Below are 144,179 nucleotides of genomic sequence, written 5' to 3' on the forward strand. Positions count from 1 at the left end.
AGTAAGTATATACACAAGCATTTTCATAAGTAAATTCTTTACACATGGTGTGTTATCTAACCCACCAAACAGATAAAGAAGTCATTACCCACATTTACCTGTATGTAAACTGAGGGCTGAGGTTGTGCTGTTCTGAAAGACAGTAGCTGACAGACTGTGTCCCAGGTCCACAAAAGAGATCCTCTCCCACTTCCAGTAAGTTTGAAAGAACTCCTTTACATAGGAAGGCGAAGTGTTGTACATGGAAGAGAAGTTAGAAGACTGCCCCTGAGAGAGAAGAGCATTTTCACTGTCAGACATTTTCTCAGATAACTTTCTTCTGTTGTCCAGAGAGACTTCTTGTGTAGGTATTGGGGTTTTTTCTGTAATTGTCAAGTCATTGGGAATGCGGGACTAGTTTATTAGAATGCCAAGGCATTTGAATAGTTTCTCTAAACTGTTATGAAATGTTAGTTACAGAGACCCCAGAACCGGCAATGACTAGCGGTGTGTATAGGCCTCCTGGAGCCAGGTTAACCACAACAAGGAAAACACCACAAGGACCACCAGAAATCTACAGTGATACACAGTTCCCATCCCTGCAGTCCACTGCCAAGCATGTAGAAAGCCGGAAGTAAGTACTGTCAACTCCTGCCTTTAGTCTGGGAACCCTGTCCTTGGCCAGTGAGTGGGATATGGGAGATAGGAAAAACCAGCTGAGGTGGGGGGGGGGGGGTCTCCTTGGTAAAGTCCAGGCTACAGCCGACAGGCAGCTGTGCATTACCTGGGACTTACAAGCCTGAGGGTGGGGAAAGGGGTAAGGACCCTGGAAGGGGGCAGTGGGGAAGAAGCACCAAAGACAGACATTGTCTACAAAAGTTTCTTTATTCCTGGTTTGTGTTGTTCTGTAGCTATGACATGTATCTATATAGAATTCTATGACATGTATCTATATAGAATTCTTTGTAAGCACACATGTTCCTTATAACATGGAAACTAGAACTGTAAGAGCAATATTTCATTGTATTCCCAGTTGATGTGAAAAGATGAAAGATGTTGGCATTTATAAATCTAATACTAAAATAATCTTATTTCAGCAGGTACTTAAAATGAATGCTACCTGGAATTAAATGACCACATATGGCACTTCCACATCCTTTGTAGGGACATGAATTTTTAATTTTTATTTTATTTTATTTTTTAAGTAAATAAAATGGCAAGAAATGTAAAGGACATCAGATGGAAATACTGGTTTTGGTGGGGGGTGGCTTTTAAAGTAAATACCAGTCTTTTTGTCTCTTTGAGAGCCCATCTGGCTTGAACTTAAGCCTCCATTGGACTTGCACCTGTGCTCTGTCCCACAGAATAAGGGGCAGTGATTCCCCACGGGACTCAACTTGCTTTATCTGATCCACTCCCATCAAGGAGAAGTGAGGAGAAATCATTGAATAATGAGTAGAACCTGACTTGAATCAGAAAATTGTTGCCCTTAGGCATAAAGAAATGTATTGTTTGTATTTGCTAAAAATAAAAGTGACTCTTAGAAGGAATCACCGTGTCATCAGATAGCCTTTTGACTTTGCAGTTGTCTTCAAGTTGGTCCCAAAATAGGTTTGCAGTAAACAGTATTCAAATAGATTGCTGCCACAGAAAATAGGACCATAGAGATTCGGTATTTGTGTTTTCTGTTTCTTCAAAGCCCAGAAAATGATCTGATGATGATTTAATGTGCAGGTTTCCCCCACTGTCGAAAGTAGAGAATTCCTATGAAATGGTTCCTAAGCCACTTTCTGAAAGGTTGCATTACACTGCTTTGCTTTTACCGGAAGACCTGCTTTCTTTTCCTAACTTAACACTAACTGAAAGAAATCTGAAGAGACTTTTCACTGTTACGAAAAAATATATCACCATACTAACGTAGGTCTTATGTAAAAGTAAGTGGTATAACCCAAACTCAGGTTACTTCAAAGGGGGGATGTGTGGCTTTTTTTTTGGAGGATCAATAACCTAGTGAAGAAGAAATTTACTGATTACATTTCTTTTCCCTTAGGGATAAAGAAATGGAGAAGAGCTTTGAAGTAGTAAGACACAAAACTAGAGGTAGGGATGAGGTTTCAAAAAACCAGGCCCTTAAACTTCAGCTAGACAACCAGTATGCTGTGCTTGAAAATCAGAAAAGCAGCCACACACAGTACAATTAAGAAATGGTCTTTGCTAACCCTTCTAAGGTAACTAGACTGCAGCTAACCACCAGGAACAGCCATTCATCATCTGATCTCTGCTGGACCCACAGCCGATGCAGACCACTCGATATAAGTGACCGGCCCTGTGGCACTGTGGAGGTGCAGGTGTCCCAGCTGCTCTTTGTATATACTGGATTTAGGGGGATTCTCACTGTTCTGTAAATGTGTGAACTAGATTCAGCAGTGCTCTTTCGTTGTTACTCTGCCGATACAAAAACAAACTGCAGCCAGTGGTCATTTCAAAATCTTTTTATGTTCAGATACTGAGCCTTCGTAAGGGCTGACTACCTCAGGTTTGCTGCACTCGTTGCGGACTTCATGTGGATCACAACTTCTGGACACGGAAGGTTACAGCTAGTATGTGTCGGTGTGAAGCTTGAAACCAGCTCTACTGGATTCCTATCAGAAATCCTGCAGAAAGTCAGCCATCTGGGTTCTGATCTGCTGTAAAAGATGAAGATTTAAGTGACCTTAATTAACCTGTCCTGTGCCCCACCCTTAAGGATACTCTGTAGTGGGCTGTGTTAGACTTCCTGGAACACGCCGCTCTCAAAAGAACTCATGTGTTCAGATAATCTCTGTAGGGTTGTGATTTTATAATTTAAGCTTTGAGTTGTATTCTGAGGTAACCACAAATTAAATTCAACCAAACTTGGGTCCACCAAGTGGGAAAGGGGGTAGGGGAGGGAGTAATCTTATTTCTTTTAGGAATTTTTTATTTGGGTAGTGCTTTTTCTGTGTTCCACCCATTAAGGCCTTTTTTTTCCTTTTTTTTTTTTTCCTTTTACTTGGAATAAGTTCTTCCACAGAGCATATTGCTTGGTTAAATAAGTGACCTGAAATACGCATTAGAATTGTGAAATGTCTTGTGAATTTGCCAATCCCTAGAGTGGAACCAAATAGCCTTTGATGTCAAGGGCAGTGGATGTGGGGGGCTCTACTTCAGGTGCTGCTAAGCCTCCTCTAATCAGGTCTAAACTGTACAGTAAACTGCAGTGGAAAGAGTGTGGGTTCTGCTCAGGCCAAGGGATTCAATGACCGGCCCTTAGCAGTTTAGAGCGACGGTGAGCAGAACCTTAACCTAAAACCCACTTAGGTTTTCACAGATCTTGCATATCTTTGACAGGATTTCCAGATAAACTTGTGCCCAAATTTTTCAGGTATTGAACATTTCTACAGATGCAGTGATTGTGCCAGTTTAGCTCTGTTACCAACCTCCTGGTATGTCTTGATGTTCATTTGAAGAGTCAGGGGTGAAAGACAGGCGATGTAGCACTTCTGTTTTTAATAATTACAGCTTAAACTATCCAGTAATTTTTAGTCCTTAAAGGGACTTCAGGAAGCTACCCAGGATTACTGAAAAGTCTTTCCATCTAATGAGATAGTCTGGTAATTTACTAGTTTTGTATCTTCGGTTCAGTAGAAATAACTTCAAAGTGGAATGTGACCACTTGGTGCAGAGTCTGGGTTTCTCTCTAATAAATCCCTTTGCCAAATGCTGGAGTTGCAGACTTGCTCCTGGCAAGAGTGAAGCAAGTGAGCGAGTAAAACTACCCCGGTGTGGGTCATCTCCAGGAGTTCAGTCTTGATGAAAGTGTCAGTGCAGAAATTGACTCCTAGGAGTTCACAGTATCTCTTGACAGGACCTGCCAACCATGTCTGGGCCATGACTTGGGTGGTGGTTGAGGCAGCAGGCAGGGTACCTGCCTTCTGGTGTACTGGGGTGAGCAGCTGAGCCAGCCAAGGAGAGGTTGGATGATTAAGCAAGAAACAAGGGATTCTTGGTTAAACTGAAGACTTCATTTGGGAACCAAAAATCTTAACAAATAATCTTGGATCTTGAGCCACATATTTCCCCTGAAAAGTATGCATTTTTTTTCCAGCAAAATTTTGTTGGGGGTTATGTTACTGAGGAATGAACTGAGATGAGTATGTGGAACTTTTATTTAATAGCATACTATACTAGAAATCTAAAGACCTGCAGGAGATTTAAAATTCCAACTCTTGTTATAACTTTTTAAAGATTGTGAAATCTAAAAATGCACATGAATCAAGTTTTAATATACTGTATGATGGGTGGGTGAGGCTGTCCATTGTACCATTTCTTTCTTTGAATTCTCAGGCATGGTTTGGCAGTGCAAGAACTCTGTAACATTAACAAATTCAATAAAAAGTAAATCTATGGATTGTGCGGTCTGATTGTTTTTATTCACCACCCCCCCCCCCGTAGTTTTTATTTTTAACCCTTAACGTGTATCCTCTGTTTTTGAAAATGGCTAGTTGATGCCACTCCTCCATTGCCGGAGGAGGATGGTACTCTTCTACTCCTGTTCCAGGAACGTTAACGAGACAGACCTGCAGTGAAGGGGGCTGCAGCGCTAGGATGAGTATTCTTCATGGAAGTTTAAGCATTGAAATGTACGTTTTTTTCTTTGTTAGTGTATTAAATTTGTCATAAACCATAGCAAGGGAATCCACAATCTTCACTGTGTAAAATAAAGATCTCGGGCCTTGTCCCAGGAGAAGCTTACACATTTGTCAAATGAGCAACTATTTTAAAGTTCAGAATTTAGTCTGCATTATAGTTCTACATTTTCTAGGCTAGAGAAGGTATATTTTAAGTCACTTTTGGTAATGGAATTTTAATGTTTAATGTTAACAATTGCTGCTAGGTCATTCTGGCTACTTGATGGAGAGTTTTCTTGACAGCCCTACTTTAAATAGAACACCCCAAAAAAAAGTCCCTGTCACTAACATCCCTCTTAAAATCTTCCATAGTTGGGGTTTTGTTTTTTGGTGTTTTTTGTTTTTTCTTGAGCCAAAAGTTGCACTCCTAAAATTTACATGTAAGTACTGTTTTTAGTATAGTCTCAAAAATTGTGCAACCATCGCTCTGAATTCTGGGACATATTTCTCATCCTCCCCTCCCCCTTCCAAATTCCATATTCATTAGCAATCCTTTACCATTTCCCCAAGTCCCCTGCCCTAGGCAACAACTATTCTTGGTCCCTTAGACTTCTCTTTCTGGACATCTTCCATAAACAGGGCTGTTGGACAGGGTCTTTTCTGACTAGCTTCTGTGACTTAGTAGGTGTCTGAGGTCGTCCATGTAGCATGCATTAGCACTGTTCGTTGTAATGCCAAACAGCTTTGTGGACACCATGTTCAGTATTCGTTCATCACTTGAACATTTGGGTGGTTTCCACTTTATCCTTGTTACGAATAATGCTGCTATGAACCTCCATGTATAAGTTGTCAGTATGTTTTCAATCCTTTTTTCTGTATTTGGTGGTGAAATTGCTGGGTCATACACCTTTTTGAGTCACTGCCAAACTTTTAAGTGGCTGCACCATGTTACATTTCTACCAGTGCTATCTGAGGATTATTTCTTCACATGCTCATAATTACATAGTTAACCTGGCAAGTTCTAGTCATCCTAGTTGGTGTGAGCTGGTACCTTGCGGTTTTGATCTGCACTTCGTAACTAGTGACTAGTGACGCTAAATACCTGTGTGCTTATTGGCCATTTGTGTATCTTTGGAGAAACGTCTATTCAAATCCTTTGCTAATTTTTTGTTTCTGTTTTCATTATTGAAAGAGTTTTTTCTATATTCTGGATACTTGTCCCTCATCATTGTAATTGGTAATTATCTTCTCCCATCTTTATTTTTTTACTGTGTTTTGAAGCACAAACGTTTTTAATTTTGATGAACCCCGGTGTATCTTGTTCCTTTTGTTGCTAGTGCTTTGGGTGTGTCTAAGGAATGTGACTTAACCAAGGTCAGAAATATTTATCCTTATTCTGAGAGTTTTGTAGTTTTAGCTCTTCCATTTAGATAGTATAGTTAATCCATTTTGAGTTAATTTTAGAATATGGTGTGATGTAGGAGTCTAACTTGGTTCTTTTACATGTGGATATCCAGTCATCCAGTGCCATTTGCTGAAGACTCCTCTGTTATTTGGTATGCTAAACATTTTACTTGTCTATCTGGGATATGAGACTGGTCTGGAGTAGAAACCTGCAGGAAGGGATGTTGAGTTTGGAGTGTGCGATAGGAATAGGGAAGAAGAGCCAGGCTGATTTTGGTGACCGATGAAAGCGTTGAGGCCAGAATCCACACAGGCATTCCCTGGCAATGTTGGAGTTTGCCTTCCAGAGCACTGCTATAAAGCAAATACTGGAATAAAGTGAGTCAAATGAATTTTTGGTTTCTCTGGACAAAAGTTATGTTTATACTGTAGTCCATTTAAGTGTGCAAATTGGACTGTACCTAAACAATTTACACGCCTTAATTAAAAATATTTCTATAAAATAACTATCATCAGGGCTTCTGGCAAGTCATAATCTTTTTGCTGGGAGGATCTTGCCTTGATATTGATGGCTTCTCACCGACCAGTAGTGTGGTGGTTGCTGAGGGTTGGGTAGCTGGGGCAATTTCTTAAGACAACAATGAAGTTTGCTGTATTGACTCTTCCTTTCAGAAAGGATTTCTGTGTAGCATTGTGATGCTGTTTAATAGCATTTTTTTAAAAAGATTTATTTCTTTTAGAGAGTGCACCCACGTGTGTGCACCAGTGACAAGGAGGGGCAAAGGGAGAGTCTGAAGCAGACTTCCTGCTGAGTATGGAGCCTAACACAGGACTTCGATCTCATGATCCTGAGATCATGACCTGAGAGGAAACCAACAATCAGATGCTTAACCGACTAAGCCACCCAGGTGTACCTCTACTTGATAATATTTTACCTGCACTAGAACTTCTTTCAGAATTGGACTCAGGCCTCTGAAACCCTGCCACCACTTTATCAGCTCAGTTCATGGGATATTCTTAGTCCTTTGTTGCCATTTCTTTTCATTTAAGATTTTATTTGAGAGGGAGGGAGAGAGCTAGAGCAAGAGATCACTCTTTTTTTTTTTTTAAGATTTTATTTATTTATTTGACAGGGAGAGATCACAGTAGACAGAGAGGCAGGCAGAGAGAGAGGGAAGCAGGCTCCCTGCTGAGCAGAGAGCCCGATGTGGGACTCGATCCCAGGACCCTGAGATCATGACCTGAGCCGAAGGCAGCGGCTTAACCCACTGAGCCACCCAGGCGCCCCAAGAGATCGCTCTCTTGCTCTAGCACAGGAGCAGGAGGGAGGGGCAGAGGGAGAAGCAGACTCCCCACTGAGCAGGGAGCCCAAGGTGGGTTGCATCCCAGGACCCAGAGATCTTGACTTGAGCGGAAGGCAGACACAACCAACTGAACCACCCGGGTGCCCCCACTTTGTTGCCAGTTCAGTAATCTTTACTGCATCTTTATTAGAAGTTTCCATTTCAAGAAACCACTTTCTTTGCTCATGCATAAGAAGCAAGTCTTCATCCATTCAAGTTTTATCGTGAGACTGCAGCAAGTCAGTCCTGTCTTCAGGCTCCACTTCTAGTTCTGCTATCTCCACACAGCAGTTCCTTCCCCCACTGAAGTCTTAAACCCCTCCAGGTCACCCATGAGGGTTGCACTTCCAAACTCCTTGTTAATGTTGGTATTTCGGCTTCTTCCCATGAAATGTTCTTAATGGCAACTAGGATTGCGAATCCTGCCCAGAAGGTTTTCAACCTCTCTCTCTCGGATCCATCAGAGGAATCACTCTCTGTAACAGTTAGAACCTTACACAATGTGTTTCCTAAATAAGAAGACTTGGAAGTCAAAATTATTCCTCATGGGCTGCAGAGTGAATATTGTTAGCAGACATGAATATACTGATTTTGTCCATCTCCATCATAGCTCTTGGGTGACCAGGTACATTGTCAATGGGAAGTAATATTTTGAAAGGAATCTTCTTTTTCTGAGCAGTAGGTCTCAACAGTGGGCTTAAAATATTAAGAAACCATGTTGTGAATCGATGTGCTGTCCTCCAGGCTTTATTGTTCCATTTATAGAGCACAGGCAGAGTAGATTTAGCATAATTCTTTAGGACCCTAGGATTTTGGAATGGTAAGTGAGCACTGGCTTCAACTGAAAGTGACCATCTGCACTGCTTCCTAACGAGAGTCACTCTGTCCTTTGCAGCTTGGAAGCCAGGCACCGACTTCTCTACCTATGAAAGTCCTAGAGGGAATCTTCTTCCAACATAGGGCTGTTTGCCTACATTCAAATTCTATTGTTTCATGTAGCCCCTCCATTCATTATCTTAGTTCCATCTTCTGGATAATTTGCAGCTTCTGGATCAGCCCTGGCAGCTTCACTTTGCACCTTGATGTTACGGAGATAGCTTCTTCCCTTAAACTTCATGAACCCCCCTCTGCTGCCTTCAAACTTGTCCTCTGCAACTTCTTCCCCTCTCCCAGACTGCACTGAAGAGTCAGGGCCTTGCTCTGGACTAGGCTTTGGCTTAAGGGAATGTTGTGGCCTGTTTGATCTTTCCAGAATACTTATCGGCAATAACGCTGTTCTGCTTTCTTATCATTTGTAGTGTTCCCTGTGGTAGCACTTTTAATTTCCTTCAGGAACTTTTGTTTTGCATTTCCCACTTGGCTGCCTGGTACAAGAGGCCTACCTTTCAGCCTGTCTCGGCTTTTGACATCCTTCCTCGCTAAGCTTAGTTGTGTCTAGCTTTTGACTTAACGTGAGAGACATGTGACTCTTCTCTCACTTGAACGCATAGGGTTCTTAATTGCCCTGATTTCCGTATTATTGTGTCTTAAGGAAGAGGGGGGCCCGAGGAGAAGGAGACAGACAGCGAAATGGCCATTCGGTGGAACAGCCAGAACACACACCACACATTTATTGAGTAAGCTCGGGTCAGGGGTACAGCTGGTGAAGTCTCAAAACAATTATACAATAGTAACATCAGCAATCACTGGCCACAGATCACCGTAACAAACAATGATAATGAAAACATTTGAAGTACTGTGAGAGTTACCAAAATGTGACAAAGGAAACACGTAGTGAGCAAATGCTATTGGAAAAATGACACCAATAGATTTGCTCAATTCAGGGTTGCCGCAAACCTGCAAGTGGTTAAAAAAAAACAACAACAACGCAGTATTGGCAAAGCACAATGAAGCAAAATGCCTAGAATGAGTTACAGCACTATTTACAAAGTGGAGACAGAAGTTAATGGGGTGATTGTGCTGGGCAGGAGAACCAAAGTACAGAATCCTGTAAACAGATACTCCAATAACGAGTGTGAAACTGCAGGTCTGTGATGGTTTTAATTCACCACCCAGCTATTCTGTTGTTTGTAGCGAGGCATTAATGGGGCCTGCAGAATGCCGGCAAGTTATGAATTACTTCCTGAGCTTGATACAAAGGTAATGAATATTGTGAAGGATACATTAATCAAAGAAAAGAAATAACTGCTTTAAATAAGCATTTTTATTACCTAAAAATAAATGAGAGGAATTGTGTCCACATCAAGGATTTAGGGGAGACTACACACGCACACAATCATTAAAGTAGTGTTTGGACATTGTAGTCAGTTGAGACCAGAATTCTGTGGTTCCTGGACATATGTAGTAACACAGAAGCTGGGTGGAGCTTCAGTTGTAACTCATGTGACCTGGTAACACCGTCCCCCAGCTGAACTTTCCAGGGATCCCATCAGAGCATGCAACAAGAAACTTCTGTAAGGTTGAGTTCCTTTGTCTCCAAATACAATGGAAAATAGTGCATAAGGACAAAGGTCCCAGGGACAGAGCATCCCAACCCGGAGCTGTCCTCGCTGTTACAAGGCTCGAACAGACAGCTTTAGTAGCAGGTGCAAGGCTGGGTGAACCACTAAGTAGGAGGCAGTCATGCCCTCACTTAAAGGGGTAGCAGATTTAACGGGGAATAACTTTCAAAGTTTCTTGCAAATACTTACTGTGATATTCCACATTTTGCAATGACATTTCAGGAAACACGGTCTTCTGTTTTTGTCTTCCTTTAGACTTGAACAATTTTAGACCCCAAGCTCTGAAGATTTAAATCTTAAACCAGCAGATTTTACCTTTTCTTACCTTGTTAGAACAAGTGGCAATAGTTTTTCTATATCCTCTCTTTACACCAGTTGGATCATTTTACCTTTTTTCCCCAGGAAAACTTGAACTTTGATTTTTTTTAATCTTTTTTCATCTTTACATACAAAATAAACTTTAAAAAAATATTTTATTTATTTGTCAGAGATAGAGCATTTACAAGCTGGGGGAGCAGCAGACAGAAGGAGAAGTAGGCTCCCCACTGAGCAGGGAGCTGGACGCGGGGCTTGATCCTCGGACCCTGGGATCATGACCTGAGCTGAAGGCAGATGCTTAACCCACTGAGCCACCCAGGCATCCCCAAAATAAACTGTTGATCTTTTTTTTTTTAATGTTAGCATATAGAAACAATCAGGGCAGAGACCGTGTTCTTCCTTTTTTTTTTTTTTTTAAAGATTTTACTTATTTATTTGACCGACAGAGATCACAAGTAGTCAGAGAGGTAGGCAGAGAGAGAGGGAGAGGCAGGCTCCCCGCTGAGCAGAGAGCCAGATTCGGGGCCGATCCCAGGACCCCAGGATCATGACCTGAGCCGAAGGCAGAGGCTTAACCCACTGAGCCACCCAGGCACCTCCGTGTCCTTCCTTTTTAATGCCAAAGTTTAGACCATCTCTCATCTCTAAAAAAGGCTGCAGTTTTTATCCTGGGTAAGCAACTTTCTTCATAAGAAGCAGGATGATTCTACAGGTGTTGTCGTGGTCCCTGCTTTTTGGCATAACCTGAAGGTTTTTAAAAAATACTGATGCCTGACTCCTGCGCGCTCTTCCCCCCTACGCAGTGTGACTTGTCCACAGGGAATTTGTGTGTTTGTTTGTTTTTTTAATGTTCCCCAGTTAATTCTAATGTGTTTGGGACACACTGGGTTACTTCCAAATAAGAGACAGATGACTTCTCTGTGACTGAGCTGGAAAATTCACAGGGCTAGAGAAATGGAGAAGTTGTTTTCAGTTGTATTCTTAGCCCAGAAAGGATGTTCATGTTTGTAAATGCATTCTTGGATACTCTGAAATGGGGGCAAATTCATACTGAAATGGGGTGGGGATAGCTGTAAGGTGAAACATTAAATTCTTTTGATTTTTATGTATATCTATAGTTCAGGAATTATCGAAATAAATACCATTTTTAAGATTTCCCAACACTTCTTAGAAAATGACCTCACCATTAACAGGATTCCTGTAGCTACTTTGTTTTCCTTCTCTATACAGTGATCTTATTCCAGTGGCCTTGTGTCTTGACAGTAAATGTGACTGTTTCAGAATTCACTCCCTGCAATTGTTAATCTGCCCTACCCTGCTTGTGGCCACTTTTAATTTGCTCATCCATTATGTTGCCCAGTTACAAAACCTCTGGGTTTTACGGGTTTCTTCAGTTCTCCCTGATGACTCCAAAATGAACCATAATTAACTTTGCAAGAGATAAGCATCAGAATCTGCAGAATCCCGCAGCTCGTCTGCTTAGGAATTGGAACCTCAGATGCTTCTACCACCCACACTCTTGGCCTGAGATTCACTTCACTCACCAGCTTCTTCCTTTTAAGGGTCAGATGGTCGCACTTAGCATCCTTTTCAATGGTGGGGAGGCACAGACAGGAGTCCTCTTAGGCTCGATTCTGGCTTTAACATGCTGGCACCATTGGGATTTTCTTCCTGGGTTTCTCTGATTTTACAGTTGAAATGTATGTCTTTAATTAGAACCTGAATTAAAGCTGGAAATCAGGAACTCCCATCCTCAACAGCACCGTGAGAATGGGGGCAAAAGAAGGTTGCAAGCTTCCATTATACTTCTTCGTTCTTCCCTGACATTCCCTTCTTCCTTCTTTCTCCTTCTTTTAAACCTTAGCTCCAGCTGAGAGCTAAAAAAAGTTGGGGCCTGTGGGTGGCTCAATGGGTTAAAGCCTCTGCCTTTGGCTTAGGTCATGATCCCAGGGTCCTGGGATCGAGCTCCACATCGGTCTCTCTGCTCTGCAGGGAGCCTGCTTCCTCCTCTCTCTCTCTGCCTGCTTCTCTGCCTACTTGTGATCTCTGTCAAATAAATAAATAAAATCTTTAAAAATAATCACTGAAGTGTTAAATAGTAAATCATTCATTGGAATTTTTAAAAAGCACTGATACAGTGGGCTGCCTGCCTGGCTCAGTTGATTAAGCAACTTGACTCTTGATTTCAACTCAGGTCCTGATCTCAGGGTCCTGAGTTTGAGCCCTGAGTTGGGCTCCATGCTCCAGGCAGAATTGCCTGGGATTCTCTCTCTCTTTCTGACCCTCCCCCTGCTTGTGATCTAAATAAATAAAACAAATAAATAAGATTTTTTTTTTAAATTTATTTGACACAGAGAAAGAGAGATCACAAGTAGACAGAGAGGCAGGCAGAGAGAGGGGGAAGCAGGCTCCCCGCCGAACAGAGAGCCCGATGTGGGGCTCGATCCCAGAACCCTGGGACCATGACCTGAGCCGAAAGCAGAGGCTTTAACCCACTGAGCCACCCAGGCACCCCTAAATAAGATCTTATAGTTAAAAAAAATACACATAGTATTTAACCTTGAGCCAGGCACACTTCTAAACAAGAACAAGTGTTGCTCGTTTAATCCCTGGCCATCCCTTCACTATGAGAAAATAGGATCTTAGAGATTAAGTAGCTTGCCTAAACCCCAAGGCTGGTAATGAAGGTGCTGGAATTCCACTCCAGGTGTTTTGGCTCTAGCACGTTCTTAACCATGAGACTTTGCTTCCACTCCTCTAGCTGGAATTAATGCTGGAGAAGCGAGGTGGGAAAGAAACATTTCTCTGGTTTGACTTGAAAATACCTTCTGCTGAAGTCCCATCCCAAGGTCAGCACAGATGCACTAGAGCCCGGCTTCTCCACGTCCTGCCTCTCAGAACAGCAGCACATAGATTTCCTAACGTGGAGGTAAGTTGTACTCTCCTCTATTTAATTGCTGGGAATGGGATTTTGTTTTTCTTAGGACACTGTATAATGAAAAACGTGAGAGAATAGTGTAATAGATGCCCTTGAACCCATAACTCACCTTCTATGATTATCAACTTGCAGCCACTCTCCTTGCACTTATGAACACCCTCTGTTCCCTAGATTACTTTAAAGCTAAACCCAGGGGCGCCTGGGTGGCTCAGTGGGTTAAAGCCTCTGCCTTCGGCTCAGGTCATGATCCCAGGGTCCTGGGATCGAGCCCCAAATCGTGCTCTCTGCTCAGTGGGGAGCCTGCTTCCTCCTCTCTCTCTGCCTGCCTCTCTGCCTACTTGTGATCTGTATGTCAAATAAATAAATAAAAATATTTAAAAAAAAAAAAAGCTAAACCCAGATATATTTCATGCGTAAATATTTCACCTAGGAATAAAGACTCTTCACCATGATAATACCATGACCACACCTAAAAGCCAAACATTTTCTTAATATCAAATATGTTGTTTGGCCTTCTGATCCTTTCATTTCACATGGTTTTTTAAAGTTGGTTTGTTGGAAACAGAATCCAAGCAAGGATGACCTGTTGCATTTTGTTTTCTAGGCTTCCTAGAATTTCCCCACTTTAAGAATAAAGTTCTTTAAGAATAACGTTCAGTTATTGAAGAAAGCTGCTCATTTGGCTTGTAGAAGTTTCCACATTCTGAATTTAGCGGGTTGATTTCCTAGATCTCCGAGGAGTCATGTGCCCATCATTAATTGATTGCCTCTAGCTTCCAAAGCTGCCCTTCTTTGCCCCATGTTGTGATTCAGGAGCTCTGGACCCTGTGCCCATCTGTCCTTTGCTGACTGGCTTTGCCAGCAGAGGGTGCTGGAGCAGCACTGTAGAGTCAGGAAGAGTGAAGGCTTTTCTTCCGGTCTGCAGGGCAACTGGCAGACCGGCTGTATGGGGCCTCGCGTGTGCTCCTCAACAGCCCTCGTGGTTCAGCTAAAACTCCCTCCCTCCAAGTTTCTCTGCCAAGGTCAGGCTGGGTCCTGTGATGGCAACCGCGTTCTCCCCTCATGGGTCTGAGCCTCAGGTTTAAGCAGGACCCTAGCTTTAAGATTCTAAGTTCCGTGGATGCTCAGTGTTCCTCAGCTGTAGGGGCGAGCCGGCTCTCTGCGGTCACTGCTGCTGTACCCCAACATACCTTTTACCCTTCTAGTAGTTAACTGAACTTTTTACTAGTTCGTAATTCTTTATGTTACATTTTTCCTCTTACACTGACTGGTTTGTTTCCTGGCTGATGAAATGGTAGCAGGAAGGGTCTCAGGGAAAAAAAAAAACCTTCCAAGTTTGGATTTAGGGATTGGTTTGCTGGTGCCTTTAGATTCAAGAGAAATGATGAGCTCCCTGCCAGGGGGAATGGGCTGCTTGTGATCCATGACACGCAGTGGTATTACGATGAAGGTACTACCTCTGCTGGGGATGAAGCAAGTGCCTTGGGAGCCCCTGAGGCTGCACTTGACCTTTACGGCAGTTATGATGACTGCGAGGACCCAGGAGGAGCTGCTTCTGTACCTACTGGAGTGCCTCTGGGAATAAATGGCAGGCTCGGGTCCTTAAACTCTCAACTCAAGTCCTATAGTCCAAGGACCAGAAAGCCTCCAGGCCAGACCTAATAGAATCATTTCATGTAGCTGGGGACTTATTGATGTTCCTGAAACCAAACAAAATTGTGCAGAATGCAGAATGACAACTTGAGTTGAATTCACAACCTCATTAAGTGTCTCATGTGACATTTAGAATACTGATTGGGAAAGAGGGTGCCTGAAACTCGGAATGGCAACATCTGGTTGGACTCAGCCTAAACCGAGACTTAAAACTTCGAGTCTCAGGGCGCCTGGCTGGCTTGGTCCATAGAGCATGTGACTCTTGATTTCGGGGTTGTGAGTTAGAGCCCCATGTTGGGCATAAAGCCTACTTTAAAAAACTAAACCAGATTTTCTTTTTTTAAGATTTTATTTATTTGACAGACAGAAATCCCAAATAAGCAGAGAGGCAGACAGAGAAAGAAAGAGGGGGAAGCAGGCTCTGTGCTGAGCAGGGAGCCCGATGCGGGGCTCAATCCCAGGACCCTGAGAGATCATGACCTGAGTCAAGCAGAGGCCTAACCCACTGAGCCACCCAGGCGCCCCTAAGATTTATTCTCTTAGCCACTTTCAAATATGCAATACAGAACTGTAACTATAGTCACCATGCTGTACACTACATTCCCAGGACTTAATTAGCTTATAACTGGAAGTTTGTACATTTCGATCCCCTTCATTCATTTCTCTTATTCCATCCCCTACAACACCTATCTGTTGTCTGTATCTGAGTTTGGTGTTTTATTTTATTTTGTTGTTGTTGTTGTTTTAGATTCCACATGTAAGTGAGGTCATCTGGGGTTTGTCTTTCTCTGTCAGACTTTTTTGACTTGGCATGATGCCCTCAAGGTCCATCATGTTACAGGTGGTAAAATTTCTTTCCTTTTTTATGGATGAATAATTTTCCTGTGGAGTGTGGGCATGGATGTTTTGCGTGTATACATCAGTGTCTTTATCCTCTCAGCCATGGGTGGACTTTACTTGGGTTGTTTTTTTTATAAATAATGCTGCAGTGAACATGCAGACATCTTGTCAGACTACTGCTTTTAATTCCTCTGAATAAATGCCCAAAAGTGAAGTTGCTGGATCATAGGGTAGTTCTATTTTTAATTTTTCCTACTATTTTCTATAATGGGTGTAACAATTTATATTCCCACCAAAAGTGCAGGAAGCTTCATTCTCCCCCCGCCCCCACTTGCCAACACTTGTTATTTCTTGTATTTTTGATAATAGCCTTTCTGAAAGAGGTTAAGTGTTACCTCCTGGTGGTTCTGATTTGTATTTCCTTGGTGTTTAGTGATGCTGAATCACCTTTTCACATACCTGTGGGCCATCTGTATGACTTCTTTGGGAAAAAGTCTATTCAGATCATCTGCCTATTTTTTTAAATTGGATTGATTCATCAGTTGTATGAGTTTTTATATATTTTGAATATTAACCCCTTCTCGGATATGATTTACAGGGGGCAACTTTAGCCCTTTAGCAGTTCCTCCCTATCCCTTTTGCAACCCCCTTAGAACTGTGTGATCCCCAGTGGGTAGGCTGACCTGGCCTGCAGCATGGGTCATGGCTGGAACATTTCTTGGTGGGGTCAGCAGGACAGAGTACATGCTGCTTGGTGCCATGGGTGCCATTGGTGCCATGCTGCTTGAATGGTGCCATGGCATCATTGGTGCCATGCTGCTTGATCCTGCCATGACCCTGGGAGCAGTGATGTTGAGCAGCTCTGAGTCTGTACCTGAGGCTGGCATATGGTGCCGGGAGAACTTCGACTCCAGGGCACCTGGGTGGCTCAGTTGGTTAAGCCTACAACCCTTGATTTCATCTCCCATCATGATCTCAGGGTGGTGAGATTGAGCATTGCATTGGGCTCTGTGCTGGGCATGGAGCCTGCTTAAGATTCTCTCTCTCCCTCTGCTCTTCCCCTGCTGCTCTGTCTCTCTCTCCAAAACAAAACAAAATAAAACCACCTCAATCCTGAGAAAGCACCACCCCACCAGCAATGCCCACCCACCCCAGGCTGGCGGTACCAAAGAGCAAGAACCCATGCATTCCAGCACCACAGCAGAGGCTCAGGACACAATGGGTTGCACCTCTTATGGAGCATGTCACAGTTCTTCCCTGAAAAGCAAACCATTAACGGTCTTGTATTTACCATTCACATGGATGAAGCAAGAGAAGAGACTCAAAATAGGTCAGCTGAATCTAAAAAAAACAAAAAACAAAAACAAAAACCAGAACATGAAAATGTCTGGGCTTTTAATTCAGCCATTCCTTTACCTGGACCAAGAAACTTACTGCTGCCTCCTGACCATCCAGTGGATGGCAGTTTGGAGTCATCACATGCTGTGGACTTGTCAATTGGGCTAAAAGATGAAAAGCCAATGAGTGTCAATGAAGTCCCAGACTATCATGAGGATGTTCCCATGTACCTTTGGGAAATGGAGGTTAAATGTAAGCCTGAAGTGGGCTACAAGAAGATACAGTCAGACATCACTAAGAGGATGAGGGCTGTCCTTGTGGACTGGTCAGCTGAAGTAGGAGAAGAATACAAAGTACGGAATGAGATCGTGCATTCTGACAGGTGTGAGATGGTATCTTATTATAGTTCTTTTCACTGTACTTCTGATTTATATTTCCCTGATGAGTGATGTTGAGCCTCTACCTCTTCATGTGTCTGTTAGCCATGTGGATGTCTTCTTTGGAAAAGTATCTGTTCATGTCTTCTGCCCATTTTTTAACTGGATTATTTGCTCTTTGGGTGTGGGGTTTTAGAAGTTCTCTATGTATGTTGGATACTAACCTTTTATCAGATATGTCATTTGCAAAGAAGTTCTCCCATTTCGTAGGTTGCTTTTCGTGTTACTGATTGTTTGAATGTGTGCACTGTGCAGTATCTTTCTATTCTGATGTAGTCCTGATAGTTTATTTTCACTTTAAAAAAATATTTATTTGAGAGAGAAAGAGAGAACATGTGTGTATGTGAGCGGGAAGAGAGGGAGAGAAGCAGGTTCCCTGCTGAACAATGTTCAGAGACATTACTGCCTGTGTTCTAGGATTTTTATGATTTCAGGTCTCACATTTAGCTCTTTAATCATTTTGTGTTTATTTTTGTATATCATGTAAGAAAGTGGCTGTTTCATTCTTTTGCATGTAGCTGACCAACTTTCCCAACACCATTTGTGAAGAGACTCTTTTTCTTTTTTTTCCATTGGATATTCTTTCCTGCTTTCTGGAAGATTAATTGACCACATAGTTGTGGGTTCATTTCTGGGTCTTCTATTCTGTTCTATTGATCCATGTGTCTGTTTTTGCACTGGTACCATACTGTTTTGATGACTATGGTTTTGTAATATAACTTGTAGTCTGGAATTGTGGTAGCTTTAGCTTTGTCTTTTTTTTTTTTTAAGTTGGATTAGTAATTTCATAGTTTAAAAAATCATGGAAAAAATATTAGCAACGTCTTCAAAGAATTGCTGACTATTATCTTTGTATATGGATGTATGTGTGCTTCCAATGCTAGGAAAATTCAATAGCAATTTCAAACATGTTAACATGACAGCTAACTGACAATCCATAAATATCATTATTAGATTAGAATAATTTAAAAACCTGAAGTGATTTTTATAGCACGCAAAACTTTTCTTAGAATTTCAAATGAAAAATTCTCAAAGGTGAATGATTTACTTTTTCATGGGGAAAAGTTAAAATGCACTGCCAGAGTCTGTGATGGCTATTTTGCCAATCCCATTCTCTAAAATCATTGCAAACTCTAAATAAAAGATTAATTACATGCCAACTGCAAACCAAAATGATGAATCAAAAGCCCAAACAAGGGTGGAAACAAGTTTTTTTAGTATATGACTTTGGGACAATTTGGTTAGTTTTTTTCCCTTATTATGGTTCAGTGTACTCTTTATTCTCCATCCCTATTCTACCTATCTCCCTCCCTACCTCCCTTCTGGTAACCACCAGTTTTCTCTATAGTTAAGAGTCTGTTTTTTGTTTTGTCTCTTTTTTTTTTTCCCCCTCCCTCGTCTTGTTGTATTTCTTTAACCCCACATATGAGTGAGATCATACAGTATTTGTCTTTATCGGACTGGCTTATTTCTCCTTGCATTAGACTTTCTAGTTCTTTTTAAATTTATTTTTATTTTTATTTTTTTAAAGATTTTATTTATTTCTTTGATAGAGACAGATCAGAAGTAGGCAGAGAGGAAGGCAGAGAGAGGAGGAAGCAGGCTCCCTGATGATCAGAGAGCCCGGTGTGGGACTCGATCCCAGGACCCTGAGATCATGACCTGAGCTGAAGGCAGAGGCTTTAACCCACTGAGCCACCCAGGTGCCCCCTAGTTCTTTTTTTTAAGAAAGATTTTATTTAAGAGAGAAAGAGTGCATGCGTGAATGTCATGAGGTGAGGGTCAGAAGGAGAGGGAGAAGCAGACTCCCTAGTGAGCAGGGATCCTGATGTGGGGTTCAATCCCAAGACACTGAGATCATGACCCAAGCTGAAAGCAGATGCCCAACTGACTGAGCCACCCAGGTGCCCCTACACTTTCTATTTCTATTCATGTTATTGCAAATGGCAAGATTTCATTTTTATGGCTGAATATTATTCCTGTGTATGTGTGTGAGCATGCATGTGTGTGTGGGTACACAAACCACATTTGTATCCATCCATTTGATGGACACAGGCTGCTTTCATATTTTGGCTATTTTAAATAATGCTGCAATAAACATAGGGGTCTATGTATCCTTTTGAATTAGGTGTTTTTGTGTTTTTTGGGGGGGGGCGTGAATACCCAGTAGTGCTATTCCAGCTTTCGTTTCTTCTTTTTTTTGATTGTGTTCTGTGAGTCACCATAAAATACATCATTAGTTTTTGATGCAGGGTTCCAAGATTCATTGTTTATATATAACACCCAGTGCTCCATGGAATCTGTGCCCTCTTAATACCCACCACCAGACTCACCCATCTCCCTCAGGCCTCCTTCCCTCTAAAACCCTCAGTTTGTTTCTTGGAGTCCACGGTCTCCCCCTCTGATTTCTTTTTCAAAATTGCTTTGGCTCTTTGGGGTCTTTTGTGGTTTCACATAAATCTGAGGGTTGTTCTAGTTCTGTGAAACTATATGATTGGATATCTTGATAGGGATTGCATTAAATATGTAGATTGCTTTGGGTAGTATACACATTTTAACAATATTTCTTCTGTGAATCCATTAGCATGGAATGTCTTTCTATTTCTTTGTGTCTTCAATTTCTTTCTTCAGTGTTTTATGGTTTTTAAAATATAGGTCTTTTACCTCTTTGGTTAGTTTATTCTAGGTATCTTATTATTTTTGGTTTAATTGTAAATGGGATTTCTCTTTCTGGTGCTACATTATTAGTGTATAAAAATGCAACATATTTCTGCACACCGATTTTTGTATCCTGCAATTTTACTGAAGCCATTTATGAGTTTTAGTAGGTGTTTTTTTTTTTTGTTTTTTTTTTTTGGTGGAGTCTTTAGGGTTTTCTTTAGAATAGTATCATGCTCCTGTAAATAATGAAAGTTTTACTTCTTCCTTACCAATTTGGATTCCGTCTATTTCTTTTTCTTGTCTGATTGTTGTGGCTGGGACTTTCAGGATTGTGTGTTGAATAAAAGTGGTGAGAGTAGACATCCTTGTCTTGTTTCTGACCTTAGGAGAAAAGTTCAAGGTTTCCCTACTGAGTATGTTGCTCTGGTTTTTTCCTATATGGCTTTTTTTATGTTGAGGTATATTCCTTCTAAATCTACTTCGTTGATGGTTTTTTTTTCTTTAATCATGGTTTTTTTTTCTTTAGTACAATGGGTATTGTACTTCATCAAATACCTTTTCTATGCCTATTGAAATGATCATGTGGTTTTTATCCTTTCTCTTATTTTTTTTTAAAGATTTTATTTATTAATTTGACAGAGAGAAATCACAAGTAGACGGAGAGGCAGGCAGAGAGAGAGAGGGAAGCAGGCTCCCTGCTGTGCAGAGAGCCCGATGCGGGACTCGATCCCAGGACCCTGAGATCATGACCTGAGCCGAAGGCAGCGGCTTAACCCACTGAGCCACCCAGGCGCCCCTCTCTTATTTTTTTTTTTTAAGATTTTATTTATTTGATGGACAGAGATCACAACTAGGCAGAGAGGCAGGCAGAGAGAGAGAGGAAGGGAAGCAGGCTCCCCGCTGAGCAGAGAGCCTGATGTGGGACTCTATCCCAGGATACTGAGATCATGACCTGAGCCGAAGGCAGAGGCTTTAAACCACTGAGCCACCCAGGCGCCCCTATCCTTTCTCTTATTTATGTAATGTATCATGTTGATTGATTTGTGAATATTGAACCACACTTGCATCCTGGGAATAAATCTCACTGGATTGTGGTGAATGACTTTTTTAATGTATTCAGTTTGCTAGAATTTTGCTGAGGATTTTTGCATCTCTGTTCATCAGAGATATTGGCCTACAGTTCTCTTTCTCTCTCTCTCTCTTTTTTTTTTTTTTTTTTTTTTTGGATGGTGTCTTCATCTGATTTTGGTTTTTGGTTGCTGGCCTCATAGAATGTATATGAAAGTTTTCCTTCCTTTTCTATTTTTTGAGTCATTTGAGAAGACTATGTTTTAATTCTTTAAGTGTTTGGTAGAATTCACTGGTAAACCATCCGGTCCTGGACTTTTTTTGCTGTTGGGAAATTTTTGGTTACTACATCAATCTTCTTGCTGGAAATTCGTCTGTTCAAATTTTCTATTTCTTGGGGCATCTGGGTGGCTCAGTGGGTTAAAGCCTCTGCCTTCGGCTCAGGTCATGATCTCAGGGTCCTGAGATGGAGCCCCATGTCGGGCTCTCTGCTCAGCGGGGAGCCTGTTTCCTCCTCTCTCTCTCTCTCTGCCTGCCTCTCTGCATACTTGTGATCTCTGTCTGTCAAATGAATAAATAAAATCTTTTAAAAAATTTTCTATTTCTTCCTGTTTAAGTTTTTTTTAATTAACATATAATGTATTATTTGTTTCAGGGGTACAGGTCTGTGATTCATCAGTCTTACATGATTCATCAGTATTACACAATTCACAGCACTCACCATAGCACTTACCCTCCCCAATGTCCATCCCCCAGCGACCCCATCCCTCCCACTCCCCCCACCAGCAGCCCTCAGTTTGCTTCCTGAGATTAAGAGTCTCTCATGGTTTGTCTCCCTCTCCAGTTTCATCTTGTTTCATTTTTTCCTTCTCTTCCCCTATGATCCTCTGTCTTGTTTCTCAAATTCATCCTATCAGTGAGATCACATGATAATTGTCTTTCTTTGATTGACTTATTTTGCTTAGCATAATAGCCTCTGGTTCTATCCATGTCACTGCAAATGGCAAGATTTCTTTTTTTGATGGCTGCATAGGATTCCATTGTATATATATATACCACATCTTCTTTATCCATTCATCTGTTGATAGACATCTAGGCTCTTTCCATAGTTTGGCCATTATGGACATTGCTGCTATAAACATTGGCGTACATGTGCCCCTTCAGATCACTACATTTGTATCTTTGGGGTAAGTACCCTGTAGTGAAATTGGTGGGTCGTAGTGTAGCTGTGTTCTCAACTTTTTGAGGGACCTCCATACTGTTTTCTGGAGTGGCTACACCAGCTTGCATTCCCACCAACAATGTAGGAAGGTTCACCTTTCTCTGCATCCTCGTCAACACCTGTCGTTTCCAGACTTGTTAATTTTAGCCATTCTGACTGGTGTGAGGTGGTATCTCATTGTGGTTTTGATTTGTATTTCCCTGATCCTGAGTGATCTTGAGCATTTTTCATGTGTCTATTGGCCATTTGGATGTCTTCTTTGGAGAAATGTCTGTTCATGTCTTCTGCCCATTTCTTGACTGGATTATTTGGTTTTTGGGATATTGAGTTTGATAAGTTCTTTATAGATTTTGAATACTAGCCCTTTATCTGAAATGTCATTTGCAAATATCTTCTCCCATTCTGTTGGTTGTCTTTTGGTTTTGTCAACTGTTTCATTTGCTGTGCAAAAGCTTATCTTGATGAAGTCCAAATAGTTCATTTTTGCCCTTACTTCCCTTGCCTTTGGCATGGTTTCTAAGAAGGTTGCTGAGGTCGAAGAGGTTTCTGCCTATGTTCTCCTCAAGAATTTTGATAGATTCCTGTCTCACATTGAGGTCACATCCATTTTGAATTTATTTTGTGCATGGTGTAAGGAAATGGTTCAGTTTCACTCTTCTGCATGTGGCTGTCCAATTTGCCCAACACCATTTGTTGAAGAGACTATCTTTTTTCCACTGGACATTCTTTCCTGCTTTGTCAAAGATTAGCTGACCATAGAGTTGAGGGTCTATTTCTGGGCTCTCTATTCTGTTCTATTGATCTATGTGTCTGTTTTTGTGCCAGTACCATACTGTCTTGATGATGACAGCTTTGTCATAGAGCTTGAGGTCTGGAATTGTAATGCCACCAACTTCAGCTTTCTTTTTCAACATTCCTCTGGCTATTCGAGGTTCCATATAAATTTTAAAATTATTTGTTCCATCTCTTTGAAAAAAGTTGATGGTATTTTTATAGGGATTGCATTTATGTATTTATTTATTTTTCATTTGAGAGCAAGACAGAGAGACAGAGTATACGCAGGGGGAGAGACAAAGGCAGAGGGAGAAACAGACTCCCTGATGAGCAAGGAGCCTAACGTGGGGTTCAGTCTCCAGACCTGGAGATCATGACCTGAGCCAAAGGCAGACATTTAACTACTTTAAGACACCCAGGTTCCCTGAGAGGGAATACATTAAATGTGTAGTTTACACTAGTTAGCACAGATGTTTTCACAATATTTGTTCTTCCAATCCATAAGCATGGAACATTTTTCCTTTTTTTTTTTTTTAAGATTTTATTTTTTTTATTTGACAGAGATCACAAGTAGGCAGAGCAGTAGGCAGATAGAGGGATGCTCCCTACTGAGCAGAGAGCCCAATGCAGGGCTCAATCCCAGGACCCTGAGAGCATGACCTGAGCTGAATGCAGAGGCTCAACCCACTGAGCCACCCAGGTGCACCCATTTTTCCATTTCTTTGTGTCCTCTCCAATCTCTTTCTTCAGTATTCTGTAGTTTTGAGTACAGATTCTTTGCCTCTTTGGTTAGGTTTATTCCTAGGTATCTTATGGTTTTGGGTGCAAATGTAAATGGGATTGACTCCTTAATTTCTCTTTCTTCTGTCTTGTTGGTCTATGAAAATGCTACTGATTTCTGTGCATTGATTTTATATCCTGACACTTTACTGAATTCCTGTATGAGTTCTGGCAGTTTTGGGGTGGAGTCTTTTGGGTTTTCCACATAAAGTATCATATCATCTGCAAAGAATGAGAGCTTGACTACTTCTTTGCTGATTCAGATGCCTTTTATTTCTTTTTATTGTCTGATTGCTGAGGCTAGGACCTCTAGTATTATGTTGAATAGCAGTGCTGTTAGTCACTTCTGTCTCCCTGGTCTCTGGCCACAGTACATGCTTGCCCAGCCTGTGACCAAGTGTTTCTATCTCTGGTACATGGCCCTGTTTGAAGACTCCAAACAGCAGCAGATTTCTGTGGCACGTGTTCCTCCTGGGGGAGGTGGGGTGGTCTCCCCGGATCTGCCACTTGTGGGGTCACTGCTTGAAGTGTAGTGGCCTGACAGTGCCATGGATCATCGTTTAAGGTAACCCCAAGCTGAGAGGCCACTGCTCAGCTCATCTCTGTAGTTGGCTTTCCCGTTCTGATACTTGGGAGGTCTGCAACACTCCAGTCCCCCCCTTCTTTCTGTGACCCTGAGGATCCTGAGACCACAGTGTCCCAGCAAGTGTGTCCCACCCCCCACCCTTCTTAGCCACTGGAGCGACGTCCCGCAGTGGAACAGACTTTTAAAGTTCCGATTTTGTGCTCCACTGCTTGCTGGGAGCGTGCCCACCCCCCCACATCTATCTTCCCGTCTGTCACTTCGGATTCACTTCTCCACAAGTCCTACCTTCCAGAAAGTGGTTGCTTTACTATTCATAGAGTTGCTACTGTTCTTTTCTTGGATTGCCTGTTGAGTTCGTAGGTGTTGAGAATGGTTTGATAATTATCTAGCTGAACTCCTGGGACCAGAGGAAATTTAGGTTTACTCCTTGGCCATCTTGCTTTTCTCTCCTGAAGCAGTCTTTCACGAAGTCTCCTGCTTCAGTTTTAGTAGTTTGTATGTTTCTAGAAATTTATCCATTTCTCTAGTTTGTCTAATATTTATTTATTTGTTTCTTTTCTTTCTTTTTTTCTTTATTTCTTTGACAGAGAGAGAGGGAGAGAGCAAGCACAAGCAGGGGGGATGGCAGGCAGGGGAGAAGCAGTCTCTCTGCTCAGCAAGAAGCCTGATGTGGGGCTTGATCCCAGGACCTGGGATCATGACCTGAGCCAAAGGCAGATGCTTTAACAGACTGAGCCACCCAGGTCCTAATTTTTTGGTATACACTTTTTCATAGTTTTATAATTGTTTGTATTTCTGTTATGTTGTTATTTATCTTTCATTTGTGATTTTGAGTCCTTTGTCTCTCTCTCCCAGTTGTTGTGTGTGTGTGTGTTTGTTTGTTTGCTTGTTTTTGATGAATCTGGCTAGTAGTTTATCAATTTTGTTGATCTTTTCAGAAAATCAGTTCCTGGTTTCATTGATCTGTTCTATTGTTTTTATAGCTTCTGTATCATTTATTTCTGCTCTAATCTTTATTATTTCCTTCCTTCTGCTGGTTTGGGGTTTTGTTTATTGTTCTTTTTCTATCTCATGTAGATGTAAAGTTAGGTTGAGATTTTTCTTTCTTCTTAAGTTAGATCTGTATTGTTATAAACTTCCCTCTTAAAACAACTTATACTGCATCTCAAAGGTGTTGGACTTCTTTTTTCATTTTTGTTTGCATGTAGTTTTTTATTTCTGCTTTGATTTCTTGATTGAATCATTCATTGTTGAAATGTATGTTCTTTAACCTGCATGTATTTATGATCTCCCCGGACTCTGTGTGTGTGTGTGTGTGTGTGTGTGTGTGTGTGTGTGTGTGTTTGATTTCTAGTTTCATGGCATGTGGTCAGAAAAGGCACATGGTACAATTTTGATCTTTTGGAATTTGTTGAGGTTTTGTTTGTAGCCTAATGGTCTAATATGTGATCTATTCTGGAGAATGTTTTATGCGCACTTGAAAACAATGTGTATACTGCGGTTAGATGATAGAATGTTCTGAATATGTCTGTTAAACCCATCTGGTCCAGTATGTATTCAGAGCCACTGTTCCCTTGTTGATCTGTTTGGATGACCTATCAATGTAAGTAGTATATTAAAGTTCTGAAATTATTGTATTTGTTATTAACTATATTACGTATTTGGGTGCTCTCAAGTTGGGTGCATAAGTACTTATAATTGTTATATCTTGTTGTTGTCCTGTTGTCCCCTTTATTGTTATTTATTACATATTATTATTATATATGTCCTTCATTTCTTTTTACATTTTTTGTTTTAAACTCTCTTTTGTCTGATATAAGTATTTTTACTTGGCTTTCTTTCTTCCTTCCATCCTTCTTTTCTTTAACATTTTATTTTTAAGTAATCTTTACAGCCAGCAGGGGCCTCAAGCTTATAACCCTGAAATCAAGAATTGCATGCTCCACCAACTGAGCCACCCAGGTGCCCTGATCCTTGGCTTTCTTTCAACACTCATTTACATGATAAATGTTTCTCTAACCCCTCACTTTCAGTCTGCAAGTGTCTTTAGGTCTGAAATGAGTCTCTTGTAGGCAGCATATAGGTGGGTCTTGATATTTTTTTCCACTCTGTCACCATGTCTTTTGCTTGGAGCAAATTTAGTCCATTTACATTCAAACTAATTATTACTAGATATGTATTTGTTGCCATTCTGTTACTTGTTTTGTGGTTTTGTAGTTTTCCCTCTGATCCTTCTTTTGCTTTCTTTCATGTTTTGCTGTCTTGTTTGATTTTTTTAGTGATATACTTTGATTCCATACTCTTTATTTTTTGCCTATCTATTACTGTTTTTTTGATTTGTGGTTACCATTGGGCTTTTATAACATTTTCTGCATATAACAAATCTATATTACTTAATTTTGAACTCATTCTTTACTCCTTTCCACATTTTGTTACTTGTTATATTTTGTTGTTTATTTTATGCTCCTCTTGTCTGATTTTTACAGATACAATTTATTTATTTTTTTTGTGCTTTCTATTTTTCTTACTGTTTCAATTTTTGCTTTCCACTTAGAGTCTCCCATAACATTTCTTGTAGGGCTCATTTAATGGTTATAAATTCCTTTAATTTGTGGGGGGGACTCTTAATCTCTCCTTCTATTCTGAATGATAGTCTTGCTGGATAGAGTCTTCTTGGCTGCAGATCTGTCCACTTCAGCATTTTGAAAACATCATGCCACTTTCTTCTGTTGTGCAAATTTCTGCTGAAAAATCAGCTGATGGCCTTACGGGGGGTGGGGGGTTTCCTCAGTAGTTAACTGTCTTTTTTTTTTCCCCTCTTGCAACCTTTAAAATTCTCTTATTATCACCTCCCCACCCCTCGCTCCATTTTAATTGCTGTGTGTCTTGGTGTGGACCTTCTTGGGTTAAATTTGTGAGGGATCTCTGTGCCTCCTGAATCTGGATCTATGTTTCCCTTCCCAGATTCAGGAAGTTTCTAGTTCTTATTTTTTTTCAAATAGCTTTTCTGGTTCCCTTTCTCTTCTCCTTCTGGGATCTCTATAATGGGATTTTGGTATGTTTTAAATTGTCACAGGGTTCCTTTAACCGATCCTCATTTTTAAAATTCTTTTTTCTTTTGGCTGTTTAACTTGGTTGCTTTCTACTACCCTGTCTTCAGATCACGAATGTGTCCTGCATCCTTTAATCTACTGTTGATTCCCTCTAGTGTATTTTTCATTTTACTTATTGTATTCCTCTGCTCTGATTGGTTCTTTTTATATTTTTTCTTTGTTGAAGTTCTCACTGAATTCACCCACTCTTCTCCCAAATCTGATGAGCATCTTTATGACCATTACTTTGAAATCTTTATCAGGTAGATTGGTTATCTTGGTTTTGTTCTCTTTTGAGGTTCTTGTTTTTTTATCTTCAATCTATTCCTCTGTCTCTTCGCTTTGACACTAGGTGTTTGTTTCTGTGAATTAGGTCAACTATATTCCTGGTCTTGAAGGTAGTGGCCTTATGTAGAGGGCCACTACCAGGGCTTCCCATGTGTGGACTGGGTGTGTCCTTCTGTGACTTGGCCGCAACTGCTGCAGACCTGCTGGTGGGTACAGCTGGCTTCCAGCATAGCCTGCTGAGAGACCTTGCTGTAGCTGCTTGTGTGCGCTGTTGGGTGAGGTTAGTCTCCCATACAGCTCCCTGAAAGTCCTTGCCACAATTTTTGGTATGTTTGTGGGCAGGGCTGCCTTCCTTTCCCTGCTGGTCCTGCCTCCCTTTCCCTGCTGGTCCCAGCAAGGGCTGTCACAAAGTGACTCCAAAGTAGTCACTTTGGAACGATGCTGGTCTCAATCAGAGCTGTTGGATGTGGCTGGGCAGGAGTTCCTTTGGAGGGGCACCTTGCCAGGGTGAGTGGGGTGGGTATGGAGGGAAATGCTGAGTGGGGTGAGCTGCACTAGCTAGGTAGATATAGAGTGTTAGACTGGCTCCCATCAACAATGGAGCAGTTAGGTTGAAGGAGGGCAAGAAAAATGGTGTGTGTCAGCACCTCCATCCCTGGAGAAAGTTATTAGAGATCCCTGCCCCTTTGGCACATGCCTTATGGTCAATCAATCTCCTTCACATATAATCCAGGTGCTTCTGAAACTTTTGCCTCTGTGATGGCTCTCAGAGTGAGTGATATAGTATGTTTTGCCTTTAAGAATGGAGTCCCAGTTTCCTATATGCTTCTGGTCTCCCAGAATTCAGCCCTGCTGATTTTCAAAGCCAGAGTTTAAGGGAGCTTGCCTTCCCAGTGCAGATGCCCAAGGCAGGGTGTGCTGGATGTGGAGATTGGACCCCTCATTCCTCAGAGAGGATCTTTGTACCTGTGATAATCCTCTGTGGGTGGCCACACTGGGAATTTTGGTTCCTAACCACATTTCTGTCCTCCTACCTTCTCAATATAGCTTTCTCTGTATATCTTTAGCTGTGGAAGAACTGTTCTGCCAGTCTTCATGTCACTTTCAGAGTGAGTTGCACTATATTTAGCTGTAGTCTTGATGTGTCTGTGGGAGGAATCGAGCTCAGGATCTTACTCCACCATCTTTTCAAGTTCCCCCTTGTTGTCTCTAACTTTTGACACTTTAACTATAATGTGTCTTTGTGTGGGCCTCTTTGGGCTCCTCTTGGAACTCTGGGCTTATTTCCTCCTCCAGGTCAGAGAAGTTTTCAACCATTATTTCTTCATATTTGTTTTCTGCACTACTCCATCCCTTCCACCTGCCCCCATCTCTTCTCCTTCTGAGAGCCCTGTAATGCATATATTGGTTTTCTTGATGATGTCCTCTAGGTCCCTTAAGCTACAATCACTTTTTTCTTTTTGATACTCTGATTCAATGACTTCTACTCTCCTGTCTTTGAGCCCTCTGATCTTTGTTTCATTTAACCTTCTGTTGAACCCCTCTAGTATACTTTTTTTTTTTTTAAGTAAGGGAGAGGGGCGCCTGGGTGGCTCAGTGGGTTAGAGCCTTTGCCCTCAGCTCAGGTCATGATCTCAGGGTCCTGGGATCAAGCCCCGCATCAGGCTCTCTGCTCGGCAGGGAGCCTGCTTCCTCTTCTCTCTCTGCTTGCCTCTCTTCCTACTTATGATGTCTCTCTGTCAAATAAATCAATAAAATCTTTAAAAAAAAGAAATGAGACTGTAGGGGAGGGAGGCAGGCAGAGGGAAAGGGAAAGAGAATTTTTTTTTTTTTAAGGTTTTTTATTTATTTATTTGACAGAGAGAGCTCCCAAGCAGGCAGAGAGGCAGGCAGAGAGAGGGGGACACAGACTCCCTGCTGGGCAGAGAGCCTGACGTGGGGCTCGATCCCAGGACCCTGAGATCATGACCTGAGCCGAAGGCAGCGGCTTAACCCACTGAGCCACCCAGGTGCCCCGGGGAAAGAGAATCTTAAGCAGGCTCCACACCCAGTGTAAAGCCAAACAAGGAGCTTGATCTCACAACCCTGAGATCATGACCCAAGCAAAATCAAGAGTTGGATGTTTAGTCAATTGAACCACCTAGGTGCGCCTCTATTGTACTTTTTTAGTTACTGTATTCTTCAGGTCTGTGACTTCTGTTTGGTACTTTGTTATATTTTCTCATTGTTGAAACTTTAACTTCATTATTTTGAGCTTGGCGAGAATCTTTATGACCATTATTTTGAACTCTTTACAAGGTAAATCACTTGTCTCCATTTCATTATGGTGTTATTCTAAGGTTTTATCTTTTTGTTTGTTTGTTTTCCTTTGGGAATGTATTCTTCCTTTTCTTCATTTTCTTTGAGTCTCTGTTAGTTTCTGTGAATTAGATAACACAGTTTGAAGGTGTAGTCTTGTGTAGGAGATGATCCTCATTGTTCAACCCTGGTGCTAGCTCTTGGGTGTCTCTTGAACTGTTTGTCCAAGCAGCCTACTTTATTATCAGTGACTCCTAGTAGCTGAAGTGTGCCAAGAACTATCAGAGTCCCAAAGGGAGGATCTTGGTCAGCACCTAAATTCTGATTGGAAGCCAGACCCTCATATGGTAACTTTTAAAGTATGCAGATATACCTTTTCCAGGGGAATGGAAATGGCACTTCTGTCTGCTTCCTCTGCACTGAGTCCTGGGATAATCGCCTGTTAAATTTTTTTTTTTTTGCTATTGCCCCACTGAACCTGTGAACAGAAGCCCCACCAGCCACAACCCAGCTATTGTGGGACGGATCTTCTCAGGGTCTGCCATAAATGCTGGAGCACCAGATGTATATACCCATTCCTTTCTCAAAGACACCAGTGTCCTAGGGTGAGACAGAGGGACAATGAAAATATGGTGCCCACTGGACCCCCATCCTGGTCTCTGCAGAAGATGATAGTTGGCCTCCAGATGTGGGTTTAACTGGAAGCCAGCTCCTAAGGTCAGTTATAAGGAAGCCAATTGGCCTCTCACAGTAAGACTGGGATTGTGTTTCAGTCTGAGGTCTATGCTGTGCCGAGGGTGGTAGCTAAGAACTGTTTCTGGGATTATTAACAGCCCTATGGGACCTGGGAATGTAAGCCCTGTTTGCCACCAGACCCAGGTGGTCAAGTATTATCTCCCAGGGAATAGTTACAAAAATGGGCCACCAGATGTGTGCACAAGCTCCTGTTTAGGAGATACTGATGACTTGGCGCTAGGCAGAGGGAGCGTGTGAAGATACTACTGCGCTCTAGAGTTCCCAGGAAAGGATTGTAGTTGGTCCTTATCGTAGCTTCTTGTTTAATTAGAAACCAGCCCCTCAGGCCACAGCTACAAAGCTAAGCTAATAGACCTCTCACAGAAAGACTGTGGGTGTGTTTGTTTGCTGTCCCCATGCTGTGCCCCAGGAGGTACCCAGTGAATAACTTTCTGCATTTGCTACAAGATCTGTGAATGTAAGCCTTGCTGGCCACCAGAGCCAGGTGACCAGGTATGTCCTCTGGACAGAAGCCACACAAACATGGGCACCAGAAGAGCGCATAAGCTCCTTCCTGGGAGATGCCAGTAACCTGGAGTGGGGCAGGGGGAGGGGGCAGGAACGTGCCCACAGGCCTCTAGATGTTAGAAGTCTGTCCTTCAGGCTGAAGCGTTAAGATCAGCAACCAGGCCTCCTTCACAAGAAGCCTGAAGCTGAATTTCAGTTGCTGAGGCAAGAACCAATTAAGAACCGTTTTGCTTTTGTTACCATCCCACAGGAGCCAGGTGATCAAGAGGTGTTCTCTGGGTGGCAGCTGCTGCAAAAACTGGGGCAACAGACATTAAAGCAGAGCACTAAACGTGTAAACAAACTCCCTTCCAGGAAATAGTAGTGGCTGGGAGTGTGGCAGAGGGAGAGCGCAAGATGGCGCTTGCCAGGCCTCAAGACTTTGGACAGTATTTAAGTAGGTCCTTCCTCTTCAATTGGATGCCTGCCCCTCAGGCTGAAGCTTTAAGATAAGCTAACTAGGCCTCTCTCACAAAAGGTCGGGGCACTTTTCAGCTGCATCTGCTCTGGGCTCCAGAGTGGATGGGTCCATGTCAGCCCTTAAGAAGCTGTTTCTCGGATTCCCGTTGCCATGTGGGCTCGTGGAAGCAAACCCCTTTGGCTTTCAAAGCTAGATGTTTTGGGAGCTCATCTCTGAGGGGTAGGTCTTAAAAGTTGGGGTGCCAGATGTGGGGTTCAAACCCTTCACCTTTTAGAGAGAAGCTTGGGGTCACAAATTCCCTCCTGATTCTGGGTTGCTGCACTAGAGGTGAGGTTTATACTGAGATGTGGAAACAGAGCTGGTTGGTTTACTTTGTTGACAGATCCAGATTAAAAAGTCTTTTTAGGATTACAGAGTGGGAATCGACACACTATGGCCCACTGCCTATTTTTGTATGGCTTTGAGCTAAGAATGGCTGGGACGCAATACCACAAAGACCCAGCTCACAAAGCTTAAAATGTTGACTATCTGGACTTCTACAGAAAAGTTTACCAACTCCTGATATAAAGCGATGTGTGTTAAAGCACTGCTGGGTGAAATGTTTAGATTTAGGTTTAGATTCTAACAGTGGTTTGTCTTTTTTGGGTGGTAAATCCCAGACCTGAGTTGTAAAACTGAGCTCTGCCCTGAAAATGCACGTATACCAAACTGTGCCCATGCCCATTCTAGCCATGATGGCCCCCAGGTTAAGAATCTTTGCGCTGTAATATTTATTAGTCCTGCATGAGCTGCCTGAATTAGGGCCCCCAGCTGTACAATCCTGCTTAACCTAACTACCTCCCTAAAAGCCCTATCTCCAGTTTGTCCCTATGGGGATTAGGCTGCAACCTCTGAATCTACGTATGTATGTGCAGCACAGTTCAGTCTGTAATACAGATCCTGCCTCTCTAATCTCTGTGAGAAAGCATGCTTTCTAAAGGTGGTTTGCTCCTGAATCCCGCGTACTACATATATGCTAAGGAATATTTGTTGAATTAAGGAATGTTGGCCATCAGACTGATGCACATAAAAACCCACAGAGGAATATAAGATTCTAATTGAAGTGTCACATTGAAATACTGTAGCAATTCTGAGGAAAAACGAAGAATAATCAAGGAAAGGTTTCTTTCCTTCTTAAATGAGAGAACTTCCCGTGCTTAGAACTATTTGCATGTAAGGTCTTGCATTCAAGCTTTGGAAGCCAAAGCTTGAAATGGTTGATGTAGAGATTCTGAATAATCAGGAGATGCCGGTGAGAGCTGGAGTCTTAAAATTATAAACTATTTATTTAAGAACTGACTGAAAAAAAACCAGTTCATAATCTTGGCAGAAAAGAAAATGGTACATTATGTAATTTTATCTGGGCTAGAGAGAAAAAGGATCTAACATTTTCTTTAAAAGACTGCACCTGAAATCGCTTTGAACAGTAGTGATTATTTCAAAGAATTTAAAGGATGAAATTCAGGGAAACTTACTGCAAACTGCTAGTGAAAAGACTCCACTCACACAAAATGGCCCCGGTAAAAGCAGATTGGGTGTTTTTGTTTGGGGATGGGGCATGGCTCCATGACAATGCTATCTATTTGGCTGTGTAGGACTTTTTGTCCTGAGCTGTGAATTTAGTTCAAAGCCAAAACCTCTGAAGGGCCGGGATAACCCCCACTACTATTTCTATTTAGAGGAAGATCTGACTAAAAACTCGAGGGGTTTTGTGTCCAGGTTAAGAATTTCAACCCTTCGCCACTTGAGTTTGCCTTTCAAAGAGTCATGAAATGGGACTATTTACATCAAAATCATGGTTCTGATTCTGGTTCCTCCTTTCAGCAAAATGAGGTAGCCTTACATTTCCAGGACTGCGCTAACACATGTAGTATTTGGTGTTTACATTTAGATTAATAAAGGCTAATGCAATTTTGTAGTTCCAATAAAAGGGTTTTTAACCCAGGAACAGAATATCCTACGCAAGTAACAAACATCCGAAATATAACTAGCAGTTCATTGAGTTTTGTTTTTTAAGTTATTTTAGGGAAGGAGGGGGGCAGAGGGAAAGGGACAGGGAATCCAAGCAGACTCTGTGCTGAGCCCAGAGCCTGACTTGGGACTTGATCCCAGGACCTGAGCTGAAACCAAGAGTAGATGCCCAACCACCTGTACCACCCAGGTGCCCCAGCAATTTGCTTTTCAAACTAAATCTTACAATCATTTAATGCTTCAACAAGAGAATGGACACCAGAATACTTTGCATTTAAAAACTTACCTGAACTTGTATGAGTCACTTTTATTCTTTATTGTCTTTATTTTCCAAGTTTGGGCGCCCAAACTTGGCAAACATCATGGAGATCTGTACAAACATGCATATACATATATACACTCACACATATTTAAGTTTAAAGCCTCAGTTCCTCATTAAACCTTGTACTCAGGCTCCTGTTAAAAAGAGGGAAAGGGGTGAGAAGAATCAGGGAAATTATGAATAAATCCCAATTGACAACTTCCTTACTGTTACGAATTAAAGCGGACATCTTAAGGCAAAATCTATCACCTTACTAAAGCTTCCACTAAGCTACAGTCTCAGATATTTACAAGAAAATAAATAATCAGCCCCATACACCTTCAATGCACTTTAATGACAAGCTAGCTAAGGCTTTGTGTTTTGTTGTTATTTCAGGTAAAACAGTTAATATTTCAGTGATTAAAATTTCAGGTGTTAAAAACTACAAGCAAGGTCATCATGACACTCTGAAGCTGAATTCTTCTTCAGACACTTGTCTTTAAATTACTATGTAAATCCAGGACAGTAACATTCAGGCTTTATAGTTAAAATACTAATGTTTGGTGACTGAAGAGTAAACATTATTAGTTTACTCTAGGTCGTTTGATTTTATTTTTCTCTGTAGGAGCTTTCCTCTTCTGTGATAATCCAGGCCCAGGTTCCTTATTATTTGGAAGAAATGAAACTGCTTCTGGGAGACAGTAATTTTCTACTCGAGGAGGGGATTCCTATAAAAGAGGAAAAAAAAAAATGCTCGTTTTTTTTCCCTTGACTGTGCTCTTTAACCAGAAAAACTTAAAATTGGTCTTTTAAGGTATGCTACTTAGCACATCACATTTAGGGAACAGAACTGGTATGACAAAATCTCACATTTTATCAGAAAAAAATGTATAGCTCAGGTGGAATTGGGCCAGCTTAGATCTTGATAATGGTTTCATTTGCGAAGTATGGTTAAGATGTGACACCTTATATTCTCAATTTTTAAAAATCTTTTTTATTTAATCTTAAAACATGTGAGATAGGTATTTGTTATTCCTCTTTTTACAATAAGATATGTTATTTAATCTTTTTTTATAACTGGCAGGTAGCAAAGCAAAAATTCATACACTGCCTCTAAAATCCTGCACTTTTGGGGCACCTGGGTGGCTCAGTGGGTTAAAGCCTCTGCCTTCAGCTCAGGTCATGATCCCAGAGTCCTGGGCTCAGGCCCTGCATCGGCGCTCTGCTCAGCAGGGAGCCTGCTTCCCCACCCTCTCTCTGCCTGCCTCTCTCCCTACTTGTAATCGCTGCCTGTTAAATAAATAAATAAATAAATAAAACCTTGAAAAGAAAATCCTTGCACTTCTCTTCCTCACAACCACATTCCAACCTTAAAGGACCTTTACCCTCCTTATTACAAGTGTGATAAAACTTAATTTTCTAGCTAGATGGCAGACTGGATAACATGAAAATGAATCACAAAATACTGGGTTAAGTGCCTTTTGATTCAACTCTTCCCTGATGACGACTTCTGACCCAAATATCTGAAAAGAAACTACCCTGACATTTAGGAAGCACACCAAAGGCATTCTATGGAACTGCACATTAAAACCACAATGAGAGATTATGACATAACATACTGAAATGGCTAAAATAAAGTGACAAATGATAGGTTAGGGTACAGAAAAACTGGATCACTTGTATTGGTAGGAAAGTAAATTATGACCACTCTGGACACACAGAACTTAGGAATTTATCCTAGTGCAATCAAATCTTATTTTCACACAAAACCTGTGCAAAAAATGTTCATAGCAGCTTTACTCATAATAGTCCCAAAGTAGAAACAACCTAGATGTCTTTCAATACATTAATGGTTAAGCTGTAGTATATCTGAACTGTTCAGCAATAAAAAGTAAAAAAATTACTGATACAAGCAACACCTCAATGACTCTCAAGATAATTTTGCTAAAAAAAAAAAAAAAATACACTATATTGATTCATTTTAAGATTTAAAGAAACTGACAACAGATTAGTGATTAACTGGTATAAAAGACCGCTGGGAGAAGAGAATGAAGGGAAGGAGGTGGGTGTAGTTAAGAAAAGGCAAAATGAAAGATTGCTGTAGTGACAGACTGTTCTGTGTCTTGACTGTGGTGGCAGACACATGAAGTAGAAGTGGGGAAATCGGAGGGGAAAGGAGGATTGTATCAGGTCGACATCCTGGTTTTAATATTGTACTCTGTTTTTGCAAGATGTTATCCACTGGGGGAACTGTCTTACAATTGCATGTAAAGCTACAATTACCTCAAAATAAAAGCAGCACATCTTGCTCATGACCCAGATGTTGGAAATAGTAGAAAATGATACTAAAGCAGCTCTTATCCTTGAAAAAGCAGACAAATAGAAACTATAATAAAGAACAGATTGTAGATGTAAAAAAAATTTTAGTATCTAATTAAAAAATCTCATGGAATAGGCTTAAGAATAGAATAAAAATAACAAAAATCAGTGAAGCTGGAGGCAGATAAATAGGAATTAATCAAAAAAACAAAAAAATGATTGCAAACAAAGTAACCATGGCCCGAGGGACCTGTGGGACAGTTTCAAAAGGTATGAGTGACTAAATTAGGAAAGAATGGAGCAGAAGTAATGATCAAAATTTCTCAAATTTGGTTAAAGAGAGAAGTTTACAGACTGAAGAAACCCTGCAGACATGAAGCAGGATTAATATAAAGAAACCATATATTTATGATATAAAGTATCATAAATGTTGAAAATCAAAGATGAAACAGCCAGAAAAAAAAAAAAATCAGATACTGCATTGCATACAGGAGAATTCAAATTACTGCTGACTTCTTCTCAGAAGTAATGGAGGCCAGCAGAAAGTAGAATCTTTAGTAGAAGAAAAAACTTTATCAACCCTAAATCCTATGCCCTACAAAAAAAAACCCCCAAAATCCTTCAAGCATAAAGGTAAAATAGACACTCTCAAATAAAAGAAAACTAGAATTGGTCCCATAAAATCAAATAAAAAACTAGAAATCAAAGTTTTAGAACGAAGAAAAATTGAAAATTGATACCAGATAGGATAAATATGACTACATTATTCCTTTTAATTCCCTCGAAATACATAAGATTTTTTTTTTAAAAAAAGATTTTATTTATTTGACAGACAGAGATCACAAGTAGGCAGAGAAACTGGCAGAGACAGAAGCAGGCTCCCTGCTGAGCAAAGAGCCCAAAGCGAGACTCGATCCCAGGACTGCGGGATCATGACCTGAGCCGAAGGCAGAGGCTTTAACCCACTGAGCCACCCAGGTGCCCTACATAGGACTGTTTAAGCAAGTTTTGCTTTAAGGCAGAACACTGTTCTGTGGAACTGTAAGAGACTGATGGAAAATATACAACAAACTACAGAAAGTTTGCTGGCCCCTGCTTTACATTGAAGGACCTGACATTAAATATTTCAGGCTGTCTGGGACAGTCTCTGTTGCAACTACTCAGGCCAGCTGTGGGAGTGCAAAAGCAGAAAAGAGAACACATAAATGAGTGAATAGAGCTGTGTGCCAGTAAAACTTAGTAACACAGGCAGTGGACAGGGTTTGACCTGTGAGCTACAGTTTACTGGCCCCTGGTTTAAAGGACAGGGGAAGTAAAGGAACCTATGTGACTGCAAGATTTCTACATTCTGTGTGAAGTGGCACAATATCATTCTAGCTAGACCATAAAAAGTTAAGTATATTGTAATCTATAGAGCAAAACGCACCCTGCCTCCAACCAAAAAAAAGGGCAAGAAAGGAAGAATACAAGAACAGAAACAAATTGAAAACTGCAAAAAATCCTAAATCCAATCATACCAATAATTACATGATGGACTAAAGAATAAAAAGGCAAGACCCAACGATACCCTTTTTAAAAGAAAGCCATTTCAAACATAAAGGAAAATTCCATTTACAATTGCATCAAGAATAAAATACCTAGGAACAAATTTAATCAAGGAGATAAAAACACTTGTATACTGAAAACTAGATGACACTGACGAGAAAAACTGAAGATGACACAAATAAATGGAAAGATATTCCACGCTCATGGACTGTAAGAATTAACGCTATTGAAATGTCCACACTATCCAAAGCAATCTACAGGTTCAATGCAATCCCTAACAAAATTCCAATGGCATTTTTTCTAGAAGTAGAAAAAACAATCTTAAAATTTGTATGGAATCACAAAGACTCCAAATAGCCAAAGCAATCTTGAGAAAGGATAACAAAGCTGGAGGCATCACGCTCCCTGATTTTAAATTCTATTTACCTATGGTAACCAAACAGTATGGTACTAGCAGACAGACAGACAGACACATAGATCAGCAGCACAGAAAACCCAGAAATAAACCCAGGTATACACAATCAATTAAAAAGGAGCCAAGAACATAGAATAGGAAGAGCAGTTTCTTCAGTAAGTGGTGTTGGAAAAACTAGATAGCTACGTGCAAAAGACTGAAACAGGACCACTATCTTAAACCATATACAAAAATAAACTCAAAATGGATTAAGATTTGGATGAAAGGGGCACCTGGTTGGCTCAGTGGGTTAAGCCTGAGCCTTCAGGTCAGGTCATGATCTCAGGGTCCTGGGATTGAGCCCCGCATTGGGCTCTCTGCTCAGCGGGGAGCTTGCTTCCCCCTCTCTCTCTGCCTGCCTCCCTGCCTGCTTGTGATCTCTCTCTCTCTGTCAAATAAATAAATAAAATCTTTAAAAAAAAAAACAAAAAAAGATTTGGATGAAAGGCCTAACACATGAAACCATAAAACCAAAAGAAAACATATGTCATGAGCTCCTTGACATTGGTCTTGGTAAAAAATTATTTGGATTTCACACCAAAATGAAAGGCAACGCAAAAATGAACATGTGGGAAGACCTCAAACTAAAAAGCTCATGCATAGCAAAGGACACCATCAGCAAAAGGAAAGGCAACTTAAGAAAGGGAGAAAATATTTGTAAGTCATCTGTCAGATAGGGGTTAATATCCCGAACAATCTGATTAAAAAATGGGCAGAGAGGGACGCCTTGGTGGCTCTGTGGATTGAGTCTCTGCCTTTGGGTCAGGTCATGATCTCAGGATCCTGGGATAGAGCCCTGCATCGGGCTCTCTGCTCAGCCAGAGCCTGCTTCACCCCCCCTCTCTGCCTGCCTCTCTGCCTACTTGTGATCTCTCTGTCAAATAAAGAAATAAAATCTTAAAAAAAGGGGGGGGGGCAGAGGATCTGAAGACATTTTCCCAAAGACAGATGGTCACAGGTATATGAAAAGGTGCTCAACATCACTAATCGTCAAAGAAATGCAAATCAAAATCATAATGAGATATTACCTAACACCTGTTAGAATAGCTATTAACAAAAAGTGTTGATGAGGATGTGTACTTTTAGTGGGAATGTAAACTGATGCAGCCATTATTTTTTTCTTCAAAAAATTAAAAAACATACCTTAAGAGTACACTTAGTCTGATGAGCACTGAGCAATGTACACAATTGCTGAATCATTATATTGCACATCTGAAACTATTAACACTATGATAAATTCAATCTTTAATATCCAAGATATGAAAAACTTAGTGTTCACTGACAGATGAATGAAGAAAATTCATACTCATACACACACACACACAAATGGATTAATCAACCATAAAAAATATATCAGCTAAGGAAACCCTGCCAACTACAGCCATATGGATGGACCTCGATGGCATGATGCTAAGTGAAATAAGTCAGAAAAAGAAAGACAAGTACTAGATGATTTCATTTATACATGGAAACTAAAATAAAAAATAGGGGTGCCTGGGTACTTCAGTAGCTTAAGCATCTGCCTTTGGCTCAGGTCATGATCCCAGGGTCCTGGGATCAAGTGCTACACTGAGCTCCCTGCTCAGCAAGGAGCCTGCTTCTCCCTCTTGCATTCCCTGTTTGTGTTTTCTTTGTCAAATAAATAAATACAATCTTAAAGATAAAACAACAAAACAAAACAAAACACCCCAAACCCCAAACGGGACAGATGCAAAGAACTGATGGGATTGACAGATGCAAGATGTGAGGGCTGGAGGAAATGGATAAGGGTGAACAAGAGGTACAAACTTCCAGTTACAAAATAAATAATCCTGAGGATGTAATATACAACATGGTGAGTACAGCAGTTAAGACTGTATGGTATATTTGAAAGTTGCTAAAAGCCTCAATCTTGGGAGTTATCACAAGAAAGAAAATCTGTCATTATGTATGATGATAATTTTGCATATACAGTCATGAATACATACAATTTTTATGCTGAACATCTGAAATTAATGTCCTATGTCATCAATTAAGAAAAAAAAAAAGGTGCCCAGATTCCTCATTCAGGCAGACTGGAAGACTCCTCTTTGGATAAATTGAAACAATTCAAGAAGTACACCCAAGTATGAACCCAGAAGACAATCCCCAACAACTAGACCACCAAGACTATTGCATCCAGATCAAAACTGCCAAGACCCAACTGTGTGCTCAGTACTTCCAATCAGCTTTTTATACTCTACTCTTAATCTAATAACTTCCTCTAATATGGAAGATAAAGACCCAAAGAAAGAGGAAAATGCAGCTTAGTGGATAGAGAATATACCGGAGTAAGTTAAAAAAAAAAAATAAGTAAATCATTTGAGATCCAGGAGAAGGTATTACATCTATGAAACAAAAAAGGTGTTATTAAAATACTAAAATGTAAATTCAAAAAATAAAAAAAGTCTTATTAAAAACATGATAGCAAAATGAAGACCTGATAAAAAAGACTGAACTGAGGGAACCTCTCAAAAAGTGAAGATTAAAAATAGTTATGAAATAAGAAAATCCAATATACAAGTAGCAGAAGTACTAGAGAAAACAAAGTGAAGGGAAAAAAATTATTAAAATAATTCAAGATTTCCCAGAACTAAAAGACACAAGTTACCAAACCAGAAGAGGCCTACCATGTGTGGCATAACAATGAGACCCTCATGATAGTCTATCATTTTGAAATCTCAAAACTAGGGACAAAAAGAGCTTCCTAATAGATTACAGTTACACATAAGAGATTATAAATCAAAATGGCTTTAACTACTCAGCAGCAATACTAGAAGGAGAAAAGTGATCAGAAGTCTAAGGAGAAAATAGGTTCCAACCCAGAATTTGATGCCCATCCAAATGATAAGAGAAATGTAATCATAGAAAAAATAATTTTCACACATAGAAAAATCTCAGTTTATCTCCCATGAGCTTTCTCAAGAAGTTACTACAAGATGACCTTCAATTAAATGAGAGCAGATCAGGATGACATGGCATACAGAAACAGGAGATCCAAATGAGAAGAGAGAGAATGGTGACTGGAGATCCTGGGATGACATCAGTTTGAAATAGAGGGTGACCATCCAGGAGCAGTGTGGCTAAGAACATGTTGAATGCTGTCATTACCAAGATCCCTGCAGCCACTGCACCCAGCTTTTTAATTAATGTCCCCCTCTTACCCCCTTGCATTTATCCTGAGGTCAGAACACTGGGGTGGCTCTATCTCAAGAGTCTTACTTGTGCTTGGCTTATCTTGACCATGAACTTGAACATGAAGTCACTACTCTCCCTTCCCTAGTCTGCAGCTTTGCCCCACAGAAGTTTTCTGTTTTGACCTACATCTGAGAGCTAGGTAGGCAATGATGAGCTCAGACGTAGAAATACAGAGCAGACCACTCCCCGTCTGCATTCCTCCAGACATCTAGTGCCCAACACACAATACAACCCTGAGAAAAGCAGAGAAAAAAATAACTTGAGCTTTTAAAAAAGTTATTTAGGTGCTTTTAGCAGTTAGTATTGGCTTATTGATTCCTAATCAGTACATCCCACTGCTTTATGACAAAAATTTCATTGTTTACGTTTTAGCCATTCTTTCTATATATCCTGAAAAACTCCCAAACACAAACAGCAAAAATTATACAGCAGGCTGAGTTTTGGCTTCCCCTTATTTCTATACCATTATGTTTGAAATCCTTTGTAGTAAGACATTTATTATCATGTGTCATACCTTGCTGATTCCTAATGGTATTTTAGGTGTTTAGGACAAAGATTTTTCTTTGTCCATTCAAATAAAAACTTAAGCTATTTGTGAAAAGCAATATTCCAACATTATATTGGGCACTTTTAAGACTTTCAGAGGTACCTAGATTTTTATACCTGCCTCGTTTAACTCCAAGCTAAATGTTTACATATGTATTCATTATTATAAAAAATAGAATAAAACTGAAAGGGACTGTATAGAGCACAACTGGAGCTGAACATTCTATTAATAAACAAGCCAAGGGTTTTGCTATGTAGTCACATCCCTATGCAGATAAGCCTATCTCTGGTGATGAGGAGATCAAGGACAAAATCTTACAAACCTGCATCAAATAATCAGCAATGTACTCTGTTTTCAAGCAGTACACATTTTGGGCCGCAGCTTCTGCTATATTAACCCCTGAGTCATCTGGTTTCAGTTTATTGAAGTCAGAAAAGAGATGTGTGGCTTCTTTAAATAAAGGTACAGAATGACCAGGCAGTACCTAAAGAAAAAACAGTAAGAAGCATCACAATCTATGGATGCCCCAAAGTATTCAGCTGTATAATCTGTACTTAAGGACCGCCAATCTCACAAAGTACTGAAAATCAAGAACTGATCATAGCAATCTTGGTTGGAAAATAATTTGTGTAAAAAAATTCTTCAAGTTGACTCAATACAAACCTTTGCTCCTCCTGACTGAAGAAGGCGTTTGAATCCTGCTTCTCGGGATTGGTCAACATATAAGATAACCTTCCACCCACTAAATGCCCCCTACAAATGAAAAAATAATCAGGGTTGAAATTATTTGGGAAATAAATGCAAAAAATACATTATTTTATCTATAAATTTAGTTTTATGTCAACAAATAATCTTATAACCTTTACCATCTGCCACAGCGGTAACTGTCTCGGGTCAGAATACTGTGAAACACATAGCCATGGTGTTCAGCACACAGTAGGCCATCAATAAATACTTGAGGAATGAAGGAAAATGTTTTAATGATTAACATAAAATAAAGCAACTTCACTTTTGTCTAGTCTTTTCTTGTACTTTTTCTTATAATTAATCCAGGGTAGAACTTAATGCACAACTTCTCAGATTAGATGACACCCCCATTATATTTCTCTTGAAAATATTTACTATTTTCAATCAGAACTATAAAATATCTCACTAAGGAATTACAATCAACAAAAGCCAGTGGAATTACTCTAAAAGAAGGGAATTAAGGCTAAGAAGAGCTTGGACACAGTAGAGAGCTAAGCATACAATACACAAGATTATTTAACTTGGTTTCCTAACATTTTTGTGAGTCACGGACCCCTCTGACAGCCCAGTGAAACCTATGGACCTGTTCTGTAAATAATTCTTTTAAAGAAACAGCTTTATTGAAATGTAATTTCTGTCATATGAACAATGTTTTAAAATACTGGTTTTAACATGAAGTGTAAAGAATTACAAAAAAAATTTTATTTTATTTTATTTTTAAAGATTTTATTTATTTATTTGACAGACAGATCACAAGTAGGCAGAGAGGCAGGCAGAGAGAGAGGGGGAAGCAGGCTCCCTGCTGAGCAGAGAGCCCGATGCGGGGCTCAATCCCAGGACCCTGAGATCATGACCTGAGCCAAAGGCAGAGAGGCTTAACCCACTGAGCCACCCAGGTGCCCCACAAAAAAAATTTTATTAAAAATAATCAAAATATTTACAAATTTGTGACACAATAGGTATGCTTCTGTATTAATGAATTAAATTAAAGACCTAATGGTGGCTGGATAGCTATTATAATTTTAAAGTGGTAAAGACAGATGGTAGCTATACTTGTGGTAAGAATAATATATAGTTGTCAAATCTGTTACACACCTGAAACTAATGTAACACTGTGTATCAACTATATTTCAATTTAAAAAAAGTGAACATAGGGGCGCCTGGGTAGCTCAGTGGGTTAAAGCCTCTGCCTTCAGCTCGGGTCATGATCCCAGGTCCTGGGATGGAGCCCCACATTGGGCTCTCTGCTCAGCAGGGAGCCTGCTTCCCCTCATCTATCTCTGCCTACTTGTGATCTCTGCCTGTCAAATAAATAAATAAAAAAATCTTAAAAAAAAAAAAAAAGTGAACATAAGCAATATCTCAAGATGCTTGGAATTGTAATGCAAAGCAAAGATATATTTCTGTTGGGGTAAAATCATAGGTACTATTAAAAGTTTGTGATTTGTTATAGATTTCTATAATAAAAGGAAATGTTTTCAATTAGAGATGAGGAAAAATAAGGATGTATTTATTCTCCTGCCCCATCCAAAGCGTATAAACAGCCCTCCTGAGTCTGATCTACAACCCCTTTAGGAGAGTCTGTGGATCCCATGTTAAGAACCCCTGAAGGTAGATGCTGAAGAGTCTTTGGAAGAAATATAGTATGGGTCACATTTTACACATATATTTAAATTATTTTTTACCATTTCTTTTTACTTTTTTTTTTTTTAAGATTTTATTTATTTATTTGACAGAGAGAAATCACAAGTAGATGGAGAGGCAGGCAGAGAGAGAGAGAGAGAGGGAAGCAGGCTCCCTGCCGAGCAGAGAGCCCAATGCGGGACTTGATCCCAGGACCCTGAGATCATGACCTGAGCCGAAGGCAGCGGCTTAACCCACTGAGCCACCCAGGCGCCCCTCTTTTTACTTTTTAAAAAAAAAGATTTATGTATTTGAGGGACAGCATGTGCTAGCACTCACATGCACAGTGTGGGGGGAGAGGGAGAGAGACTCTCCAGCAGACTCCCAGCTGAGCGAGGAGTTCGATGGCAGGGCTTGATCTCATCACCCTGAGATCATGACCTCAGCTGAAAGCAAGAACTGGATGCCTAACCGACTGAGCCACCCAGGAGCCCCACTTACACATATACTCTTAAAAGAGCCATCAACGTTATATACATCTCCTCCTCAATCATGAATAAAAGAATTAGGAATTAACAGTAAGCCCAATGTAGAATGCCCAAACTAAGTATATCAACAAAGCATAAAAGACAAGTAGAATATTCTTATTTTGTTAATAAGCATATTCTCTTAAAATTAAAATCTGTAATAGTCATGAAAATGAATGCTGTTCTGATCACCATATATTAAGTTAATACCTCAACAATGCCCGATTCTTGTCTTTGCTGGAGTTTCTTCCTCCATCTCATTGCTGCAAGTGCTAGTCTTCGTTGTTGAACGTTGATTCCAGTCAAAACATCAAGTATGGAACTACTTCCCCATTCATAGTCTTCTTCCTAGACAATTAGTACAATACACTTGGATCTGGTCCTACAATATGTCCTCAAGGAGTCCATAATCATGTAGGAGTTAAAAGCTACACATTCAATTGTTATAAATACAGAGCACTAAATAAGCATCAATTTATGAGCACAGAGGAAGGACATATACATTAATTTGGCTTCATGGGAGGGTCAAATATTCTGACATTTAATTAGATATTACTATGATGGTTAGTTAGGGACCAAAATATTACAGACAATTTAATATTTTTTTTTAAAGATTTTATTTATTTATTTGACAGACAGAGATTACAAGTAAGCAGAGAGGCAGGCAGAGAGAGAGGAGGAAGCAGATTCCCTGCTGAGCAGAGAGCCCGATGTGGGGCTCGATCCCAGGACGCTGGGATCATGACCTGAGCTGAAGGCAGAGGCTTTAACCCACTGAGCCACCCAGGCGCCCCGTGACAATTTAATATTTTTAAAAAAATGTTCTCTTAAGAACATTTTTTTAAAAAAGATTTTATTTACTTGTCAGAGACAGAGTGAGCAGGCAAGAACAGGAGCAGGGGGGAGGGGCTAAGAGAGAAGCAGGCTCCCTGTTAAACAAGCAGCCAATTCAGGACTTGGGATCATGGGATCATGACCTGGGCGGAAGGCAGATGAGAAGCTTAACTGACTGAGCTACCCAGGTGTCCCCAGACAATTTAATATTTAATGGGCTGGCAGTAAAGATAAAAGCTTACAATGAGGTAATCCTGAAATTTTCTGTTATTCCAAAGAGGAAAACAAACAAACAAACCCAGATTAAAATTAAACAAAACTAATATAACTGAGAATCTGAGACTGTGATCTCTGAATTTTTTTGCTTTGTTAATGTGAATTGTATAAAATTGGTATCATTTAATTGGTCATATTTGGTTATTTCAATTATATGAACGGTCAGTGTAGATGCTTGAATCAATTATTAGGACAATTACTTTTAATGAAAAATGATTCTTCATATTAACTTGAATACACACCAGTACGAAGTGTCCAGCAGTCCGGCATGCTTCCAGATAGGAGCGATGAAGCACCCATTTCCCAGCTGCCACTGAGGCCAAATACTTCTCATTTCGAAGTGGATGTCCCACAACAATGTGTGTACAATTGGGATCAAAGCACTGTTTCTCTATTACTAATCCACCTAAAGTAGAGAAAAACTGAATTCTTAACTTCTTCCTAGGAAAAACATGTCAACTCAGCATAAAATTATTTATAAATAAAATGCACCAAATAACCCGTAAAGCCTTGACTGATGGTTATTTTACTTCACAGATATAAACTTTTATAAAATATATTTTTAAAAAAATTATTTACTTGACAGAGAGCGAGCAAGCACAAGCAGGGGGAGCACATTCTAGTATCAAAACCTTTCTACTCAGGGCGCCTGGGTGGCTCAGTGGGTTAAGCCGCTGCCTTCGGCTCAGGTCATGATCTCAGGGTCCTGGGATCGAGTCCCGCATCGGGCTCTCTGCTCGGCAGGGAGCCTGCTTCCCTCTCTCTCTGCCTGCCTCTCCGTCTACTTGTGATTTCTCTCTGTCAAATAAATAAATAAAATATTTAAAAAACAAAAACAAAACAAAACAAAAAACCTTTCTACTCAAGAGTCAATTACAACAGCACAATCTGTCCTCATCCGCCTCTCTTCTCTATCTTCTTCTAGACAATTCTCTGTTAGTTGATATTACTCTTGTCCAGAGTTTACAGGGATGGAACAAAATACAGGAAACAGGCAAATGAAGCAGCTTCTTCTGTTCTGGAAGCTCTAGGTAAAGCTGAACAATTTTGATTTATAACTCTAATTGATTGGGGGACCAGGAAACAGTGTTCCACATAAGTCTAGTTTCCAAGAAACACAGCTTCTCAACTGTATGACTGTATTTGACAGAAATATTAAAAAAAAACAACTATCATAGTTTTCCACATTCTTTTTTTTTTTTTTTTTTTTTTAAGATTTTATTTATTTATTTGACAGAGAGAAATCACAAGTAGTCGGAGAGGCAGGCAGAGAGAGAGAGACGGAAGCAGGCTCCCTGCTGAGCAGAGAGCCCGATGCGGGACTCGATCCCAGGACCCTGAGATCATGACCTGAGCCGAAGGCAGCGGCTTAACCCACTGAGCCACCCAGGCGCCCAGTTTTCCACATTCTTAACAGGACAGCACTAAGTAACATTTAATCTTTTCTTGACGACTCAGGGCCGTCATTGAAAACAACCATTATTTAATGTTTCCTCTATACGAAGCTGTCAGATTGAGTTCTCCCCCTATATGTTCCTTAATTCTGTAGAGCTACTTTGTCCAATACAGTAGCCATTAGCCACACATGGCTGTCACACACCTGAAGCATAGCCAGACTAAACTGAGTTGTGCTACAAGGGCAAAATGTCACTGATATTTTATATTGATTACATGTTGAACATACTTCATGTAAAGGTTAAATAAAATATATGCTTTATTAATTTCACTTTTTTTTTTCCTTTTTAAATTGTGGCTACTACTAAGTTTAAAATTAGTGGCCTTTGCTCTCTTTATATTGGACAGTACTGCTTAGAGAAGCACCAGGTTACCTGTCTAGTATGCTGCTCCCAGGATGTCAGATGGAGTCTGATAATAATTGAGTAAGAATGTTACCTAAGAAGGAGCTCCTCTCTGGGTATAACCATACCTTCAGCTTCACAGAAATGCAGTTGTATTTTAAGTCTGTAATTTCAATGATTTCATCAAGGAACAAAAGCTCAAGGCAGCAAAAGAGACTCTTAAATCATTTTAATGATTGGTTTCAATTTAAATCTTTAAATCCTATGACCCATTAAATCCTATGACTTTAGATTTAGAAGTATAAAAAAGTCAAAGTTCTAATGCTGAGTCAATACATACCACCCAGGACAAGTTATCCATCTTCTTCTTTTTTTTAAGTTACCCATCTTTTATTTGATTTTTTATTTTAAGTAGACTTCACACCCAACATAGGGCTCAAACTCATGACCCCAAGATGAAGAACTACATGCTCTACCACCTGAGTCAGCCAGGTGCCCCACCCATCTTTTTTTTCTCAATTTGTACATCTTACAAATGACATCAACTACATTGACTTCCAAGGAAGGTTACATTTTTGACTTAAAATACTTGTACCTAGTTTTTCAATCAGATGACAATAATCAATACGTTCTTGAGGATTCAGAGATGACAACTGAAATATATACTGTTTTTTTAAATCTTCATGTGTTTCCTCTGTTATAATCTGAAATGAAAGAGTTTTATTTTAGAAAAAATTAACATTAAAAAGGTTATCAATCAGGTACATGGTTCTTTTAAGTGACATTTTTAGTTTTTTGACTTATCAAATACAGAAATAATAGGATGCAGAGAAATGCAGTTTTCAACATTTGCGAACTCATAATAGTGGTACCAGCAAATTTCTAATGCAGCATAATAGCAATATCAAAAAGGTTTTCATCATACTAAGGATAAACTAACCTTCTCTCTAGGATGTGGAGCCACTGGTGGGTTGGCGAGGGGGAAGGCAATACTGGGCGCTTGAGGTGTAGGGATTAGGTGGCTGTCTTTTACCGGTGTTTCCAGTTCTTCAGAGATTGGGGGTTTTGGAGCTTCAGTCACACACACGCTTCCGGGATCACAGACAGCTGAGGGCAATAAAATGCTGCAGTGTGATGTTATCCAAATATGACTAAGAACAAATTGAGGCAAATATTTTCATCTGTCTTAACCAAGATGAAATTAAGCACAAATTCTGGTGTGAAAAGTACATGCAAAAAGAAATAGCCTATTTCTAGAGCTTATAAATAAATGCAATTAATTATTTTAAAAAGGCAAGTGGTGTTATCTGTGGGCTCCTCCCAACCCTTTATTTATTTATTTTTAAAAATTTTATTTATTTATTTGACACAGAGAGAGAGATCACAAGTAGAAAGAGAGGCAGGCGGGGCGGGGGGGAGCCAACTCCCTGACGAGCAGAGAGCCTGATGGGGGGCTCCATCCCAGGACCCTGAGATCATGACCTGAGCAGAAGGCAGAGACTTACCCCACTGAACCACCCAGGTGCCCCTCCCAACCTTTTAACTACCCGGATTTCATCAGAACAATGTAACCCAAATTTGTAAAATGAAAGTCATGTTACACTTGGAGAAAATCTACCTAGGGCAGAGACATAACCATGTGATACGAGAAAATGGGGGGAAAAAAGATGATCAAAGATGGAAGACAGGAATCAATTTGTCTTCTAGGTAAAGCCCAAGGGGAAAAAACTGGGAACACATACAAATCCAAAGAACAAATGTAGGTATCTGCTGGGTGGAATTTAGAAGATTTAGATGAAAATAAGATGACTGGGAAGAAAACAAACATTAATGATACAAATAAAGGATGAGAATGAGAGGAAGAACAATAGGGAAAACTATGGAAAAAACTGCCCAATCCTCAATTTCCAAATTTAAGAATCAAAATATATTTTTCAATTTTACTAACAAGTTACCTCAATTCATAGTAATTTTTCTCTTATATTTAAACAGAAATCAGAAATATCTAGCAAGTATTTTTTTTTGTTTGTTTGCATGTGTAATTCAGAGAACTGCGATATGCTTATCTATTTTGAAGAAGTTAACAAGTACTTATACAAACAAATGAATAGATTTCTTTTCATTACCCTGTTTAGCAATTTCTGAGTCACGTAAAGCCTCCTGGGAAGGAGAGTCCTCCAATTTTTTAATGTCAACCTGAAGCTCTGAATACTGTGTGGGACAACTAGGCCACTGCAGACTGCTGGCAAGTCTTGCTCTCTCCTCCCTGGCTGTTGGGTCATCCCAAATGATCTGCTCATTCTGGGAGGGCTCTGTGTTGACATCAGGTACTGTTTGACGTGACTGCCTAAGGAATAAAAGCGACAATTTTGATAAACAGTTAACTACAACAAAATCTATACTCATAAATTCTATAAGGTAGATGGCAAATTTGAGGCTCACCTTTATATGCCCGCAAAGAGTAAGCTACCTCAAATACTGAGTAAATGCACTTTGGGACATTTTTTCTTTTTAAAATATTTCTTCCAGAAACTGACAAAATATTTTAGTTAGAAAAGGAAACACCATTTTTGACTAAATTTCCATTTATTTAAAACTTCAAAGGGGAAAGTTTATTGTCAAGAAATTGTTTTAAAATTCTAAAATGATTGCTGTATTTAAAAATGGAATTTCTTCTAATTATACAGACTTAGGGAAAGGAAACATAGTAATGTTCAGAAAACTGGTTACTTTGCTTATGAGATGTTATATTTTTATCACTTGAAATAATAAAAACTATAATTAGTACTATAAAATCTGCCTTAAAAGAAGGTCCCTTTGGCTCTTGGTAACCAAACTTCCTAGAGTCTAAGATAGAGCAGCCATATACTGAACTAGAGTAAAGTGTGTTTTATGTCATTATTTTTAGCAACTTCACTAGAGTAAATATAATTCCAACTATTTTCCTTCTATGTATATATATGTAAGTGGAATCTTAGCAAATTTAATTTACCAAAGCTGATGGCACCCCCACAGTTCATTTGCCTCAAAAACAAGGAAGATAGCCTTTTATTCTGAGTTTAATTATCTACTCTGACTTGGCACAAGATTTAGGGTCTCTGTAATGACAACACATGATCTGAAGTATAGTAAATAAAAAGCCACATGTATACAAAATATCTGTAGTTCTAGTAAGAAATAACTTTAATTTAGAACTAATATTATTTAACACTAACATGACAGAACAGAGAGAATTACTGATTGAATCCATTGCAAACGAGGCAAACTGGATCTTAAAATCATTTCTGGGGGGGGGGGTAATAAAAATATTAATCATACCACAACGTGAAAGCAGTTGCTTTGTATGGAACAAACCCTTGTCTGCTTCCTATCCCAAAGTTAAGAATTCTAGAACTGCTTGGAACAAGGGAGGGAAGGAGAAAAAGCCAAGGAAGAAGGAAAAGTGAGCCAGTAAAAGGCCACACAACCAATACATAATATATTTAGTTTGCGCTAAACAAAGCCCAGTGTATAACACTTTTCCTGATCCTGATAGTCTAATCTTTGGCTTTACAGATCGCAATCCCTCCCCCACCCCCACCCCCGGTGAAAGGTGCAAAATTAGGCTTAACTCATGGAACTGAGGCAGTAGGAACCTAAATAATGAACTACCTTTCTCACAAGTCAGAGTCACTCCTTTCCACCATCAGTGACAGGTACATACCTCAGTGCTTCCAGGACTCTACTTCGCCCACTGCGGGCAGATCGAGTGCTATCAGGGGTTGAAGAAGCACTGTTACAACCACTTCTTGAAAGAGAAGCCCTCTGCCCTTGGGGTTTCACTATTGATGTAGCAGACATTATCTCCTGCAGCTGCTTTTGAAAGTTCTCTCTCATCTCCAAGGTCTGTGTCAGAGCTTGAAAACACATAAACAATTAAGTTTTTTCTCTTGTTTTAAGTTTCTTTTTTTATCGCATCTCATACACATTAACTGTTTTGTCTAGATCTGGCTGAACACAAATTTACTGACATTTATTGACTTACTACACATTATAGTAATGCACTAAGACAAGGAATACTGCAAATACTGCAGAACACAAAGGCAGTCCTTACCAGGATAACTGCGTATGAAAAAAATCAAGAAGTTCTACTAAGACACACTGCTAAGACCTGGTGATTATCCCTTTTGTAGAGCTCTCTGCCTGCTTGTCACCCTCTCCTGTGTTATGTACCACACTCTGAGGTGCACTCCAGGAATTAACATATGTGATTTTCCCCCTGTGGTCCTTGAAAGCAGATCACAGTATTTACCTTTGGTTTCCTTGTAGATTAAATATAGAAAGAGGCACTAAATTAAATATTTTTGGAATGAACTGAGTGGGACTAACCAAATAGATAAGTCATAAGGAAAGCTCTAGTAGGATAAGATGAGTAAGGAAAATAGAAAATATTAATCCATTAAAAATAGGACATCTAGATACAAAGTTATTCATTGGAGCACTCTTTGTAATAGCAAGAAATCAGAAATAAACTAGCTGCCCACAAAAGGGACAGGCTAAATGGCCATTCACACAGTTGTGAAAGAAGATTCAAAATGAAGCACTGCTAAGAGAGTTACTTAAAACAGAGTCAAAGGGGCGCCTGGGTGGCTCAGTGGGTTAAGCCGCTGCCTTCGGCTCAGGTCATGATCTCAGGGTCCTGGGATCGAGTCCTGCATCGGGCTCTCTGCTCAGCGGGGAGCCTGCTTCCCTCTCTCTCTCTCTCTCTGCCTGCCTCTCCATCTACTTGTGATTTCTCTCTGTCAAATAAATAAATAAAATCTTAAAAAAAAACAAAAAACAAAAAACAAAAAACCAAAAAAAAAAACAGAGTCAAAGGACGCTAAGGAAGTAGGGCCAGCACACAGTCTCCTGTTTCAATTCTCAGAACACCATGAATTGCTAACTTCTGTCAACTGCGACTTGTCAACTGCAAACTCCAACACCTCCTAGAACATATCCTTCTATTTTGAACTGAAGGAGAGATGTTAATACCTGTTAGCCAAATGATAATCTTGTATTAGTTCAAACTCTGATACCACCAGGGGCAACTGGGTGGCTCAGTCAGTTAAATGTCTGCCTTCCGCTGAGGTCATGATCCTAGGATGCTGGGATCGAATCCCACACCAGGCTCCCTGCTCAGTGGGGAGCCTGCTCCTCTCTCTCCCTCTGTCCCCACCAGGCTTGTGCTCTCTCTCTCTCTCTTGCTCACTCTCTCAAATAAATAAAATCGTAAAAACAAACAAACAAATTTTGACAGCACCAATCATATTTCTTTCAAAACAAGTTATATAGCCATCTGGTTTTTGCCTATATAAGCCTGTACTCCCCGCTTGCAATTAGAGGAGTTTCAGTGGACTATATCACCTGGACTGCAATCCTAAAAACTTCAAATAATCAGTTTTGGTTGCTTTATAGCTTCTTCTTCTTCTCAGTCAACCCAACAAATACTAGACAGTTGAAAAAGAGAAAAGAAAAGAAAAGAGGAAAGAAAAAAGAAAAAGACCAAAGAAGCTCATGTACCAAAATCAAACACTCCGCAAGTTAAACTATTAAGCAAAAAAGATAAGGACCAGGGCGCCTGGGTGGCTCAGTGGGTTAAGCCGCTGCTTTCGGCTCAGGTCATGATCCCAGGGTCCTGGGATCGAGTCCCGCATGGGGCTCTCTGCTCAGCAGGGAGCCTGCTTCCCTCTCTCTCTCTCTCTGCCTGCCTCTCTGTCTACTTGTAATCTCTGTCTGTCAAATAAACAAATAAAATCTTTAAAAAAAAAAAAAAAAAAAAAAAGATAAGGACCAAAGGGTAAAACAGCATATATAGTATGTCTACCCTTTATATATATCTTTTAAAGTGCAGAAGGGGAGAACATATGTACTTATGATTATGTATGCATAAAACAACTCTAATAACTCAAAAACTTAAGAAACTAAAAACATTGGAAGGGTGGGAGAAACTCTTCATGCATCCTTCTATACCTTTAAACCATGTCATATGTATAATACACCAAAGCTTTTTGGAAGTTAAAAGAACTGAACTGAAGAAGAAATCTTCACAAAACCACCAATCCCACCTACCTTTAGCAAAATAGGGCTATCACACTACCTCCATAAAATACTTAGTTCCACAGATTTCACAAGTTTGACACTTACAAATCACTAAAGCTTTGTATATTATTACTTAATGATTGGCATGGAACTTTAATTCAATCCTCAAACACATGCTTTATAGAGACACAGAAAACAACTTTTTTCTATGCAACGGAAGCATTCTGTATGAAAGATAATATATTTGTAAACAAATTTTTTTTGTAATTTAAAATATTTTACCTCCTTTAGAGTCACTCCTTCCATCGCCATTTGATGTTGCTAATTCTTTGTTACTGGTGGCCACACTGTCTATATTGTTTTCTTCTACAGGCAAATGATCTGGCTATTTAAGGAGAAAAGTTACATGTCTTAAACCAAGTCACTGCATAAAATTTCAAAGCACCATATGATTAGACATTCAGCTTAAGGAGGGGGTAAATGTGTCATCCATATTATCTACCTCATCATCCTTTGTTGCTGAATCCACTGAGAGTAGTCGACTATTAGAGAGTCTGCCATCTTGCACTGTACTGATATCCAAGCTCATTTTGGGATTGTAAGTATGTGGATAAAGAGATTCAGGAAGGTGTTTATACTCTTGCGCACACTGCAATACAACGGCATGCTTTAAACAGGACTGAAAAACATCTTAGTGAATAAATTACATGAAGTAGAATAAGGACAACCAATATATTACATCCTAAGGTGGCAAAAGTTTGCAGAATTAAAGTTTTGAAAAGTAGGTGATACTGAAATATACCATCATACAAATGACAAAATTGCTCTAATTTTAATGTCATGTACACTTAAGAATAAGATCTAATTCATTCCTTGCTTTTGCCAAGGAATCATTCATACTTCTAGAAATATTCAGAAAGCAAAGAAATAGTTCTAAACTGCATTGGCATGCTAAATTAATTCTCCTTAAATTACGGTAATGTTATCTTTCACATAATTTCAGAAATCAGAAAGAGAAATCAGAAAGAGTACCCATTAAGAAGTTGTTAAGTATTTAGGGACTGATCTTAAGTTTTTAATGCCAAAGAAATGAAGTGTGCACTATTAACTAAGGTTATCAAACTTGTTTACATACATGGAAACTGGTTTGTGTCTTCAAAACAATGTTTGTATACATTCTCATTTAATAGAGAGGGAAGGAAAAAAAATCTTGCTTACTTCTAAAAGCCAGTGCTCTGAAACAATGTGTACTCCTCTTTCTTTTACAGATTTATACTCTCGGTTAGTGTCATTTGGTCGGCCTTGATAAATGAAATGAGTCACTGTTTCATCAAAACTCCATCTGAAACAACCAAATTTTTAAAAACAAATAACTAAGAGAAATATCTGAGTTTAAGATGATCATTACTCTCTGTGAATGGAATATATTCACCTTCACCAAACTTTCATGATCTAGAGTAAACATGGACATTAAATGACAGGCTCCATTTATTTTATTTATTTATTTTTGTCGAATGTTACATACATATCTCTAAGTATGTAAGTTCAGAGAAATATCTGGAGGGCAGTCTTTCAAAATATTACTTTTTTCTTTATACTTTTTTGAATTGTTTAAATTTTCTTTCTTTCCTTTTTTTTTTTTTTTTTTTTACAATGAGTATCACCTTAGAGTAACAATAAAGGTATTTTCAAATCAATAAAATAGGCTAAGCATCCAATCTCTCTTCCAGGTATTGGCAATTACTAGTCATTCTACATCTGCTATATGCACCACAATAAACTATGTTCTTTTTAAAAAAAATTATTAATTTGAGAGAGAGAGAGAGAGAGAGAAAGTGAGAGAGCATGAGAGGAGAAAAGGTCAGAGGGAGAAGCAGACTCCCCACGGAGCCAGGAGCCCGATGTGGGATTTAATCCTGGGACTCTGGGATCATGACTGGAACCGAAGGCAATCGATCAACCTGAGCCACCCAGGTGCCCATAAACTATGCTCTTTCTATAATATGTCAGCCATTCCTCTCAACAATCCCAACACATTAATATTATTATATTCACTTTACAGATAAGGACACTGAAGGTTAAGTAACATGTTTAAGAATATTCAGTAAGTGACAGAGCCAGTTTTGACTTCAAAACCCATACTCTTAAGAATTACATTATCAGGGCGTCTGAGTGGCTCAGTGGGTTAAAGCTTCTGCCTTCGGCTCAGGTCATGATCCCAGGGTTCTGGGATCGAGCCCTGCATCAGGTTCTCTGCTCGGCGGGAAGCCTGCTTCCCTCTCTCTCTCTGCCTGCCTCTCTGCCTGCTTGTCATCTCTGTCAAATAAATAAATAAAATCTTAAAAAAAAAAAAAAGGATTACATTATCCTACAATCTCCTGATTCTTCCCATGTAATGGTTTCCTGACCTAGGAAAATAATCTAAGAATTGTAAAATACATATTATACTTCTTAAAATCAAGTAAAAACCAAAGAGAAAGTAAAAAAGTAAAAATTATATTTCTGAATATAATCGCCAAAATAGAGGTTTCTCATCATGGACACTTAACACACTTTCCATTTACTAAATAAGAAATATCTCTGAACTTTTTAAATAGCCAAGTTAAACAAATTAAGAAGGCATATTTCCTTCTGAATTATAAACATCTCTAGTTCCTACTCTATTGTCTGTGTTTCCTTAAAAACAGGGGTAAAGAACATCTTGCCTGATTTAGTTGTTAGTCTAATAGTTGTTTCCACTTCTGATGTTAGGGAAAATAATACAAACTTAAACAAATTATAAATTAAAAAAATAGAGGAACGTATCTGCCCGATTCATCTTGCTTCATGCCTCACTGTGATGATATGGAAACTATGAATTTCAGTCCTCGGAGATCCTTTAACGACAGACTGTCAATGGGCATAGATGGTTTAGATCAGGAATTAGCAAATTTTTTCTCACAAGACCAAATGATAGTATTTTAGACTTTGCAGGGCAAAAAGCTGTTATAGTTGCAATTGTAAAAAGTTATAACTACTCAACTCTTGCCTTGTATTAAAGCAGTCATAGATAATATGTAAACTAATAGGCATGGCTGTATTCAAAAAAAAACCTCACAAAAGCAGATGGCTGACCCTCTGGTCTAGATCAGTGCTTTCAGCAAAATTGTTACTTTACAAGCTATTTTGTAAATATGTGGGAGTGATTTTGTTGTTACAATAATGTGTTTATATGATGAGGGGCGCTAATAGCATTTAATAAGTTCAAGGGATGCTAGAAATTCTGAGGAACAGTTATAAATACAATTATCCCATATCATGCATGATTTTCTAATGTCCTGACACAAATTCAGAGGTTAAAAAAAAGTTTGTTGGGCGCCTGGGTGGCTCAGTGGGTTAAGCCACTGCCTTCGGCTCAGGTCATGATCTCAGGGTCCTGGGATAGAGTCCCGCATCGGGCTCTTTGCTCAGCAGGGAGCCTGCCTGCTTCCTCCTCTCTCTCTCTCTCTGCCTACTTGTGATCTCTCTCTGTCAAATAAATAAATAAAATCTTAAAAAAAAAAAAAAAAGTTTGTTTACAATTAGATAAGCCTGAGGCCTATTTTACTTAAAAACACAAGTAGGTTTTTTGTTGGTTTTTTTTTTTCCAGTTTAAATATACACTAATATATAGGACATCCAACTACTGAGCAACTGATGGAAGACTATACTTTGCTTAATTTGTAACTTTGCCCAATTGTGAACAAATCTTGGTAAAGTCCTGTTACCAAAGGAAATGCTGCTCATGGTATCTTGAGTCTCTGTATCTGTTTGATCTTGGGGCTCTAGTATTTTAAGTGATTTTACATATGTATGTAAGCATATGAATACTCTGTTTTCTTCCAGTGTCATCAGCCACAGGCATTTACATACTAAACATATATTTTATGATTCTGTGCCTTCTGATAACTTTCATTTATTAAAATTATGAAAGTGGTTAAGTTATGGGGGGCCTGGGTGGCTTAGTTGGTTATGTGTCCAACTCTTGATCTCAGCTCAGGTCTTGATCTCAGGGTCATGAATTCAAGCCGGCATTGGGCTCCACATTGGGTGTGGTGCTTTACTTAAAAAAAAAAAAAAAAGTCATATTTGTGAAATCCTTTTAGGAGAGGTAATGCTATGACATACTGAGGAGCTCTGGCCTAGGTGTTTAACAGTGGGAAGCAGGAGGTGTGTCAGGTAATCTCTTCAGGATGTTCAGGTTCTAGTTTATGGATGGGAAAAAGTAGGACAGTTTTCATTTGAGAACACATTACTCTATAAACATATATAAACAGAGGTTACATATTGTAACCTCTACGTATTAAAGTGTTCTTCTCTCTCATCTAACACCAAGTCTGAGAAATCCCTTTCAGGCATAGATTTTTTTCAAAAAAATTTGAGAGTGAGTAAGCATGTGCACAAGTTGGGGGTAGGGGTGGAGGGACAGAGGGAGAGGGAGACAAAGTCTTAAATAGATTCCTTGCTGAGTGCAAAGCCTGGTGTAGGGCTCAATCTCATGACCCTGAAATCACAATCTGAGCCAAAACCAAGAGTTTTGGCTGAACTGACTGCACTACCCAGGTGTCCCAAGGAATGGATTTAATCAGTTAAATCTGAATTACTTACCAATTTCAGTAACAGATTCTATTTTCACACTGAGAGGACTAGAATTTTTTTTTAAATTTAAGATTTTTATTTATTTATTTGACAGAGAGAGATCACATGTAGGCAGAGAGGCAGGCAGTGGGGCTTTAACCCACTGAGCCACCCAGGTGCCCCGAGGACTATCATCTTAAGTCTTAATAAAAGTCAAGTTCTACAGGTTCCTTTTATGTCTTATATCAAGTACAGATGCCAAGTGAATATACAATAAAGCGTTCAATTTTGACAAATACACATACCCTCACAAGACTCTTGAGAATGAAATGAGATAGATAAAGCTTGGCTCATACTAAGAGCTCAGCAACTAGTAATATGATAATATATAATCATATAGTAGATATTATATAATAATACACAAAGCAGGTAATATAATTATTAGTTCTAAAAGGTAAAAAACTTTTTCTTTTCTACAACAGATATACTAAACACATTAAAATGCTTTTAACTCTCTCAGATACATTTTATTTTTATTCTCCTGATCTATCAAATAGTAAGCTAACCAAAATAACACTTAACTAAAAGGGAAGATAGAGCCAAATGTGTTTCTCAAACTATGACTTGTAGAACCAATCATTATGTTATCTATAAATGGCTGAATAGAAGCGATCAAGAAAGGTAGCACCGCAGACAGTGGAATACGAGGGACTCAGGATTGGCTGGCACGGGTAAGGCTCTCTCAATCCCTGGCACACATGCCATCTCTGCTGGAGGTCTGTCTCTAGCTTGGCTGTCAGGTGGAGGGCAGATATGATAATCTCTGTCTCCAAAAGTAGTGAAAATAAATAGAAATTAAACCAGTCTACAAAAAGACCACTGAATGCCTGGATGGCTGCAGTACTGCTCACAGAAGAGCTCTACTCTGAAACACACTAAGGTACAAATATGCTTAATCTCACACCTCATATAAGTCAATATACCTATGAATCTTTTATTAAATACATTAGGCAAGAATTCTTCTAGATTGTACTCATAATTCATGGAACCCAAGTTTCTAGAATAGTGAGTGGTACAAAATAGGTTCTCACATATGGGTTGCACAAACCCTAAATAATACATGTATCAATGTGAATTGATAACTGGAAAGGGTATTTTCCAAGGCTGAAGTAAATGACAAATCAACTGGAGATACTGCAGACAATATGGCATGTTAAAAGGCAAAGTAAATGTTCCTTTGTGAATGCACACAATAGGTTTAGGTTTTCCTATATGTTTAGACAATATCAGTACCAAAACAGAAAGATGTGTTACCTACCTGTAATCTGCTCCTAGAGAGGCTGCAATCCCATTCAGTTCACCCTGTTTCTTACTGAGTTTCTTACTCACACATACCACTACCTTGTGAAGTGGTTTGGGGGCTTCTTCCTGCCCATGGAAAAGACAAGACATAAGGTCAACTATTATTGTTTGAAATATTTTATCTATAATTTTCTTTTAATAAGAGATCTAATTCTACCTTCTTCGATTGGGCATCCTTCAGCTGAGGGCTGGCAGACAAAGCAACAGCATTTCGAGAGCTATTTGCCAAAGCAAGTTTCAAGTTTCTGACAATGACTTCTGAAAGTGGCGTACTCAGTTTCCTTTTCTGCTGGCTAGGACCTCCTGGAGTTTCCAAGGCTGCAAGTGCATCCTATATGTATGTTAGGGGAAAAAGAAATGTAGGAGGAAGAGGAGAAAAGGACAGGAGGGAAGAAGATGGGACAGAAGGAAAAAGGAAGGTAAATAGTATAAGGAAAGAGGAAGGGAGAGGTAAAGAGAGAAGAGATAAACCTCAAAATTAACTGGATTATAGCTTTAGCCTCCTCCAGTTTTCTTTCAAACAAAAAGAATGAAGTATTAACTGCATCTGAACATAATTAAAAAAAAAATTTCATACTGTTCAGCAAATGAGTCCAAAGAGACTCACAACATGCTCACATTTTCAGCTGTGCTCATCACATTTGGGCTGAATCTCAGAGCGGGAGGTGCAGATAAAATTAAGCAAAATGAATGAACAATAAACATGGAAGGAAACAAGCAAGGATGGATATAAGCAAGATCTGACCTGTAAGGTTAATAAATTGACGGAGTTGAGAATTGTGAAAAATCCTCAAAAGGACAAAATATATTCCTGTTTCCATGTCACCTACAGTTCCCTCATGAGAAGGGGCCACTGTTATTCAGGCTGCGCTGCTCATTCTCTTTTCCATCTGTATAGTATTCCATGCACACAGCTGATTGGATTTACCACTATTCAACTGATGAATATTTAGATTAAGAATCTTTTGCCAGTATGATGATGCAACGAACAACCTTATACACACATCATTTTGCAAAAGGAAACATTTAAGCAAAATTTATGTAACAATGCTGACATTGTTCACATCATGAACAAAGCATTAGAATGTTTCCTAACATGTTTGACAGCACCAGTGGGTAATCAGATTTTTCTTTTTGGCCCATCTGATAGGTTAAAAAAATTTAACTGTATGCTCTAATTTTCCACCTTTTAATACTAAATAAGATTAAACATCTTTATGAATGTATAATATTTCCATTTAATTTTTTTGTGACAGCTATCTCTTCCTAACTTTGCCCATTTTCCCCATTACTTTGTCTTAAAAAAAAAAAAAATTTATTTATTTAGAGGGAGGGAGACTGTTGGGGGAGGGGTAGAGGGAGAGAGAGAATCTCAAGCAGAGCTTGACCCAGACACAGGGCTCGATGCCATGTTCCTGAGATAGTGACCTGAGCTGACACTGAGAGTCAGGGGCCCTGCTTTTTCTTTTTTTATTCACTTGTCTGAATATATTTCTAAGAGTTTATATGCATACATATACATTGAGATATATGCACATTTCTTTTCAATTTGCTGTCAATTTTTGCCATGGAGAATTTTTTTTTTTACCTAGTTATTTTTTTATTTTTATTTTTTTAATTTTTAATTTTTTATAAACATATATTTTTATCCCCAGGGGTACAGGTCTGTGAATCACCAGGTTTACACACTTCACAGCACTCACCAAAGCACATACCCTCCCCAATGTCCATAATCCCACCCCCTTCTCCCAAACCCCCTCCCCCCAGCAACCCTCAGTTTGTTTTGTGAGATTAAGAGTCACTTATGGTTTGTCTCCCTCCCAATTCCATCTTGTTTCATTGATTCTTCTTCTACCCACTTAAGCCCCCATGTTGCATCACCACTTTGCCATGGAGAATTTTTAAATACTTTTATTGTACATTTATAAAATCTGCAGTTGAATGTGGAGAATTTTTTAATGCTGTCAGATTCATATGACTCATTTCTTTTGAGGTATATGTTATAGTTAAAAAGGTCCTCCTAACGCTGGCATTACTGAAAAAAAAAAACTTAACTCTTTCATGGCCTGTTCCTATAATCTTTATGCCTTCATTTCTTATATTTAAATATCTAATCCTCTGGAATTTATTCTGGTGTAAGGGGTGAGTTTTCATCCCAACTGTTTTCTCAGATGGTTACTCAGCTTCCTGATTTGAATGCTACCTTTATCATATAATACATTTTCCAATCTATGGGGTTTATCAATATGAGTACTCATGTGATGACATACTGCTTCAGTTACTGCAACTTCATACAATGCTTGAATAACTACCTACAAACTCAAATCCCCAAATTTCTTTCTCTAGCCCAGATCATTATCCAAACTTCAAGCTATGCATGTAATTGCCTATCTGACAACAGTACTTGGACGTCTAACAGGGATCTCCAACTTTATGTGTCGAAAATACAAACTCTCGGTCTGAGGCCCTGATCCCAACCTGTTCCATTCAACTCAGCTGACCAGAGCTCCATTCATCTACTCTCTCAGATCAAAAATTTAGAGGATTCAAATTCCAAACATTTAAACACCTGCCATGTACTAAGGAAATCTGATGGAGATCAATCATTATCTACACATACCCTTGTAAAATCATTAGATTTTAAAGATAAAAGAAAACGCCACATGGCTTTCTGGCAAAAAAGATAAAATAACTTACAAAACCAACATAGACTGGCATCAGAAATTTCAAAAACATATACAAAGAAAGGAAGCAGTAGAGTCGCATTTTCAGGAAACTCAAGAAAAAAAAAATGCAAACCAAGAACAATACATCCAATCTGTTGAATAAACAAGGCCCTGGTAAAGGTTTTGAATGTGCAGAACTCAGGAAATATTGTACATATGTCCTTCTCAAATATTCTAGAGGATGCACTTCCTCCTGTAGTGCATTTGTCCTTAATGACAGTAAGCATTTCACATATTTGATTGTAGAGTTAAGGCTAAACAAGGGTGAGGTTCATGGGTTAAAAAAAAAATAAACATTTTATCTTCTGACAAAGTTGATAAATGTAATTAAAAACAGTAAGTGACTCTTAATCTCACAAAACAAACTGAGGGTTGCTGGGGGGGAGGGGGGTTGGGAGAAGGGGGTGGGATTATGGACATTGGGGAGGGTATGTGCTTTGGTGAGTGCTGTGAAGTGTGTAAACCTGATGATTCACAGACCTGTACCCCTGGGGATAAAAATATATGTTTATAAAAAATTGAAGGAAAAAAAAAAAACAGTGGAAGAGAGAAAATGGGGAACCAGAATAAGATTACTGACTGCAACAGTAGTAGGGGTCAAATCATATAATTTACAACTGACATAAGGTTAAGATAGGGGTTTAAGGGCACCTTAAGAATAAAACTAATAAATCCTTTCCTAAATAAAAGTAAAACAAAAACAAAAACAAAAACAGAGGACATGATACCTGAAGAAACATGTAACATACATACATAACGTAAACTAATTATAATATATGACAGAATTGAGACCAAATAGAAATCATATTAAATGTGAATAGATTAAGTCACCTGGTTGAAAGGAAAAGATTTTTCTTTTTTAAGATTTTATTTATTTATTTGACAGACAAGAGATGACAAGTAGGCAGAGAGGCAGGCAGAGGGGGGTGAGGAAGGCTCCCTGCTGAGCAGAGAGCCCGATGTGGGGCTCGATCCCAGGTTCCTGGAATCATGACCTGAGCCGAAGGCAGAGGTTTTAACTTTTAACCCACTGAGCCACTCAGGCACCCCAAAAGGAAAAGATTTTTTTAAATGGCTCATAAAGCCAATCTCAATTCTATGCTCAATTCTACCTTTAAAATGCAGCAATCTCCAAAGGCTAAAATGAAGGATTACACAGGATTATAATGCAAATGAAAATCATAAAATGGTACGGATTGAAATCCTGATACCAAAGTAGACCTCAAGCCAGAAAGTATTACATGAGAAAAAAAACACATTTCAAGTTACATTAATAGTTGTAATATCTATGTACTAGTTAACATACACCAATCATCTATCTAAAAACAAAACCACACAAGATCCAAGAAAGAGAAACACACCATATTATTGAAACTTAAAAACAACACATAGTATGAGTGAGTTAAATGACCAAAAAACAGGAAAGGATATAAAAGATCTAAACAACATTATCAAGAAGTTCAATCTTGTGTGTATGCCTGTGTACAGCAAAGACTATCCATGTTGGAGAATATATCTGCTCATAAAATGTTCTCACAAAATCAAGCAATGTTCTCAAAAATTGACATATATCAGGGCACAAACATCAGTAAGTTCTATGACGTAGAAATATTATAAACAACACTCTGATCACAATGTAATAAAATAATAAAAAGTGTTTCCATCTGGAAAGTAATGAAAACTCTATTTCTGAACAAAGGGTATGTGAGTATTCCTCCTAGTATTTTTATTTTGCAACATTTTAAAGAAATTATTTCCAAGTGAAAAGTAAAAACAATATTAACAATAATAACCTCAAACCTTATAATTCTTTATTGAGAAGGATGGGGAACACTGGGTGCTCAACACATTACTAGTAGGACTATTAACTGGTACAACCACTTTGACAATTTGTCAGTCTCTACTAAAGTTGCTCTCCCAGCAAGTTCACTTTTAGGTATATACCAAAAAGAAATGCATGCACACATATTCTAAGAGACATGCACAAGAATGTCTACATGATTTGTAAGAGCAAAAATCTAGTAGCCATCTAAATGTAAATTATGGTATACTCATTTTTTTTTAATTTTTTATTTTTTGTAAACATATATTTTTATCCCCAGGGGTACAGGTCTGTGAATCACCAGGTTTATACACTTCACAGCACTCAATTATGGTATACTCATTTAATGGAATATTCTGCAGCAATGGAATCAATGAACTAAAGTTAAAGGAACAGGGACACAGCTTTCAAACAAAGGCTGAACAAAAAAAGAATATATATTATATTCATAATATATAATATTTAAAAGTAAAAAAACCAAGGATAACAAAGTTAGTGTTAGAAGTCAGGAGTGTTGCGCCTGGGTGGCTCAGTGGGTTAAGCCACTGCCTTCGGCTCAGGTCATGATCCCAGGGTCCTGGGATCGAGTCCCGCATCGGGCTCTTTGCTCAGCAGGGAGCCTGCTTCCTTCTCTCTCTCTGCCTACTTGTAATCTCTCTCTGTCAAATAAATAAATAAAATCTTTAAAAAAAAAAAATAAAAAAAAAAAAAAAAAAAAAAAAAAAAAAAGAAGTCAGGAGTGTTACCTTCAGGAGGAAGGAGGAAACAGTGATGAAGGAGAGGCATAAGGAAGGCTCTAAGGTACCTGGCAATGATCTTCTGAACATGTACAGTAGCCTTCCAGCTGTTAACTTTAACATATTTTAACTTTAACTTAACTTTAACATATCATTTAGCAGCACATCTGCTGTACTTCTCTGATGCCAATTAAAAATTAAATAGGAGATTTTTAAAATATGAGGCCTAATGTATTCAATTTTGTGATTATTTTATGGCCCCTTCTGTTTTCAGAGTACAAAGTTCAATATACCATATTACATCAATTTGAAGAAGCACTGATTGTAAGAAGAAGTACCATTTTATGTATTACCAAAAAGATAAAAGTCCCCCAAACCACCACCCCAAAAGAAAGAAAGAAAAAAAAAACACTCCTAAGTGAACTATGACTCTAAATAATAAAACTTTTAAATATGTTTTGTGTCTTCACTGAGACTATTTAGAACCATCAGCTTTCTGCAAGGTATCTAAAGAAGAACAGTGTCAATGACAGGGAATATTCTTATTTTCTTCCCTACTAGTGTCATTTCATCTACTATTCAAAAAGTTTGTGGGGGTGCCTGGGTGGCTCAGTGGGTTAAAGCCTCTGCCTTTGGCTCAGGTCAAGATCCCAGCGTCCTGGGATAGAGCCCCACATCGGGCTCTCTGCTCAGCAGGGAGCCTGCTCCGCACCCCACCTCTGCCTGCCTCTCTGCCTCTGTCAAATAAATAAATAAAATCTTAAAAAAAAAAATAGTTTGTGAGCTAAGAGACCTTAGAGATCAATCATCTAGATATACCCTATGATTTTATAGATAAAGATGATGGAGCCCAAAGAGGTTGACCTCTTTCAAAGACAGCAAGAAGCAAAGCAGAAGGCTGATTCTAGATCTCAGGTCTCAAACCAGTGATTTTTCTCTATTTCTTAAGGCATAATGAGCAGTGTTAATCATAGCACAAAAAGTTACTTTTTCAAGCACAGGTTCTGCTTAGTGAAACTATCCAAAGTATCAATTTATATTTATTTTCTGAAGATGAACAATCTATAAATTCTATAAACCTACTTCTTAACACACCAGTAAAAATTATTAGAATGTTGCTTTTTTTTTTTTTTTTTTTTTTAAATAGGCTCCATGCCCAGCATGGAGCCTAATATTGGGCTTGAACTCCAGACCCTGAGATCAAGACCTGAGCAGAGATCAAGAGTCAGACACTTAAATGAGTGAGCCACCCAGGTGTCCCAGAACCTTGCTTCTTAATACCCTACCAGCAAAACTCCAATAGATGACTAGTATAATAACAGTGCAAAGACTCATGGATAAAAAGAATCATAAACAATGATTTCAATAGCCATTCGAAAGGCCAACAGCTACTAAAGGAATAGTAAAGAAAATCATTTTGGGGGAATAAGAGAAAACCGTTTATTGCCAAATAATGTCTTTTTTTTTTTTTAAAAAAGATTTTATTTATTTATTTGACAGAGAGAAATCACAAGTAGATGGAAAGGCAGGCAGAGAGAGAGAGAGTGAGAGAGGGAAGCAGGCTCCCTGCTGAGCAGAGAGCCCGATGCGGGACTCGATCCCAGGACCCTGAGATCATGACCTGAGCCGAAGGCAGCGGCTTAACCCACTGAGCCACCCAGGCACCCGCCAAATAATGTCTTGATCTGGGAATGAATTTCTCAGAAAGGGAGCCATCCTCCAGTGCTCAGGAGATCAAACAAAGACGCAGACTTAACCTATCTTTTCAAGGGAAGTGACTGCAAGATAAGGTGATAAGAGACACATTTTTGGAGAGCAAGCACTGAGTATACTGCTAGAATCAAAACATAAGTAGCAATGGGTTTATATCATAGTTAATAAAATTATTTCATCACACCATTGCATTTGATCCTTCAGATAAATCTGTGAGTTTTCAGAGCAAGCGATATCCTCTTTATACAAAAGAAAAAGTCTATGCTTGGATATGTTAAATAATCTGCCTAGAGTCATACTGCTCATGACAGATGTAGGACTTGAACCCAGTCCCGACTTCACACCATTTTACCTCCCGCTTTTATCTCAACCCCAAGTATATGGAGGGACTCGATAATATGATCTGCCAGTATCTCTGGAGAACTTACTACCACAAACTAGAGGTGATGCAGAATTTGGAGTTTCAATTAACTTATTATTATAAGTTATATTATAACTATTTACTTCATATACTATGAATTATTAATTGTTAATTCAAGGACCATATTCTGTAATCCTACCTTCACATCAAAGGAAGGCTTGAAGAGTTTGTCCTTGGACAGAAATTTTGATGGTGTATCCAGATGTAAGGAGGGCTCTTTCTGAAGTGGTTGTCCCACTGGTGGGGAGGCCGAAACCTGTCTGGTATGTTGTGAGATCACAGCATGGAAAGCTTTACTCTGAAAGCGGTTCATATCTAAAGGCGTGACGGCTGTTTTCCTATGAGTTTCCAGGTGTGCAACAGGATGCTCTGGAGTACCTGGGTTTAGATTCACCCTGTTTGTTGTTTCAGTTTCCACACTTTGTTCTAGAGATTTAAAACGAGAAGAAACAAATGTGAGCCACTAGTCATCTTTTATCTCTGAAGATGAATACACAAAGTGCTATTTTTATGTCTCAGTTTTCATGTAAATTCTCAAGTACATTTTAAATCACAAAATTATATATCTACTTTCCAAGAAACAAACCAAATAATACATTAAAATATATGTTGAGTTAAACACAGAACATCAACTGAAACAATGAAATTAGATTTCCTGTTTCATTTTATTGTTAACTTGAAGTATTTTTTAATAAACTTCATGATTTGCCAAATATTATATAAGTGTTATCTTGGTGAATGACAGAATTAAGGGAAAAAACCAAAAACAATTACATATACTCTGAGTTAACAACTACAGTGAAGATTTTATAAAGTTCTTAGTGAAATTTTAATATGACTTAAGTATCACTTTGCCTCAGTTCTAAAATTTCCAGTCTGTTTGGGTAAGCAATAATGGCTCTGAGAGCTGTTCCCAAGCTATTGAAGTTTGCCCAGGGATGCCATCATCTTCTACTGTGTCCTCCCACCAGTCTTTTTTCAATATTTAACAAAAACACTTATTAGATGGCTATGCCATGCCAGGTCCAATGCTAGACAATGGAAATATATTATGCACAAGACACACATATTCTTTGCCCTTTCAGAGCTTGTAACTGAGTAGGGAGACATGAAAGCAAACTAGATATTAGAACACTGAGATCAAAGGTTTAAAGGGAATAATGGAGGGAGACTTGGCAAGACAAAGGCCATACTTGGGAGTCAAGGAAGGCTTCCCAACGGAAAATAACATCCAAGCTTGGAGGGCTGAAAGATATGGACAAAGAGGCAACCATGAGGTGGGCCAGAGAAAAGATGCAGAAGTCCAAAGATGAGAGGAAGAGAGAGCACATGAATGACATGGTGTGTCAATGTGAGCCACAGAAGAAACAATAAATGGGATTCTAGCCCACAAATTTGGACTTCAAACACTGAGACCCCAGAATGCTTCCAGATTGTTTTGTATCTTCCAGCTTTCAGACACTGCCTGTAGTAGAGAGCAGATAAAAATTAAATCTGTGCTATGAACACATTTATTTTGCCACCAAATAAGGAATGCTCAACAGCAGTGCACAACACTCAATGTGAAAACTAGAAATCAGTGAACTTCTAAAAACAAGATTCAACATATTCATATTCCAGAGACCATCAAATTATAAAAATACATATAAAAGGACAAGATAAAAGTATTAACCTTCTTTAGCAGACTTTTCAATCAGAAAATGGCTTTCATCTGCTCTCTTTCCCATTCTAGCAGTCTCCAACAGCCAAGATATGGTGACTGCTGGTAAATTCCACTTCTTGGCAGCTTCATACTTAGAACCACCTGGTTCTTTCAATACAAGATGTGTACTGGCAAACATGCCTTTCTTTGCATTGGATTTGCGAACAAAGAATTCTTGAACGCTGAAAATTATATTTAAATAAAAACAAATGGTCATAAACACAACTGAGCAAGCTAAGAAGAAGTTTCTAATACAACTGTTGTTAGACTTCTATGTATAATACTCGCTGATAAAAAGCTCATATATTTTCAAACCCTCTTACATGACTACTCTAAGGTAAAAATGTATTGCTACAGTAAAAGTTTTTATAAAAACATTAAGAAAATTAAACTAGACTTTCAAGAACTAATCAGGAAAATTACCTCCTTAATTAGTCATCACCTACCCATATTGGGTCTTTCTTCCCAAAAGGAGGCATGGAATAGCTAGGGAGCACAGAAAGGGTATGAATAACACACTGTATCTTTCCAGTCCACTATGTCTTTGCAAAGCATTTTCAGACACAATCTCTTATGAATATTTGGGAAGTACTAGTATGTTACAAAATATTGGGGGTTTTTGGGAAAGATTTTATTTGCCAGAGAGAGAGAGAGAGAGAGAATGAGAATGAGAATGTGTGTGAGAACAAAGGGCGGGTGGCAGGCAGAGCAGGCAGAGGGAGAAGCAGGATCCCCACTGAGCAGGGAGTCCAATGTGGGACTTGATCCCAGGACCGTGGGATTATGACCTGGGACTCGATCCCAGGACCATGGAATTAAGATGCGAGCCTAAGGCAGATACTTAACCCACTGAGCCATCCAGGCATTCCTTTTACAAAATATTGTAAAGATACAACCTGGGAAAAGATACAATTAAGTGAGAGGGTGGCTGGGTCATGGACATTGGGGAGGGTATGTGCTTTGGTGAGTGCTGTGAACTGTGTAAGCCTGATGATTCACAGACCTGTACCCCCGGAGCTAATAATACATTATAGGTTAACTTAAAAAAATGCAAAGAAAAAGAAAAAGAAGATAGAATTAAGTGACTTGCTCAAGATGACAGATATTAAACACAGAGAACATAGGGGCAGAAAGAGAAGTCCACCACTTAACATTTAAACAGAATTTTTTTTAACAACTGCTAGGTTTTATGCTCTAGTCTCCACTTTTAAGATGCTTTAAATCTCCCACATTTTTCCTAGCAATTTCATGGTTTCATTTTTCACATTTAACTCACTGATCCATTTGGTACTTATTATGTGGCTCTAACTTTATTGAATCCTATTTACTGAATAAGCCATCTCTCTTCTTCAATGACTTGGAATATCACTTTTTTGTTTAATAAAGATTTTATTTATTTGAGAGAGAGCACATGCAGGAGGAGGGAGAGGAGGAGAGGGAGAGTCCAACTCCCCACTGAGCAGGTAGCCTGATGTGGGGCCCAATTCCAGGACCCTAAGATCATGACCTGAGCTGAAGGCAGATGTTTAACTATCACCAGGGCACCCCAAAAATAACCTGTTTGTATTTGGGTCTATTTCTAGACTTTCTGTTCACTCACTAAACTTTCTGCAACTTATAAAATCCACACTACTATTTAGTGAGGTTTTACAAAATATATTTAAATACAAAATCTATTTAATTACAAAATATATTTAAATAACTATTAACTAATAACTAAATAACTATTCTAGAATTTTTATGACTTTCTTGCTTGCTAAACTTTACTTATGAATTCAAGAATTTGGTTTGCTTAATGCTATCCCTAAAAAATTTGGGCAGCATTTTAACTGGGATGTTAAATTTATATAGTAATATAGGAGACAACAGAAACTTCTTTATAATCTTCTTTCCGAGAACATGGATATCTTTTCTACTGTTTCCCTAATAGCATCTTATAAGCTTCTGTAGCTCTTGCAAGTTTCATGTTAAACCTTCTGGTAGGTATTTTATCTCTCATTGTAAACTTAGTTTTCATCAACTTTCCTAACTGGCTGGTATGAAGGTCAATGATTTCTGTATATTAATTTGCTACATAGCCACTTTATGGAGTTTTTCTCCAAGCACTGCTTTAGTTTACCCCATGGAACCTGGTGTCATACTTTTGCTATTGTTACTTTCTAGATCTTCTGCAACTTCAGTTTTTTTAAAAAAAGGTTTTCATTGTTTAGCTTAATTCAAATACAGAACATAGCGAGAAAAGAAATACAAAACTTGGTGATTATAATCTATTTGGATATTTATGGCAATAACTTCCTTACCTTTCTTTAGTTTTATCACATAGTGCATTCTTAAACACTACAGTTTTGTCTTTTTAGTTATAGGATCCATCCTCTTTCCCTATCCCCTTAATAGATATTTGTTGAAGTCACTGTATTATTTATAACATAAAGTTATCTCAGAGCCTGAATTTTGCTAATTGCATTTCTGTGCTATAGTTTACATGCTATTCTCCTACTTCCTATAAATCAGTAGTTGAATCCAGAGGCTTCATCAGATAGAGGTTTTATCATTTTTGTAAGGCCACTTTAAGGTGGCCGTGTGTTCATCAGGAGGCACATGATGTCTGTTTTCCTCTTTATTACATGATTATTGATTTTCAGGGCCTAGATGTTTTCATTCATTAGGAATTATAACCCCACCCTTCTTCATTTATTTGTTGGAACACCTATATTTTTAAAATTTAAAAAATTTTTTTAATAAACATATATTTTTATCCCCAGGGTGTTGGAACACCTCTTAAAGGGAAACGCTGTCTTATCCATTATTATGGTACTCTTATACAGATTACATAGGAAAGGCAGGATAAATACTTGATCCTTTCTCTAACAGCTTTCAAAATAACAGGCTGGTTTCCCAGCATCTTTCAAATATGACCAATTAACTTTGTCTGGTGTTATTATAATATTATGATTTAAACATTATTTGATGTGCTTGGATACACTGCCATTATTCTGTCTAGTGGTACTTAAATTGTCCTGTCTTTGGCCTGCAGAGGTCCTTTGATGCAACTTTCTTAGTAGTCCTTGCTATCTGGTCTGACAAAATGTTCCAGACTCACTGGCACCTTTTTGCCCCAGATCTGGAAAATAAATAAATAAATAAATGTATATGTGTGTGTATGTATATATACGTATAATATGTACATACATGTATACATATTGTACATATATAAAGACTATACATATACATGTAAATTTTTACACACACACACACACACACACACAAAGACTTTGAGAGAGTGCAGAGAGAGAGAGAGAGATAGGTAGCGAGCGAGCAAGTGAGCATGAGTATGAGCACAGATATGGGGGGTGGGTAGAGGGAGAAGCAGGCTCTCCACTGAGCAGGAAACCGGCCATGGGGCTTAATCCCACGACACTGGGATCATGACCTGAGATGAAGGCAGATGCCTAATGGGCTGAACCCCCCAGGCACCCCTGGAATTAATCATTTCTTTACATTTTAGTTTCTTTTAGCAGGAAATGGTATTTAAGGATACAATCTGGGCACTGGGATTGCTTATTACCATTGTGTTGATAAATGACTTCTAGGCTTATAAATGGGTTTGAATCCCCCTTGGAACCAAGAGTTATGAAATAGTTCTAAAATGTCCAGTTTATAGGGTCTTTTCATTTTCTATTTATACTATTCATTTCTAGTCTTTACTCATGATTAGAGAGTATGGTCTGCACTCTTCCTATTTTAGGGAATTTACTAAGGTTTTCTTTGTGGCCAGTTTCATTATAGGCAATGTTTATAAGTGTTCTACAGGCACATGAAACGGTATGTTTTATGTCTATGCTATTGAAATCTAGATCCTTCCCTGTTTTCCTTTCTTTTTTTTTTTTTTTTAAGATTTTATTTATTTATTTGACAGAGAGAGATCACAAGTAGACAGAGAGGCAGGCAGAGAGAGAGAGGGAAGCAGGCTATGAACCTGTAAAATCAGAGAAGAAAGACATAAAAAAGAAGATAATGCTATCTGGCCCTGTACCAATGGCAGCAGCACAACCCACATAGGCACCCAGGCGCCCAATCATCAATATTTGTTAATGAACTTTTGTTAATTATAGAACCAGAGGAATTTTTTTAAAGATTTTATTTACTTATTCGACAGAGAGAGATCACAAGTAGACAGAGAGGCAGGCAGAGAGAGAGAGGGAAGCAGGCTCCCTGCTGAGCAGAGGACCCCGGGATCATGACCTGAGCCGAAGGCAGCGGCTTAACCCACTGAGCCACCCAGGCGCCCCCTTCCCTGTTTTCTATAGGACCTCTCATGAAGTAAAAGATGGGAATTAAAGTCTTACAAGTAATGTATTTCTGCTGATTCCATCTTGTATCTCCTATTGTTTTGTCTTATGAATAAGACAAATATATATATATATATTTTAACTTCAGTGTGAATACCTATTTATAGCACTCTTTTTTCTTATTTAATGCCTCTTCATTTGAATCCAAACTTGTCTGACATTAGAACTGCAACCCCTCCTTTCCTTTTGTTTGCATTTCTTTGACATACCTTTGCCCATCTTTTTCTTTTTTCTTTTTTTTTTTTCAGATGTTCTGAATCAGTTTGTTTTGGGTGTGTCTCTTTAAAGTCATTTTAAGTGTTGCTTCAAGATCTAATCTAAAAGAACTTTTTTTGGGGGCGCCTGGGTGGCTCAGTGGGTTAAAGCCTCTGCCTTCAGCTCAGGTCATGATCCCAGGGTCCTGGGATTGAGCCCCGCATCGGGCTGTCCGCTCCGCGCATAGCCTGCTTCCTCCTCTCTCTCTTTCTACCTGCCTCTCTGCCTACTTGTGATCTCTGTCTGTCAAATAAATAAATAAAATCTTTAAAAAAAAAAAAAAAAACTTTTTTTTTTTAAATATAAAAGTTGAGTTCCTTTACATTTACTGTTAGAACAGTTTTTTACTTCATTTTAAAACAGTTACCACCTAAAGTTAACTTAGGGGCTGGATTAATTTGGATTTTGGAAGTAACTTTCAAGTCCATTTTTTTTTTCCTTCCCAAGTATTCATTACTGAAAAAAATAAATCTCCCAAATGGACCCATGGAAGGGAATAAAGCTTGGATATGCCATATTCAGTAATGGCCCTTGTATGAGCTTTACACATTCTCTCTGCTGGTAGGTGAGCACTAATGCCCATGGTCTGAACCTCTGCCAGGTATCCATCTAGTAGTACTGAGCCATCACATAGGTACACTATACCCAACCCATAAATATTATAAAGACACCTGGCCCAATTTCAATTTAAATGTTCACCAATAAGTCAAAACAGATAGAAGATACACCATGATAGCAGGTGCACAAAAAATACTACATACCTTGCTCCAAGGCGATTTGCCAAGAATGTCAACGAATCTTTTTCTGCTCCTGCACACTGGCTGAATGAAATAACACAATCCTCTAAAGGAGTCATTCCTGCCATCACTGGGACTGGCATGAAGAGAGGATTTGACTTTGGATCAATTAAAGTTTGATAGTCTATACAGGTTACCTTTTAGAAACAAGAAACACAAGAATGCCAACCTGAAATAAAGCCAGTGGTTTAAAACTGGTTTTTACACTACCAGTAATTTGAGTTTACATGAAAAGCAATTTAAGATAACCTTGTATATGCTCATTCTCAATACATTTCACATGATATTAAAAAAATTAATTCACCATACAGGATATTAAGATCAGGCAGGTTTATCATTTAACTTACTAAATACTGCTGTAAATTTAATTTCTTCCCAAGTATTAGTTTATAAATTTTCCTCTTAACTCTTGGAAAGTAAAAAAATGATGAAATTACCACTGTTCAGTCAATTAAAAAGATATAATAAGAAATAAAAAGAACAAAAAATAAAATAAACAAAATAAAAAAGAATAATCTGAAAGTGCACACATGCTTTTGGTTGTGAGACAACAGGGAGGACTGAAATAGTAGGAGATGACCTAGGGTAACTTCTTAAGAAGGAATGTTGCTGCTGTGGCCCCAGGGAAATAATAAGTTCTACTCTGCCAGGCTTGGGGCCAAGAAGCTTGTACATTTTCCTATCTTACAATTCCCTTTGGTAAAGGCAAAACCTAAATCTCGCTCAAACACCAATTCACCTAGGAAATAATCATTAACACTCTCAGCATCTGCTATCCTTCAACACTACACTTCAACTGCTACAGGGTCTTCTTACCAGCCACGTATTTGTGACAACTTCTCCCACAGTTGCTTCTACTTCACACCCCAGCAGAGGAACCACAGCATAATCAGCAACAATTCTGCTCTGAAGGGACACGATTTTTCCAGCATTTTCTCTTATGATATTTGCAATATTAGATTCATTTTCATTACTAAAGCCCAAAACAAGGAAACTCTTTTGGCTAAATAAACCTTCTTCGGTAATTGTAGAAGTGTCAGGGAGGCAACAAGTGACAGAAGACTGGTTTTCTTCTGGCAGAGAAATATGAGTAGAGTCATTAAAGGGCTCAACTTCAGACTTCACAGCTTCAACTGAAAGAGAAAAATAAATGTTTTCTAGCAGAGGATTTATCTTACATTTTAAGGTAACACGAAGCCTGAGAATAGTAACCCCACTCACAAAAAATAAGGCTCAGTAAATACACCCCGAGGAAAGGACACAAACCCACCCCATCTTCTTGGCTACCAAGAATACAGTTATTATTTCCACCTTCCATTAGGAATGACAAGAGCAATCATGTCACTGTTGCAGGTATTCCTAGTATACTAGAAACTTCAATTAATTGAAAATTAGGGGACTCCAATAACTCTTTGGGTTTGTCTCAGTCCCAAAATTGGTTTCGCTAATTCACAAAAGAATTGAGAAAATATTGTTAAAGAAAAAAACAGAAGTAACAGGCCTACGTGATCAAGCCCTTCACATGGAAATAACTGTATGAATATAATAAAGAGAATTATGGTTATTTTTTTATGGTTACCTATTTTTCAAAAACTCCTAAAATTTTCATATTGATATTACAGCTGTTTAGTTACTACAATATGGATTTAAGAGAACTGATGAAGGACTCAAGCAAATAGTTTCAACTATTACATTTCAGAATCAAGTTGGCTGACAGATAAGGAGAAGAAAAAAACATAACTGTCAGTAACAAAATATATAATCCCTAATATGGATAAGCACTGGTGAATCAAGACCAAAAGTTTAAATGGTAAAAACTTTGTACTGTTTAACATACTACTGGAAGTCCTAGGCTGAGCAATCACACAACAAAAGAAATGAAAGGCTCCAAAATAGCAAGGAAGTAGTCAAACTTTCACTATTTGCAGACAACATGATACAATATGCAGAAAATCTGAAAGACCACCAAAAAATTGCTAGAACTAATACACGAATTCAGCAAAGCTGCAGGATATAAAACCAATGTGTAGAAATCTGTTGCATTACTATACAGCAATAATGAAGCAGCAGGAAAAGAAATCAAGGAATCGATCCTATTTGCAACTGCACCAAAAACAATATACCTAGGAGTAAACCTAACTATGGAGTTAAAAGATCTATATTCTGAAAAGTAGAGCTCACTTATGAAAGAAATTGAAGAGGACACAAAGCAATGGAAAAACATTCCATACTCATGGATTGGAAGAATAAACATTGTTAAAATGTCCATATTACCCAAAGTAATCTGTGCATTTAATGCAATCCCTATCAAAATACCACCAGATTTTTCACAGAGCTGGAACAAACAATCCTAGTATTTGCATGGAACCACAAAAGACCCCAAATAGCCAAAGCAATTTTGAAAAAGAAAAAACTGGAGGTATCATGATTCTGGATTTTAAGCTTTATTACAAAGCTGTAGTCATCAAGACAGCATGGGACTGGCACAAAAACAGACACATAGATCAATGGAACAGAACAAAGAACCCAGAAATGGACCCATAACTGTATGGTCAACTGGTATTTGACAAAGCAGGAAAATAATATCCAATGGAAAAAAGTCTCTTCGACAAATGGTGTTAGGAAAAGAAAAACTGGACAGCAACATGAAGAATGAAACTGAACCACTTTCTTACACCATATACCAAAATAAATTCAAAATGATGAAAGACCTAAATGTTGAGATAGGAAACCACCAAAATCCTAGAGGAGAACACAGGCCACATCCTCTTAACCTTGGCCTTGTAACTTACTAAACACGCTGCTTTAGGCAAGGGAAGCAAAAATGAACTACTGGGACTTCATAAAGATAAAAAACTTTTGCACAGCAATGAAAACAATAAAACTAAAAGCCTATTGAATGGGAGAAGATAGATGCAAATAACATCAGATAAAGAGTTAGTATTCAAAATCTATAAAGAACTTATCAAACTCGGGCGCCTGGGTGGCTCAGTGGGTTAAGCCACTGCCTTCGGCTCAGGTCATGATCTCAGGGTCCTGGGATCGAGTCCCACGTCGGGCTCTCTGTTCAGCAGGGAGCCTGCTTCCTCCTCTCTCTCTGCCTGCCTCTCTGCCTACTTGTGATCTCTCTCTGTCAAATAAATAAATAAAATCTTAAAAAAAAAAAAGAACTTATTAAACTCAACACCCGAAAAACAAATAACCAGCAATGAAGTAGCCAGAAGACATGAATAGATAACTTTCCAAAGAAGACATCCAAAGGGCTAACAGACATAGAAAATGCCAACATCACTCATCATTAGAGAAATACAAATCAAAACCACAATGAGACACCACCTCACACTAGTCAGAATGGCTAAAATTAACAATACAAGAAACAACAGGTGTTGGTGAGGATGCACAGAAAAGGAGCCCTCTTGCACTGTCAGGAATGCAAACTGGTGCAGCCACTCTGGAAAAGTTTGGAGGTTCCTCAAAAAGTTGAAAATAGATCTACCCATGACCCAGCAATTGCACTACTGGGCATTTACCCCAAAGATACAAATGTACTCCTCTGAAAAGGCACCTGCACCCCAATGTTTATAGCACCAATGCCCACAATAGCCAAACTATGGAAAGAGCCCAGCCAGAAGTCATCAACAGATGAATGGATAAAGAAGATGTGGTGTGTACACACACACTCACACACACACATGAATATTACTCAGTCATCAAAAAAATGAAATCTTGCCATCTGCAATGACACGGATGGAGCCAGAGTGTATTATGCTAAGTGGAATAAGTCAGTCAGAGACAAACAAGTACCATATGATCTCATTCGTATGTGAAATTTAAGAAAGAAAACAAGTGAACATATGGGGAACAGGGAAAAGAAAAAAAAGGAGAAAGGGACACAAGCCATAAGAGACTCTTAAGATTAGAAGACAAGCTGGGAGTTGGTGGGAGGGAGGTGGATGGGAGATGGGCTGAATGGGTGATGGGTATTAAAGAGGGCACTTGCTTTAAAAAAAAAAAAAAAAAAGTAAAGAGGGTGCTTGTGATGACTACTGGGTGTTGTAAATGATGAATCACTGAATTCTACTCCTGAAACTAATATTGCACTGTATGTTCACTAACTAAAATTAAAAAAAAAAAAGGTAAAAACTTAGTTTTTGAAAACTTTAGTGGTGCTTTGTACAGGAGTGGCTAACTATAGCCTCGGGGCCAAACTGGACCTGTAGCCTGTAAGTTAAGAATGGTTTTTATGTGGGACACCTGGATGGCTCAGACAGTTAAGCATCTGCCTTCGGCTCAGATTATGATCCTGGGGTCCTGGGATCGAGTCCTACATCAGGATCTTTGCTCAGTGGGGAGCCTGTTTCTCCCTCTGCCTGCTGTTTCTTCTGCTTGTGAGCTTTCTCTCTAAAATCTTAAAAAAAAAGAAGGGGGTTCATGAGGCATCTGGCTAACTCAGTGGGTTATGTGGATGTCTTTGGCTCAGGTCACGATCCTGGAATCGAGGGATTGAGGCCCATGTTGGGCTTTTCCCCCTTCCTCTGCAACCACCACCCACCCCACTTAGCAAACTGAATTCAACAATAGATTTTTAAAAAATCATTCACCACAATCAAGTGGGACTTATTCCTGGGATACAAGGGTGTTTAATATTCACAAATCAATGTGATGCATCATATCAATAAGAGAAAGGATAAAAACCATATGATCATTTCAATAGATGCAGAAAAAGCATCTAACAAAGCACAATGTTCATTCATGATAAAAACTCTCAACAAAGTAGGTTTAGAGGGAAATACCTCAACATAATAATGGCCATATATGAAGCACCCATAGCAAACATCTAATGGGGAAACACTGAGAACTTTCCCCCTAACAAGGAATAAGACAAGGATGTCCACTCTCACCACTTTTATTTAACACAGTACAGGAAGTCCTAGCCACAGCAATCAGACAACAAAAACAAAAGGCATCCAAATTGGCTATGGAAAAAGTTAAAACTTTCACTATTTGGAGATAATATACTATATATATACAGGAAGCCCTAAAGACTCCACAAAAAACTGCTGGAACTGATAAACGAATTCAGTAAAGTCACAGGATACCAAATCAATGTACAGGTTGTATGGCTGGTTCAGTCAGTAGAGCATGTGACTCTTCAGCTCCAGGTCATGAATTCAAGCCCCACACTGGGTGTGAGCCTAGTTAAAGGAAAAATAAAATATAAAAAATCTCCCAAAACAACAACAAAACAAAAGCAATATCAAATACAGAAATCTGTTGCATTTCTCCACACCAATGAGGCAGCAGAAAAGAAAGAGAAATTAAGGAAACAATCCCATTTACAACTGCACCCCAAAATAATAAGATACCTTGGAATAAACCTAACCAAAGAGGTGAAAGACCTGTACTCTGAAAACTATAAAACACTGATTACAGAAATTGAAAACGACACAAAGAAATGGAAAGACATTCCACTCTCATAGACTGGAAGAACAAATATTGTTAAAATGTCTGCACTACCCAAAGCAATCTACACCGTTAATGCAATCCCTATCAAAATATCAATAGGATTTTTCACAGAGCTAGAACTAACAATCCTAAAATTTGTGTGGAACCACAAAAGACTGCTGGTAGCCAAAGCATCTTGAGAAAGAAAAGCAAACCTGGAGGCATCACGTTTCCAGATTTCTACAAAGCTGTAACAATCAAAACAGGATGGTATTGGCACAAAAACAGACACACAGATCAACGGAACAGAAAAGAGAACCCAGAAATAAACCCTTAACTATATGGTCATTAATTAGTGACCATAATTAATGACCATAGTCATTAATTAATCTTCAACAAAGCAGGAGAGAATATGCAATTGGAAAGGACAGTCTCTTTAACAAAATGTGTTTGGAACACTGAACAGCTAAATGCAAAAGAATAAAACTGGACCACTTCCTTATACCATACACAAAAGGGATGAAAGACCCAAATCTTGAGACCTGAAACCATAAAAATCCTAGACGAGAACACAGGCAGTAACCTCTTTAACATAGCCTATAGCAACGTTTTTTTAGTTAGGTCTTTAGACTCATTAATCCACATCACCTATTGAGCCCATTTCTCCACCCCTGTCCCCTCTGATAGCCATTAGATTGTTCTCTATAATTAAGAGTCTGTTTCTTGCTTTGTATCTTTCTTTTTTTTTTCCACCTTGCCTATTTTCTTTCTTAAATTCCATATATGAGCGAAATCACTTGGTATTTGTCTTTTTCTGATTTGTTTTGCTTGCATTATACTCTCTACCTCCAACCATGCCATTGCAAATGACAAGATTTCATTCTTTCTTATGGCTGAATAATATTCCTGTGTGTGTATACACATACACCACATCTTCTTTATCCATTCATCAGTCATTAAATACTTGGACTGCTTCCGTATCTTGACTATTGTAAATAATGCTGCTATAAACATAGGGCTGCATGTATCCCTTTAAACTGGTGTTCCTATATTCTTTGAGTAAATACCTAGTAGTGTGATTGCTGGATCACAGGGTAGTTCCACTTTTAACTTTCTGAGGAACCTTCATACTGTTTTCCAGAATGGCTGCACCAGTTTGCATTCCTGCCAACAGTGTACAAGTGCTCCTTTTTCTCCATATCCCTGCCAACACCTGTTATTTCTAGTGTTTTTTAATTTTACCCTTTATGACATGTGTGAGGTGATATTACATTGCTGTATTTCTAGCATAACTATTTTTTAAGAATAATGACAGAAATAAAGATGTTAACAGAAACTGAAGAAATTTCTAAAGGATATTATTTTATATGAGGAAAGAAAATGATTCCAGAAGAGAATTCTCAGATACAACAAAGAATGCGAAGCAAAGAAATTGCTAAACATGTTGGTAAATCAAAACAAGTATGGACCATATAAAACCTAAGTGTCTGTCAGATTAAAAAAGACAATGAAAATACTGGTCCAAAACACATAAATTGATTGTAGGTAGGGGAGTATGATTAGCAGTGCTGTTAAAGATAGTATATAAAGCTCTCGTATTATTCAAGATGAAGAAAAAAATTCTGATTAACTTTAGATTTCAAGTTATGATGCACATTCTAGTTCTAAGTAATCACTAAAAATATAAATAGATGTAACTTCTACATCAGTAGAGGGAGGATAGGGAGGTGGAGATTGAGGTGAGAGGGGGGCAAACTCAAGCTATCCAAAAGGAAGCAAAATGTTAAATATGGAGGCACAGAAAAATGGGGTAAAAAGCATGAAATAAGATGGTATAACATAATAAAAATATATCACAAGTAACAGTAAATGTAAAGCGACCAAATTTGCAGTTTTAAAGAAAAAGTCAGTCATACCAGATAAATACTGACTCACATGAGGCAGGGATAGTTCTATTAATATCAGACAAACAGATTTTAAGAAAAACAAAATTAGGAAAATGAGGATCATGATGTAATAAAACATCAAAATAGGGCGCCTGGGTGGCTCAGTGGGTTGAGCTGCTTGCTGCCTTCAGCTCAGGTCATGATCTCAGGATCCTGGGATCGAGGCCCACATAGGGCTCTCTGCTCAGCAGGAAGTCTGTTTCCCTCTCTCTCTCTTTCTCTGCCTGCCTCTCTGCCTACTTGTGATCTCTGTCTGTCAAATAAATAAATAAAATCTTTAAAAAAAAACAAACCATCAAAATATATTAAAAAACTAAATTTGACAGAACTACATGGAGAAACTGTCACAGTCAACATTACAGTGGAGGAGTTTAACACATGTGCATCACTAATCTATACAGAGCAGACCAAACCTGGCATCCTGTACATGTAAAGAAACCTCTGAGCAATCAGAGAGACATAGGTAAGAACAATCTCAGCAGTACTGTTTGCAATGGCAAAAAAAAAGACACAATAAAAATGTCTATAAGGTGGGAAAACAGATAAACTGTGGTATATTCAATCAGTTACTTGGTTAAATATTTCTCATGGTTGGAGGGGAGCAGCAAAAGAGTACATACTGTATATCATCTATATAAACTAAAATATACACAAAATGAGTATCTCTATTGCACATAGATACATATATATATATATATATAAACACACATATATATATATACACACACACACACGTAAACTATAAGGAAAATGGAGAGACTCACAGGAGGCTCTGGTAGAGCAGAATATTTCTATTTTTCTTATACTTATGTAGTAGTACATGGCTACTCATCACATTATTCTTGACATCCTTTTCACTGTATTAAATATTTCAAAAAATTTTTTCTTAAGTAAGAACAAATTCTGCTCACAACTCTTCACTGGCAAGTTTCCTTCTCAAACTGAGAAGACTATATACAGAGGTTGTGGTATAGTGCAGCACTGTATGCATTAAAGATCACAATAACCAAGTAAGAGGTAATTACAAGGTTAAAATGAAAATGTACGCTGTTACATGGGGCACCTGGGGGGCTCAGTCTGTTAAGCATCTGCCTTCAGCTCAAATCATGATCTCAGGGTCCTGGGATCCAGCCCTGCACTGGGATCCATGCTCAGCAGGGAGCCTGCTTCTCCCTCTCCCTTTGCCCCGCCCTCCTTATGTGTACTCTAAAGAATAAGTAAAATCTTAAAAATTTAAAAAGAAAAATTCATGCTGTTACAAACTCAGACTAACAAACTGATGCTGGCATATAAAACAGATCGAAGAGGAGGCAGTGAGTTGAAGAGAGACAAGGCAGTCAGAGGGTTCAGCACCCCCCAGGCTTTGCCTTAGAAAGAGCAACAAACATAAAACATTAAAGAAAGAAAAAGGTTTAACTTCTGCCAGAAAAACTGGCAGAAATCACGTGTATGTATTAAGCTATTAAAACATTTCTTAATGACTGTAAATACTCATCGACTATTTCTTACCTACTGTTGGGTTATTATTTATGTACTGAGAGAGCAGATCTTCATCAGCTTGTTCGTGCTTTTCATCAGGAGCCAAGTTTTTCTTAGACAAGCTGTTGTTCCTTTTTAAAAGGGCTGTTTTACTCTCAGGCTGATCTGAAACTGGAATTTCCACTGGCTGGTAGTTAGCATGGATATATGGCTCTTCAGGAAGCATGTAACCTTTACTAAAACACTCTAGCAACCATTTTGCTCCTACTACATGAGGCCTGCAAAAATAGTACATAATTATTTATTAGCTTAAACCATAAAGACTATCATCCCACTTGCCATGCAGTTTCCATAATTGCATGGATAGGCAATTTTAAGGAAAATCATTAGAGTAGAAATTGCTTTGAATTAAAAACTGACAAAACCTGTGGGCTGACTTATCCCAAAACTGCTTCAATTCATCATCATAATCTCCCACGATAACATGAGTTACATCTTCATTGAGCTGATTAAAACGAACTCCACCTCCACTGTTAATAAGCCTTCTCAGTTTATCAAGCTTTCTGCCACTAAAACCACAAAGATAGATCTGCAAAGAAAGAAAATATTTACTTTAGATTAATGCATTTAAGATGGTTTGCTTCTCTCAACAGGAACACATTAAAAATATATATCCAAATGCACTGTGTGTAAATACACAGCTCTGCGTACATTTAATACATTAAGAATAGAGTATAACCTGAAACTTTTTTTTAACAATTCGACATTTTTTTCAAAAAAGATTTTTAAAATTCATTTGAGAGATAGAGTTGGGAGCGAATGGGAGCAGGAGCTAGGGAGAGGGTCAGAGGGACAGGGAGAAGCAGACTCCAGGCTGAGCAGGGAGCCTGAGATGGGGCTCAATCCCAGGACCTTGAGATCATGACTGGAAGCAAAGGCAGATGCTTAACCAACTGAGCCACCCAGGTGCCCCAACAATTCTGAAATTTGTATTTTTTACTATTTCTTCACAATACTATAGTATTATTACCCACTGTAGACAGCAGGTAAGTACTTTGAGGCTTTAAATAAAATGGAAGCTAGAATTCAGTTACCTTCTGGATACTAGTGCATAGCAATATCTAAAATGCAGGTAGCTCCTTAAATGCTGAAGATCTTATTACTTGTAAATTTTTTTTTAAAAAGATTTTATTTATTTATTTGACAGAGACAGAGAGATCACAAGTAGGCAGAGAGTCAGGCAGAGAGAGAGGGGGAAGTAGGCTCTCTGCTCAGCAGGGATTCTGAGGCAGATTCAGGGCTCGATCCCAGAATCCTGAGATTATGACCTGAGCTGAAGGCAGCGGCTTAATTCACTGAGCCCACCCAGGCGCCTCACTACTTGTAAATTTAAATTACAGAAATAAACTGGGGGGCGCCTGGGTGGCTCAGTGGGTTAAGCCGCTGCCTTCGGCTCAGGTCATGATCTCAGGGTCCTGGGATCGAGTCCCGCATCGGGCTCTCTGCTCAGCAGGGAGCCTGCTTCCCTTCCTCTCTCTCTGCCTGCCTCTCTGCTTACTTGTGATCTCTCTCTGTCAAATGAATAAATAAAAAAATCTTAAAAAAAAAAATAAATAAATAAACTGGAAATGAGATACCATCTCACACCAGTCAGAATGGCTAAAATCAACAAGTCAGAAAACAACAGATGTTGGCGAGGATGCGGAGAAAGGGGGACCCTCCTACACTGTTGGTGGGAATGCAAGCTGGTGCAGCCACTCTGGAAAACAGCGTGGAGGTTCCTCAAAAAGTTGAAAATAGAGCTACCCTACGACCCAGCAATTGCACTACTGGGTATTTACCCCAAAGATACAAATGTAGTGATATGAAGGGGCACGTGCACCCAAATGTTTATAGCAGCAATGTCCACAACAGCCAAACTATGGAAGGAACCTAGATGTCCATCAACAGAAGAATGGATAAAGAAGAGGTGGTGTGGTGTGTCTGGAATACTGTGTAGCCATCAAAAGAAATAAAATCTTGCCATTTGCAATGACGTGGATGGAACTAGAGGGTATTATGCTGAGTGAAATAAGTCAATCAGAGAAAGACAATTATCACATGATCTGCTTGATATGAGGAATTTGAGAGGCAGGGTGGGGAGTTTAGGGGGTAGGGAAGGAAAAAATGAAACAGGATGGGATTAGGAGGGAGGCAAACCATAAGGGACTCTTAATCTCACAAAACAAACTGAGGGTTGCTGCGGGGAGGGTGATATGGAGAGGGTGGTTGGGTTATGGACATTGGCAAGGGTATGTGATATGATGAGTGCTGTGAAATGGGTAAGCCTAATGATTCATGACCTGTAACCCCTGGGGCAAATACATTATATGTTAATTAAAAATAATTTTTAAAAAAAGAAATAAACGGGAGTTTATCTGATTCAGAAAACTTGGGTGTAAATTTTGGTTCAGAGGCCAATAATTAACTACATGCCCATGATAAGTTACTTAGGCTCTTTAAACCAGTGTTCTCACCTATAAATTGAGATATCCTTTACATGCTCGATTACACAAGAAAATTTAGGTCAAGCTGAGGACAGTACTTTGAGGATTATATGCAATAATTTATTTCTAAGTATCACTATGTATATATTTAAACCAATTTAATAAATATAAAGCTTTTTCATCTGTATTTTAAATGTCTTTAAAAAATTTTCGTAAGAATGGCAGATCTATTCCTAACTCCATTTATATCCCAAACTAAATAACCTCTGTTATTAGAAGATACTGTAACAAAAATCAGGAATCATAAACTTCCTGTAAGAATAACTAAAAGTTAAGGGTGTCTAGGAGGCCCTGTTGGTTAGGCGTCTAACCTTGGCTTCAGCTCAGGTCATGATCTCAGGATACTGAGATCAAGCTGCATTGCTGGACTTCATGCTCAGTGCAGAGTCTGCTTGAGATCTGCCCCTTCCTCTTGTGGTATCCTCTCTAAAATAAATAAATCTTAAAAAAACAATAACTAAAAGTCATGTCCATAATTACCAGAGTCTAGGATAAAAGATTATATAAGACACTTTCTGTTCTGACAATAAATTGATGTTTTATCAACTAATGTACAGCCTATTCACTCTACAAGTAGAAATCTATTAAAATTCAGCTCTAGGAGATCTACAGCATATAAGGTTTCCATCAAGGCACTTATAAGATAGTTTATTTATACACTAAAAAATTAGGTAGCCCAAGAGACATAAAACAAAGTAGTAGGTCTAGTGATTAGGAATATAGGATTTGGAGTAGATGGATGCCTAATTAATATCTGCGTGAATCTGAACAAGAACTGAACAAGCCTGTTTCAGGGTAATATCCATTTTAGAGTTATTTGTGGGAGTTAAATGAGATTACATACAACATAATAACTATATATTAACTGATTAGCACAGCCTAGGATATTAATAACACTTAATAAATGACAGTTATGGACAGATGTGGCCCAGTGCTTACATCTGCTTGACTAGAGTCAAGAGTTTACATGGATAAGGAATAAGCCCAACTCTGAGGGGTCTTCAAAGTCAGGCTAGAAGTACTGATGTACATTATCACTGAGGTATTACATAATAAAGACATACCCGACAACCATCTAATAAATCTTCAGGTGCTTGAAATGCACTGACATCCAGATTTTCCAGATTTTCAAGTGTAGGCTCCACTTTGCTATTAAGAACTGAATTACATATCGATTCATTTATACAACTTGCATTGATGTTGGAAATATGGCTGACATCTGAAAGAGTACGACCTACATATCAAACAAAGATGTAGAAATTTATGGAGATAAAATAGTGATTACCTATTTTCCTATAGGTTAGTTTTTCTTATACACAAAGGGTTGTGAATAATTTCCAAAGTAAGCATCAAATATTTTTATTTCAATCTTGGTGGCCAAGCATGACAAGGGAAAATGAAACTATGGTTCATGTCTTATTTCAAATAAAAACATACTTAATACATTTAATAATGGCTTGCTTCCATATACAATCTGAAGTTGTTCGCTGTAGGGTCCAGGAAAGGAAAAAGTATAACGTATGCTAAATTCTAACATGGCATGTACAAAATAGAAATGGTTTTCAATTTTATATAAATATAGATGGTCTATAATAGTAACAAACTAATAAAAATGTATTACATTTGTCCACCAGTCAGGTTTAGAAAAATTCTTTTTTAAGTCTTCGTAGTAATCTCAGCTTCTTTAATCATCTTTTGCATTAAACTAAGGTATGAAAGAAAATATACATCCATTATAAAAAGAAATAGCTAGAATTCTGGACTAGTTTTCATACAATTTAGCTATTACATAATTATGCCTGGAAGCATAGCAAGAAAGGATGGAATTCCCTACTATATCTCACTGATCCTATTTACATCAATTCTTACAAAGAAAGCGGTGGTAAAAATGACTGTTTGCTTTAATCCCACTGAAACTTACTATCAACTGTGTTGATCTGGCCAGTAGGAGTTGAAGTATCAGGCACAGTCTTTGTTTCTGGTCTTGGCTCTGTTTTGTATATGGATTCATCCTGACAAAAACCTTTGTCAACACTGTCAAAAAAACCACTGCGTGGTCACACAGTGTACATTCCATCTCTTGGCACATTCGTACTTTTGACCTATCACATCATTAAGAAATAGTGAGAAATGTAAACCATTAAAATCTATCTTTGTAGAAATATTAAAGCATGATCGGTTATGGGAAAAAACTCACCAAAACAAAATTAAAGTTACCAGTAATTATTCTTTTTTTTTTTTTTTTTAAAGATTTTATTTATTTATTTGTAAGAGAGAGGGATAGCGAGCACAGGCAGACAGAGTGGAAGGCAGAGTCAGAGGGAGAAGCAGGCTCCCTGCGGAGCAAGGAGCCCGATGTGGGACTTGATCCCAGGACGCTGGGATCATGACCTGAGCCGAAGGCAGCTGCTTAACCAACTGAGCCACCCAGGCGTCCCACCAATAATTATTCTTATATAAACAGTATGTTATATACTGTATGCAAGGGGGTTTGTCTCTTAAAATTGCATAATTTATATGGGGTGACTGAAATACTAGACCTGGTTTGAGTATAGTCTCCACTGCTTAATTTCTTTAAACCAGTTTCTTAATCTGTAACATGGGAATAACTCACAGAATTATGTGGCTTCAGTAAGACTGAATAAAACAACTGTGAAGACTGTAAATGTCCACAATATAAAAATACCAGCTTTGAATAGTCTACTCTAATGTCAACAGGATTTGACTTGAAGTCCAAACAGACAGGCATATTATAAGAAATATATCTTTTTATTGCCTTAAAACAACTTTTTTAACACAATGTATTTTGAAACAGTGCCATAGAGAAATTGAGGTCAATATGTACTAAACAATAACACAAAAAGGATTTCTTTTGGACATTCTTGAGAGCAAAGAGATGAACTGCCTTCAGGTTCAGAAATCAATAGCAGTTACCAACTCTACTCACAATTATATCATAGTTGGCCATACACAAAGTTCTGATTTAAGGACAATTACCAATTAATTTTAGCACGTTTTTTTTTTCCTATTTTGCTATCTAGGTTGCTTAATAAAACACAGACATAAATAAATAACAAAAACATTAACAAAATTCTTCTCTCATCAATTTGTATATATTTTAAGGGTATTTGTAAAGAAAAAAAAATCTTCCAAAATAGATAAAAACATTTCAGGACACCAAAATTAAACACAATTTTAAGGAATTCTTCTTATTGGTAGTTTATTTTTCTTCTTTTAACTGCCTTGTGCTCTGCAAGGTGCATCTTCAAGTTACAACTTCTAGTTCATCCGGTAAATCAGATTCATTCAATTAAAAACTAAGCCAAGCCTTTAAAATTTATCATTAGAGGGGCACCTGGGTGGCTCAGAGGGTTAGGCCTCTGCCTTCAGCTCGGGTCATGGTCTCAGGGTCCTGGGATCGAGCCCCACATTGGGCTCTCTGCTCGGTGGGGAGCCTGCTTCCCCCTCTCTCTGCCTGCCTCTCTGCCTACTTGTGATCTCTCTCTCTGTCAAATAAATAAATAAAATGTTAAAAATAAATAAATAGGGACGCCTGGGTGGCTCAGTTGGTTAAGCAGCTGCCTTCAGCTCAGGTTATGATCCCAGGGTTCTGGGATTGAGTCCCATATCAGGCTCCTTGCTCGGCAGGGAGCCTGCTTCTCCCTCTGCCTCTGCCTGCCTCTCTGTCTGCCTGTGCTCACTTGCTCTCTCTCCCTCTGTCTCTAACAAATAAATAAATAAAATCTTTAAAATAAAATAAAATAAAATTTATCATTAGAAAGAAATGTAATTTAGCTACATCTATTAGCCTTTTTGCTATTCATCCAAATTTCTTATTTTGTAATTATTTGGTACCTATGTAGCAAACTTTGAAAAAAAAAATCAAACAATAAAAACCACTGGAAATTGAAAAAAATATTTTTTCAATGACCTGGATAAACCTGGATAGTCATGTAACTTTTCTACAGATTTGTGAACCAAACTATTTTTCTAAGATTTTAGGGGGAAAAAATATGAGATTTTTAACACATCAGAAGCAAAAGCTATTCTGTAAAGATCTTAAAATGTTAAATACTAGAGAAAATTTTGCATTTTTTCCATTTGGGAAACATAGTTTTACCTTTTGGTTCTTGCACAATGAGGTGTGTGCATTCATTCATTTTCAGTTGTCCCATGTATTGACCTCCATGCTTAATTGTGAGTTGCTGAACTGCCTTTCTGTCTAAACTACACAAGCCAGTCACACAGATAATGCAACCAAGAAAAATGGGACACTTGAAGTCTTCCATGTTTACATCAGTATACCTAGTTATTTTTCTGGAAAAAATAAGTAACAAGGAAAAAATTAACATATTAATATACCAAATGGTTTAAAATTTATCAGAAGAATAATGACAAACAACAGAAATCACTAATACTTTCCTCATTTTTTAGAAAAGGGGAACTGAATCTCAAAATTACACTATCTGCTCATCTAAAAAGTAGTATTTTAGATAGAGCTTCTTAAATAAAACTGTTTTAAGGGAAAATGTTATTTCATTAACTCTTCTGAGTTCATGCTGGTCAAAGTCGTATATTTTCCAAAATTTTATGTGTAAATTTACTTAAAAACTCAAAGGACCTTGGTTGCCTACTAGAAAGATGGATTTTTTATCCTTCCATCATACGATATAAATAATAAGCAATAGTTTTTAGCAGAATACTAACAAAAATGTCATTCTTTTTCCATTTAAGACAGATTTTTTAAGATTAAAGGTACCAGTGTGGAGACAGGTTTAGAATGTGCTGGATGGTGTTGAAAAAAGACTACGAAAAACGCCCATTTCTAAGGTCCACAGGGGCAGGCAGGGATGCTATCCTGCTTTGCTTAGTATGTATGTCTAAAGCCTAGCTCAGACCAGGTACATAAAACGAACTTGATAAACATTTACTGAATGACCACATCCTAATGGCTGACATATGTTTATATTCAACTTTACACAGACACCTTTGTGAGGGAATACGACTGTCAAAAATGACTAATTTACTCTCCATCTTAGCACCATAGTAGAAGGATAATGCAACTTAAGAATAGTTGCCACAGTGATCTTCTCAACTATTTTACAGGCATTTACTGCTGAAAGCAATTTTTATTGTCAAAGCATTTGTTATCTTGTAACTAGTATTAAATCAAAAGCCTATTCTACTTATCAACTTACACCTTGATAAGACCTTGCAGATTACGCTTATTTTCAGTAAAGAGTAATAACCCCATTTTTTTTGTCCCTGAATAACAAATCCCAACAGGACAACATAAAACCTCCCCTGTAATAACCCACAATATGCCAAAATGATTGAATGTATCATTTTTTCAAATCTAGAAAACACATAAATGTCTTTCTTACTTCTCTTGTGACTTTTCCCAAAGGGTTTTAATCCAAGAAGGAAGCAAAATAGGTTTCTTTAGGTTTGCAGCAACTAAATATTTTTTGCTGCCAACTTCTCCTGCAATAAGGTGAGTTACTGATATATTAAGGTCTCTGTATACACGTCCACCCATCATTTGTACATATTTATGAACTTCTTCCTGTAAGCCCAAAAGAAAATACATTAATACCGAAGTAAACAATACCTCTTCCATTTTTTTATACAAAAACTCAAGTATCTTTTGTTGTTGTTAGCTTGAAGGCACAAATGTTTCTCACCACTATAAAGTTAAATAATCAAATTACTTTTTGGATAAAGATAAATATGAATTATACATAAATTTTAAAATAATTACTTTCATATAGTTGTTCAACTCCATGAGTTTATTAACCTATGTTGCTTCTACAATATACTGTGCATATATATATTTAAAAATATTGATTATATACATTATATATAAAAATATGTATTTTCTCTTTTAGCACTGTCAAAGCATTTCTTTCCTCATAGCAAATGTTAAACCCACAGCCCATTCTACCTCCCAACGTTTTTTAAAATAATTTTTTTAAAGATTTTATCTATTAGAGAGCAAGTGAGCAAGAGAGGGAGCGTGAGCACAAGTTGGGGGAAAGGGAGAAGAAAACTCCCTACTGAGCTCAGAGCCCAACGATCCCAAGACGCTGAGATCATGACCTGAGCCAAAGTGAGAAGCTTAACCAACTGAGCCACCCAGGCACTCCATCAACATTTTTTTAAAGAAGATCAACCATCTATTATGGAAAAATATGACTCAAACTCAGGGGAAAAAGAGTTTTCTTTCAAGTAGTTCTCAATAAAACAGATTCCACTATTTGTATTTCATTAAAATAGAAAAGCTATACATTGGTGTATACAGACCTTAAGTCATGAACACCGAGTACAAGGTCTTTCAAAGTGTCTCCTATGCAGTGAAAGATTAAGTGTGGAGATAAATATATTGATCATGATATTCCTCTTAGTACCTACCCTTTTATCTTTTTCCAGGCTTGTACAAGACACAGTTACATCAGACATAACCATATTATAAACTGGATGTTCAGCTCTTGGGACACATCGCTGGTGGTGCATACAAAATATGACTACTTGAGGGCCAACAATTCTGCAGCCAAGCTAAAAAAAAAAGGGAGAAAGCTTAGTATGTAGGAAAAGACCTCTAGCTTATAAAATTACATTTTGTAGGGCGCCTGGGTGGCTCAGTGGGTTAAGCCGCTGCCTTCGGCTCAGGTCGTGATCTCGGGGTCCTGGGATCGAGTCCCACATCGGGCTCTCCGCTCAGCAGGGAGCCTGCTTCCCTCTTACCTCTATCTCCCTCTCTGCCTGCCTCTCCATCTGCTTGTGATATCACTCTGTCAAATAAATAAATAAAATCTTTAAAAAAAAAAATAAAATTACATTTTGTAATTCTTAGCAATTCCTTCTTTTTTTTTTTTTTTTTTAAGATTTTGTTTATTTATTTGACAGAGAGATCACAATTAGGCAGAGAGGCAGGCAGGGTGGGGGGGGGGGGCGTAGGCCCATTGCTGAGCAGAGAGCCTGATGCGGGGCTCAATCCCAGGACTCTGGGATCATGACCTGAGCTGAAGGAAGAGGCTTGACCCACTGAGCCACCCAGGCCCTCCCTTTTTTTCTTTTAAAGATTTTATTTATTTATTTGACAGAGAAAGAGAGGGAGAGAGAGAGAGCAAAAGAAGGGGAGCAGCAGGCAGAGGGGGAAGGAGAAGCAGGCTCCCTGCTGAGCAGAGGGCCCAACATGGGGCTCCATCTCGGGACCCTGGGATCATGATCTGAGCCAAAGATAGATGCTTAACTGACCAAGCCAGCCAGGCGCCTCAATACTTAGCAATTCTTTACAGAAATTGAAGACCACTGCTAAATTGTTATAAGACAAAATAAGGACTATTATATAATTTCTTAGAGACTCTACACTTTAAATACACAGGCAATTAATGCAGGCTATCAAAAGAAATAAGCTTTAAGAGCCACATTCAATCACCAAATTTTATTTATTTATTTAATTTCTTTAAAAAAAAAAAAAACCCGATTTATTTATTTATTTATTTATTTGTCAGAGAGGAAGAGACACACACAAGCAGGCAGAGAGGCAGGCAGAAGCGGAGAGAGAAGCAGGCTCCCTGCTGAGCAAGGAGCCCGATGCGGGACTCGATCCCAGGACTCTGGGATCATGACCTGAGCCGAAGGCAGCGGCTTAACCCACTGAGCCACTCAGGCATCCCACCACCAAATTTTAATATCAGAAACAAACAGTCTTAATGATAGGTTATAGGAATAACAGACTTATGCTATAATAATTGTGAAAATCCATATAGTTTTTAAATGAAGTATCCAGCCAACCAAGCAGTTCAAATGTTTAAGAGCCTAATTAACCCTCTTCTAAAATACCTATTCTGTCACACAAACATACAAAAATCCTAGGCAGTTTCTACATTTGTGTTTTAAATACTTTGTCTTTAACTCAATGTCTTTCCAAGTAAGTATTTCTCAAAGATATTATGAGGCTATTAAAAATGGCCTTTTAATTCTGAAAAACAATCTGAGGGTTTTCAAGGGGCGGGGGATGGGAGGTTGGGGGAACCAGGTGGTGGGTATTGGAGAGGGCACGGATTGCATGGAGCACTGGGTGTGGTGCAAAAACAATGAATACTGTTACGCTGAAAATTAATAAAAAAATTTTTTTAAAAAATGGCCTTTTATTTTCACTGATAACTGAATTAGGAAAAGTTGACAGTCTTGCTCAATATCAGCACATTCAAGTCAGATCTAAAAAGCATATGGTTGCCAAAGTCACCAGGGCATGACTGATTTAAAGATGCACACGGTAAACAATTATTGTTACCTTTTTGTTCAGTCATAGGAAAATGTGTTTTCCTATGACTGTTTTAAATGTGTTTTTAATGCTATTTTAATGCTATTGATTCTATCTGACAAGGTGTGTTATTTCCAAAAGGAGGGTAGACCAACAATGCTTTTGGCAAAGGTGGGCACAGACCTTCCATAAATTGTGCAGATACTGCATCTATCTACTCTTCTATGTTTTCTTCTCCTTCAAACAAGAATCACTTCTTTGTAATCTGGATGGAATTACAGCCAGTTTACTTTTATTTCAATGCTTCTCTCTTGTCCAGACACCAAAAAAGTAATGAGTCAGTAGACTCTGGAATCAACAAAAAGAAATAAGATGGCTCATTGGTATATCAGCAATATTCATCCCCAAAATGCTTCCTTTAGGCATATAATGTTTCAGACCCTCTCTACAAGGTACAGATATGAAAACTGTGTGTGAAAGAGCACATAGGAAAGACAGTAAATAACCAAGCATTATGCTGAGGTCCTTCCCAAATTTTTATGGAAAATCTTGCAATCAAACTGAGTTTAAGTATGGCAGAACTCCGTCAATAAAGTGTTTTACTGACTTAAGCTAAGAGAAGTTATATATCCTGAAATATAAAAATTACATATAACAAAAGCCTATCATAACACGATTAGTCTTTAAAAATATAATTCTGGTCTCCCAAACCAAAAAATTCTTCTATATTCATAATCTATATAATACCTCATGGTTAGTATATTCATAATCTATATAATACCTCATAATCAGTTTTTGCTTCCACTGAAGCAAAACCAACAAAAATCAGACTACAGAAGGAACACACGAAAAGTTAGCAAACCTTTTTGAGGTGATCAAAGACAATGCCACTAAAAGGGTCACAGATATAAAGTGACCTGTCATTTTCCTTTATCTCCAATGCCTCTTCTTCTGTAATGATCTGAAGATATTCTTCTGATTGGAACTCTTTTATTGACTGAAAGAAAGAAAAAAAATGAAAGAGTGCACCTGAAATTTTTCACCTGTATTTAAGTCCTATGAACTCTATCTTCAAAAATCCATCTCTAATCCAATCTTTTATCCCATTGAAAGCTACCATCATCTCCCACCTAGACCTCTGCAGAAGTCTACAAAGTGGCTCCTTTTCCTTTCCTTGCCCTAAATCAATTTTCCATACAGAAACTAGTAATCTCTTTAATGATACAAATCAGGTCATGAGTCTGGCCCCTGCTTACCTCCCCACTCTAACCTTCTACATCTTTTCTCCCCTGCTTACCATTCTCTAGTCACTTCTTGTTTCTTGCTAGGTCTGGAACAAGCCACACATAAACTCGCATAAACTCATTAGAGGTTCTGCTCTTGTTCTCACTCCATGAAATATTTTCCCAGTCTTCACCTGACTTGATCCCTCACTTCAATCAGATTGTTCAAATGAAAAAGTCGAAGTCCTTACCATGGCTCTTAAGGTTCTTTACATGACCTCTTTACTCTTACCCTCTAAAGCACCCATTAATGTTCTTCCTCCAACCCTTGTTCACTACACTACAGCCACACTGTATTTTGGGTAGGCACTCCAAGTACTTTCTCAGGGACCTGTGTATGGCTGTTCTCTCTGCCTGAAAGCTTCTTCCCCAGACATTCACATGTCTAACCATCCCATCTCCTTCAAGTGTACTTATCTTCTCCATAAAGCCTTCACCAATCACACTCTACTTAAGATTATAACCTTCCCTTCTCCCACAACAAACATCCTTTAGAACTCAAACTGTTTTGCTCTTTTCTCTTCACATAGCACAGAGCCCCCATGTAACATATTATACAGTTCACTCATTTATTCTGATTTATGACTAGGTCCTCCTGCTAAAACAGAAGGTAAGCTCTGAGAAAGTATAGGTCTTTCCCTGCTGTGCTCACCAATGTATCCCAAGTACTACAGCAGTGCTTAACAGTCATGACACTCAGTAATTATTTGCTGAATGAACTTTAAAAAAAAACCTGCAACAACAGTGCTTCTTAAACTCTAATATATATAGGAATTACACTGAGGATCTTGTTAAAATGCAGAATCTAATTGGTCAGTCTGAGTTGGGCCCAAGGTTCTACACTTCCAACTCCACTGATGCTGCTGGGGTCTGTAAGTAGCAAGGCTCTACAATACCCCTCACATCTTTCCATATTACACTGTATACTGTGAAACATACTTTTAACTACAAAAAAGTGAAGTGTAACCAGTATATAACAGATTCAAATTTCTTCAGCATACAAAGGTCTACTCTAGTTAGTAGACATAGAAAGCAATGTAATGTCCAAGAATAGCAAATTTGCTAACTTCAATATAAATGTCATAATGGGGTGCCTGGCTGGCTCGATCAGTTAGGTGTCTGCCTTCGGTCATGATCTCAGGGTCCTGGGATCAAGCCCCACATCAACCTCTCTGCTCAGCCGGGACCCCGCTTCTCCCTCTGCCTGCTTCTCCCTCTGCTTGTGATCTCTCACCTCTCTCTCTACCCAATAAAATCCTAAAAAAAAAGTAATAGACTTCATGCTCCCCAAAATAATTATAATGATATATTTACATCAATCCAAAAATATGTAATGGCACATCTATATTAATGTACATTAAAATAAAACTAGTAAGAAAATAAATTACTAAGACATAAAGAGTCCAAAAAATCAAAAACACTAAAAACGAAAAAAAAAAGAATTCACAGCATCAAACAAGGCATTTTCAACTATTCTTACCTCAAGTGCTTTAAAAAAACATTCGGAATTATCTGAAGACTTTAAAAACTTCACAAGAAACGGTTCTTTGTCATTTCTGGACATTTTTGAACTGTCAAAATAAAGGAACTATTAACAAGGACAAAACACATCATGTATAAAGTTAAAAGCTAAAAGCATCTACTTTTCTGTGCAGACAACAATGCCCAAAGACAAGGCCTTGTCCATGGATTCGTTCATTAGTTTCTAAGAAACGCTGGAATGCGGGCAAAGTCAGGGAAAAAGAGGACAACACCAATCCTGGCAAACCAGAGAACAAAATTAATGTCCCTAAATTGAATACATTCGGACCCTTTGCTATGGGGCTCTAAGACCCCCTAGGCCAATGGGCATTCAACTGCACTTAGCTCAAGGATCCACGAACGAAACTGTCCAAGGCCCCTGACGTCTGTTCACCCCGCAGTAAACGGACTTTAATGGAAAAGTCGAAGCCGGTTAGCAAGGCCATGCCCCCAGAAGGCCGAATGCTCTTGCTTGCCAGCTGCCACAGAGAGGCCCGGCTCTCGGTCCAACCGCAGCCACGTCCTGTCCGGCGTCCAAGTCCCACCCGCCGGTCCGAGGGCCGGTTACACGGGCGGGAAACAAGGGCCCCGAAGGCCAGAGAAGGTGTTGCGACCCCCCCAGTTGGGGTGGGGAGGGAGCTGGGTCCTCTCCCCGTGCCTCACTCACCTCGGTGGAGCCTGGGGGGGGCCTTCGGGAGGCGAGTGGAGGGGCACGCGGCCTGCTGGGCGGTGGCTGGGGTCGGGCGCCAGCCCGGCGCACACCCGCCGCAGCCGGCGGCGCCCCCGACCCGAAGCAAACGCCGAACCCGGAAATTGCCGAGGCGGCGAACCGACTTTCGCGCCAACCGCGCGGACGCGCCCGCCTCTTCCTGCGGAAGTGACGCGATCCGCAGCTGAGGGAGGCGGGCCGAGATGTCAAAGGTGGGGGTGGGGCGATGGGAGTGGCGCTGTCGCCAGCAGGTTTAGGCGTTGCCCAGGTTTAGGGCTTTGAAGGGGCCGCTGGGAGTAGGCCAAGTGCTTACGGCTCAGGGGATGGGGCCGCAGGCTAGGAGTACCTTAGACGCGGTCCTAACACATCGAAATATGAAACCCCAGGGAAAATTAGGTTTCCTCAAGCAGTATTTTACACCTGCCATTCGCCAGGCAGTACGTGAGAAACCATGTATTACCACCCCTCTATGAGGCAAATCGTAGTATCTCCGTTTTACAGATGTGAAAACGGAGGCTTCAATAAGTTAAAGGATGTGAGGTCACGCTTTAAGGGGTAGAATTAGAACTGTATCCAAGTCTTTGACTCCACAGACAGGGTCCTTTTACCTCTAATACAACCGGAATGTGAGCACCACCTACCACAATCCAGATCTCTGAAGGGAAGGAAGATGTCAGGATGGCTTGAATCACACCGCTAATGCAAAAGGATCTTTTTCAGAGCTTCAGTAGTCTCTGCCCCTCTTCAAAGGGCATCTCCTTTTCTTTCTCTGCAGCTCCCTGAGAGTGGGGGAGATTCTGGGGCAGAACCTAATGTCCAAAGGCAAAGGTCAGGGAGAGGGGTTAAATGGGCCTGCAGCATCTTGGCTTGTTGAGAACCAGTGACAAACTGCTTAGCGGGTTTCTTATTTCATTCCTCACTCTTGAGACTGAGAAGCTCATGACTTTGGGTTGAGCAATATGAGAGCTTAATGGCATGTATACCGATTGCTTTTCTTTTCAGTGCCTACAGATGGGTCTACGTGTGTAAATACACCCGTGGCAGGTGAGTCAGCATCAGTAACACTGGGGCTCAAAGGTAAAGGCCATCGTTGGGGAGAGGGTGAGAAAAATCTTAAAAATGAAGCAAAGTGACTAGAGTTGTAAAAAATAAAATAACAAGGAGGATGAGCTACCATCACTACGGCTTAGTGTTAAGGAGCAGATGTGTCACAAAGCTGTGGTGACAAAGACTGTTTGTGGGGTTCTTCACAGACAACAAAGGACTCCTGCTTGCACTATTCCCATTTACTGTCCTCAGCAGTCCTCCAGGCTGTGGGCATCATTATCCCGTGTGGATGGGGAAAGTGAGGCCCAGGGCCATCAGCCAGGGAGTGGCTGCCCTGGGCTTGAGAAGAGGTGGTGTGACTGGAAGCCCCTTGCCCTTCCTGACACACCATCCTACTCCTTGCTACATGCTGCCTGCCCTTCTCTGCCCCAGGAGGCAGGAGCCCATTCCTGGCATTCTGGGCCAAGTGGAGGCTTCAGGATAGGAGGAGAGTCCCCGCTGCTCTAATGAAGAAGAGGGGGAAAATGAGCTCGACCTTTTAGCTTTCAGCCAGCTGACTGTAATAGCGGAGGTGTCCACCTTGTCTTTAGAATAGAGGAGGTGACGGGTACTCCTGTCTGTGTGTCTACATAGGCAGGGAGGGTCTGGATCTGTCCCTGAAGTACGTAATCTTGGAAAAACAGAGCAGTATTTCTCAATCCAGTGTAGTGCCTGGACTGGCTGCATCAGCATCACCTGAGAACTTGTGAGAAATACAAATTCTTGGGCCTAACCTCAGACCTGCTGAGTCAGGAACTCTGCATGTGGGTCCAGGCATTCTATTTTAATAAACCTGCCAGCTGATTTTGATGCCCATAAAAGTTTGCCTGAAAAGCATCTCTGAGGAAAAAATGAAAGTGGTGATATGGGTTGTGGTCCATGAAAGTTATGGTGAAAATGGGGAATAGCTGTGATTTTTCCACAGGCTGCTGCCTCAGAAGATGAGGTTCAGAATTAACTTTTCCTTCCCTTCTCTGGCATTCAGGGTCTTCTTGCTTCTTGGGCACTTCTGTCATCTACAGTCAGACACTCCAAACCCTACTTGGTGTAGGATTAAAGGGAACTTGATATTTAACTGTCTGTAGAATGAAAAAAATACAAGAAACAAATATGACAAAATAGTTACTTTTAAAATATGAATGGAGAGAATATGAGTATTTCTTATTATAATTTGCTACATAAATAAGATTTCTGAAAATTAATAAACTAAAAGTATGTACTTTTTTGAGGGATAGGGTTTTATATTTAAGATTCTAGTACAGTAAATGGATAAAGATAGGGATTATAGGGGCGCCTGGGTGGCTCAGTGGGTTGGGCCTCTGCCTTTGGCTCTGGTCATGATCCCAGGATGCTGGGATCGAGCCTCGCAGCGAGCTCTCTGCTCAGCGGGGAGCCTGCTTCCTCCTTTCTCTCTGCCTGTCTCTCTGCCTACTTGTGATCTCTGTCAAATAAATAAATGAATAAATCTTAAAGAAAAAAAAGAGATAGGGATTATATCTTTAAAAATGAGATTAGTAAATGATCTCGATTTCTGCAGAAACCATCTTTGCAGTGGCAAAACATTTGTTTAAATTGTTGTATTCGGGGGCACCTGGATGTCATTAAGTGTCTGCCTTCGGCTAGGGTCATGATCTCAGGTTCCTGGGATCGAGTCCCACATTGGGTTCCTTGCATTGCAGAAAGCCCACTTCTCCCTCTCCCACTACCCCAGCTTTTTTCCCTCTCTCAATGTGTCTCTCTCTGTCAAATAAGTAAATAAAACCTTTAAAAAAATAAACTGTTGTATTTGGTAACTTAGAAAGTAAAGCATAAGCATATTGAGTCTACTGAGGTGCATGGGAAAGGAAATAAAATGAAATGTTAGTGATACATGTTGCTACTGGCCGCATTTAATTAGGTACTATAAGAAAGAGACAAACTCAGAGAAGAATTGTTTTTTGTATGTGAAAAATAAAAGGGAATTAAGAAAATCCAAAAGTGTAGGGTTTTGCAAGGTTAGAAAGGCTGCCTACATCCGGGCCATAAAAACAAGAGATAAACCTGAGAGAGGTTTTGCACAACAAATGTCAAAACAAATGTCAACCTATCCATATGGGAAGGATCTAGTTGAGAGTATGGTTGTCCCATCCAAGCTGGATAGGCACCATCAACCAAGAGAGAGAGATGTGTGACGAAGACAGCAGTCAGGCTTGAAAGTTGGTCTAGGGGAGAACTGTGTGTGTGGCTACTGCTGTAGGGGGAAGGCTCTACCATGACTCCCTGGCAATTTTGCATGTATGCATATAGGAAAGGGTTTGGAATTGCGGCATATTTGGTGGTGCCGCATCCAAACACCTTGTGATCCTGCTGGAACATGAGAGGATGGGAGGCCTCTGTGGAACTGCTAGCTCAGAGGTACCTTTCACTTGTCCTTCTGTTTCCCTTAGCAAGGTGATGGATAGTTTCTCATAGCCTCCCAGATTCTGATGACAAATGGGGCTTTCTGCACCACCCCTCAGAACAGAACCACTTGACTGCTGTCTACATTTGGCTCCGTGGTGATGGGTTTCCCCACAACTCAGGTTGTGGTCCTCAGCTGTTTTCTTTCAGTGTCATCCCTTTTGGTGTGTGGGACAAGGAGCTGGGGAGCTGGCACCTTTGGCTTATTCTCTTTTACTATCTGTGGAAGTAAAAAATGCTCTAAAAGTGTCTCATGTATCTTCACCAGGCTAATCAGTCAGGACTTGCCCTGTGTTCAAGGTTGATGACTAATACATGGGACTGACTGGAAGCAAATAGATACAAAGGATACTAAGGTTTTCAGATAGTTGCTTTGTGAAGGCAGCCAGAAACCTTGAATCAAACTTTGACAGTCTTCAAGCTTGCACAATAGGAAATGGGTGAAAACTCATACAGCCCCTGAGGAGCACAAACTCCTCAATGTCCAATCCAGATGTAGCTAGTGAAGATAATGGAGAAGGAAGACCCTCCCAGAGGGAGATGCCAGAGAGTGCAATGAATCAAAAATCTACTTTCAGAGAGCAGAATCTGAATCTAATCAGGCAGAGGAACCACCTAATACTGCCTAGTAGAACTTCAAAGTTGATCCTGACTAGCAACAGCTATAGGTCTCTCTCTACTCCTCCCCTTTCTGAAAGGGAGTTTTATTTTAGTTATTCTGCTCCTGCCCCACCATTGTGTATTAGGTATGTGATTGGGCAGGGCTAAGGAGGGGGAAGCAACTTGTCTTTTTAGTCCATATGTCACTGGGCCATAAAGTCAATTCTGGGAGAGACTGTAGCAGACCTTTAGTGATTCAGACATATCCCTTCAATGTGTAAATACATTGGCAAACTTCCAACTGCCAGCATCTGTGTTTTTTTGCATAAAGGCATTCTCCAATGCCAGGAGTCTGCTTTACCACCTACACAGTAGGTTAGAGGGTGAGATTATGACTCATGACTGACAGGTATACACAGACTCTTCTTTGCAAACTTCTCAATTGGGATACTCTACTCTGGTTCCCAGAGGTAAACCAAATCTAGCTTTGGATGCTTTCTTTTCCCTTTCTCATCCTCTTATCTGTGTTTCTTTACTTAACAAATAAAACACTTGAAAAGTCTTATTTAAGAGCCTGTTTTCTGTGGGAACTCAAACTGAGATAAAAGACACAAGATGTGTGTTTCCCTTTCATGGTGTGTGTCGTTGTTGGGATGCTGTCCAGCAAGGGATTGCAGTTCTCATCTACTCTAGGTGAAGTCATGTGACTGAGTTATAGCCAAAAGAATATAGGTAGAAGTGGTCCATGAAAACCTCTTGTACTATCTTCCACGCTTCCTTACTCTGGATGTCAACATACAGGGCAAGCTTGGAAGCCACATGTTGCAAATAGCAGAGACTCTCTCAGTCTTGATCTCTGAATGACTGACCAGAGCTGGGCAGGTGAACTCTTCACTCTTGCCTCTCTAACAAATCACCACCACTGCTGCCAGTTGGGCTTTCTTCTATTATGTTAAGTCACTGAGATTTGGAGCTTCAACTTCTATGGTAACTGGTACCAACCTAATCAATCTAAACTTGGCAAGGTTTTCACAAATGTGTGGTCACTTCAAAAATTGTCTTTATTACCTCAAAGGCCCTTGGAAAGAAGAGAGAGTAAAATTACTCCAGAGACAAACACTAGAGACCACATGGGGAAGATCCTGGACTATGGAAGTGGGCTGCCTGGTTTGAATCCTGGCTCTGACAGGTACTATTGCCTGACCTTGGACAAGTTACTTAATCTCTCTGTGCTTCACTTTCTTCCTCTATGAAATAGGGATAAGAATAGCATCTACTCATAGTGTTACTATAAATTAATGTTTGAAGAGCACTTATTTCAGTGCCTGGTACACAGTTCATGATAAATTTACAAATTCCTGGGTGCCTGGGTGGCTCAGTGGGTTAAGCCTCTGCCTTCAGCTCAGGTCATGATCTCAAGGTCTTGGCATCGACCCCCCATTTGGGCTCTCTGCTCAGTGGGGAGCTTGCTTCCTCCCACTCCCGCCACCTGCCTCTCTGCCTACTTGTGATTTCTCTATGTGTCAAATAAATAAGATCTTTTTAAAAATTTACAAATTCCTAATTTTCCAAAGGCTATCATGAAGTCTTTATATTGTTTCCCACAATATAATTTCCTACCTTCTGCTCTGCTATTGTGAGAGGTTGTGCCAAAGCAACAGAGATGGCTTTAGTACTTTGGACGTTCTTCCTTTGCAATATAACTTTGTTCCTGTACATAGGACATTTTCACAGTTTGCTCCACTCAGAGGTCAGATGGCACCTCTGCCCTATTGGATTCAGGCTGTGTTAGCTTTAGGTAGATCATTAACCTGAGGAGAAATGTTCATCTCTTGACCCTACTTGGTTTTTGTCCAAAGGCCTACAGACAAGATTGCTTAATCCATTTTTGAGACAATCATTTATGTGCATGTATTCATCTATTTGATACTTTTCTTGGGCCCTATATAACACCAGGCATTATTTTCTTTCTTTTTAAAAGGATTTTACTTATTTGAGAGAGTGTGTATAAGCAGAGGAGGAGCAGAGGGACAAGCAGACTCCCCACTGAATGAGGAGCCTGAAACAGGGCTTGATCCCAGGACCCTGAGATAATGAACTGAAATGAAGTCAGATGCTTTACTGACTGAGCCATCTGGATGCCCTACCAGACACTATTTTCCAACATTAGGATTAGTATGTTGAACAACAAAAATGCGATGCCTACTTTTATAGACCCTACTTCCTTTCAAAGTTATGAATGAATGAAGGAAGAGCTGAAACAGTTATAAATGAGCACCATAACCCATGAAACTCATTAATCCAGTAGTAATATACTAGAATCTTAAAAAATAAATGTTAGAAACTAGTAGCTAACATAATTCTCACTTGTGCCTCTTTCATGAAGAAGTAACTTATGTACGAATTGTGCTCTTGTGGAGTACATCTAGAAGATGTGAATAAAGCACCATAAAACATTTATTTAAGGGCATTAGAGACTTAGAGGTGCCAAATTAATAGAAAAGGGAGAGGATAAGAGACATAACCTTAAAACCAAACATAAAGGGATATTAAAATGAGGGTAATATTGAAGACTAATTTCTCTCATAAAAAAAAGATGAGATAGATTCAAAATATCCTAAACAAATATCCTAAGAAAAATATTTAAAATTCAAGTTCAGCTATATATTAAAAGCATTATATGTAACAACAAAGTGGAGATTATTCCAGGAATGTAATAGTGGATTAACATTTAGAAGTCAGAGTAGATCACCATGTCGACAGAAAAAGGAGGAGAAATCATATGATTATCTCCATAGGTACAGAAAAAAAACCTGATAAAAATTCAGCTTTCATTCATGATTTAAAGAAAAAAAAATAGGCAAACCAGGAAGGAAGGGAGCTTCTTTAATCTGATAAATAATATCTAAAATGAAACAAAACTCTAGCAAACATTTTACCCAGTGATGAATTATTGAAAACTTTCCTCCTCTATCAGTACTTCTATGTAGTGATGTACTGGAAGTCCCAGTCAGTGCAGTAAATCAAGAAAAAGAAATAAAATTATAAGAACTGAAAAAGAAGAAACAAAAACATGATTCACGAAGGCACAAGGATGTACACAGAAAATCCAAAAGAACTTATTATAACTAATAATGTAATTTAGTAAGATCATTAAATTCAAGGTTGGTATACAAAAACCAATTGTTTTTTTCATATACTAGCAACAAGCAAGTGGTAAATAAACTAAAATCATGACCCCATTTATAATAGTACCAAAAACCAGTTGCTATCTAGGAACAAATCTAGTAAGGATGTTCAAGACCCCTAAACTGAACACTACAAAATATTATCAAGAGAAGAACTAGTAAAGAAGGCCTAAATAAATGCAGAGATATACCATGTTCATGAATTGCAAGGGTCAATATTGTGGCGATGTCAAATCCCTCCAAACTGATCTGTTTTTTTGGATAGTTCCAATCAAGTATCTGCAGGGTTGGGTTGTTTTTTTTTTTTTTTTTTTCCTGGAAATTGACATGTCAGTTCTAAAATTTATATGGTACGGCAAAAGCCAAAATAGTAAACAACAAACAAACCCAAGTCTCTCTTGAAGATGAAAGAAACCAAGGACTTATGTCATGAGTTTGCAAGACTTAAAGCTATAGAAATTGAGACAGTGAGATATAAATGGAAGGCTTGATATACTGATCAGTAGAACAGAATGGAGAGTCCTGAAACATATGTATAACTGCCTGATTTTGAACAAAGTTTATATTAAAGTACAGTAAGGGAAGAATCATCTTTCCAGATATGGTGCTAGGTCCATTGGATATATACATGGGAGAAAAATGAATATAGGCTCCTATCTCACACCATTCACAAACATCAATTCTAAAATCTCCTAGGCCATGTGGCTGAGCTTTGTCTTCTATGACATTATGCTAGCTCACCAAGTTATTTAGTTTATAACTATAGTTATATAGTACAAATTAAAGGGCTTATATATCATTTGTTAAATTCAAGGAGACATGGGTGCCTGGGTGGCTCAGTTGGTTAAGCATCTGCTGTCAGCTGAGGTCATGATCCCAGGGTCCTGGCATCAAGTCCAGCATCCAGCTCCTTCCTCAGTGGGGAGCCTAATCCTCCCTTTGCCTGCAGCTCCCCTTGCTTGTGCTCTCTTTGACAAATAAATAAAATCTTTAAAAAAATAAAAAATAAAATTCAAGGAGACTTAATGAGTGAATATTAAGGGGGGAATAAAAGTCAGTAAAACAAGTCACCTGCTTCTTTTAACCCAATTTCTCTTTAAACTGACTGGAAAATAATCTGTCTATGTATTTTTTAAAAAATCATTTCCAGGTGGATTCTAGATCTAAATGTAAGGGGTATGTAAAATCTATGAAGCTTTCAGAAGGAAACAGAACATTTTCATGAACTTGGTACTGGCAAGGATTTTTTAAACAGTATGTAAAAAGTGCTAAACATAAAGGAATATGTTGAAATTTCTATCAGAAATATTTAAATTTGTGTTTACCAAGAGACACTATTAAGAGAGTGAAAGGTATGCCACAAAATGGGAGAAAATATTTGAAATATATCCAACAAAGTTTTCATAGCTATAATATATAAAAAACTCCTACAACTCAATAAAAAAATAAGCAAACAATCCAATAGAAAAATGGGCACATCCCAAAGGAAGTTATCTAACTTGCCAATAAACATGAAAATGTATTCAGCTTTATTATTTATCAGGGTAATTAATATTAAAACTATGATGAACTTCATCATGTACTCCAGAATAGCTAAAATTTAAATAAGATTTAAATTTATAAATTTTATTTCATTCCAAACTGAATATTAACAAGGACATGGGGCAACTGGAACTTTCATACACTGTTGGATGTAGAAGAGTGGAAATTGTACAACCACATTAAAAAACTGGCACTTATTAAAGCAGAATATCGGTGTACCCTGGAATGTAGCAACTGCATTCTGTTACTATATCAATAGAAATGCATACACATCTTCAGCAACAGACAAATACAGTATTACTTCGTAATAGCCTTAAATTGAAAAAAAAAAAAAAAGCAACAACCAAATTTCCATCGATACTCAATGATATGTTCACCATTGGAATACCACCGAGCAATGAGAACTATAATAAAGGCATGCCTCATTTTATTGCACTTTGCTTTAAATTGTGTTTCACAGTGACACACAGTAAAACTGTGTGTCATATTTCACAAGGGGAGGTTTGTGGTAACCCTACGTCGAACAAGGCAGTGGGTGCCCTTTTCTCCAACAGCATTTGCTTGCAGTGTGTCTTTGTGTCTCCTTTTGGTAATTCCCACAATATTTCAAACTTTATTATCATATTTGTGACAGTCATCCGGAATCTATGATTATGACTCACTGAAAGTATAGATGATGGACAGCATTTTCAAGCAATGAAGTGTTTTTAATGAAGGTATGTACATTTTGATAGACATAATCTCATTTCATGCTTAACAGACTACAGAATACTGTAAACATCACTTTCATATGCTCTGGGAAACCACAAATTCATTTAAATCTCTTCATTGTGATATTTATTGCGGTAGTATTTTTTTTTTAAATATTTTATTTATTTGCCAGAGAGAGAGAATACACAGAAGCAGGCAGAGAGGCAGGCAGAGGCAGCGAGAGAAGCAGGCTCCCTGCTGAGCAAGGAGCCCGATGCAGGGCTTGATCCCAGGACCCCAGGATCATGACCTGAGCTGAAGGCAGCGGCCCAACCAACTGAGCCACCCAGGCGTCCCTTATTGCGGTAGTATTTAACCAAATCTGCCTCAGGATATATATGAAACAGCAGAGCTGACAAATGTGAGCACAAATGTGATGGTGCTCAAAAACAGAATAACAATGACCATTGGTCATTGGTGGCTATAAGGCAGGGGTGGAGGGGTCTTGTAGGGTACTGGTAATATTCCCTTTTTCTATTTGAATACTGGCCATATGGGCTGCTCACTTACGATTTATACACTATGTGTATGTTCAAGTTCAATAAAAGGTCTGCATTAAAACTATATAAATTCTTGGGGTGCCTGGGTGGCTCAGTGGGTTAAGCCTCTGCCTTCAGCTCAGGTCATGATCGAACCCTGCACTGGGCTCTGCGCTCAGTGGTGAGCCTGCTTCCCCCCCCTCTCTCTCTCTGCCTGCCTCTCTGTCTACTTGTGATCTCTGTCTGTCAAATAAATAAAATCTTTTTTTTAAAAACTATATAAATTCCTTTTCTTCTAGATTAGACAAAGGAAGAGACTCTTATTCTCATTTTCAGAAATTCTAAAGGTCAAAGAATTCCTTGACTCCAAGGAGAAGTAGCTGAGACCCCTCTTAGAACCTCTGCCCTCTCATGTCTTCAGCATGGGGTGGATGTAGCAGGCTTTCAGGTCTTGTATGCCATTATCACAGCAGGTACCGAGGAAGGGTTTACCTCTTAGCAGTCTCTAGGGCAAATCTTATGCCAGGGACATCCTGATGAGCATCTCAGCAAAGTGAGAACTTGTTCATCATTTTCTTTGGGTTGCTCTTCAGCAGGGATCACTGGTCCAGAGATTGCTTTAATCTCTGCCCAGAAAGATGTAGTTATTTCCAGCTCAAGAGCAGGAAATAACTGCTGTGGTTAGCAGGGATGTTGACTGCCTCTCTGGAAAGCACAGTCCCTGTGTAACTGAGGCTCATATGCTTTCTCAGTGGGCTCCAGCTGGTCTTTGCTCCAACGTCCAGAGGGTCACCAGATGTGAGGGGTCCTCTCCTCACTCCACCCTGTCCCTAGTCATCTGGTACACAGAGAGAGACAGTGTATGTCCCTTAAATTGAAAACTTAACTCAGTTGGCTAGAGGTGGTGTGAAGAGGTAGAGGAATTAGGACAAACTCCCACTGGGTTGTCCAAAGATGGTGAAGTCTGTAAGGTACAGAAGGAAGAGGGTAAGCTGTTTGAGGTGTGTGTGTGTGTGTGTGTATGTGTGTCTGCATGCATACACGCATACCCATGTGCATGTGTATTAGAGAGAAAAGAGCCCAGGTTTGTATATCATGATCTCATGCCCTTGACCTTGTGAATTCTGTGATTTACAATCTTTTCTAACTCCTTCAGGACTATCTCTGGCCTCAGTGAAGGCAGGGTCAGTCTCTGCCGAAGGGAAGAATTTGTTATAATCTTGAATGGGACTGAAACAAACAATATTTACTTAGCAAAGATTCATCCTTTGCACACAAGACAAGGATGCAGAATAAATAGTTACGATGGGTTCAAAAAATATAGCGCAGTCTTACATTCTTAAGGTCCTGTTCCAAGGATGCTTTATTAGACAAGCCTTGGTTTATAGTTTGAATAGTTGTATTGCCAATCCCTAAACTTAATTCGATAAAAGCCTATTTAAAATATATTTAGTGCTAAAGAATTGAACTAATACTTTATACAAGAGGCACCCACACAGCCAATATGCATATAGAAAGATGCTCAGCCTCATTAGCCATTAGAGAAACTCAAAATTAGAGTGTAAAACCAGTAACATTCTTACCAAAACAGAATGTGGAGCAACCAAACTCTCATATTCTTTCTTTTTTTTTTTTAAAGATTATATTTGTTTATTTGACAGAAAGAGATCACAAGTAGAGATGCAGGCAGAGAGAGAGAGAGGGAAGCAGGCTCCCTGCTGAACAGAGAGCCCGATGCGGGACTCGATCCCAGGACCCTGAGATCATGACCTGAGTTGCTGGCAGAGGCTTAACCCACTGAGCCACCCAGGTACCCAAGCTCTCATATTCTTAAGTTGGGAGTGCAAATTGGTTCAACCACTTTGCAAAACTGTTTGGTAGTACATATTAGACATAATTCTACTTTATGACCAAGCGATTACTCTTCCCAGGAAATATCCTACAAAATGCATACCTACATGAACTAAAAGACATGGGCTAGAATGTTCATAGCAGCACTCACTGGCTCTTTATAAGAGCACAAACTAGAAACTACTATCACCAAAAAGAAAGATAAAGAATGGGATAATATGCAACACAGAGAACACATGAAGGACAGCTATACACAACAACAATGAGTAATCTTACAAATAAAAACTTAAATGAAAGAAGCCAGACACAAAATTGTATATATTATATGGTTCCATATCTATAATGTTAAAAAATCAACAACATTTGTCTATGTTGTTAGAAGTCAGGATAACATATATCTTTGCAGGGGAATGGGAAGCCACTGAAAGAAGGCACCAGGGGACCATCCCAGCTCTGTTCATGTTTTTTTGTTTTGTTTTGTTTTTTAAGATTTTATTCATTTATTTATTTGACAGAGAGAGAGAGAAAGAGTGAGAGCAGGAACACAAGCAAGGGAGTGGGAGAGGGAAAGCAGACTTCCCGCGGAGCAGGGACCCCCATGTGGGGCTCCATCCCAGGACCCTGGGATCATGACCTGAGGGAAGGCAGAAGCTTAACGTCTGAGCCATCCAGGCCCCACCTCTGTTCGGTGATGTGGGTGGTGGTTATATGGATGTGTTCACCTGGCAATAATTCGTTGTACACTTACGATGTGTAAAGTTTTAGGTATGTTTATTATACTTCAGCAAAAGTTGTTAAAACTTGATCTAAATTTTCCCCAAGTGGAGCTCACAGACTTCAGGAGGACTGGGCTTTAGGCGGCAGGACCAAGCAGAAGCAGCCCTCTCAGGTTCAGTGTCTCACCTGACCTTAGCCTTCAGCAGAGGGTTGTACAGAACCGTGTCTTTTACAAGAGGGGCTTCCGGGAGGGACCTGGAGTGGGCTGCGGAGAAGCTTTCGAAGAAGAGTCTGATGATTCCTGAAAATTGTGCTGAAACTTTGTGCGTAAGTGTGCACATGCTTCCCTGGGGGAAGAGTCCCTAGGTTTCATCCTGTGGATCCCCATTCCTATGGAGTCCGTCTTTTCCAAACATCTAAGAGCTGCTTGGCTATATGATGGCCCAGGGGTCAAGGAACTGACGTTCTAGTCACTAAACTGGGAGTCGGGCGGATCACTTGCCTCTGGCCTCGGTTCGTCTCTGAGAAGGCCGACAGTGCAGCGGAGTCCGAGTTTGCTTCCACTCGCACCTCCGGCAGGCCGACCCCCTCCCGCGAGCAGAGGTGCAGCCTCGCGGCTCTTGGAGCTGGGCCGAGGGGGTGGCCGCGGGTCAGCGGGAGCGTAGCCCGAAGCTTGCCGCGCTCCAGCCCTGCGGAGGGCCCGGGCTGCCGGCGAGCGGCCCCTGGGAGGGGTCGGGGGGTGTGGCGAGGGTGATTTGCCCAAAAGGCTAACTCTTCGGAGTAGGCGGATCCGCCACCCTAACCCATACCCTCCGCAACACACTGCCGCCTACTTAGGCGCAGGGAGCCACGAGTCAGTGTCGCCTACCCGCAGCAGACTATGAGGCTCGCCATCTACGCCCTGCTGTGTGCAGGGACCCTGGGTGAGTGCGCTCTGGGAGCCCGGTGGGGTCTTGCTCTCCAAGACCCGGACTGGGTGCCAGTGGAGGGTCAGTCGTAGAGGGACCCCGCACAGCCTGGGTCTAAGGAGTCGGGAAGCAGCCCAGGGCCTGGCTGGTCCCAAGGTGCTTCTGCCCGGTGGTGCTCGCAGGCACCCAACAAACTTTTGTAGCCTAGGGCAGGGGCCCAAATCCGGCTTGCTTCCTGATGTACAGCTGGGGGAGCTAAGGATAGCTTTTTACATCTTGAAATGGTTGAAAGAAGATAAAAAGAACAACAGTTTTGACACATGAAAATTATAAGAATTTAAAATTTCAGTATCTATAAATAAAATTTTATTGGAACACAATCATGCTCATTCAGATGAAGTATTACCTGTGGTTGCTTTCTGGCTTCAAGGACAGAACTGAGTAGTTGCTACAGAGACCATATATCCCACAAAGCCTAAAATACTCACTAGCCCATTCCGGAAAAGATTTATGACACCTGGCCTGGAAGCTGTTGCTCCTGTTCACAGCCAAGGAAATAGGATCAGAGGAGAGAAGGGATTTTCCCCAGGGTTCATGACTATGTTATCATTAAGTAGGAGAGGGGCTTAGTGTTAGGTATTCTTGTCCTGTCAGGTATCTAACCAGGAGGGGTTTTTCTGCTTTGAACTGTACAACATCTCCCATCCTTACCACACAAGGAAGAGGTAGAAGAACATATGGGAAAAGCAATCATCCTAGAATAGGATCCACCTGCCACTCAGTTCTGTGTGACTCTGGGCCATCCCTTGACCTCACTGAACTGGTTTCCTCCTTAGTTCAGTAGCAATTGCTTTTTCAAAACCAACACTGCAAAAGTAGAATGAGATAATGTACCTAATGATAGAGCTCTAGACACAGGTGAGTATCACTGATAAAAATCCTGCACATAAATGTAGGGCGCTCCTTCCTGTGTTGGATAGAAGGAGCCCAGGGCTCTCAGCGGGGTAACTGTAAGGAAGGTAGGTCGTGGTACACGGTCAATGGGCTCATGCATATGAAACCCCCCCCCCCCCCCCACCAAGGCTCAACAAGTGTTGGTTCTTTCTAGCCCTGGTTCCTCAGGCTCAGCCTCAGGCTGTTGTTGTTTGTTTGTTTTTAAAGATCTTATTCATCCATTTGACAGAGAGAGAAAAAGTGAGAGAGGGAACACATGCAGGGGGTAGTGGGAGAGGCGGTTTTAAATAACTTCCGGAGTGGTAAGGTGTCTTACCTGAGGAGAGGGGTAACCTGGGGACGGCAGGGGGGAGAACAAGGCAGGCAGGGCAAGGAGCGCGATGGCGTACCACTGCCACATGGGGCCACACAGCCAGATCTGCTGGGGCTGGGAAAGGCTGGAAAGGTAGTGGACCGCCGTGCTCCACCTACAGCCACCAGGAAATCCAGAGTGAAGGCCCTTGGTTGCTCCCCAGTTCCTCCTGGATAGGACGTGTGTTGTTTTTCTTCCTCTATCTCTTCTCCTGGCAATGTCAGGGCACTGAATGAAAGCTCATTTCCCAATCAGCTCTTTATTTACAAACCAGAGGCAAGAGCTGCCTACCTCTCCCCCATTCCCACACCGCCACGGTCCTTCCCACTGGGCACTGGATATGGATCAGGGTGGAGTCTAGGAAGTGCTTTCTTCAAAGCTCAGTGTTCTCTTCTGACAAAAGCTCTTCTGATGGCAAATGCCAGAAAGGCAACCAAACAGTTTAAAATTAAAAAGATCAGAAGAGGGGGCGTTGTTATTAGTAGACCTTGCAAGAGCCAAGAACTAAAGGTTCAGAACAGTCTGTATGTCCACTTTGGCCTCCCCCTTCTACCTCAGCCTTTCCGGAGCCTATGAGATTTCTCCACGCAGTGAGCACGTGGCCACCAGCAGCTTTTCCCTCCCAGGATCCATCTGAAATATCAACAGTGGGCCCTGAATGTCCTTTCTTGAAATTGTCACATGACTGACATGGAGTGTTATTGAATTGGCTTAGGCTAGCTGGCTTGTAGTCTCCTTTTCTCTTTCTTTTTTAAAATAATTTTTACTGGGGTGCCTGCGTGGCTCAGTCAGCTGAGCAGCTGCCTTTGGCTCAGGTCATGATCCCAGCGTCCTGTGATGGAGTCCCACATTGGGCTCCCTGCTCAGCAGGGAGCCTGCTTATCTCTCTCCCTCTGCCTGCCACTCTGCCTACTTGTGTTCTGTCTCTATCTCTCACTGTTAAGTATACATGTAGTTTAATGAATTTTGGTAACTCCACCTGCCCATGTTACTTCCACCATGATCAAGGTATAGAACATTTCCATCACTCCCAAAGTGTCCTCCTCCTCCTCATTCCCACTTTCTGCCATTATAGATAAGTTTTGCTGTTTCACATAAATGGAATCACCCAGTACATAGTCTATCATGACTGGCTTCACACAGCACAATTGTTTAGCGATTCATTCACATTGTTGCATGTTTCAAAGTTTGTTTCTCTTTATTGATTAGCCGTATTCCATTGTATGGCTTTACCACAGTTTGTCTACCTCTTCAGCTGTTGATGAACTTTTGGGGGATATTATGAATAAGGGTGCTTATGAACTTATTGTATAAATCTTTGGGTAGAGATGTTTTCATTTCTTGTTTTTTTTGTTGTTTTGTTTTTAAGATTTTATTTATTTGTCAGAGAGAGCACAGAAGCAGGGGAAGTGGCAGGCAGAAAGAGAACCAGGCTTCTTGCTCAGGGACACGATCTGAGGACCCTAAGATCATGACCTGAGCCAAAGGCAGACAGATACTTCCCAGACTGAGCCACCCAGGCACCCCAGGTTTTCATTTCTTTTAGGCAAGTTTTTAGGAGTAATATTTCTGGGTCATATTTAACTAGTTAAGAAAATTCCAAATTTTGTTGAGTAGTCGTACCATTTTACTTTGCTGCCAGCAATGTAGGAGAATTTCAGTTCCTCTGCCTCCCACCAACGCTTGGTATTATCAGTGTTTTCACATTAACCATTTCTGCTGTGGTATTTCACCATGGTTTTACTTTACATTTCATTGATGAACAATGATGTTGAGTGTCTTTCTCTGTTCTTACTGGCCACTCATGTATTTTCTTTTATGAATTATGTGTTCCAATCTTGTCCCATTTTTAAAATTTGGTTATTTGGATTAATACTGAGTTAAAAGCCCTTTATATATTCTGGATACAAGTCCTTGGTCACATAGATGTATTGCAATTATTTTTTCCAAGTTTGTAGCTTAGCTTCTTTTCATTTTCTGAACACCATCCTATGAAGAATGAATGTTTTACATTTTGACCAAGTTCATTTACCAGATTTTTATGTTTTGGTTATTACATTCTATGTCCTCTCTAAAAATATAATTGGCTGCTCCAAAGTTGCAACATTTTGTTTTATTTTATTTTATTGTAGAAGTTTTTTTTAACATATAATGTATTATTTGCTTCAGGGGTACAGGTCTATGAATCATCAGTCTTACACAATTCATAGCACTCACCATAGCACATGCCCTCTCCAATGTGCAGCACCCAGCCACCCTATCCCTCCCACCCACCCCTCAGCAACCTTAAATTTGTTTTGTGAAATAAAGAGTCTCTTATGGTTTGTCTCCCTCCCCAGTCCCATCTTGTTTCATTTTTTCCCTCCCTACCCCCACGATCCCCCACCCTGCCTCTGAAATTTCTCATATCAGTGAAATCATATGACAATTGTCTTTCTCTGATTGACTTATTTTGCTTAGCATAATACCCTCTAGGTCCATCCATGTCATTGCAAATGGCAAGATTTCGTTTTTTTGATAGCTGCATAGTGTTGCATTGTGTATATATACCACATCTTCTTTATCCATTCATCTGTTGATGGACATCTAGGTTCTTTCCATAGTTTGACTATTGCGGACATTGCTGCTATAAACATTGAGGTACACATGCCAGATGACTACATTTGTTATAGCTTCAGCTTTTCTGTTTTGATCTATGATACATTTGTAGTTTTTGTGTATGGTTCAATTAAATGTTGAAATTCATTTTTCTCACATGAATATCTAGTTATTCCAGGACTTGTTTTTGTTTTTAAGATTTTGTTTATTTGACACAGAGAGAGAGAGCACAAGCGGGGGAGCATTGAGCAGAGGGAGAAGCAGGCTCCCCACTGAGCAGGAAGCCCGCCCGATGAGAGACTCTATCCCAGGACCGTGGGATCATGACCTGGGCTGAAGGCAGATGCTTACAGCCATCCAGGCATTCCCAGGACTTGTCTTCAAAAAGGATATTCTTTCTCCACTGAATTACCTTAGCAGCTTTGTTGGAAATCTGCTGACCCTATAAATGTGGGTTACTTTCTAGACTCTCTGTTCTCTGTTCTGTTCTGTTAAGCTGTATGTCTCTCCTTGTGCCAATATCACACTGTCTTGATTACAGTAGCTTTATAGTAACTCTAGAAATCAGGTGGAATGAGCCCTTCAACTCTATGGTACTACTTCAGGGTTGGTTTGGCCATTTAGATACTTTGTGTATACATACACATTTTTGAATTGGCTTGTCAATTACTATAGAAAGTGAGTTTAGTCTTGAAATATTTTTGAGGTTTCATTTAATATATAGATCATTTTGAGAAGTGTTAACCCACCACTCTCAGTTATTTTACCAGGAAAAATGGGTAATTTGGGAATAGCAGAAAATCATATTTCAGGGCATGTAAGCTGTGGCAAAACCGTAGGTAAGACTAGAGAACAAAAGACAGGAGATTTTGTTTTTGTTTGTTTGTTTGCTTGCTTTGTTTTGTTTTGTTTTAAAGAGAGAGAGAGAAAGAGGGTAGTTGGGAGGTGCTATTATAAACAAGAAGACCATTGGAGAAAACCGGAAATTTTGAGCATAGTGGGTTTTCAGTGGCCAAGTTGTGACAGTCTCTTATCCGCTGGGCTGTTGCTTGGCATAGAGAAAATCTCTTCCTCCTGCTGAGGTAGTAAAGTATATGTTTCTTCCTGTTAGGAATGCAGGGTACCTCCCTTCCTGTTGGGGTTTGCAATTGACAAGGAATGGTAAGGTGTGAGAACTTCTGGTTCTGGGCTTCCTGCTTTATTTATTTACTTATTTTTAAAAAGATTTGATATATTTTAGAGACAGAGTGTGAAGGAGAGGAGAGGGGCAGAGCTGAACGCGGAACACTATGTGGAGCTTGATCTCAGGACCCTGAAGTCATGACCCTGAGCCAAAATAAAGTTAGATGCTTAACCAACTGAGCCACCCAGGCACTCCAGTTGGCAGGTTATTTTTATTTTAACACTTGGTTGGTATTATTCCTTTGTCTATGACTTGTCCACGCAAGTCACAGACAAAAAGCCTATGATATTTTTCTGACAAAAAGTCTGTGATATTTATTATCTTTGTTCCTCTGTACTTAATTTGTCTCTTTTATCTGGTTGCTCTAGAACTATGAGTTTGTAGTTTTCTTAACATTTCTTAACATTGCCCAGAAAAACTCTGGGCAAATTGTTCTTCGTGTATTTTTTCAGGCCCCTTTCCCCTTTTCCCCTAGGATTGCATTTACATGTATGTTAGATCACTTGACATTGTGTGAAAAGTCACTTAGTCTCTTTTTATTGGTTTTTCAGTCTCTCTTTTTTTTTCTCTCTCTGAGCTTCCTTTCAGAGAGTTTCAAATAATGTCTTTCAAGATTTCATTTATTTATTTGTACAATATATTGATTGAACAATTCCACACATCATCTAGTGCTCATCACCATAAGTGTACTCCCTAGTTCCCATTATTTATTTCATTCATCCCCCCACCCGTCTCCTCTGGTAACCAGCAGATTGTTCTCTACAATTAAGAGTCTGTTTCTCTCTCTCTCTCATTTTTTCCCCTTTGCATGTTTGTTTTCTTCCTTAAATTCCACATTCAAATGAAGTCATATGGTATTTATCTTTCTCTGACTGATTTATTTTGCTTAGTTTTATCCTCTAGCTCCATCCATGTCTTGCAAATGGCAAGATTTCATTCTGTTAAAGGGGTTAATTCCTTTTATGGCTGAATAATATTCTATTACCTATCTATTTATCTCATCTTATTTATCCATTTCTCTATCAGTGGACATTTGAGCTGCTTCCATATCTTGGCTGTTGTAAGTAATGCTGCCTTAACTATAGGAGAGCATGTATCCCTTTGAGTTAGTGTTCTTCTATTGTTTGGGTAGATACCCAGTGGTATGATTGCTGGATTGTAGGGTGGTTCTATTTCTAACTTTTTTCAGGAACCTCCAAACTGTTTTCCACAGTGGCTGCACCAGTTTGCATTCCTACCAACACTGCACAAGTGTCCTTTTTACTCCACATCCCGGCCAACACTCGTTGTTTCTTGTGTTTTTTATTTTAACCCTTCTGACAGGTGTGAGTTGGTATATCCTTGTAGTTTTTTTTTTTTAAAGATTTTATTTATTTATTTGACAGAGAGAGATCACAAGTAGGCAGAGAGGCAGGCAGAGGGAGAGAGGAGGAAGCAGGCTCCCTGCTGAGCAGAGCCCGATGCGGGACTCGATCCCAGGACCCTGAGATCATGACCTGAGCCGAAGGCAGCGGCTTAACCCACTGAGCCACCCAGGCGCCCATATCCTTGTAGTTTTGATTTGCATTTTGCTGCTGATGAGCGCTGTTGAACATCTTTTTCATGTTCGTTGACCATCTGGATGTCTGTTTGTGTCTACTGTCCTTTTTTAAAAAGATGTTATTTATTTATTTGACACACACACACATACAGAGAATGAGAACACAAGCAGGGGAAGTAAGAGAGGGAGAAGCAGCATCCCTCCTGAGCAGGGAGCTGGATGTGGGACCCAATCTCAGGACTCAGGGTTCATGACCCCAGCCGAAGGCAGAAGCTTAACCAACTGAGCCACCCAGGTGCCCCTTCTGCCCATTTTTCAATTGGATTGTTTGGTTTTGGGGTGTAGAGTTGTATAAGTTCTTTATAGATTTTGGATACTAACCCTTTATCAGATATGTCATTTGCAAGTATCTCCTCCCATTCCATAGGTTGCCTTTTAGTTTTGTTGATTGTTTCCTTCTCTGTGCAGAAGCTTTTTATTTTTATATAGTCTCAGTAGTTTTTTTAAAATTTTATTATTTTTTTAAATTTATTTTTTATTTTCAGCATAACAGTATTCATTATTTTTGCACCACACCCAGTGCTCCATGCAATCGGTGCCCTCTATAATACCCACCACCTGGTACCCCGATCTCCCACCCCCCACCCCTTCAAAACCCAAAGGGAGTTGGGGGAAATTGGAAGGGGAGGTGAACCATCAGTAGTTTATTTTTGCATTTGTTTCCCTTGCCTCAGAAGACGTATCTAGGAAGAAGTTGCTATGGCTGATGACAAAGTAGTTATTGCTTGTGTTCTCTTCTAGGATTTTTATGGTTTCAGGTCTCATGTTTAGGTCTTTAATCTATTTTGAATTTGTGTTTGTGTGTGGTGTGAGAAGGTGCTCCAGTTTCATTCGTCTGCATGTTGCTTTTCAGTTTTCCCATCACCATTTGTTAGAGAGAATATCTTTTGGGGCGCCTGGGTGGCTCAGTGGGTTAAAGCCTCTGCCTTCGGCTCAGGTCCTGATCCCAGGGTCCTGGGATTGAGCCCGTATTGGGCTCTCTGCTCAGCAGGGAGCCTGCTTCCTCCTCTCTCTCTCTGCCTGCTTGTGATCTCTGTCTGTCAAACAGATGGATAGCGTCTTTAAAAAAAAAAAAAAAAAGCATCTTTTCCCATTAGATATTCTTTCCTGCTTTGTCAAAGATTAATTGACCACATAATTATGGGTTTATTTCTATTCTGTTCCATTGATCCGTGTGTCCATTTTTGTGCCAATACCATACTATTTTGATTACTGCAACTTTGTGATATAACTTGAAGTCCAGAATTGTGATGCTTCCTGTTCTGCTTTTCTTTTTCAACATTGCTTTGGCTCCTGGGGGTCTTTTGTGGTTCCACACAAATTTTAGGATTATTTGTTCTAGTTCTGTGAAAAATGCTGTTGGTATTTTGAAAGGTATTGCATTAAATGTGTAGGTTACTTTGGGTAGTGCAGACATTTTAACAATATTTGTTTTTCCAATCCATGAGCATTCCATTTCTTTGTGTCATCTTCAATTTCTGTAATCAGTGTTTTATAGTTTTCAGAGTACAGATCTTTTACCTCTTTGGTTAGGTTTATTCCTAGGTATCTTATTATTTTGGGTGCAATTTAAATGGGATTGTTTCTTAACATCTCTTTCTGCTGCTTCATTATTGGTGTATAAAAATGGAACAGATTTCTGTACGTTGATTTCGTATCCTGTGACTTTACTGAATTTGTTTACCAGGTCTAGCAGTTTTTTGGTGGAAGCTTTAGGGTTTTCTATATATAGTATCATGTCATCTGCAAATAGTGACCGTTTTACTTCTTCCTTACCAATTTGGATGCTTTCTACTTCTTTTTGCTGTCTGACTGCTGTGGCTAGGACTTCCAGTTTTATGCTGAATAAAAGTCCTGAGAGTAGAAATCCTGGTCTTTTTCCTGACCTTAGTGAAAAAGCTCTGTTTTTCCTCATTAAGGATGAAGTTAGCTGTGGGTTTTTCATAAATGGTCTATATTATGTTGAGGCATATTCCTCTCAACCTACTTTGTTCGGGTTTTTTTTTTTTTTCTTGAGATTTTTATTTATTTGTTTGTCAGTGAGAGAGAGAGGTGGGAAGAAAGAACACAAGCAGGGGAGTGGCAGACAGAGGGAGAAGTAGGCTTTCTGTTGAGCAGGAGCCCAATGCAGGACTCAGTTCCAGGACTCTGGGATCATGGCCTGAGCCAAAGACAGATGCTTAACTGACTGAGACACCTAAGCCTCTGGTTGAGGATGTTTTGTTTTGATTTATCATGAATGGGTGTTGTACTTTGTCAAATGCTTTTTCTGCATCTTTTGAAATGGTCATATAGTTTTTATCCTTTCGATTGTTGATATGATGTATCATTTCTCATAGCTTGATTTGCAAGTATTGCAGAACATTTGCACCCAGGAATAAATCCCACTTGATTGTGATGAATGATTGTTTGATGTGTTGTTGAATTCGGTTTGCTAGTATTTTATTCAGAACTTTTGCATTTATGTTCATTAGGGATATTGGTCTGTTCTAGGTACTATCTCTTCTTTAATTGTTTGGTAGAATTCATCTGTGAAGCCATCTGGTCCTGGATTTTTGTTTTGGGGGAGTTTTTTGATCACAAATTCAATTTCTTTGCCGGTTAACAGTCTGTTCAACTTTTCTGTTTCTTCCTGTTTCAGTTTTGGTAGTTATCTGTTTCTAGGAATTTATCCATTTCTTCTAGGTTGTCCAATTTGTTGGTATATAGTTTTTCTTTTCTTTTTCTAAAAAATATTTTATTTGTTTATTTGCCAGAGAAAGAGAGAGAGAGAGAGTACAAGCAGGGGGAGCAGCAGGCAGAGGGAGAAGCAGGCTCCCCACAGAGCAGGGAGCCCAACAAGGGACTCGGTCCCAGGACTCCAGGATCATGACCAGAGCCAAAGGCAGTAGTAGCCTAACCAACTGAGCCACCCAGGTGTCCCATAGTTTTTCACAAAATACTCTCTTATGATTGTATTTCTGCAGTGTTGGTTATTATTTTTCTCTCTAATCTGTGATTTTGTTTGAGTCCTTTCTCTTTTTTTCATGATAAGTCTGGCTAGAGGTTTATTAATTTTTTTGATTTTTCTTTCAAAGAAATACTTCCTGGTTTTATTGATCTGTTCTTTTTTTTTTTTTTTTAAGTTTCTGTATCATTTATTTCTGCTCTAGTCTTTATTATTTCCTAATACTCCAAATGTTTTTGTTCTGCACGGGCACATGGCCTCTGGAGTTCTGTTCTGTAGCTTGCTCTCCCTTCCCTGGGCTATGGAAAGCTTTTTCAGATAGGGTTGAGGGGCTCCATTTGCCATTTTTGAGTGTGATTCTAAGGTAGTTTGGCATTTCCTGTCCCATCTCTTTTCATATTTCCTACTTAGAGTTAAAAGGCAGTACAGATTTTGGAGTCCGTCAGACTTGGGTAGTTCAAATACACTGGACTTCATAAAAAACGAGGAGCTGCTACTGTTGTAACTTTATTCTTCTGTATTTTATTTAAAATAACTTTTGGCTCAAATACTACAGATTTGTAAAGAACATTTTACCTTTGTAATATTCTCTATGCTTATTACTATAGCTTAAAATGCCAGTGAAATAAACATATACTGATTTAAATGCCCCAGCATTTAGTGTCATGTAAGATTAGAGTATCCAATGTCAAAAGAAAGACTAATTCAGTAGGCTCAAGATTCCTTCCCATAGGTTTCTTTTATCTTTTTTTCCCTGAGGTGACATGCACTAACATCAAATCAATTATTTGAAAGTATATAATTCAGTGGCATTTAGTATACTCACAGTGTTGTGTGGACTACCATTTCTGTCTAGCTCCAAAACAGTTTCATCACCCCAGAAGAAAATCCTGTACCCATTAAGCAGTCAGTACACATTCCTTTCTCCCCCAGACCCTGGAAACTACCAATTTGTTTTCTGTCTCTATAGATTTACCTATTCTAGATAGTTCATGTGAGTGGAATCATATAATGTATAGCCTTCCATATCTGGTTTCCTTCCTTTAACATATTAATCTTGAGGTTCACCAATGTGTAACATATAGCAGGACTTCATTCTTTTTCTGGCAGAACAATATTTCACAGCTTGGATAGACCAGATTTTGTTTATCCATTCATCCACTGATAGACATTTGGGTTGTTTCTGTTGTGGCCAGCGTGACAAATCGACCAGGAATGTGAGGATGGTGAAAAGAAATTAAGAGACAAAGAGATGGGGGAAGAAGGAGCACCAAAGAGGATGTCCAATAGTGCCGAGTTTATTCAAGGCAGCAAGGCATTATATAGCTAACAGAAACAATCATAAGAAAGTATCTATTTTTAGCTGATTACTAAAGAGTTTGCAACATGCACAGAAAACCCTTCAAGCTTTCCCATTATCTAGGGACCAGCCAAGAATTTATGACCCTGGCCAAATCATTTCTATCTGACTAGCAAACGTGTGGGAAGTCATGTAGGTGAGCGCACAACACATAGCACAGACCCTTTCTCAGTGCTACTCGACTTTATCGACCTAAGCCTTTTGTTCGGCTATTCAGCCTTTAAAGGAGGCACAAGTCAGGGCCTGGTTTGGTCCTCATCTCAAGCCTTACCGTGGCCTCCCACATGTTTCTGCCTTTTTTGACCAGTGCGAATAGTACCGCTATGAATATTTGTGTATGTATATTGGAATACCCAATTTCAATTCTTTGGGATATATACTGAGGAGTGGGATTTCTGGATCATATGGTAATTCTGTGTTTGACTTTTGGGGGATACTTTTGGCTTTTTTCTCCAAGGGGGATGGCATAATCAGTGAAATAGGAGTTGAGAATTCACGTGAGCCATGCAGCTAACCCAATTTTTGTCTATCCCACTCAACGAACCCTTTATTACCTTTCACCTCTTCTACCAGCAGAGAAAGTTGAGTGCTGTGGGTGCCTTACAGTTCTAGCCTCTGTCCCCTAGGGCTGTGTCTGGCTGTCCCTGGGGAAACTGTGAGGTGGTGCACCATCTCAGATCATGAAGCCAGTAAGTGCTCCAGTTTCAGTGCCAATATGAAAAGAGTCCTTCCAGCAGATGGTCCCCACATCACCTGTGTGAAGAGAACCTCTCACCTCGAATGTATCAAGGCCATTATGGTAAGTTGCAGCTGCCAACAGGAGAGTGGAAGAAAATTCATACTTCCTTTCTCTGTGCCTGTTATTGTTTATTGCTTCAGAACAACTTTCTTCCCACAGGAACTAGACCATGCTTTAGAGGAGAAAGAAATAAGCTGAAGACCTGAAAGTACAGGGACTGTGTGTAGAAAAATAATATAAGTGCTCAACATTCATTAATAGTAAAAACAATAATAATAAACAACTAATAAAGAAGGATTCATTGAAAATGCCTGTGATAAAGCAAAGCCAGACTGCACTGGAAAATCCATAAAGAGTCAGAAATAAACAAGAAGTTGTAGTTTTACCCTTATTACTTAACATTGTTTTTAGAATTTCCCAGCAAAAAGATACAAAATGCATATGGGATAGAAAGAAACAAATAAAATATTCATATTTTCAGATGATTGCATGTCTGGAATATACAGTGGGATCAAGGAAAATATTACTCTAATTGTGAATAGGTTCTATAAATTTAATAAATTAAATTTAATTAATATATCACAATATCATTTTTGTATAATAATGGTCATTAGTTGGGGGAAAGTAGCCCAAAATTACAATTCATTTTCATTTAAAACAATATACTATAATTCTATTATACTATAACATAGTCTACTATAATATAATAGAAAAACATTTCAGGAAAAAAATCATAGGAGAGATCTGCAAGATTGTTATAATACAAAAGTCCAGGACAAACAAACAATATTTTTCAATGAATTAAAATATATGTCATATTCCTAAATGGGAAGACTAAATATCATATACTTGTATATCTGGCCAAAGAATAAGTTTAATATAATTTACATCAAAATACAGTCTTTTTAAAAGAACCAATTGAATAAAAATATAAATAAATAAATATATATTATTTTAAAAAATATATTTTATATATATATATAAATAAAAAATATAAAAATCCTAAGAAAAAGCACATGGATGAGGAAATAAATAGTATTATGAAAAAGAAAATAAGCATGGGAGTGGATGAGACCTACTTGAAACTTGAAAAATATTAAAGTAGCAATGTTACAGAGCCCAGGGTCCTGGTGTAGATGTAAGAGACCTGGAAGAGAACAAAATTTGCATATATTCGCAGCTTTCTTTACATACATTCATCCATCTCCTTGTCTATGTGATATGAGGCAGATGTCAACTATGATCAATACCCAACATCAGGGTACTAGGGCTCTAGGTTTAATAAATTTAAGTAAGATACATGTGGATTTATATAGATTTATATATGATAAAGTAAACTTTCTAAACAAATGGCTAAAGAAAAGATTCTTTAGCTGGACAATTGGGTAATTATTTAACAAGGAAAATCAAGTGGAATGTTTAATCCATTTACCAAAACAAGCTCTCAGTTTGACTCAATTTGACTAATAAAGATAGACATCACAAGATAAATCACAGAGGTAGATAAACTTGGAAATGTAAAAATTATAGATCTCTGACAAAAAAAATGTAAAGCCTTAAGCATATGAAAATATATTCGCATCAGCTATAACAAACCAGCTAGGGCAAAAACTAGATAAAGATGTCATTTAAATATGTAAGAAATGCTTAGAATAATAAGCTATAAACAAACCACTCACAGAAATTACATATAATAAAAAATATAAAAATAAGGGAAAAGTGTTCATCCGTTTTTAAATTTTTTTCAAAAGATTATTTATTTATTTATTTGACAGAGATCACAAGTAGGTAGAAAGGCAGACAGAGAGAGAGGGGAAGCGGGTTCCCTGCTGATCAGAGAGCCTGATGTGCAGGGCTCTATCTCAGGACCCTGGGGTCATGACCTGAGCTGAAGGCAGATGCTTTAAACCACTGAGTCACCCAGGTGCCCTGTGTTCATCCTTTTTAATAATCAAATGCAAATAAGTGCAAATAGAGCCATTTCTTAAAGTAACAGTTTTTACCTAGAAATGTAGTAACATCTCTTAAATGATAGCATTTTTTTGCTGGTAGGTTTCCGTGACAGTAGGATACGTTGCTTTTGGCATTATAAATGATAAATTCTGTGTTATTTCTGGAAAACACTCTGGAAATATTCAGTAAGGGTCACAAACATGCCCACAAACTTTTATTTATTTTTCTCTAATTCATCGATGAGTGGGGGGAATGGTTCGTTACAAGAATTAGACCTTATACAATTGTGGGAGCAGGTTAAACACTTTCTGTGGCACTACTGTCTTTGCAAATGCTCTTGGAGCTTGAGGAGGAGGCAACCAGGAAGGGGAGATGTATGTAAAGTGGAGAAAGAGCAAGAACAGTCTGGAACCTCAGGCGTGACCTGGAGCCCATGGATGTAAACTGAAACCGCTGTCTCTAATTGCTTCTGACCTTGGCAGTGTTCACTAGGCCCAGTGGCCTTCTTTTCCTTTTACCTTTATATTAACTCCCTCATTTTCTCAAGTGAATTTAAGTTGGTTTCTGATACATGCAACCCATAGATATTAATTATACATAAACACCCAAGTATGAATACATACATAGAAAAAGATGGGATAGGGGAAAAAGGAGGCAAGTATATAGAAATGCAACACTAAATTCAGAAAAAGCCTAGGTTACTTCAAATGTCAATTAATAAATGAATTTTAAAAAATGATTTCCATGATGGGTTGGGAAATGATCCAATGTCATTTCTGAGAAGAGGCTGTGAGGTGGCTGCTTCTCACAAGAAGGAAGGAATGCTGGGCTGACAGATACTTGAAGAGGGAATCCAGATCTGTGAGTGCAAACCCTGACTTCTTATGGATAGAAATATTCAATAATTCACTCATTCGCTTACCCAGTAAACATTTATTGAGCACTTACCTGTAGTAGGTGCTTTTCTGGGTACAGCAGGAAAACACACACACACACACACACACACACACACACACACACTCACTCACACTCACACGCACACACACACACATGCACGCACACAAGTGTCCCCACCTTGGTAGAGCTTACATTCCAAAGAGAAGAGCAAGCAGTAAACAATGAGAACTTCTCAGGTGGTTGATAAAGGCTAAGGAAAAAACAAAGGGGAGTCCGGCATTCATACATGAAGTGGTAGTTTTAAGATGTGGCTGGAGAAAGCCTTGCTGGGAAGGTGACATTCAAGCAGACACTAGGGAGAGAAGGAGGTCTGACCCATGCAATATCTCTGGGTCCGTCATCCCTGGCAGAGGGCTAGGTTAGGGCTCCCTTCATGTTCTGGTCTCTTCTATTTCAGGCCAATGAAGCAGATGCTGTGACCCTCGAAGCAGGTTTGGTGCTTGAAGCGGGGCTGCCCCCCTTCAATCTGAAGCCTGTCGTGGCAGAATTCCATGGGTCAAACATTGGTGCGTTCTTCCTGGGGCCCCAGGTCTCTGATTTAACATTGCAGCTATGGGGGAGAAGGCAGGGTCTCTGCCAACATTTCACCTGAAGGGAATAGAATTGCTGGAGCTCTTTGGATCAAAAAAGGGTGTCATCTACACTGACCCATAAGGGTTGGAATGCTGACTCTCCCTGGGAAGCTATGAACTGTGTGCATCCTAATGGAAGTGCCCTTGGTGCTGCTGGATAAGGGGGGCAGGGCTTTCTGGGGTCCATCACCTACCCGTGGGGCTGCGCCATTGGGAGGCCCATCTCTGGAGACACACAGACCTGGACAGGCTCTTCCTGGTGCTGAGTCCCCTGCAGGTGCTATAGAACATGGGTTTGTGAATGCTGTCAAAAGAGGTTTGGTGGGGGGGAGTCGAAGAATAAGGTTTTGCCTCCTCCCTGTACTTGTCCATTAGTGTCATCAGTGTGTGCGTGAGCACAGCCCACCTCAGTTGGACTCCTATTTGCAGAGCCCTGGCAAAATCCCGGGGTACCCCTGCATCCTTCCTCCCAGACCTTCACCACTGTGTCTGGGCTGCAGACGGAGAAGCTGAGAAGGGAGAAAAGCCTTTGGGGAGAAACAGTAACGTCACAATGACTAGGAGTTGAAGATCTTCCTGAGAATGCCCTGCAGGCCCTATAATAGCTGGGGACCCCCACCCCCATGTCTCCACTGGCTTGAAGGGGTTGGCAAAAAGACACTAGCGTTTATTGCCTTAATAAGGGACTTCCCTCTATTCTGCTAATCAAAGGATTTTTTCTTTTCTTTTCTTTTTTTTAAGATTCTATTTATTAATTTGACAAGAGATCAGAAGTAGGCAGAGAGGCAGGCAGAGAAAGAGAGAGAGAGAGAGAGAGAGAGAGAGAGAGGAGGAAGCAGGCTCCCCACAGAGCAGAGAGCCTGATGCGGGGCTCAATCCCAGGACCTCAGGATCACGACCTGAGCAGAAGGCAGAGGCTTTAACCCACTGAGCCACCCAGGTGCCCTGGCTTTTTTCTTTTCTTTGTCTACCTGTTCATCAGGGGATGGTGGAGACCCTAGGATTTCCCTCAAGTTGCCCATTGCACGCCCTCTGGAAGATTAGCTAGTGACTGTGGTATCTTCCTTTGGCTCTTCTTTCTCTCTGCTCCTTTGCAGAGCCACAAACCTTGCATTATGCTGTGGCTGTGGTGGAGAAGGGCAGCGACTTCCAGCTGAAACAGCTCCAAGGCAAGAAGTCCTGCCACTCGGGCCTAGGATGGTCTGCTGGGTGGTACCTCCCCATCCGGATACTTCTTCCTTCTGACTCTGTTGAAGAAGGTAAGCTGGCTGAGGCTGGGTGCCTTCTGGCAGGACTCCTACTGCAGTCGCCCGCAGGGATTGCAGTGGGGCCATACAACCACTATCCAGCATACCAGTTTCAGGAACTGTGAGATGGGGTGAGAACAGCCTGCTGTAAGTGTGATCAGCTAGGTTTGTTGCAGCAGCAACCCTTGGGAACTGGACGCTGTGTCTTCTCTCAGCAAGGGTACCTTGGTCTCTGAGCTCCTGACAGCCCCGAACTCATTGTAACCCCAGCAGTTTGGCTTGACAAGGAAGGTCACTGAGGCTCATGAGAAAGGACAATTCCATTTTGCTTCCCAGGAAGGCTTACTGGGAATTACAGCCACACCGTCAGCAGTCCGGCCTTTGTGCCTGGGGTAAGGGCTTGGGATGGGGCCAAGAAGAGAGGAGTGGACTGGAGCCATGATTTCTTTTGTGTATACTTCTTGTTCAGTTATGAAGAGCCAAGGGAGCCTAGGGTACCTCTTTAGCATTTGGAAGATGATTACAAAGTCTTTCTGTGCTTTTGAGGCCTGCCAGCTCTACAGCATTCATGTTTTGCCTATAATAGGACAACAGGCTGCTGGGGTCAGATGGAGTGCCACACGTCAGTGTGATATCTGAACACCCTGGGCCATCCACTTCCTCAGCCATGGGCACTGTCAGCCACCTCTGCACATCTGCTTCCTCAGGATGGTCCTGGGAAGTGTGTTCAGCCTCTTAGGCTCTCATATAGGGCCACTCACTCACTCACATGCAACCTGGAGGTCCCCAGCCAATTCATGCTCTGAGGTTCCTTATGTCTCTGTTAAGCAGCCACAGCAGAAATGGCCAAGATCTTCTCCGGGAGCTGTGTCCCCTGTGCGAACAGGGAGGTATTCCCCAAGCTGTGTCAACTCTGTGCAGGGAAAGGGACAAACAAGTGTGCCTGCTCTTTCCAAGAACCATACTTCGGCTACGCTGGTGCCTTCAAGTGAGTGGGGACACCCCCCCCCCCCCCCCATTCTTCCTCACTCTGATGCCAGGGAAACTAAGGTGCAGGAAGTGAACACAGAGCCTGCCCAGACCACCTGGGGTATCAGTGTGAAACCCATGGCCTGCTCTCACTCCTAACCATCCTGAGGAGCAGTCTACTGTGTGGGAGCCCCTCTTCTCTCTCTATGGCCTAGGGTCTGTGTGTTACCCTCCTGGACCAAGGAGGGCTGAAGGGACAAAACTGTATCTGGGACTCTGGGATTCACAGACACATGTTTGGGCTTCCAGCTGGGCCAAAGGCCAGGACCTCCCTGCTTGCTTCTCTCCCTGAGCATCTCTCTGTGTCATAAACATGTGCCTGCCTTTCCCTCAGCCCCTGCAGGGGGGGACAAGAGACAAGGCTACTGCTCAAAAGCAGAACAAAACAGTCCAGGAATCCAAGGCTATCCCGAGTTTTTATCCTCAATATTAGGCTATAAGCCTTTATTAAAACAAAAACAAAAACTAGTCGCTTTAGGTTGCCTTTGAAGGGGAAGGGGAAGGTCTTGCCCTCTCATCTCTCCCTCTAGAGTTATGACTTACAAAGCTCCTGCCTGCTTCAGACTCAGGTTGGCTGTGGAGGTATAAAGGCTCCTCAGCTAGAGCCATGGCCTCTGAGGACACACTGAAGCCTGGGAAACTGCGGGCAAAGCCCTGTGAACCAGTGGTCAGTGCAGAGCAAATCATGGGGACTGGCCTAACGACTGCTGTCTTGTTCCTCAGGTGTCTGCAGGATGGTGTGGGGGATGTGGCCTTTGTGAGGCATATGACAGTGTTTGGTAAGTGCTGGATGGAGGAAGACTCATGTGAGCCATTCCCTGGCCAGAGCAGCTAGTTCTGGCCTGAAAATTTCCCTACATCTAGAGATGGGTGATGACAAGACCCTTAATGGAATAGGAGAGTTTCTATACAAAAACCATTTCCATTACTTGTACTTTGTTTAGTGTTTAGTTCAGTCTGTAAATCTACTAAACAAATTTTCTAAACAGTAACAATTAGTATTTATTAATTAATAAAATGAAACAAATTTTAATAATTTAATAACTCAATTCCGCTTAGCCACTGCAATATCCATTTCATATGTAATCATACTCTCCCAAATGCTTCAGTATAAATGGTTCCTAAATGTTATAAACACCTTAAACAAACAAATTATAATGATTTCAGAACTTAACTAGCATATTTACAATTAGATGTGTTGCAAAAGCAACACATTACTACTGTGGACAACACAGTAGTCCACATTACAACACATTATTACTGTGGACAAAAATCTATTTCTTTCTCGTTTCTATATAAAAAAACGCTTTTAAGGGTTTTGGGCAACTTATCAGAAAGAAAAAAAATAACATAAATTTAAGACAAATTGAAGTTACAGAATCTGGGTTTTGTTTTGTAACCAATTAAATTTCTATCAGATACAAAATACACTTATATTGCTTTAGATATTTAAACTAAATGTATATTTAGTTTGCGAGGTTCATTTTTAAGATCAATGTCTGCTACCTCAAGGGGAACTTTAAGTCCTCACTTTTTTACATGGGCCTTAGTTCCTTACAACCTAGTGTATTTCTCTAGCATGAAGTGGGAGCTCGGTGTCCTTTGTTGCCTTGTTCAGCTGTTCACAATTCACTCCCCCTTCATTATTACACACTGACCTGGTTTCTTAGCATTTTGGCAATTGAGGCCTCTCCTATTATCGGTACATTTAATGAGTGGGGTCATCCAGGGGTCCCATCTCCCAGACTCAAGTTGTTCCAGATCCTCGTCATTGTTATTCCTGTGGGCATTCCAGTGAGTGCAGTTATGTTGCCAGGGGCCAGCATCTTCTAATGCCCACCCTGAAATGTTTGAAAACATCTTCATTTTCTGAAAATACCATATTGTCCCAGAGTGTCCTGGACCTTTGCTGGAAGTCACTTGTCTGCTAATATTTAAGATCACTCACTGCCTTTTAAGTAGCAGTTTATGATGATCCACCAGGCTTTTGGGGTGCAAATGAAGCTTGGTGGGGAGCTGCTTCCACCACTGGGCCCCTGAGTGACTGATGTTGAGAATTCTTTCTTTTGAAGCTATGGGATCATATTCATTCTTTTAATTTAATTCTGACATTACTAAATCATTGTAAGTTTTTCTTTCAATATAAAGATTTAAAGAGTATTTTCTTTACAACCTACCTAAGTAAACGCGTAACCATTTACCATAACTAATTGTACTCCTTCTCTTTTAGTATGATCATGCATGAACCCCATAGATGTCTACGAGTCTGCTAGGGCTGCCATAACAAAGTACCACAAACTGGGTGGCTTAAGCAATAGCAATTTATTGTCTCACAGCTCTAGAGGCTAGAAGTTCAAGATCAAGGTGTGGGTAGGGTTGGTTCCTTCTGGAGGCTCCTTGCTTCTCCCTTAGTTTCTGGTGGTTTGCCAGCCATCTATGGAGTTCGTTGGCTGTAGTCACATCACCCCACTCTACTTCTTTGCCTTCATGTGACATTCTCCATGTGTATATGTATGTGTGCGTGTGCGTGGTTTTTATCAGGACACCAGTCATATTGGATTAGGGGCCCCACTACTCTAGTGGGACCTCATCTTTAGTTAATGACATCTGTAATGACTCTGTTTCCAAGTAAGGTGACATTCTGAGGTACTGGGGATTTGGATTTCAACATGGAAATTTGCAGGGGACACAATTCAATCCAGAATACCTTCAAATACCTAAACAAGGGGAACCAAAGTGCCTGTTTTCCTCACAAGGTTTTCTGGTCTTCTTTCTACATATAGAGTATGCCGAGTGGACTCCTAGGCCTCCTTCAACTCTTCCCCACCTTTCCTCAGCAGCCTCTGCCTCCAGGAGCGGATGCTGCTATAGTCGGGAGACCTGGACTGTCCTAGCATGGTGATGCATCAACCTCAGACCAGCTGACAAGTCACCTTAAGTCTCTGAGCCTGTCTCCTCATCTAGGGGATCATCCTATTCCTGGCCTCCCCTGGTTGCTATGAGGATTAAGTGAAACAGAGCCTGGAGAGCCTTCAGCACCATTTCTGGTGTGCTGTGGGTGCTCAGAAAACATTTGCTATCATCATTCATAGCAGAAAGTTACACGTATGTGGGGATACCCTGAGGGGACCTGGGCAAGGGTGCCTCCTAGCCCTGTGTCTATCTGCAATGAGAACCGGCCATTTGGCCTCCTGAGGCCTCAGATTCCTCATAGGTATAAAACATATTTGGAAAAGATTCTTTCAGTCTCTTTGTGTTAAAAAAATTATTAAAGGAGACAAGTTAGGTGATACAAACAAGCTTGAACATTTCACAAAGTGGACGGTCTCCTTTTGGAGAACTGCAAAATGGGGCAGAAGGCAGGGAGCTTCTATAGGGTAAAGAACATGCAGAAACAAATACAATGTATCTGGTTGGCTGGGGCCACACAGGCAACCTTGTCTGGGGTATAAGGGCTCAGAATTGGCTTTGTGTCTGGGGACTGGCTAGCTGAATATACTTTGTTCCTGTTCAAGTGGAGCATTTACAAGGACACAAAAGTTGTCTAGATTTTGGCTTGCTTCTGTGGCCCTGGGGCACGAGCAGGGCCTCAAAAGTAATTACAACAAGGTCAGTCTGTGATTCAGGGAGCAGCAGGGACCACGGCTCATGGCTCTGCCTGCAGTTGGCTCATCTGGGCTTTCCTCCTGCAGAGAACCTGGCAGACAGGACTGACCATGACCAGTATAAGTTGCTCTGCCCAGACAACAGCCAGATGCCGGTGGATAAATACAGGGAGTGCAACCTGGGCCTTTTCCCTTCTCATGCTGTCGTGGCTCGAAATGTCGGGGGCAAGGAGGACTTGATCTGGGAGCTACTCAACCAGGCCCAGGTATTCCCACCTTCTACCCTCACCTCCTGCTTTGTGTATATGGCGGGGGTGGGGGTGGGTCTCTGCTTAGATTTGGGGCATTTTCTTATATTCTCTTCTAGCCACTCTGAAAGTTCTTTTGGGTGTAGGGCAAGAACCATGTCATACATCATCTGCTTCACCGAAAAATCTCTCAGTCTATATTGTCAGAGACAACAGAGGCTCTGAACCCCTCACCTGGCATCATCTACTCCATAGAAGTGCCTCATTGCTCCATTTTTTTCTCTTCAGTTCTAAAGAGGTTTTCAGGATGCGGAGTAGATGCCCCTCCTCCATGGAGTGTTCCGCTATTATCTTACTGCCATGGAATCCTGCCCTCCTCACTTTCCTCAGTGGCAGGTTCCCTAGCCATGAGCATTCTCTCTTTCTGGTGTTGGTGACAGCATCTCCTGGCCAGCCCTCATTCATTCCCTGTCCCTGCTCTGTTGGTGCTCTCTGCTCAGCACTGGGGGTCCAGAGATGAAGTGGACAATGACTTGCCCTTGAGTTGCTTCCAGACAAGTGTAAGGGCCTTGATGAGTACACATACAAATTATCACCAGATGAAATGGTACAACCTTGGGGACACAGATCGTATACTTTGTAGAGGACAGAGGAACTGATTTGCAGGGTATATCTGGGGAGATTCTTGAGCCCTAGGTAGGAAGCTGTGCATACCCCCAGGAAGGGAGGGGATTATTTGCCAATGAGGGCAGCAGGTGTCTTTTCACATAGAACTGACACAAAAGCAAAAAGCAGATAGACAGTGGAAAGAGCTTAGGAGTTGAGCTTCCATATTTCGGAGGCCAGAAAGTTCCCAGCTGGTCCTTTAGTGGTAGGCCTGAGGTCAGAGAGGAGCCCAGGACTCCTGACCTCCAGTCTCAGTGGCAGGTATTGGATCACCAGATGTTCTGGGATGAAGACCTCCAGAGCTTCTTGGGACAGTTGGCTGGCCAGGAGACAGGCAGCCTTCACTGCCTGCCCTGTGGGAACTTGCCGTTGGAGAAGGGCAGCTGCATGGGACATGGCAACCATACCTCTTGGTGTGGATCTTGGGGAACAGTCCCTGGCCATTTCCCTGAAGCTGCTCATGGCAGACCAGCTGGGATTTGGGTAGAGCATTCCCTGGAGAGAGGTAGGAGAACCCCAGGAACCACCAGGGCTTCGGTGGGCTTGGTGCTTTGTCTTAGCTCTCAAGGGCTCATATTTTCTCACTTCCAGTTTTCCTTGTCTGGTTTGGGGTTTGTTATCCCTTCCCCTTGCTTCGCCAGCTTCCCTCCTTCTCTTTTTCTTTTATCCTTTGAACAGGAACATTTTGGAAAAGACAAGTCAACAGAATTCCAGCTCTTTGCCTCTCCTCATGGGAAGGACTTGCTGTTTACAGATGCTACCCGTGGGTTTTTAAGAATCCCTCCTAAGATGGATGCCAAGCTATATGTGGGATATGAATATTTTGCTGCCACTCAACATCAAAGGAGAGGTGTGTAAAGTCCTGGGAGGGCAGCAGAGGCAGGAAAGCCAAAGAGGCTTCCCCAGTGCCTGAAAACCTCACCTTATCCAACCGTCATTGGCTAGTGGAGCCCAAGGGAGCTACCAGCTGCACTGGGTTAGTGAGGGGATTTTCTGCTGAGCTGGGGAAAAGGCCTGAATTATGAGATCATGAAAGGGTTTTGAAGACCTTCAGATTAGAGTCAACTTGAAGTAATGATGGTTCTTGCTCCTGTGTTTTAATTAGGGATACCCCACCCAGTGGCCGGTTTATATGACAGGAGAAAATAGCACATCCCAAACTGAAGTGGGAACAAGGCTCTGCCGCTATCAGGAGTGAATTTCCAACTCTTGCCTTCCTCTAGATCCCTATGGTTCATTTCTTCTTTCTTCCCTTACTTTCATCTTTATTTAGTCAACTAATAGTCAATGAGCATCCACAAAAGCCACTGTGTTAGATGTGGCATACTTTGGTGAGCAGACATGGGGGTGGGGAGCGATCAGGCCCACCCAAAGGAGTACACATAACTACCAACTGGGGAATGCTACTGGATGGGAGAACCCAGTCCTGTCAGAACAAACTCTGGAAGGTCCTGACCATCTGGTGCTCAGACAGGGCTCTCCTCAGGAGGACATACTCAAGGAGGTGAGTATATACTCTTCCTTCACTACTCTTTCTGGGTGCAGAGTTCTGCATTTTTCCTGGAGGATGATAGGCAGGAATGAGCAATGATGTGGGCCTGAGACATGCCCACTCTGCTGCTGTCAGTGAGGACCCTACTGGGCAGCCTTTCTGCAGCTAGTGGCGCTAAGCTTCCAGACACATCTTTGGACTCCTTTTGGATGCCTGGCTTTTCTCCACCTGTCCTAGGTGTGGAAGACCCCCAGAGGGTGCTGTGGTGTGCAGTGGGCCACCATGAGAAGGTCAAGTGTGATGAGTGGAGTGCTGTAAGCGGTGGTGCTTTACAGTGCACCACAGAGGAAAGCACTGAGGACTGCATCGCCGCCATCACAGTAAGGAGCGCCTCACCTCCATAGCTGGGCTCGGACACCCAGACATATGGCCTCTCTGCCCTCTTCCCATATGTATTCCTTCTGGCTATGAGACTAAGATGCACCTGTTATGTGCTGCTCCCACCCTCCAAAGGCCCACCCAGCTCTACTGAATGTGCCACTGGAGCTCAGGCTGGCCCAAGGTTCAGACTCCTTAGGTGCTCAGCTCTGGAGTCCTGGGAGCTCTTGAGTATGGTCATGCCTGGGAGCTGCAGGAAGTGGGGTGACATCCCAGAGGGTGGTCAGGGCCTCTGTGGATTGTGAAAGCAAATCAACCTTAGTCCTTGAGTTGTAAGTATAATTGTTTTTGGTGCTAAAAATATTATATGCTGGAAGAGAAATGAAAGATAAATAAAATCATTTACAACTTTATAACTCAGAGATCATTACCTCATAATTTCTGAGTTATGAATTGTGTTATTAGCTTTCCATTGCTCTATGAGCAGATAATATTTTTGTGATTAGAAAAAATAAATTTATAATAAAAGACTAAAAAATTGACAAACTCAGAAGACATACATTCTTCTTTAACAAGATCTTTATTTTGATAAACTTTCCTAAGACTAACCCATATATTAAGATCTTGAAATTTATACAGTCTCCTTAATGTGTCAATTTTAAGGATTAAATGATTTTGAGTGCTCAGAACATTGCCTAGCATATAATAAGCAGCCAACAAACGTTATCTATTGTTATTATTTAAAGTCAGCACAGTAGGTGCACTTTCTTAGGAAATGGAATATTCATTTAAAATGTTTTTAATGGCTGCACATTATTCCACCAAGTATTTCTGCTTCAATTTATTTAACTGATTTCTAAATGTCTATATATTAATTATTTGCAAATCCTTTGGTATTGTAGATAATATGGGATTGAAGATTTTTGTTCTATAACTCAATATTTCTGGATATATCATAAGAAATAATAATAGTTAATATCTCAGAAGTTGGTTACTATGTGCCAAACATGTTTATGAGCTCTTAACTTGCATTAACTTATCTAACTATTTATTTATTTATTTAAAAGATTTTATTTCTTTATTGTTAGAGAGAGAAGGAGGGAAAGAGAGCACAAGCAGGAGGAGTGGCAGGCAGAGGGATAGGGAGAAGCAGACTCTCTGCTGAGCAAGGAAGCTGATGCGGGACTCAATCCCAGACCCCCGAGATTGTGACCTAAGCCAAAGGCAGACGCTTAACTGCCTGAGCCACTCGGGTGTCCCACATTAACTCATTTAATCCTAACAATGAGCCTATCTGCCCATTTGATGGTTGAAAAAAATGTGTATAGAATAGTTTTTAAGTATGTGTCCTTTGGTATAGTCAGGTCCAAGAGGCTGTGTGGTATACTGGTTATGAGCAGGAGTTAAGGACTTGAACTGTTTAAGTTTTAGTTTTAGTGACTATCTATTGGAGAAATTATTTAACTTCCCTCTGCTTTACTTCACCAGTGTATAAAAGGGGAAGAATTATATAGTACTTACCTTATTGGATTTTGTGAGGAATACATGAGGTACTCTCTCTTTCTCTCTCTCACTCGCAAATAAATAAATAAATAAATAAAACCTTTAAAAAGAGAAACAGTAAATACAACCCCTGAGTCTGGATATGTAGATTACTGAGTGACAGTGGTCACAAAGAAAATGTGGGGGCATAACCAGGACTCAAGATGGGTCCAATGAGAGCTCAGAGATGCCAGGGAGCAGGAGCAGGATCTGGATTGGGCACTTGTTTCTGGGTCATCATGTCCAGTTTTCTAACCCCCATAGTGATACAGGAGAAGTTTTGGGTGGTCCATGATGTGATGAATCAAAAGGGCATATGACATAAAGCCAATGGATAGACACATCTGAGGGTCAGTGAGACAGGAAGCAGCTTTACTGTTGTACTACTGATTTATTTCTTAACTTCAGAAGGGAGAGGCCGATGCCATGACTTTGGATGGAGGCTTCATCTACACAGCGGGGCAGTGTGGTCTGGTGCCTGTCCTGGCAGAGAACTACAGTAAGTGGGAGGGGGGTGCCTGTCAGTGTTTTATTTTCTCTGGGCCATGGACATAACAGCGTGGACATAGAAAGAAGGAGAAATGATCTAGTTCATTGTTGAGGTAACAATTAACTATGGGAGAGGCTAGCAGATAGTATCCTCCTTCCCCAGAATCAGAACCAATAAAGATATAGACACAGGAGTTAGGCAGAAAGAGATGAAAAGAGATGTTTATTACCAAAAAGGTGATATTGGAGGTCATGGTACAGAGCTGGCCTCAGGGCTCACCAAATTGCCCTGGAATTAGAGTTACCCATTAATTCAGAAGAACAGGTCTGTTTGCTTACCCAATGGCTGAAGGCAGAGGAGAAAGCATATTGTCATAGAGCATTATTGAAAAGATCTAAACCACCCTCTCCCCACTGTTCAATGAAGAGGGGCACAGCCACATGTGCCTCGTTCAATGCTTTTGCTAAATTTACTAGTCCAAAATTAACTCACTCCAGCTGCACTGGAATGTTGAGGGGTGAGGCTACAAGGTCATGTTCTTCAGTGGGGACCCTTTCACATAAAAAAAAATAAATAAAGCTGGGGAAAAGAAGATTTCACCAATATGATTTATCAAGCTCCTCATCTGTTAGGCAGTGAACAAGAAACCATCCATTAGCCTTCAAACAAAACAACTCTGTGAAGTAAATAATAGTAACTCCGTTTTAGAAAACTAAGAGTTGTACTGATATAAAAACTCTTATAAAAACTTCTCTAATCTTAGAGAAGTTGAATGAGTTGTCCAAGGTAGAATGAAGACCATATCCAGGTTTTCTGACTCCATGGGCCGTTTTTTTCCCCCTCCAGCATAGCAAGAATATAATGATTGCCTACCACAATCCAAAGCTCTGAAGGGAAGGAAGATGTCAGGATGGCTTGAATCACACCGCTAATGCAAAAGGATCTTTTTCAGAGCTTCAGTAGTCTCTGCCCCTCTTCAAAGGGCATCTCCTTTTCTTTCTCTGCAGCTCCCTGAGAGTGGGGGAGATTCTGGGGCAGAACCTAATGTCCAAAGGCAAAGGTCAGGGAGAGGGGTTAAATGGGCCTGCAGCATCTTGGCTTGTTGAGAACCAGTGACAAACTGCTTAGCGGGTTTCTTATTTCATTCCTCACTCTTGAGACTGAGAAGCTCATGACTTTGGGTTGAGCAATATGAGAGCTTAATGGCATGTATACCGATTGCTTTTCTTTTCAGTGCCTACAGATGGGTCTACGTGTGTAAATACACCCGTGGCAGGTGAGTCAGCATCAGTAACACTGGGGCTCAAAGGTAAAGGCCATCGTTGGGGAGAGGGTGAGAAAAATCTTAAAAATGAAGCAAAGTGACTAGAGTTGTAAAAAATAAAATAACAAGGAGGATGAGCTACCATCACTACGGCTTAGTGTTAAGGAGCAGATGTGTCACAAAGCTGTGGTGACAAAGACTGTTTGTGGGGTTCTTCACAGACAACAAAGGACTCCTGCTTGCACTATTCCCATTTACTGTCCTCAGCAGTCCTCCAGGCTGTGGGCATCATTATCCCGTGTGGATGGGGAAAGTGAGGCCCAGGGCCATCAGCCAGGGAGTGGCTGCCCTGGGCTTGAGAAGAGGTGGTGTGACTGGAAGCCCCTTGCCCTTCCTGACACACCATCCTACTCCTTGCTACATGCTGCCTGCCCTTCTCTGCCCCAGGAGGCAGGAGCCCATTCCTGGCATTCTGGGCCAAGTGGAGGCTTCAGGATAGGAGGAGAGTCCCCGCTGCTCTAATGAAGAAGAGGGGGAAAATGAGCTCGACCTTTTAGCTTTCAGCCAGCTGACTGTAATAGCGGAGGTGTCCACCTTGTCTTTAGAATAGAGGAGGTGACGGGTACTCCTGTCTGTGTGTCTACATAGGCAGGGAGGGTCTGGATCTGTCCCTGAAGTACGTAATCTTGGAAAAACAGAGCAGTATTTCTCAATCCAGTGTAGTGCCTGGACTGGCTGCATCAGCATCACCTGAGAACTTGTGAGAAATACAAATTCTTGGGCTACACACACACACACACACACACACACACACACACACACACCCCAGATGGCAATAATTAATGCCATTTGTGCAGAATTAGTTACACCTCCGGAAAGTCATTGTAATAGTATTTGGCTCCCAGACGGTGTAATAGAGCACAGTCTGGTAAGCCAGGGCTAGCTGTGGCTTCAGGAGAATCTGCTTCACTGAGAGAGGGGCTCTGGTACTGCTTGTGCCACTAGCAGCATGGTTGGAAACCCATCAACGTAACCTCCCCGTCATATCCTAATCTACAATGTGCCCATATAAGCACATCTGATCCCCCCAAAAATCCCCCTGGATGGGTATCATTGTCACCATTTTACTGAGGAGAAGCTGAGGATCCTAGACACTAAGTGACTTGTCCTAGGAAGTAACTGGCAAGGCAGGTCTCCCACCTGCCACATTCACTTCCAATTTTTCCAGGTTTGACTATGTAGAAACCCAAACCATGATGGCAAGAAAGGAAGTGTAGTAGGGAGAGGGGTTTGGAGTGGTGGTGGAGGACCACATTATCATCTAGTTCTGTAGATTTAGGATTCTAGTTTTCTTATAAATTCAGATATGCTGTTTAAGCCTCCATCAAAATGCATAATTCAGTTACAGAGTATTAAGATAAGAATATACCAAATACCCATGGTGTTCCATTAGAATCAAGAACATGAGAAGAAATCTCACTCCTACCAAAGACACTTGGTATTACTTTGGAAGTGAATGCAGTATGACTGAAAAGATTAGAAACATATTTTTAATATTGGAGAAAAAAGAGATTAAATTGTCACTATTAGAAAATGATGTTATAAATCTAGAAAATCAGAGACTTTAAAAAAGGAGTTATTAAAGCTCTTTCTTTTGGACTTCAACAGAAATATTTCAACAGGTACACATATGTATGTACAAGATTTACATAGATAACTTGTAATATGGCAAAGTGGGTCACAACGGAAGTGCCCACCAGTAGGGGGATTACAAAATATGGCACTTCCATACGGTGGAACGTAACTTAGATTCAACCAGTAAACAGAATGAGACAGCGGCATCCACTTTTGCTGAATCAGTTTATTATTGAGGGAGAATAAAGCATCTTTCAGTAAAGAATGTAAGCAGGAGTCCACTGAAAAATATGTGTAAATATTTCTGGATGCACATATGTAGACACGTCCGGAGAGCAGTAGTGTCAGACTGTTTGGCCCCATACCTACTAATGATAATTATTGGGAGAGTCTTCTGCTAGAGCAAGGAGAGGGGTTCAAGCTACTACTCCCCCTCCCCTGGGAGAGTGGCAGGCAGAGACTAACTGTAGCACCTCTAGAAGATATTTTCACAAGATTCTGGAGCTACTGAAATTGCATTTTGATATCTCTGTTACAAGGTCATTACGCCGTGGCAGTGGTTAAGAAATCAGATCCCTACTTCACTTGGGACTCTCTGCAAGGCAAGAGGTCCTGCCACCCCGCAGTTGGTACTTCCGCAGGCTGGATCATCCCCATGGGTTTAATATACAACAAAACCGGGTCCTGTAAATTTGGTAAGTGTGTTCTGGGAGGCAGTGCGGCAGCCCCTTCCATGGGCCTGTACCTGCATTGTACAGGAGTCCAGTTCAATGGCAAGGAATGTCAAGGGATGGCATGAATGGGTAGGGGGGGGTCAAGTGCTGGGCAGACATTACAGGTGAGCTTTGCCTCTCCTTGAGCAGGTGCTCCCTCTTCTCCTCACCTCCTTACTTCTGAGGGGAAAGGCTTGGTCCAGTGGGAAGATATCAGGGAAATGCCCTACTCTTTATGTGTTACAATGGGCTCAGGGAACAAGCCTGGGTTGCATAGCAAGAGTGGTCTGTGTGTGTGTATGTGTGTGTGTGTGTGTGTGTGTGTGTGTGTGTGTGTTGTTTTCCCATATAAACCAGATTGGTTGTTTTGTAAAAACCTAAAACCATATACCAGCAAGTCCTTGAGTGTTTTTCACTTGCATCCTTATCTCCTTCAGATTCTCGTATTTGTCATTTTAGCAGTATTCTTGCCAGTACCTAAAAGTCTCCCGGTACCCTGCTTTGCCCAGCCATCTGACAAACCCCATCTCTGCACAAGCACCATTACCTGCTCTCTTCACTCTCTGCACCTTAGCAGCTAAACATGGATGGAGAAGTCATGGGGTAGAACAGTTCATTCCACTGGAAATGGTCCAGCTACTGGCCTCAGCAGGCCTCTCGCAGTCACATCCAAACTGTGTCGCTGCTCCACACCCCCACACTTCCCAATAATTACCCTAATGTCCTCATTGTCCACACATTTCCAGCCCACACCCATCTACCACCCTTTCTCAGCACATGACTCATCTCAGCTGTAATAGACATCAGAAACGGTCAAAGTTTCCCCCTCACCATCCCACTGCCAAAGCTGTGGGCTCCTCATTGGCTGTATCTGCTCAGCCTCCCTCCACCTGTACTCTGGGTGTAGGTACCTCCCCTTCTCTCCTCCCTAGAGCCTCATGCCCTTGGATACTAGTTCTCTGTCGGGTATAGCCAACAATTTCTTTCAACATTAAACGTCCCCAGTGTTTTCCATCTTTTAAAGTCTTCCTTCTCCCAGCAGTCTCCCTGGGTTTCTGATTTGTTTCTCCTCCTTGCTGCCAGACTTCTTAGCAGCATGGTCTGAGCCACTCATCTCCCACTCACTCCTCCACTCCCTGTCCTCTGGCTTCTCTGCATCATTCCATAGGAAGGATTCTGGTCAAGGCTGCTGGTGACCTCCATGTTGCTCAGTTGGAAGGTCTTGCTCCAGTCCATTCCTCTATGACTTCTCTTTCTTCAGATCACCTTAAAACACTATCTTCTGACTTCTGTGAAAATGCTGGCTTGATTTTTCTCCTACCCCTACAAAGTCCCCTTTCCCAACCTGGGTAATAAATGTTTCAATTGTTTAAAGCAGCTTTCTTCCCCCACTCTAAACCCAATCCTTAGGCAATCACATCCATGCCTACAGCCTCATTTGCCATCTAAACAAATAATATGGGCATCTGGGTGGTTCCATTGGTTAAAGGACTGTCTTCAGCTCAAGTCATGATCCTGGAGTCCCAAGATCGAATACTGGATCAGGGTCCCTGCTCAGCAGGGAGTCTGCTTCTCCCTGTGACCCTCCCCTGTCTTGTGCTTTCTCTCTCTCTCAAATAAATACATAGAATCTTTAAAAAAAAACCCTAATCCTGTTAAACATTAAAATCTAGGCACATAGCCAGCTCTAGATAAATGTTTGCTGTTATCACTATTATTAATATTAAATCTATATGTTGATAACTGTTGTGTCTTTATCCCTAGCACAGATCTCTCTTTGACCTCCACACCTGTGTATATTGAACTGGCTATTTGACATTATCTAGTTATTATCAAAAAAAGTCATTCTCAAAAGACATTAAGCTCAAACAGAATGTATCAGCTCCGCTACGTCTGCTCCAGAGCTGTCTAGCTCAGTGGAGGACCCTACGGTCCATCCACTTACCCCAGCAGGAAACCAAGTGGTCATCCTCCATGTACCCATCCATCACCAGTGATGTCCCCCTCCACTGTCTCCCTCCCCTTGTGCTACTCTAGTCCAAGCTGCTCTCACTTCCCCTGGACTATTACAGTAACCTGCTGCCTGCACCCCACATCTGCCCTGGATTCCATTCATCCCACTGGCAGACCAGTCCTTGCGAAGCACACATCTGGCTATATCTGGCCCACCACTCCTGTCCCAGCATTGCTGTAGCCCTTCAGAAGCTCCTCATTTCTCTAAGGAAAAAGAACAAAATTTACACAAAGGTGTAAAAGTGGGTCTGGACCTTGCCTCCTCTCCACTCACTCTTGCACTGGGTGGTCTAGCCCAATGGCCTCTTACTAACCTTTCTGTGGTCCTTGCCCCCACCCCCACCCCCGCCCTGGGTCTTCACAGATGCTGCTCCCTGTCTGGGAAACGCTTGTCCTTTCACCCTTTACTTGAGTAATTGCTATTCATTCTTCCTCTCTCAACTTGAAGTCTCTCCCCTATTCCCAGGTCTGTACAAGATTCCTTTATGTGAAGCTGTATAGAACATATCCTTTCCCATTGCAAGCTGGGGTTGGGGGTACAAATTCACCAGTGTGGCTACTTGAGTTATGACTATTGTTCATGGGCTTGGGTTCCAGGAGCATGGGACCTATATGATGTCCTCACCATAGTGCCCTGGGGCCCGATATGGGGCTTGGCATCTGGGCCTCTTGGCTCCTTCCTGGATTTGGAGTCAAGATGATTATCCTATAAGGGAGGGCAAGGGCGGCAGAGGTCAGGAAAAATGTGGGAGAGGTTCGACTGGGTGGGCTTTCAGTTTTGTTCTCTGTTAGGATTACATCTGTGTGTGTATTTCTAAACCTCTGCCCTGTGCCACTTCTGTTCCACAGACCCTTGTCCCAACTTCAGCCAGTCCCCGTTTACTTTGCTCTAGTTGCAACTTTTTTTAAAATTCTGTAATGTTCTTATTTGTAATAATATGGTACCAAATCCCTAAATGTGTCTCTACATCATTCAAGGAATTCTAGGGACAAAATCGGAGGCTTTCTTGCTAACATAGGTGAGAAGAGCTGACCTACTGTGTTTTCCTGCACAGATGAATTCTTCAGTCAAAGCTGTGCCCCTGGGTCTGACCCGGATTCCAAGCTCTGTGCTCTGTGCAGTGGTGGCAGCAGCCCAGGCCACACCTGTGCTCCCAACCACCACGAGAGATACTATGGCTTCAGCGGGGCATTCAGGCAAGTAGTATCTGTGCACCACCTTTCTCTTGGGCACCAACCCAGTGAACCTCTTGT

General features: G+C 40.1%; 3 protein-coding genes across 4 annotated transcripts in view; 2 read left to right on the forward strand and 1 right to left on the reverse strand.

The window, feature by feature from the left end:
- CDV3 (CDV3 homolog) overlaps positions 1–2,201 on the forward strand; it is a 15,780-nt gene extending 13,579 nt beyond the window's left edge. The window contains 2 exon segments of the mRNA XM_059390940.1: positions 454–613; positions 2,030–2,201. Coding sequence (XP_059246923.1) covers positions 454–613; positions 2,030–2,180 — 311 coding nt within the window. The 3' untranslated portion in view covers positions 2,181–2,201.
- Positions 2,202–34,203: 32,002 nt separating this feature from the next.
- TOPBP1 (DNA topoisomerase II binding protein 1) lies at positions 34,204–97,969 on the reverse strand. Its single transcript, XM_059390941.1, is given in 29 exon segments — positions 34,204–34,931; positions 42,607–42,768; positions 42,948–43,037; positions 45,392–45,529; positions 46,534–46,697; positions 48,686–48,794; positions 49,031–49,197; positions 50,217–50,437; positions 51,794–51,986; positions 54,433–54,535; positions 54,653–54,799; positions 55,369–55,492; positions 60,065–60,174; positions 60,266–60,439; positions 67,667–67,953; positions 69,200–69,411; positions 74,595–74,767; positions 75,447–75,763; positions 83,531–83,778; positions 83,926–84,089; positions 87,111–87,280; positions 87,968–88,091; positions 88,093–88,148; positions 90,167–90,363; positions 91,431–91,612; positions 92,458–92,601; positions 95,178–95,312; positions 97,079–97,169; positions 97,787–97,969. Coding segments are annotated over 28 exon segments (4,539 nt in total). The 5' UTR covers positions 97,163–97,169; positions 97,787–97,969; the 3' UTR covers positions 34,204–34,787.
- Positions 97,970–111,267: 13,298 nt separating this feature from the next.
- Positions 111,268–144,179, forward strand: part of LOC132011801 (inhibitor of carbonic anhydrase-like) — a 42,081-nt gene continuing 9,169 nt past the window's right edge. Inside the window, exons 1-13 of one of the 2 annotated variants that reach the window (XM_059390942.1) lie at positions 111,268–111,403; positions 123,009–123,181; positions 126,429–126,537; positions 127,701–127,862; positions 128,679–128,838; positions 129,603–129,658; positions 132,572–132,750; positions 134,077–134,248; positions 135,128–135,270; positions 137,219–137,309; positions 138,535–138,576; positions 140,739–140,894; positions 143,981–144,122. In XM_059390942.1, coding sequence (XP_059246925.1) covers positions 111,361–111,403; positions 123,009–123,181; positions 126,429–126,537; positions 127,701–127,862; positions 128,679–128,838; positions 129,603–129,658; positions 132,572–132,750; positions 134,077–134,248; positions 135,128–135,270; positions 137,219–137,309; positions 138,535–138,576; positions 140,739–140,894; positions 143,981–144,122 — 1,628 coding nt within the window. In that variant the 5' untranslated portion in view covers positions 111,268–111,360. The remainder of the gene's footprint in view (positions 111,404–123,008; positions 123,182–126,428; positions 126,538–127,700; positions 127,863–128,678; positions 128,839–129,602; positions 129,659–132,571; positions 132,751–134,076; positions 134,249–135,127; positions 135,271–137,218; positions 137,310–138,534; positions 138,577–140,738; positions 140,895–143,980; positions 144,123–144,179) is intronic. The other variant, XM_059390943.1, reaches the window with a different exon arrangement.

This window comes from Mustela nigripes, chromosome 2 (genome assembly GCF_022355385.1).
Source record: "Mustela nigripes isolate SB6536 chromosome 2, MUSNIG.SB6536, whole genome shotgun sequence".
Lineage (NCBI taxonomy): Eukaryota > Metazoa > Chordata > Mammalia > Carnivora > Mustelidae > Mustela > Mustela nigripes.